General features: G+C 39.8%; 4 protein-coding genes across 6 annotated transcripts; all 4 read right to left on the bottom strand.

Annotated features, from left to right (window-relative positions):
• Positions 1-37,895: 37,895 nt before the first annotated feature.
• ASB9 (ankyrin repeat and SOCS box containing 9) lies at positions 37,896-51,635 on the bottom strand. Its single transcript, XM_010725313.3, has 7 exons — positions 51,255-51,635; positions 46,057-46,136; positions 44,849-44,956; positions 44,464-44,614; positions 43,770-43,904; positions 42,229-42,420; positions 37,896-39,564 (listed from the first exon to the last, which is right to left on the bottom strand). Exons 1-7 carry the CDS (start codon positions 51,346-51,348, stop codon positions 39,440-39,442), a joined length of 885 nt encoding a protein of 294 aa, XP_010723615.1. The 5' UTR covers positions 51,349-51,635; the 3' UTR covers positions 37,896-39,439.
• Positions 51,636-59,713: 8,078 nt separating this feature from the next.
• Positions 59,714-77,381, bottom strand: ASB11 (ankyrin repeat and SOCS box containing 11). 2 transcript variants are annotated; one of them, XM_085211734.1, is made up of 8 exons: positions 77,239-77,381; positions 74,855-74,908; positions 71,721-71,800; positions 69,099-69,206; positions 67,385-67,535; positions 67,040-67,174; positions 65,951-66,142; positions 59,714-63,531 (listed from the first exon to the last, which is right to left on the bottom strand). In XM_085211734.1, exons 1-8 carry the CDS (start codon positions 77,288-77,290, stop codon positions 63,407-63,409), a joined length of 897 nt encoding a protein of 298 aa, XP_085067860.1. In that variant the 5' UTR covers positions 77,291-77,381; the 3' UTR covers positions 59,714-63,406. The 2 variants fall into 2 exon arrangements, with proteins under 2 accessions (XP_085067860.1, XP_085067853.1); XM_085211727.1 differs by lacking the exon at positions 77,239-77,381 and having other exon boundaries at positions 74,855-75,477.
• Positions 77,340-88,530, bottom strand: PIGA (phosphatidylinositol glycan anchor biosynthesis class A). Of its 2 annotated transcripts, XM_085211719.1 has the most exons (6): positions 87,572-88,530; positions 86,904-87,036; positions 85,120-85,252; positions 83,184-83,390; positions 81,778-81,863; positions 77,340-77,485 (listed from the first exon to the last, which is right to left on the bottom strand). In XM_085211719.1, the coding sequence occupies exons 1-6, from the start codon at positions 88,239-88,241 to the stop codon at positions 77,473-77,475; spliced, it is 1,242 nt and encodes a 413-aa protein (XP_085067845.1). In that variant the 5' UTR covers positions 88,242-88,530; the 3' UTR covers positions 77,340-77,472. The 2 variants fall into 2 exon arrangements, with proteins under 2 accessions (XP_085067845.1, XP_003203127.2); XM_003203079.5 differs by lacking the exon at positions 77,340-77,485 and having other exon boundaries at positions 78,650-81,863; positions 87,572-88,529.
• A 10,507-nt stretch (positions 88,531-99,037) lies between these two features.
• VEGFD (vascular endothelial growth factor D) lies at positions 99,038-131,566 on the bottom strand. Its single transcript, XM_003203074.5, has 7 exons — positions 130,933-131,566; positions 113,331-113,541; positions 107,010-107,200; positions 104,747-104,895; positions 103,647-103,744; positions 101,060-101,255; positions 99,038-99,709 (listed from the first exon to the last, which is right to left on the bottom strand). The coding sequence occupies exons 1-7, from the start codon at positions 131,020-131,022 to the stop codon at positions 99,583-99,585; spliced, it is 1,062 nt and encodes a 353-aa protein (XP_003203122.1). The 5' UTR covers positions 131,023-131,566; the 3' UTR covers positions 99,038-99,582.
• Positions 131,567-144,179: the final 12,613 nt, after the last annotated feature.

The raw sequence follows: 144,179 nt of genomic DNA, 5'->3' as shown, positions 1-144,179 counted from the left end.
AATTATGTTTAAACTAGGGCTCAAATAATCAACAATATTTTGATGAGTTTCTGTTTAGATGACTAAATGTCTTTGAAGATGTTAAACTTTTGTAATTCCAAGATCACATCATTGAGTTGTTCAGCTGAAAATGGTAATGCCTTGCCAGGGAACTGAATAAGATGCTGAGGAACGCTAACAATGCTAACAGCCATTTCTTTTAATAGAAAGCTCTTACCATGCAGCTTAAATCAATGAAGGAACCATATCTTTATGCTAGCTGTGTTGCTTCATTTGTCTGAGTGTTGCCTTCTTCAAATAAATCTCCAAACGTGAAGAACATTAGAAGCATCTTAGAGGTGGGTCACTGTATTATTCTAGAAGCATAACTTGACAGCAGCACAGGTCCAGTTCTGATCCTCACAAAGCGTGGGCCGTGTCTTAAATTTCAGTCTTAAAGCTGGAGTTCTCCAAGAAGTGTACCAAGACTATTGCTACAAGCAGATTGTCTTCTTGTGAAGCATCTGGAGGCTGCAGACTTCTACACACATCTGCACAGCAGCTGTATCACTAGGTCAGCTAGAATGCTGCCCAACTCACCCTTGTTGTAGAAGGAAAGGCTGTGAGAGGCTTGAGAAAAGATCAAATGTGTGTTGAAGTGCAGTGCTTGTGTGAGGCTGCTTCACTGACTCAAAGTCTATGTACACAGCCAAAACCGCTTTGTACTGGGAAGTCAACACCAATCTGCTTATAGAAATTTTTCTGAAAACTGCTCCTCTGTTACTCGTCCATTTGAGGCCCTCCTGTCTTATCACTGTTACCTGGGACGCCAACACCCACCTCGCCACAAACTCCCTTCAGGCAGCTGTAGAGAGCAATAAGATCTCCCTCTGCAAAAGATTGCAGAAGGAAATGAAGATGATTAGTTATCCTTCAGAGAAAGGGAACACTTCACCTTCTTTTGTCTTTTGCTGGTCAAAATCTACAATGCTTCCCGTCTTCCCACCTGGAAGCTCTTCGGGCAAAGTGTGAATTTCAAACTTGGTTTAAAAGCCTTACATTTTTATTTTAAATATTTGCTCCCCACAATGGCTACATATTATTCCTGAAACAACAGTAAAGTACAAAATCAAAGTGAGCTTTAATATCATTTTTCTATTAATATCTAACTTTTTAAAATTTTCTGACACATATGAGCAATGTTATGTAGTCTCAGATTTGCTAGCAGAATTGATGTAGGGATATGAGCAAACAACTCCAAAACTTGCCTTGTTATTTTATAGGCAGTAAGTTAATTAGAAAGATATTCTAGTTAGTGGCGGTTCATTAAAAGATCCTTTATGCAAATGAAAATTTAAGTAGAAATAAACTAAGGGTCTCAAATTAGTAATTACACATTTAGTAGATAGGTGTTTTTGTTGTTTGTTTGTAAGTTAGATGCTTTTTTAGCAGAAATAATACCAAAACTGCAGTGTTTTAAGACTTTTAAGAGTCTTCCACTTTTAAGTGTTTTAAACTTTTAAGAGTTTAATCATAGAAAGTTAAATTCCCTGATGGCATTACTTGCCATCATATTGCCATTCCCAAGTTGCATTTGCTCTTGCTCAATTGCACAGCTACCTTTTAAACAGCTTTTTTTTTTTTTTTTTACAGCCTGTGATTATCAAGGCAAGGTGCTCCATAAAAAATACTGGGGAGTAAATCAGTAAAGTCAGTGGACACAGAGGCAAGAAACTGTTAATTGAATTTTTCACAAGGCTTATGTGGTTTATGGAAACAGAAAGAGAAGCTGAGAAGGCTGGGTCTGCACAGCCTTAAGAAGTGAAGGCTCAGGAGAGATCTCACTGCACTCTGACGGGAAAGTGTGAGAAAGACCAAATCAGACTCTCCTTAGAGAGTGGACAACAGTGGGATGGGAGATGATGCTATAGTCCCTGCCTGTCTCTGTCAGTGTTTAAATATCTGATTCCTAAATGTGCAGTCAATAAGGCTAATGAATGTGTCAGCCCAATGGCAAATTCTGGGAAATAACAGCAAAAAGCTGTAAACTTTTCTTTATTAAGACTCACAAATTCTGGAGCAATTATACCATTTTCATCCCTGTGGCTTTGGAAAAAGATTGGCAAAGCCGAAGCAAGCACTCTTTTAGTGCAATATCAAATGTGATGTCTGCTGCAATGAGGTTCAATTGTACTGCAAGCAAATTCCTGGTAGCTTACATCTCTGATGCTGAATAATGCAAATCAAACCATATAAGCCATGGATTCAGTATGTCTTTAAGGATTATCTCATTTTCAGCTTTCTTCTGAAATACACGTTAAATCAGGAGTTTATTAACAGAAGAAAAAAAAATCAAATAGTTTGTCAGTATTATATCACTCAGCTTTTTGAATGTGTATTATCACCATCCTCTGTTACAGAATGGAGCATCAGCAGACGTTGCATATGACTGTGTTAAGAGCAGGTAGAGGCAAAGAATAGATCCAGCTTCCATCTTTAATGGATATCTTCAATAGTTTCAGAGGCTAAAGAGAGAATACTTCAACTAACACTTTTATATCACTTAATAGGATACAAGACTGAACTGCTCCAAAAGAAAAACTCATATACCAATAGAATATTTCACCTTCCATTTGAAAAATTGTGGTCTCATGAAGTAACAGTTCATGGATGAGTACAGTATGAAGTTGGGATCTGCAATTAGCGACGGAAAATTTGTGTTTGTTTCCAAATTAAAACAAATTGGATTTTGTTTGTTTTGTTGTTTTGTTTTGGTTTTATTCCTTTTCCATTTTTTTTTTCTCCCGTTTTCTTCTGTAGTGCTTGCCTTCTGCTCTTGCCTACCTGGGAAGACTTTCCTGAAGCTGAACAAGACGTCTTAGGGGATCATGGTAAGGGGAGGACACATCCCTGGATGATAAACTCAGACACAGCTTCCCAGGTGGTTCTGAATGCTGTTGGTACTTTAGCACATGCTATTGCTTGAGTTTGGGAGGGAAATTCCTGTCAGGACAGTGTAGGAGGCCCACCCCTACCTTTCTGCCCCTGAGCTTTGGCACTAGCCTGCCCTCCACCAGTGGGACAAGAGCAGCAAGAGCTAGGCTTTCAATGCAGATTTGCAGTGCTCAGTCCCCAGACAGAAGGGCAGATGACTGCAGGCAAGTGTGTGCTGCTCTTGCTGGCAATGCTCTGGGGACTCTACAGATGTTTGTATGGTCCTCGGGTTGTGCTGGTGAGGATGCTCAAGGCTAGCACACCCATGGTATTGTTCTTTCTTTGCTGTCTTATTCATTGCTGAAGGTGCCTTTCCCCAAGTCCCCAAATGCCATGTTTACCTGTGGGCAGGAGCTCGGCTTGTGCAATCTCTGGGTGCCTTATCTTCTGCTGTGACAGCCCTACCTGAATGCACTCCCTGTAATGGCCCGATAACACAACCAACATGGGGATTAGCTGGTTAAATCCCACTAAGCCCTGGGTAATGGTGCACGGGGGAATCAGACAACATAAACTTTTACTTAACCGTTATCACTCTCTGTGTGCCTTACGTGGCAGTCCAAGGATTACATTTTGCTTTTATCTGCAAGAATATTTTTGCAACAGCCAACCTTGGGCATTGAACTGAAACTAGCAGCTGAGGAAATTATTTGCCAATAGAGAAAAAAGGCTATTTCTACACCACTTGTTAGCAAAGGAATTGATTCAGCCAGACTGGAAAGAGTTTTCACACACTGGCATCAGAAGGTAAAGCTTCAGCCTCCTCTAGTATTTTTCCACTAACACTTCTGAACTCAGAGAATTCCATTTGCTGATCATTTTACCAGAAAATTATCACTTCTGAAGGAAAGTTATTTACTCTGACTGCTGTATTAGCAGCAGCAGCAGCAGGTAACAGGTGTGCACAAGAGCTATGAAAGAGTGCCATCTCCTGGGCCCCGCTCTGCTCAGGGACATCTCTGCACACCCTGGCATGCATGCACCCAGAGCAGCTGTACTAAAGCTATTGTGCAATTAGTGGATAATGCCAATTCCAGGAGTGGAAATAGGGAAATTTGTTAATGCCACCATTTAGTAGCATGTTAGCTGGGCAGATAAGCTCTAAGATTGTTTAATTTAGAAAACACGAAACAGTGTGTTAATACTGCATAAGCCTGAAGAATTGCATCAGCTACAATGCTCATACGACTCCTGCACTGGGGAGCTATGTTGAATTACAGGTGTGAGGGGTGGTTTTCACATAATCCAGCAACCCACTGACACTGTGAAATGCTCTCAGCACCAACACAGAGAAGCCAAATGCCTCCAGCTTCCTTTGGGTCTTTTGATTTGAGATTTTTTTGAAGCAATGCTCCTTTCATTTCTACTAGTTGATGACTCCAGCCAGTGGATCTGCTGCCCTGTGCATTTGCCCACATTGCTGTACTGGTGTAAAACAGTTGACATTGTAACCCCAGCCTAGAAGGAAAATAAAAACAACTGCAATATATTTATTGAGTCAGAGTTCTAGTTTGTGAGCCACCCAATATACAGGACAGATAAGCTATATTTTGCCTTGACTGTAGCTCATCCACTTTAGCTTGATGAGAGTAAGCAGTTTCCTGTCCCTATCATTCCTAAATGATAGTGAGCTTCCTCTCACTGGAATTAAAGTCATTATGATAAACTATCATCACCTGCGTAAATAGCATCAGATGTCCAGTTAAGCACAGTTACCTATGTTTTATGCTTCAAAATCCATTTCCATCGCAGTTTGAACAGCTGTATTTTTTTTTATTATTATTTCCTCGAATTAGATTCAATTTTCTCTTTCCTCCTCTTTATCTACCTTTGCAGTTGAGAAAGTGTGCAGGGGATTTCAGTTTTGCTTTTTTCTGTTTTTGAATTTTCCCAAGACACACCCCTTACAAATGGTGAAAGATCTTTATTTATTTGTCTTTGATTTTTCTTTTCGTCTGCTTCTGTTTGTTCCTTTTCTCAGGCTTTTCCTATGCTTTAAAATGAATGAAATAGAAAATAATCTGATAGAGCTGTGTATGCAATAGGTTTGATAGCATATTTCTTCCATGTTTCTAAAGTTCTTTCTATCAATTAGAGTTCATTTCTTACTTATCATTCAGCTCATATTGGATACTGTTGGCCTTCTGGGCTTCAAGAGCATACTGCTGTCTCACATCCAGCTTTTAGTCCACCAGGGCCCCCAAGTCCTTCTCCTCACAGCTGCTCTCAAGGAGTTTTTCTCCCAGCCTGTACTTGTACCTGGGATTGCCCCAACCCAAGTGCAACATCCAGCACTTGGCCTTGCTAAACCTCATTAAGTTCACGTGGGCCTATTTTTCAAGCCTGCCTGGGTCCTTTTGGATAGCATCCGTTCCTTCAGTGGTGTCAACTGCACCACTCAGTTCAGGGGCATCAGCAAAATTGCTGAGGGTGCATTCAATCGCATCATCTGTGTCACTAATAAAAATGTTAAAGAGTACTGATTCCCAAGATGGACTCCTGATGATCACACTCGTGACCAATCTCAACCTGGTCATATATCCATTGACCACAACCCTCTGGCTATGACCATCCAACCAATTCTTTATCCACCGAACAGTCCAGCCTTCAAATCCATATCTCTCCAACTTAGAGATAAGGATGTATTGCAGAACTATGTCAAAGGCCTTGCACAAGTAGATGACAGGTAGACGACATCAGTTGCCTTTCCTTTGTTCACAAAGCTGTCACTTCATCATAGAAGGTCACCAGATTGGATGAGGCCACATTGATAATCACAGATCACCTCCTCATTTTGCATGTCTTAACATCTTTTCAAAGAGGATCTGGTCCATGATCTTCCCAGGCATAGACATGAGGTAAACCAGCCTGTAGTTCATCTGTATATATTGGATATACAGTCTGAGTACAGTCTGGTTGAAATTTGCCAGGACAGATGTAAAATATTAAATTTTTAATACTGAAAGTAGTCTCCAAATACTTAGTAATTAAGAGCACATCCTCTTCCTGCCAAAACACCTGGCAGGATCCTTGATTTCAACAGGACGATACTTTAGTTCGTTCCTTAACTACATCAAGAAGTCAACATAATTTACTATTCAGTACAATACCTCACAATGTTCTGTTCCTAGCAAAATCTGTTTGGGCTTCTCAGTCTAAAACCTCTAAATATTTTTCATTCTTGCAGTACTATGTTACATGAACATGCTCCCATCATTTTATTCTTATGAGAATGACACAAATGACTGGATGAAATAATACAGAGAATTATCTAATCCTGATGAGAAACATTCCTAAAAACCTATAAAGACTTGATGTATGGTGTTTTATAATGTACATCTCTCTCTTAATTTATCTCTAAAAATATATTGCTTTGTAGATATATTAGTCATCTTTATTACTGACTTTTTAGAGGTTTGTAACATGGCTGTGAAAGTGAAAAGTTTTGTGTTTAAGCAGTAGAATAACAAGGTTTTATAAGAAGTCCTGTGAATGAGTAGGCAGTGGAGACACACTGAGGTTTCTGGAAGCCATCAACCTTCTAGTTTCCTTGCCATATGGCCACCTGAGGTCTTCAGCTTTGCTCCTCTACAAGAAGTTTGTTTCAAAAGTAAACGCTTTCTCAGAATTAATTTCTATATCCTGCTAATGTCACATTTCTAAAAAGCGAATGTTTTCCAGTTCAGAACAAAGTGTCAACAAAAGGTATGCCTTTTAAAGGCATAGCTAGAATGTCAAGCAGCCTAGCCATGTTCACAAGCTAGCAGTGCCTGACAGAATGGTTTTGTTACTGCCATATCATGATACTGTTGATATAAGTGGGAACAAGGGGTTAGTTCTCATTAATTTTTCATCAAGGTAGTTACTTTCTATTGCATCCTTGTGCTCTGTCCCTACAGAGCTGTCCTATTCATTCCTTTCTGTGATTCATTCACACTCTGTACGAAGATCAATATGTTGTCAGTATTGGCTACTTCGTCTAAAACAAAGTTGCATCCTTCAAACACAATTTTTTTTATTTTTATTTTTTTTTATAGTGGGCTCATGGAACACTTAGGAAAGTTGATTCAAATTAGTAGTGATTGTAAAATTAAATTGAAATTTAAGTTGGCTGAGTGTAATCAGCCAGTCTCATACTGGGGTGATGCCCTCATTCCCCACTATGGAAATGAAGCAATTACTGCAAAGAAGCAAATCTTCAGAGCTTGAGGACTGCAGAGTTAAACTTCATTAAATACCAGTTGAGACTCTTTCTTAAAATAAAGAGCGTACATCTCTCTCTGCTCAAAGTAATGCCACACAGAGTTCTTCAGCTAGGCTCATAAATAAGAAGCTATATTGCTACACTCCTACAGCTTTTTGTCTGTGCTAAGGGACACTGTTTCACAGTGAAGCTGCCTCTGGGGCAAAACACCATATGATATCATTACACATCCTCCTGCACTCAAGTTAGCTTGGATACCCTGCGTTGCCTATGGTGCTGGCAGATCTAAAATAGAATTAATTTAGTTTAGTAAAATACATTTTGAAAGTGACTTAACTAAGTCCATTGTGACCACTTTCATCATGAAAGAATAATATTTGCATAGAGATTTACTGAAAGTAAACTGAATTTCCTTGAACTTCAGAAAAAAAGTCTTAGGCGAGATCTGCTATAGAATAATACATCTCCTTTTCTTTGGAATGGAGAAAGATGGAAAAATAGGATGTAAAATGTACAGCCTCTACCTGCCTGTCTGCTTCTAACTCCCAAGTCCCTCCACAGCCAGAGAAAAAAAACTGGGAGACTTTCTAAGATGAAAACAAGTCTGGTGCAATGAAAGAGAAAAATGTTCAGGGCTCTCCGGTTTAGCAGTTCATACCTTTGACAAGAACGTACCTTCTGCTGTTCAGCTTGCACATTATATATATTGCTTGCTTTTGCCTCTGGGAACAAAGGACACAGTAGATGTTGAGGATTGAGAAAGGTAGAAGGCAGAAATTTATAGACATCACCAAGAGAGCAGATGTTTGTTCCCACAGAGTGCTGGATGTTTGCCTTCTAGTCCTCCTCCTCCATTTAAATAACTATCCCAGGCACCAAGCTTTGTATAGGAATTTGAAACAAATGCAAAGGGCTGTGTGGTGGGGAAAAAGAACTGAAAGACACTTGATGCTCAAACTGACACATGGAGAGTTAAAGCCATTTTACAAACACACACAAATTCACTGCTAGTGCTTAAGGAAGAAACTGAGGGGAGGGAGAGAACAACCTAGGCACCTAGGCAAGAATTTCAGGCTTACACAGAAGCAGTTTCAAAAACAATATTTTCTTCTCTAACAAAGTTTGCTTTTCAGTTTTGGCAAATGGATCCTTACTTTTTCTTTATTTTTAAGACTTCCTGTGTTGAAGGAAGAGCAAGAGAGGAGGCAAAAAGGATCAGCATGAAACTAACAAAGGTGGAGCTCATTGTGGGACCAGTGAATAAAAATAAAGATGCTCTCTTGGTAGGAGCTAGAGGCCGTTTCTTGCCTGTTTACAAAGGACGGGGGTGGAGGGTTAGTGATACTGAGTATTGATCTGTGGGAAAAAAAGTCCCCTCCGAATATCACAAAGTTACCTTTCTCCTGCAAGGAGCAGATAACAGGAAAAATGGAGTGCTCCAATAACCCCCAAAATGATACCATTTATAATCCCTTTTGCCCTTTTACTGTCACCAATGGAACAAATTATTTGGAATTTTGGTGATAAAAATTTTCCGACTAGATTGAGTTCTCCATAAAAATTCACAATACAATTTACAACTAACTTCAGCTGCAAAGTGAAAACACACCTCTCTTTCATCTTGCATCAGTTTTTCTTCTTCCTCTCTCTGCCTCTCTGGACATACCAGTGGGATACCTAGAAGTAATTTATATACCCTGAAGCTCAACCACGTCCATTGTCTGAGCAGGGTTTGGCCAGATATCCAAACAGTACAAAAATAACCAGTGATTTAAAGATATAGAATCAGGTGGTGAAATAAGTATGAACATCAAATAAAGGGAGGTTATTAAAAGGCTTAATATGCTGAAAGATGAAGGTAGGAGATGTAAATACTGATTGATTGATTCTTTTTCAGTTTCTATACTGTTTGATGTACATCAAAAAGAGGAAGCTGGTTTGCTTTTGTTAAAGGATTTGCCTCCAAAAAGGATTTATATTTCAAACAGGAAGTGTGCAGTTTGCAGACTTGGTGAAGTGTTTTGCTAGAATGTCTTCTCATCAGGGAACATTTGGATTTTGCTCGTAAGTCAACATTTTAATGAAAAAGCTACGACATCAAAGTAAACTTTCATTGAGAAACTAGTTGGAGAGATTCCCACTCAGTTCCCTGATCAGAGAGGAGACCTATGTGATAATACTTGTTATTGCGGTGTGCCCTGCCATTCTCCTATACCGTAAGGGAGAGCCCCTTCTTCTGACTCTCTTTTGGGTAGAAATCCTCTGTTGTTTGGTGTTGGCTTGAGTTTGGTCTGAACAGTTACCACATTGCCTAAGGGACAGATGTAAAGAATCTCACAGACAGTAGATTGAAATTGAATCACAAGCAATTGTGTCTATTTTTTATTTTTTTTTTAATTGTAACAGCTGCAGTACCTTAGCATAGCCTGAGAAGTAATTGAAACACTTATTCCCAATTTGGGCCATGCTAGCTGATGAAGTAGAAACCTGTTCCATTCGGATTCAAAGATTTCTATCCCTCTTCTTGAACCTGGGGATTTGCTTCTCTTGTTTTACTGCAGCAAGGATAGCTCTTGGCTATTTCAAGGCTACTGCACAATCCTCTCCTTTCCTTTTAAAACCCAACCATCATCTGTGTACTTATTGAACAGCACCATCAAGAGTGACATGTAGGGCATGGCAGTCCCTTCCTATATAAACATGCCTTATTCACCCATCGCTGAATTCCATCTCCTGAATCATTCAGCCAAAGGTTGCAATATAAATGAGCTCCCTCATCCATGAAAAACTCTGCCTGTACATATTGTGTTGTGCTATGCACCATAATCATATCTCCCACTGACAACCAACGCTTTCATAACCCGATAAAACATTTTGCATTTGTTCTGACATTGTGCCCTGGCCATAACAAAGTGTTGCCAGCCTTGGCAGCTCCCCTGACCAGACAAAACAAGTATTAGGTCAGGAGTCTGGGAACATTCCTTGTGCTTCCTACACCAGAGGGGATGAAATTAATGATCCAGATGGGAAATGGAAGCTGGAATAACCTGTCAAATGCTTATTCTCCAGCCAGAAAGATCCCTCCTGTTGTCTAATCATATGAACTAGTTTCTGCTTTCTGAATGTGATTCTAGAAATACAAGCTCTCAGGTATGTGCAAAATTTCTCTTTGCTGGTTTCTGTTGAAGAAAAAAACATGCACAGAAATGCTGTGCATGCCTCATCCCTGGAGGCGCTCAAGGCCAGGGTGGATGAGGCCCTGGGCAGCCTGATACAAGGGGTGGCATCCAACTCATGGCAGGGGGATAGAACTGCATAGTCTATAAGGTCCCTTCTAACCAAAGGTGTTCTATGATTCTGTGATACATATATACAATTCCTTACTCTGCCCTTTTGCTGACTCCCCAGCCTCTCCTTTTCCCTGACCACTGTGGAGAAACATCTCATAGATAAATATACATAAGCTTCTGTTCTCTGTTCCAGAGTCTATAGCCAGTGAGCATTATGTTGCTGAGATAAGGAAGCTTACACTGAAGTTTTTATGGTGTGCCCCCTGATTTATAGCTTTAGATTCATTCTCCGCAAGCTCAGAGGAATCAGATATAACCTTTCTTCCTCAGTAGACTAAGTGACAGTATTTAACATGAAATAACAAAGGAAATTATATATAAAAACTATTACTCTATAGCAGTATGAGTAAATTAACAATTTACTTTTACCTACTAAAGGAAAGCATCAACCCAGTTTTATTACACCACAGGTGGTTACAAGGTAACTATATTACGGAGAAGTAATACTGTAATTAAACCACATTATGTATGGGCAATAGATTACAAGGAATATTCCGAATGCCAAATAGTCAACAAGAATGATTTTTTACCTTTTCAGATGAAGAGAAAATGTCTTGATCATATCCCACTGTCTTACAAAAATGTTGACTGAAATAATGAAAGAGAGAACCAAAACCAAATTTCTGAGACCTTGAAACTATTTTTATGCAGAGGTTCTCATCTACAGATGCCAATACCCATCTCAAAACTTGCCCTCTGAAATTCTGTAGATCACTCCAAAATTAATGCCTCGTATTTATTTCCATGGAAACTAGATGGATACAAAGAGCACAATAACTCTATTTCGTAGAGCAAATTCTCAGCTAAAAAAAAACACTATCTTTCAACACAGTCACCACCATTACCCAGCTCATGCAGATGAACTGATGAAGATACTCTTCATTTTGAGGTGTGACAGCTGTACAAAGCCTTCAAAACATAGCTTATCTTTCATGTCGCTGTCACAGAATCACAGAATCATAGAATGGCCCGAGTCAGAAGAGACCTTAAGGATCATGAATCTCCACGACCCCTGCCACAGGCAGGGACACCAACCTCCACATTTCATACTAGACCAGGCTGCCCAGGGCCCCATCCAATCTGGCTTTGAACACCTCCAGGAATGGGGCATCACCACTGCTGAAATGCACTACCCATTGCCTCACTGTGCACACATGCCCTCTTTGGTCTCCATAAATGTTCAGCAAGTGTTGAAGAATGTCACTGAGTGCCATCTTTTCCTCATGGACGAATTCAGTGACAAACCTTTGTTTCATCCACACCTCCATGTGAGATGCCATTGTGTTGGACCAGTCTGCTGCTGCTATCTGTTATGTGGCAACATCATATAATAGGATATTGGAGGGAAGGTTCAACCTCTACTACCATACTATCAGCATCCTCTTCTGATTCTGTGGGCCAACATCATAAAATAGCAGGCATTCATTTCAGAGCAGAACTAGTAAATAAGAGAAATAATATTTCTGTCTTATTAGATATTTTCTTCTTTTGCATTTCTTCAAAACAATGTGCATCTTTTGACTTTATATATCTACACTTGTCCCGTTAGAATAACTTTTGATACTTTAGGCACATCACTGTTTTCAAAACATTTTCTGCATATCACTTTAGCATATAAATTCCCCACATTATACCCTTGTTGCATTATTTCTCTTTAATCCTTTGAATTGCATGACTAGATTACAATTTTTTTTTTTTTTTCATGTCATGAAGGCTAGTCTTTGTGACATGAGCCAATTCCTCAACTAATACTTGGGAGTCAGCACAGAACTTGTACATTCCAAGAACTTGAAAATTATATGGGTGACAAAATTATTTCTTTTCTAGTACCAGTAGTAATTACTAGCCATTTAATCTCCAGATTTTCCCTATATACATAAAAATCTTCTAATCCAATAAAGATACCAATAATATGGCTCGAGAGCAGCCATGAGGAGTAGGCATTGGGGGTGTAAGTTGATGAAAGGCTCAGCATGAGCCGGCAATGTGCACTAGCAGCCCAGAAGGTCAATCATATCCTGGGTTGCATCAAGAGGAGCATGACCAACAGGTCAAGGGAGGTGATTCTGCTGCCCTTCCCCACTCTCAAGAAACCCCACCTGGAGTACTGTGTCCAGTTCTGGAGCCCTCAACGCAAGAAGGTCATGGAGCTGTTGGAGCAGGTTCAGAGGAGGGTCACAAAGATGATCAGAGGGATGGAGTACCTTCACTATGAGGACAGGCTGAGAGAGTTGGGGCTCTCCAGCCTGGGGAAGAGAAGGCTCCAGGGTGACGTTATAGCGGCTTTCCGGTGCCTGAATGGGGCCTACAGGAAAGCTGGGGGGAACTTTTTGTAAGAGTGGGTAGTGACAATACAAGGGGAAATGCCTTTAAACTGGAAGAGAGCAGATTAAACTAGATATTAGGAACTGTGAGGGTGGTAAGACACTGCAACAGGTTGCCCAGAGAGGTTGTGGATGCACCCCGGAGGTGTTCAAGGCCAGGTGGATGGGGCTTTGAGTCACCTGGTCTAGTGGGAAGTATCTCTGCTTATAGCAGGGGTTTGAAACTAGGTGATCTTAAAAGTTTCTTCCAACCAATGCATTCTATGATTCTATGAATACAGAAAACAAATTTGTAATTCTGCCATGGAGTCATGAGTCAGAAAGACATTTCATCATTTCATGTGTGTTCTTCCAGATGAAGTTGCTCTGGCTATGAACATATTTATTTACACATTTTACTACTTTCCAATGAATCTGATCCACTACTTGGAACAATTATGTTGTTACTCAAGATTTATTTCATACCTGCAGTGGGAATACAACTAAGGAGTTAAAAAAATTCTTTTCTAAGACTATACTTTCTACTTTAACACATGAGCATGATCCCTAGAACTGTTCAGAGCTGAATGAATAGAAACACACACCAGAGAAGCAAAGAAAAATTAGAACAGAAGGTATAAACTAATTTTAAAAAATTCTATTAGGAAAGCAATCCAGGAAAAGCCAGAGGCTTTAGTTGGCAGTGATGAGAGGAAATAAGTACATTGAAAACAAGACAGATTATATAGTGGAAGGCAGACAGGCAGCTTGAGGGAAAGGAGACTCATTTATTCCATAACAAGTATACAATGATTATAAAATATGAGCATGATTATTTTTCCAATAAACTATGTTATCAGCAGTATATAACTTTACGTGAATCTCAGATCATTAGAATATCACACCACTTAAATTCACAAAAGCTCAAATCTTTCCTACTTTTCACTAGTGCTCTTGTAAGTCAACATTCACGAAAGCTGCAAAATAGGCTTTAGCTAAGATGAGAAGGGTATGCCACTTATGCACACACATGTACTCATGAGCTCAGGTACACACTTATCACTAGGACAATTATTTACAACAGCTCTGGCTTTTAATTAAGTATGAAGAATACTTGAGAGACAGGGTCATAATCTGCCTGTCGCATCAATTTCTTAACCTGATTGTTAACACACCAGATATTAGCCAGAAGTACTGAGGAGGCAAAACCTGATTCCTCATGCTGTCTGTTCTGAGTTTTCAACTGGATACAAAATAAGAACAGTATAAAAATCATTTTCAGCTGCTTTCCAGGATAAAATTATATTTTAGAATAATCATCAGGAGTTGGCTCTCATAGACATACCAGTGACTCAGTATCACTTGAAAATGATCATCACAGGATGGACTTTTCTTCTTCTGGGCAACTTGATACTGTTGGTAATCATTGTCTCAGCACATTCATTAGCTAGAAAGGATGAAAGCTAAGGGAGAACCTGAAGAAGCCAGTTCTCAACAGAGGCATGTACAATTCTCCAAAACATTTGATATGATAAATAAGAGAATCCCAAGTATCAGAAACAGCAGCTTTGCTTATATGATAGCTGCTCCAAAAGTAATGGCTCCTATTTTATTCTGTCAGCCCACAGTGCCAGAGCAGATGTTGGTTGTATGGCAGTAGAGGCTGAACCTTCCCACCAGTACTCCATTACATTTTGTTGCCATGCAACAGATGGCAGCAGAGCAGCGGTCTGAAAAATTGGTGTCTGACATGGTAGTCTGGATGGAGCAAAGGTTTGTCATTGAATTCCTCCATGTGGAAAAAATTTAATCCATTGACATGTGTCAACACACACTGAATGTTTATGGAGATCAAAGAGTGGACACGAGCACAGTGAGGTGGTGGGTGGACCATTTCAGTAGTGGTGACAGCCACGTGAAAGATAATTGAAGTTCCAGATGGCCTTGCATGGCTGTCGCACTGTGAAATGAAGAGCATCTCCATCAGTTCATCTGCATGAATTGGCTAATGGTGGTGATTATGTTGAAAAATAGTGTTTTGTAGCTGAGAATTTGCTCTATGAAATAGTGTTATTGTACTCTCTTTATCTGTTGTAGTCTCCATGGAAATAAATAGGAGGCATTAATTTTCCCACATATCTCTGTGTTTTATTATGTTTTATTTTTGTTTTGTTTTGTTTTTCACAATTGCAGTGAAGTAAATAACATGCAACCTTAATCAAATACTCAGTCACTTACTTTGCTGGAGTAAGTAGGCCTTGTGGTAAATACCACGTTGAAATTAAGAATAAGGGTTTTAAAATTATTTAGATGACCTTAGGTTCATTTGTTCCTGGGGAAGGAAGTGTCTATTTCCAGAAAGCTGCAGACATTTTCATTATGTGCCTGCTTTAGCACACTGCAATGATCAGGAAGTGGGAATGTCATCTCAGGTCATGGGAGACAAATCTCTCTTTCCTTGTCAGTGGCACTGGGTTTTTAGTGGACATCTTACAGATCTGGTTACATCTAAGAACTGAAATAAGCATTGTGTTAGAATGTACAGGAAAGGCTGAGATTTCAAAGAAAAATTGTTCAAACCTGACTTATGGAAACCAGGAGAAATGTCACATTTTACTGACTAAGAATTCCACAAGAAAATGATGAAAAGGATAATCAAAGCTATCAGAAGAAAGGAGTCGGTTTTGTTTTTAAATGGCTTGTCCTTTAAAAGTTCTTACAGATTCACCATTGCAAAAATATTAACTTGAACTTGAAGTGCTTTGAAATATTCATCATAAATATTTATTTAATGGCAATGTCTTTTTCATTTTTGCTGACCTAAGCAAAGACATCTGTGTAGACACTGCACTGAAGTTTGTTCGAGTCCAGAGCTTCACACTGTCTCCTGTTGATCTCCCACATAAAATAACCTTGGGTGCGTAGGAGGTAGAACTAGTGTCATTTACGGCCAGTTTTTTTCAGTTGTGAATTCAGCTGTTTCCAGGAGAACTCTTATTAATTCTGGAGGTGTTTTAGCTTTCATGAAACTTAGAAAGCCTTTCTAAAAAGTCCTTTTAACTGAAGTAACATCATAATGTAATTAAAGGCATTTCGAGGCAGCTATTTGAAAGTGATGTTGTTAAAAGATCTGCAAGCAATTACCACATCTGAGGGAATATCACACTGTAAATCAGAACGAGATGAGTATTATAGTAAAATCATTTAAATAACAGATTCAGTGGCTGGTATTTTCTTCCATCTTAATCTGGAAGCCTATAAAAACTGTATGCTCTTCAGCATGTAATTAATTTTTACTGCATCATAACACTTTCCAATCAATTGAGGATGTGAAATTTATCTATTTGATATACCTTGCATTTTTTTTAATACCGAGTAGTCCCTTAAAATAACCTGAAACAATGCAAACTACCTATCTACTTACATTATATTTAGGAGTCTTATGTCTTTGTGTTGCCCGCCCCATCCCACACTCCTGCGCATTCACAATCTAAAAGAGTTTATTTACTTGAGCTTGTTGAAGAGTGGGCTTTGAGTATATTTTGTTATATTTATTGTATACTCTTTAAAAAATAGCAGTCTTACTTGCACAGGAATTTTTGTATTAAAATTCAGTTTTCCAGATGATCTGTGTACAAAGCTCCATGTAACTACGCTGTATGATATCCTGTGAATCTAGAGCAGACAATGAATATATCATAATCACATGGCAATAACATTTATGTTTAAAAATGCAGGCGACTTCCCCTCAGATGTGGTCCCAGCAAAATTCTTAAAGTGCAGTAGAGACAAAGAGACACTGCAGACAAGATTACCATTCAAGGAAATGAAGACAGAGGATAGTGCTTAGTTCTTCTTACATCCATAAACCACGTTGAGCATGATTAATAGGAAACCATTCTGACCTTTTATATATATTCCCTTCTGATTTTTATTTCACCAGAGAATAGGCAGCTAATTTCTCCAAATGACTTGGGAATAGAGACACAAAAGGCTTTTAGTACTTAAATCTTTGCCTAAAGCCTGAAGTTGTGATCCTTTAAACACTGTCTCATCTGATGCTTAAAGCCTGGAAGCACTTACACATATTCAGTGCATTGTCCGGTTGAAGAGTTCCAGATAGAAATAATGTTTCCAAGGCTTCAGTACACACATCCCCCCTCCCCACAGCTATATCTTCCTATCACTCCTATTCCAGATATTTATCTGTGCTGGTAGAAAGGCCCACTCCTCCAGATACCCATATCCATGTCACATAGAATGGCCACGCACAATGCAGTCATGATCAAACAGTGACCACAGATGGCAGAGCCTACATGCAGAACCTGTGTTCATCTGTGGCCCAGCCTAGTCCTTCCCCTCAAAAAACCATGCTCTACCACCACGTAGTATGGCTGCTCAGGATAAACATGGAACAGTTTCAATGGGCATGTATCCCCTTGCATTCAAAGCATGACTTGCTTTGCAAAATAGACTATACCTTTGTGATTAGGACATTCTGATAGGAAAAAAAAAAAAAAAGGAAAAAAAAAAAAAAGAGAAAAACCACACTTCTGAATTCCTTTAGTCTTGTTGCCTTGGAGAAAAAAAAAAAAAAAAAAAAAAAAAGAAAAAAAAGAAAAAAAAAAAGTCCTCTTATTCCCAAATGAGCTCTTATGGCGAATCTTGGCTAAGCATGTATTTGATGAGAGGAGAGGAGGAGTGGGTTCATTGTGCCAACCAGGGGCTTGCTGCCAGGGTGCCTACACCCACAATGGGCTAGGGCTTAAGACCTGTTTCTGTTGTCTTTACTTCCAAGTGGCAACATTAAATGTCTCATTGTTCAACAAGCTAGTTCTTGAATACTTGAATTCCCTTTCTGAGAACTTTATTTATCTGCTCTGCTTTATATAGAAATAGAACCCATTCTGGTATCTAAAAATTCAGATACCAGGACATGCTGCTCCATAGAATCCTCATTTTTTTATGATTTTCATTTTTGACATTTTCACAAGAAAAGAACTGAGATGGAGTCATAAGCAGCATTCACCCATGACCTTGGAGTCAATGTGAAGGTTATCTAATAAAACATAATCTCTAATGAACGCAGACTTACAAAGCATTAGCCTACTGCGATTGTTTAAATAAATGAAGGAGAGATATGAATGGACATTTCTGAATCTAAACAAAGTTAGGGAAACAAACAAGCAACAGACAGAAAGGTTATCCTTTATGGTGGTTCAAAAAAAAAAAAAAAAAAGAGAGAGAGAGAGAATAAGAAAATACACTTAATCATTCAGATGACTATACATAAAAATAGAAACCTTTCAAATTCAGTACTCATTTCCAAGTAGTTTTGAAGATCTTCTATGGCTTTGTGTACTCATAGCCAAAGGAATCGTTGAGGCAGAATACAAAACAGATGGTAGGGGAGGAGAGAGAAGGGAGATGGCACTATGTGGTGGCATCTGCTGAATTATCCACAGGTAAATTACCTGCTGTCTGCTCAGAGACCTCTGATCCTTTTGAACAAAAAGCCCAGGAGTAACTACTCACATAGGGCAGCTCTTATCTGGAGAAAACCTTTGCTAAAACCCTCCCGAACATCTATCAGCCGGGTGCTGATAGAACACATGCAGATACCAAAGACAACTCCCTGAACTGGAAATTGGGTTTTCATATGTCCCTTCTCAGGACAGTGTGTGTAGTGAGGGTAAGGTACATGCTTTACATGGTGTGGCATGGCTGGTGTCACAAGACACTCATTGCCTTGGAGACTGGAAAACCATGTTTTGCTCTGTGAGTAGCAATTGTCCAACATGTCTGTTTCCACATAATGCTCTTTGGTAATGAGAAGGAGAAGAGCATTACAGAGTCAACCACAATAAAAAGGAAGAGGTTCAATCAGCTCTGACTATAGCATCTTTTGCCAAGCTTTTCCAACTGATACACAGCTGAATTAATTCACACATGGATTCATCCTCTTAATAAGCAAGCAGCTCTCTGTGCTCTTTCACTGGGGATTACTAAAGGGCAGATTGTCATTGATAATGAAGACAGTGTAATGAGGCAAGTGAGAGGCTCACAGTGATTCAGAGTGAAAATCCCATTCCCAGATCAAAAGAAAAGAGTTTTTTTCTTTCAGTCTGACTGCAGGTCAGCCCTTGATGTTTCTGAAATACCGACATCCCTGCTGGGAGCTGTGCTGCAGAGAGGACTAAATTTGGCCTCCAGAGCAAACTTGTTAGGGTTGACACAAGAAGCTGCCCACGGATAGCCTGGTCCAGACAACCCACATCTGGAGTTCCCACACCGCTGTGGCCTTACAGCTGTTTGGGGCAATCTCAGGTACGAGTACAGACTGGATGAAGAACTCCTAGAGAGCAGCCCTGAGGAGAAGGGGGTCCTGATGGATGGAAAGCTGGACAAGAGCCAGCTCTTGCAGGTGCTCTTGTAGCCTGGAAGGCCAACATCGTCCTGGGCTGCATCAGAAGAGGGGTGGCCAGCAGAAAGAGGGAGGTGATTGTCCCCCTCTACTCTGCTCTTGTGGGGCTCCATCTGGAGTACTGCATCCAAGCCTGAGGCCCCCAGTACAACTTGATATGGAGCAGTTGGTGCAGGTGCCTTAGTGATGTTCATCTGTAAGTGCAAGGCTGGGCAGAGCAGCAAAAATTCAAAGTTGCAATTCACAAAATGGTTTTAGTATAGTTGTCCTGAGAAGGTCTTGGTGCTGAGGCTGCAGTTTGGTGTGCCAGCTCTCAAGGTCAGAGGTTGCTTTTCTTCCAAGCACACACTGTCAATTGCCCCTTATCTCTGCTGTTATCAGCATCTTAAGTAAGTGTTTTGCATCAGTTACTGAAATAACTAAAGTAATTGGTAGTTTCTGGAAAAGGGTGGTTGCCTAAAGAAAACATTATTCTGGAAGCAGAAGCTAGGCAAATTCAACTTGAAACTGACGTGCAATTAATCATCAGTGAGGCACTGTAACAACTCAGCTAGAGATGTGGCAAATTCTCTGATGTTTGAGATCTTTTTCCTTCCAGGAATTTTTGAGCAAATGTTTGATATGATTTGTAAAGACAAATTACCATAGAATTTAATTTATTAACTTAAAAACAATTCTTTTTTTGAAAACAGTGCATGACATGCCTCCTAAAATTCTCTTTTCAAATCAGAGAGGCATGTTAGTAAGGGGATATTTTTCCATCAGTGCTGAGTACAATGTGTATACATTCAATGAGTTCAAAATTGCAAGCATGGATGTGTAAAGAATCCTAGGCACTTGTGCACTCTTGCTTCATTTGTTAGCCTGTGCTAAATGTGGTTTTCAGCCTTTATTGATCTACTGACCCCTGAATACTTTTGAGTAAGCCTCTATCTAGTGTACCTCTGCTTTCTGAGAAATGGTTTGATGTTCTTAATTGCTATTTCTGTATGCTATGGAAATAGTCCTGGGAATATATTTATGGATCTGAGAGTCCTAAAAACCACTGCACTGAATGGCTTTTTCCTAATCCCATGGCTGTTTTGAGTTCATGCACTTTTATCCTTTTGCCACCCTATTTAGTCTTCAGCACACATCCACCTACCTACTACAAATTTCATCCAAATCCTTTTGGTTTCTCTGAAGTCCCAAAGCATTACTCACATCACATAGAATGGTTTGTACAGATAGAATAAAACAACATGTTCAAACTAGTCAAAAGAAACGAAGATCAGTTCATTTTGTCCGAGGTGGAGGAAAAAAACATGCTGTTAACTCTGCTTGTCGCATTCCATATATCTCTTTCCCTAACTCTCTGAAAGTCCTAGTGGGCACTTCATTGTTACCTTGTCTGACGCAAACAAAAATACACTCACTAATGACTTTTCTGGTTTAGTGTAGACCCTGCCAGGAACATGAGACTCCCCCAGTGTCCTCTGCCGTATGCCTGGTTATTTATGTGTGGGTGGTTGGTATGAAGGGCGGCCAAGATGTGGTAAAAGCATAAAGCAATTAGAACAAATGTATCATGTCCCTCTCCTAGGTTTGTCCACATAACCAATATTTAATGAAGTTTAGTGTTATCTGACAGCACTTCAACTTTCTGCTTTGAATAAACCCTTTGAACGCTCTGGTGCCATCTGTGAATGCAGCGCTTTGCATGCCACTTCAGAAGAGTTGACCTTGGTGTGGCTGTGAAGCCAGTTCTTTAGTTACCTTCTCCATTAATTGCACTTTCCCTTGGGAGCAGCATTGCTGCTTTTCCCTAACTAGCAATTTGATCATATTTTTATGAGAAGACATAGCAGTGTAGTTCTCCAGAATTCTCCAGAATTAAGAATATTAATGTGTGGTCCCTTGTTTTCAACAGCTATGAGTCACATTCTCCCTTCCAAAGAGTGGCCAAAATAATGTGGAATATCTTCAAAACCAAGCTGGAGCTTCCAAGAGCCTCTAATATGTGCTTTCTCAAATATGTGTTCTACTCCCTCCAGCTAGATCTGAAAGACAAATCTTTGGATGATTCTTTGTGAGATGCCTGTCAGAAAAACATTAATTCCTTCTGTCAAGGACAAGCTCACTAATTATCGATCAAAAAGTCAAATGCCATATTTTTAAATCCTGCGTTAGCTCACACAGCTAAAGACAATGGGCAAATACGAAGCAAGTCATGTTCTCCATCCACCCTTCACTCCTCATTTTCTGTCACGGATAGCTGATACATCCAAGGAAATAAAGCTGAAGGATTTGCATCCACTGAGATGGGAGAGTGAGCCCAGGTCAACCTTATCCTCACAGATGGCTGTAAGAGCATGTTGTGCTGGACAAAATGGAAGAGCCTTTATCTGCGATTCACCATATTCTATGTGTAAAAGGCCTCCCCCTTAATGTAGGGATCATTTAGATGAAGCTACACCCAAAAAGAGTCCTCTGCAAAGAAGCCATTTTTCTTCTTTGCAGAAGACTTTTCTCTTTGAACTTTGCACATGGAATTGAGACAATAAAAGCAAACATGGTGAGGAGATGCAATGTTACTGATTTTCACCAGATGACAACTATGCTGATTCTTAGCAATTACTTATATTTAAAGTAAAAAAATTATTATCATTGTGTACATAACTGAGAAAATGTAGGAGCCATAGAAGCTATACACTCTTGCAATATGTGCTACTTGCTGTAGTGATAGATGAGGCTGACTGTAAAATGACTTTTTGCTTCATTACTTGTTAACTATCAGTTATCATCCATGACTGTCTTCAATAAAGCTTAAAGAAGAGCCTCAAAGCAAGTTATAATGTAGCATTAAAGGAACCATGGTGATAGTTCCTGCATAGTTGCCTGAAATAACATTGACAATGCAATTACCTTTGCAACAATCCTTTAGTGCTTTGTCAGTCCGTGACCCATTAATATTCAGGATGGCCCTGTAGCTTGTTGCATATGCACTGTAAAAACCCTTCACAAACCTTTGCATGTTCTTTCTGCAGTTCTTCCTGACTCTTATTAGAACATTAGTTAATAACCCGAGCTTGTACAGCTTTGCCTAAGGTACCCTGAAGAGCAATTCATCCTACCTGGTCACAGCTCAATTTGGTGCTGGAAAACTCAAATTCAGTTCTTGATGATATAGCTTATAGCTGATCTTTGTAACACTTCTCACAGCCTTCTGTACTGTTAATATAAAATTTTTCTTTTCAGCTCCTCAGAGTATGCCCTTCCAGAAAAACGTTTCTTTGTCATTCACTATCTATAATGGCTATTAGCATTCCTATTCAATATATTGCCAAACTTCAGATGTTTCTTTTTCTCCTAGAAATTATTTTGCCATACAGTAGCCTCCTTTCTCTTAGCCCAACTTCATTTCTTTTTGTGAGCCAACTTGGTCTCACAGCTTTTCTGGAATCCATTTTGCTGGAGGTTATACTTTCTGCTTTGACTTCACAGATGAAGATTCACATACAGTATGAGAGAGCCAAGAAGAAACAGAGAAACACATCTGGGACTTCCTGAAAAGAGAAACAGATATGATAAGAAGGAAGGTTTCCTAATATTGAAGTCTATAGACTCAGAGATAGTCTCTGAAGAACAGGAAAAAAGCTCAGATAAATGATGCATTAAAAAAAAAAGAAAGAAAAAAAGAAAAAAAGACAGGAATAGATCTTGCTCAGAGTTTTTTTTCTGATGAAAGTCAAAATGTGAACCACCTGAAGACACTATTTTTCACAGAAGTGCAGAAGTTATATTTCTATTTTTCTATACAACAAGGGTGGAGAAAGTGTACTGTCAACCTCATAATGGTCAAAAATTTTATAATTAGAGTGCTCGTATGTGCTGTGAAAGAATCTGATCACACTTCCACAAATACTAGATACTATTACAGAGTTAAACAAGGCTGGGAGCAGAGAAGAAACTGGAAAATTTGGACACAAGGCTGGGGAAACTAGTATATTAGCCTGATTTCTTGCCTCCATCAAGCAGTACAGACTTGAATCACCAACGAATCACATCATGGTAAAAGTTGCATGGCCCTCTGGGTCCATCTGCTCCAGATTATGCCCTAGCAGGGACAACCAGAACAAGGTGCCAGGTCCAAATCCAGATGGCTCCTGCAGATCTCCAAGGAGGATATTCCATAGCCTCTGGGTAGTCTGTGCTCCATCATCCACACAGCACAGAAGTCCTGCCTGATGTCCAAAGGGAATCTCTGTGTTCCCTTGCATTTTCTATTCAGATATGAATGTACACTGATGAGATTTTCCCTATGTCTCCCACCTCCCAGGCAATGGGAAGTCTGGGGAAAGTTTCTTCCTCTCTTTTCTTTCTTCTATTTTGGATGGGTTGTTTTTGTTGTTGTTTTTTTTTTCCCTTATGTGGAAATTTTGGAATTGTCAAGCCTTTGTGTAACATCATTTTGCCACTGAACCAGCCTCAGGCCAAAGCATTTATACAACAGGGGCACTGCCATCAATAAGAAAAGAAATCTGTTTCTTTAAAGCTTTATTCTGCCTTTGCAATTCGTATTTCAGATGTTGCGGCTTCAGCTTGCCACAGCTTCTCTAATGACCCAGCAAAAAAGTCTCTTGCAGAGATAGAGAATTTTCATCTATGTTTTGAGAAAAATGCTTTAAAGACTTTGTGGTTATCCCATAGGGTTGAGTTTGACAAGGAGCAATAAAAAACCATACAAGATTCAATGCAGATCTCCTTTTTTTGAGGGCTGTAAGGATAAACACCTCCACAGCTGTGGTATATAGGTGCGTCCTCTAAGAGCATCAACATGACCATTGTAGGATGTGTAGAGCTTGGGACTGAAAGGGCAGGATGAAAGATCAGAAATGGCAAACACTGCTTAAATTAGCATTTATATATATGCTACATATTCCAAGGTAATAGTGTTTTTCACAAAGCTGTTTGGCCACAGACACTGTTCCACAAATTTTGAAGGCTTTATCTTGTTTTAGGTAAGAAACTGGATTATGGAGACTAGAAATTAAAGCAGAGAAGTTGACATGAAACAAGATCCCAAAAAACTTATGCTGTAGAAAACTGAGTATTCTTGCTCTCCTACAGACATGCTCAGGCAGAGTTACTAATAACCTGTCATCTATGCCCAATTGCATTGAGTGTAGAAGACTAGTAGAATAATACAAGGAAATTGCAAGCTTACTTGAAGACAATTATAACCAATAGCCTATATGACATTTGATGTGAGTGCATCAGTAGACCATACAAAAAGGGTAATTCAGAGTCAAGAAGCAGCAGCCAGATAGTAAGACAAAAGGAGGTGGTATAACATCCTATAGACACCTCTAGGAAGAGCCTTTACATTATTTTCAAGCTCCATATATCCCCTGCTCTTTCAAGGAAGAACACTGATTGATAAAAATTTTGAGAGAAAAACATAAAATATAAGCTCCCCTACAGAGCCATGAAATATATTTGCATACATACTCCAAATATGATTAACAAAATAGAGAGGGAGAAACACATTGAGGTGGTTGCCTTGTGGGAAACCCTAAAATAAGAACTGAGGAAAACATTCAGAAGAGGGGATCTTGTCATCAATACTAAATTTGTAGTTCTTTGCAATTTTGAGAAAACAAGCACTGAGGTGAATATGTTGTTAAGAAACAATTATGACTATGTATCTGTTTAATCCACAATATTTTGTTTCCTACCTTCTAGTGAAAAGCTTGAGCTTAAAGGTCTCACTGAATAAGCTCTGATCAACTGAGAAATGTATAATAGTCTGGTTTTCCCAAAAATATGAAATCCAAAAAAAAAAAAACCACAAAAAAAAAGCATGTGCAGGCAGGCCAGAGGGGCATATACCACAAGACACTTATAAGCCTCACAGTGTTTAAGTTATTTCCTGACAGCTTGCTAAACAATACTTTGGGAACTGTTATTAGTACGTCCCAAGTTTTGGAGAGGAATTCCCTTCTGCCTTTGCCTAAGTAGCCATTACCTATTTTATACCCCACAAGAAAGAAACAGAGAAGAAACCTTGACCTCTTTTGGAACAACACCCATGCATGACGCTTGCCTAATAAAACAGATCACATCTTCAGAGCTTCTTGTACTAGCAGAGGAACCTATGTGTTTCGTAATCTGTTCATAAACTTTGCCCCAAGATCATTACCCTCCACGATCATCTCATCCGATCATCCATGTACCACCAATATTTGCCCACAAAACTATGTTCGTTAGTACAACATCTAAACATTTCTTGAACACTGCCAGGGATAGTGACACCACCACCAGTTCCTGACCACTCCTTCAGGGAAGAAATTTTTCCTAATATCCAACTTGAACCTCCCCTTCAACTAGTTTTCAGTCCATCTCATGCCCTTTATCTTATGCCCATATTACGCCCATACTTCAACAGCTTGTCTATGAGGTTGTTAAAGGAGTGCCAAAAGCCTTGGTAATGTTGAGATAAACAGCATATACTTCTCTCTTCAACTGCTAAGCCAGTAATCTTTTTATAAAGGTCTGTCAGGTTAGTCAAGTAAGATTTTCCATTCATAAATCCAGCTGACTACTCTCAATTATCTTCTTGTCCTTCTAGATGCTGCTAGCATCTGGAAAATACAAGCTAAAAGTAAGGCTTTCATTAACTTCAATTTCAGTTTTGGATGATGAGAAAGTTATTTTCAGTTGTTTTTTCCTAAATGTTTAGGTCGGTGGTGTGCTGGCAATCAGAACAAGCAGCAGAAAGCACCATTCCTTTTGTCCACTCTGCTAGCTCCTAAGTTTGGTACTACAGAAAGTCACTTTGTTTAAGCAAGGACAAAACTTCTGAGGTAGGGGTGTGAGAATGTCAGCAAAAAGAGATCAGATGATGTAAGAAATCAGAGATGATGCTTGGAGTCAAATTAGGACTAAGCATGAAGGGATGAGAGGGGATTGAAAAAACCCAGGGAGAGAAAGACCAAGTTTGTACAATGATGGAAGCTGAAAACAGAAAATCTGTGGGTAGAGAGGAGGAAAATTACTGAGAGAGAAGAAAAAAACAGGGATGATTTTGGTGACGGGTTCAAAGAAAGAAAGGCTCCGGAAGCACACTGGATCATCAGGGAGAAGCCCGTGAGATACTTCAACAATGAAAATGTGGCACAGCCCAAAACATTGAGGTCTGCTGGGATTACTGTTTTGCATTTCAAAATTGGTTTGCATTTCTCTGGTCATTGCTAACTGCAGAGGGAAAAGAGAAGCAGAGAGAGAGAGACAAAAGAGGAAGAAAGAGAAGAAAGAGAGGTGACAGAATCACAATCATAGAGTCACTAAGGTTGGAAAAGACCTTCAAAATCATCCAGTCCAACCATCCAGCTATCACCAATGTTTCCACTAAACTATATCTCATCACAACATCTAAACTTTCCTTGAACACCTCCAGGGTTGGTGATTTTACCACCTCTGTGCAGCCTGTTCCAGTTCCTCACTGTCTTGGAGTAGTATTTTATAACATCCAACCTGAATCTCACCTGGCACAGGGAAAGCCTGTAGTTCTTGTTGAAGAGACTTAAGAAGACAGATGTGCCACTCATCAGCTTATAGAAAAAGTATGTATAAACAGTTTGAATAAAAGGTTTGCCAGCTCCAGTCCTGGCACTCACTGGAACAGCACCTAAGGAGTCATGCACAAGGGTGACTCATCACAGCAGCTCCAAGGGCGGCAAATGGGTGCTGGACAATTTAATCAACTTGAGGCGATTCCCTCAAGTCCTATTGCTAGTTTCATGAGAGAAGAGGCCAACCCTCAGCTCACCACACTCCCTCCAGGTAGTCATAGAGAGCAATAAGGTCACCCCTGAGCCTCCTCTAGACTGAACAATCCCAGTTCTCTCAGCCACTCCCCATAAGACTTGTGCTCCAGACCCCTCACAGCTTCATTGCCTTTCTCTGGACATGTTCCAGGACCTCAGTATCTTTCCTGTAGTGAGGGAACCAAAACCAAACACAGTATTTGAGATGCTGCCTCATCAGGCTGAGTACAGTCAATGGTTTATGGGCCAGTTTGGCCCGCTTCTGTGACTAATGGAGCAGGGGACCCACGGACCAAAGAAGGGGGTCCATTTTCCCAGGAGGAAAAGGGGAAGGGAAGGGAGATGGATGGGAGCTGGGCCTAAAAACAGTAAAGCAGCAATGACATGAGGAGGAAAGTTAATTTACTAAGGTGATATCGGAATGCAAGATAGCACATTATAACACAATATATAATACCCCTGCATACCCTCTGGGGTATGTAGTTCTTCTCTTCTGAGAGCCAGGTATTTGGAAAAATGGGCAGTCCACAGAAGTGGAACATTAACTCTTTAACTCTTTAACCAGTGCTTTATATGATGTTTTGATGTGGAATACCAATAACAAAAATCATAAAACCATGACAGTGCTTGTCAGGTAGGCGGTCACATCAGTGATCAGCCTCAGGGAAGAGTGCTGGAGGTAATTATAAACCTTCATCAGGACATGGCTCAAGTAGCCTACAATAAATGAGGCTAGGAGCTAATACAATGAGAAAGAACCACATTACTACACCTATGTCTGCAGTGACGACACAGTTTCTTGGTGAAGAACAGTTATAACATTCTTGAAGACTACAGGATTCACCAGTTTAGGGATCTGGGGTCAGAGGAGCAACATTATTTCCAGCACTACTCAGCTTGTAAGGGATTCATTCTGAAGCCTTAGTTCTACTGATTATAATGTCTTCACACGGGTGAGTAAAAGTGCATAACGAGATGCTGGTGATTTTAGAGCCAGCCACACAGAGGCCAGGAGATGCTCAGCATGTGGAAAAAACTTTTGTGCTGTTTTTTTGTTGTTATTGTTTTTTGGGTTTTTGTTTTTGTTTTTCTAAAGCAGAGGGTTTACCATACATGTTTTCCAAGAACTGCAGCTATTTTGTCAAGCGCAGAAGAGAAAAATGGTGAACAAAGTATTTCAGAGGCTTTTTTCTTTATAATTAATTATTAAAGCACTTACAGAGAGGAAAAGGAGGGAAACTCCAGGATTACTGCATAATACATTTTGGATTGTGATAGGACAAGGGGGAATGGTTTTAAACTGAGACAGAGGAGGTTTAGGTTAGATATTAGGAGGAAGTTTTTCACTCAGAGGGTGGTGATGCACTGGAACAGGTTGCCCAAGGAGGTTGTGGATGCCCCATCCCTGGAGGCATTCAAGGCCAGGCTGGATGTGGCTCTGGGCAGCCTGCTCTGGTGGTTGGCGACCCTGCACAGAGCAGGGGGTTGAAACTCAATAATCATTGTGGTCCTTTTCAACCCAGGCCATTCTATGATTCATTCTATGATTCTATGATACATGTATATTATAGAGGGAACTTTCCAGAAATCCAGACTCAAAACTTTCTCCTATACTGCTAAGCTGTTAGAAAAGAAGCCTTCTCCAAAAGGGTAGGTTTGGGAGCTAGCATAGACCAGGAGGGACCAGTTCAAATTGAGAAGCAGGCTGCTTCCCAGCCACTCTTAGACACCACAGAACCCACCTCAGAGGGGTCAGCATGTATTCTCTAGAAGCGTGAATAGAAAATACAACTGGGGTCCCTGCACTGTTAGATCCTTGTGTTATGGACTGTTGCGCTGTAAAGCCTCAGGTGCCTGAAAAGGAGAGAGTTTATAGTAAGGATTCATATTATTCCCCATTAAGTTGTGGTTCACGATATATGAAGAAGAGCAGCTTCAAATCAGTCTCCTTTTATTGAATTACTGTGGATTACACCCAGCAATGTGCCTGTGCCACAAAGCCATGTGGTTTCAGTTCTGCAGGATTGTGTTTCACAGAGCTCTTAATGACCCAAAACAACTAATGCTAGTGGGAACAGACACACTTTGCAGCTGGGGCCTCAGCACCTAAGGATTCAAACATCAGTCAGTGCCCTGAACTGAAGATGGAGATGAGGTGAAGCCAAACCTGTCCCAAAAGTAATGCTGTTGTGATCTCCCAGTGTCTAATTTTCTTCTGAACAACTGGAGAACTGTATTTTGGAGCAGCTGTTTCTTGAGAACTCTCCAAACACAGGGGGCTGTGCTACGCAGTTCATTAATCCAATCAACTTGAAGTTAGCGATACGTTGGTTGAATACATGCATTTTGGAGAAACAGCTAAAGCTTTTGTGCAGAGCAGGAATGACCAGCCACGCCTCCAGTGGCTTTCTTTATAAACACAGAGGATGAGTGGGAGGATGCATCATGTCATGACCATGGTCCTGTTAATGTTATTCCTTCTCAAAAAAAAAAAAAAAAAAAAGCAATGGAAAATGGTTTTAGTTTGTTTCTGTTTTATTTTCTTTTTCATTTCTCCACCAATATTTTTGTCAAGTTTTCCAATCTTTTCTCTGGGAGAAGCATCCATTACTTCTATGCTGCAACTCTTCATGAAACAAAGCAGCCAAATTTCTTAGATTCCTGTAGCAAGTTGGCCCTCTTTCCTTGTCCACCTACAGGGTAAAGAAGACTAAAAACGTTGGACTCTTTATGTATGTAAGAACTCTTTCTTGAAGTAAGGACCCTGAGATTCTCAGCTGTCCTGAGAAAAACAAACAGCTGTAATCCAACTGAACTGGTACTTCTCAGGTCTGGATATACATGAAACATCATTTTGCCTCTGTGGTGGATGAAATTCAGATAGACCCTGCTTCTGCTTTGCTCTCTCCTTTCTCTCCATGGGAGAGACATCCAGCCACAGTGCTCTGAATAAAGCAAAAGGACTCCAATCTGTTGGTAACAGGTAGAGTAGGAATCACAGTGGTTTAAGGAAAGTTTGCATACCATGGCCCTTAAACAGCTTTGAGGATCTGAATGTCAAGGGAAGTTGTGTGATTCTGTTGTTTGGAGTCTAAAAAATACCAAAACTACACAAGTTTATTCTCTATTTTTAACCTTGATTGGATTTGGATGCAAATGTAGCTTTGAGCCAGTGTAATATTCTCAACATTTCTCTTTTAATCTGCCTTTTGGACTCTCAGAAATACTTTCCAAATCCCTCAGAAGTGTTCACTTTCACGCCTCATACTTGTAGCACTTTAAAAATACTGATGTTAATGGTCACCTTTCATGAGTCTAAGGGAAAAGAAATGTCTCTTAAGTAACTACAAAATGATGCAAACAAAGTTCTCCCTCAAACGAATATTTCTTTGGAGATTCAACAGCTGATATTCTACTGAACTTGTTTTGCCTGTGGGCAATCATAATAGCTCTCAAAAAAAGGTTTGAGCTATAAAGCAAAAAGCTGGAGGAAATTAGTTTTATTTTGCTGTTAATGGAAAGAGGTAAAATCCTGCAGTAACTTCACTGGTTTTCATTTTTAAATGTTCAAAAGAGATTAATAAAACTTAAGAGACTGAATGATCTTGCTTTTGCTATAGCGTGATAGGGCACTGCATACTAACAGTACATTTCTGGGATAACCATATGACAGAAGTTAATGAAATTTCTTCAGAGAAATGCAGCAATAAATACATATAATGTGCTGGCATAAGGAACAAGGAGGCAAGGTGCTCCCATAGATATGAGTCAGTAAGTGCATTAGTGGAATCTTAGAGAGAAAATTGTTTACAGTGATCAGAAAAGAGAACAGAAATAATTTTCAAAAAATTAGATCGAGGCATCTTTTTCTCCCCATTTGTATTAAAATATCTGCATTTCTATAGAAGCCAAAAACAGTAGTCGAAATGCTATGCTCTTACTGTCAAATGAAGGAGTTGCAAAGGCTGATGTGTACTATGAAATGAGGTTTTTCACTTGCATGTACTGCATTATCAACCAGCATGCAAAGATCAGTGCTGCTAGGGGGACAGCAGCTCCAGGATGGCCATAGTAGGAGCTTAGTCTTAAAATATACATCACTTAAGATGAAGCCCATATTAAATGAACCAAAAACTCCTCTGTGCTTGCATCTGTGCTGTGCACAGTTTCTGCCCAGCTGGTTAAAACTCTCCACCTCTCATGGGCTCAGGCTGCAAAGGTGATTTCTAATAAAGCAAACTCAGAGGCATGCAGGTGATAGAGAGCAGAGCAGAGCTCCTGCCTCTTTTCCTTTTTGGCTTTTGTGGAGATAAAATAAATTACTGGCAGAGCTGTACTTCCTATATACTCCAGCCAGCTGCAGTCTGCACAAACACACCATGTTGGTGATGCCTTTCCTGCCTGCTATGTATTTTTCTCACCAATATTTAAAGTATTCTACGTAGCTCCTATATGTGGTTCAGGGAAATGAGGGCACTATTTAACTGCCTCAATTTGCACAAGGCAAATTAATATCTTAGGCAGTCACTTACATCCTGCTAAATTGCCTTATCCAAAAGGATGAGTAAAGATCTGCCATGGTAACTTACAGCATATATTGCATTTAAAAAGCCTTGCCTACATGTAGTCAGTATGTGAAGGCATTTATTTCTAAGAATAAATCTAAACTAGATTCTCATCTGCAGTGTACACAACCCCTGGGAGTAAACTGTGGAAAACAGTACAAATTAAACACTGTAGAGAAACATGGAAAGAAGACATCCCCCTAAATCAGCCACTGCATGGCATGGAGCATGGATGCAGTGAGTCCTGCTTGTGACAACAAATGGCCCTGGACTGGGTGTGTTTTAAGAGCAGACTCCAAGGAGCAATCTTGCAGAAAATAAATGAGAAGAAGGACTCTTGCCTAGAGCTGCTGTCTAGGAATCATTAATAGGCAGGCTATGAAATTAGGAAGCTGGCAACTGTAATTATTTCCTTAGAGTAGAAAAGGGGCTCTGAAGCATATTGTACTTCTATAAGTACTCATTTTGAACCCTGAGACAGATTTGAGTATCTAATTTATTAATTATATGTCGTTTCAGTAGGAAAGGATGCTCCATTTTAGACTTCTCTGGCTTTTACACTTTTCTGTCAAGTGTTAATGGATTTTGGTGGTAAAATATATTTAACAAAATGCTACATTAAAAATGAAATAATTGAGTGGACTGAGAGTTCTGTGGGCTGCCTCGAATTGCCAGATCCTTGACCATGCCAGAGCATCTGACTGCAGTTTTTCCAGAGCAGCCTGATTTTCCTTCATAGCATCCGTGAATGGTAGAAGTCATAATCATACAGTAAATACGAAGCAGTATTAATTTATCAGTTCAGGAGTTGTATGCATGATGCTGAATCTCACTTCCATCAGTATAGAAAAGCTGGGAAGTGATAGGAAAATAAAAGATAGATAGGTAGGTAGGTAGGTAGGTAGGTAGGTAGGTAGGTAGGTAGGTAGGTAGAGAAGAAGGAAAGAAAGAAAGAAAGAAAGAAGAAAGAAAGAAAGAAGAAAGAAAGAAAGAAAGAAAGAAAGAAAGAAAGAAAGAAAGAAAGAAAGAAAGAAAGAAAGAAAGAAGAAAGAGAAGAAGAAAGAAAGAAAGAAAGAAAGAAAGAGAAAGAGAAAGGAAAGAAAGAAAGAAAGAAAGAAGAAAGAAAGAAAGAAAGAAAGAAAGAAAGAAAGAAAGAAAGAAAGAAAGAAGAGAAAGAAAGAAAGAAAGAAAGAAAGAAAGAAAGAAAGAAAGAAAGAAAGAAAGAAAGAAAGAAAGAAAGAAAGAAAGAGAAAGAGAGAAAGAAAGAAAGAAGGAAAGAAAGAAAGAAAGAAAGAAAGAAAGAAGAAAGAAAGAAAGAAAGAAAGAAAGAAAGAAGAAAGAAAGAAAGAAAGAAAGAAAGAAAGAAAGAAAGAAAGAAAGAAAGAAGAAAGAAAGAAGAAAGAAAGAAAGAAAGAAAGAAAGAAAGAAGAAGAAAGAAAGAAAGAAAAGAAAGAAAGAAAGAAAAAGAAAGAAAGAAAGAAAAGAAAGAAAGAAAGAAAGAGGGGGAAAAAATGCCGTGTGCCAGCATTGCCACCTACTGGCTCAAGCTGAATGGTTGGCAGCAGCCAGCAAAGCCCATCAGCCCATGTTTCGGCTGCTGTGAAATATCTGAGAAATACTACAGGGCATGCAAGGAAAGCAGCCAGCAGATAGCACCGGCCATTTTTGTGGGAGAGTGTTGGGAGGATACTTTATTTACTAATACAATCACAGTGTTTTTTGTCACATAGCTTCTGTGTAGCTAAAGAGGCTTGAAAGTCTTTGGCCTCCGGGAAGAAGGAAGATATCTGAGTAGGATGACAGAGAACAATTAAGGGGGTACCAAGGAGAGAACAAGGAACAACTGTTTCCTTATACAGTACAGGAGTTAGTGACCACCAGATAAAATCAGCTGGAGACTCCTGCAAAACAAATGGGGGCTATTAACCATACATAGAACATGCGGCAGAGCTACAGCTCTTTTTAAAAAAGTCCAACAGATGCTGAAAATGTACATGGATAACAAGATGGGTCTCTTCTCACTGGTGACAAGTGACAGGACGAGGGGAAATGGCCTCAAGTTGTGCCAGGGTAAGTTTAGGTTGTATATCATAAAAACTTCCTTAGAGAAAGGCTTGTTACGCACTGGAATAGGCTCCCCAGGGAGGTGGTTGAGTCACCATCCCTGGATGTGTTTAAAAACCATTTGGATGTGGTGCTCAGGGACATGATTTAGTGGAGGGTTGTTAGTTAGGGTAGCATGGTTAGATTGTGGTTGGACTTGATGATCTTTGAGGTCTTTTCCAACCTGAGCAATTCTATGATTCTATGTCTGGGCAAATGCCCTCCCTTTGTCACTTCCACAGTCATCAGACTCTGACTCACGAAGGCCCTGCTCTGAACACCTACTCCTATGCTCTTACCTATCAAGGCACTATCAGTGAACTCAAGCCAGTCTTACTGGATAAGCTGGGGGAGAGAGAGCAGTTGGATTCACAAAGAAAGAGAAGGATCTACTTCACCTGAGTGAGCAAAGATTGAATGTATTATTTCCTATGAGGGAATTTGAATTTGCCTCTATAGCTGCTAAAAGTTTTATGTTTCAATATCCAGGAATAGCTGTGTCCCAATATTTTCCCCAGAATATGTCCCAAGAATAGTACAACTGGAGTATAATATTTTGCATGTTTTTTCCACTGTTTCTGAAAGAAAAAGAACAGTGATTATCTTCACTTGCATTGAACAGTTTGGGGTTGTTTTCATTTACTTTCTAGTTTCAGAATTAGTAAAATTAACTGTAGTTTTGAATAGAGAATTTTTTTTTCCTCATCTTTGCTTTTCCAGAAAGAGGTTTAGGGTAGAATGTCTAGCTTGCTAAAAAATGTCTGGGAGCTCAGAGCACAGAAATTGTCTCCTGCTCTGCCCCTCCAGTGGTCAGTGAGCAAAGAGGAGAACGCTCCCAGGGCCTGAGGAGTGCTTTGCCTTCTCTATGGGATGAATTAATAGACTTAAATTCAAGGAAGTTGGGAGATGCTTGCACCTTGCACGCACTGCGACTAATTAGCTCAGGAGCAGAAGTGCATTTGTTGCCCATTCCAAATCCATGAAAGTGAAAGTAATTATTACTGAAGGGAAAGCCTGTAGTTCTTGTTGAAGAGACTTAAGAAGACAGATGTGCCACTCATCAGCTTATAGAAAAAGTATGTATAAACAGTTTGAATAAAAGGTTTGCCAGCCCCAGTCCTGGCACTCACTGGAACAGCACCTAAGGAGTCATGCACAAGGGTGACTCATCACAGCAGCTCCAAGGGCGGCAAATGGGTACTGGACAATTTAATCCAAGCGCAACCTCGCAGCGCAGACTGTTCTTGTGTGAGGACAATCAGATCATCAGAGACAAAACAACACAACTCCCATTCCCCAAAACAAGTTAATAAAATGTGCACTGCAATCCTATATTTATCGTGTTTATAATATTTTACAGGGTCTGTATGAACCCTCGGGATTCAGTCAGCATGAGACAGAGCTACTCTGTGACTGCTGCATTTTTTCAGGCCTTAGAAAGCTCTAGGGATTTCAAAAACCCCAGAGCTAGCAGAGATTCCACAGTTGAATTTGTGAAGTGAGACAGCTGACCGAATATAAACCCAATTTTACTTCACAAATGAGAAAGCCATGAGTCTAAGCTTGTTTTTCTCATTGTGATGATTAATGATTTTCAAACACTTTAAAAATCCGAATAGTGCTTGATCAGAAAAATAAAGGCTTCATCTGACCTAGAAAAGAAACAAAATCTTGCTGCTTGGTTACACAGCCCAGGTGTGGTCTGGCTGTACTATCCAAACACTCACTGAGAGCTATAATAAGGGTACCCTGCCAAGTGGGGATACGTGGAACATTTGTCTTTGCAGCAATAGCTCACTGCTGTCATTTTAAAGAAAAGTGGACTCCCCAAAGCATCCTTTTGCATCAGATGTTGCCTGTGTGTGTGAAAGTGCTCCATCCCTCAGAGCAGTGAGATGAGCAATGTATCAAAGAATGACAAATAATCACGCAATATGCAGAGAAATAGCTCCCAGGAACATTTATTCAAAGCCAGCAGGGCATTGGCTGTGACCGCAGGGTAAGGCAGTCTCTGTTTTGACAGAGACATTGTATGAATTAATCAAGAAAAAATGGCTTCAGCAGCATCCAGTCCTGGACTTGGGGTGCTCAGAGACATGAGTGCTGAGGGGAATTTAGTACATCCCATGTTTAAGGATAAAAGCTTTTTCTGTTGTCTCTATTCTAGCACTGCTAATCTGCTGTTTTGCAGTGAGTCAGTCCTATTTTGCTGAACTAGTAAATTAAAATGTCATCTTGAAAAGAATGTCAGTGGAGACTCAAAAGGACAGAATCACAGAACCACAGAATGGTTAAGTGACAGGACCAGGGGGAATGGTTTTAAACTAAAAAATAAGTTCTTCCTACTGTCTGATCTAAATCTAACCTGTTTTAGTTTAAAACCATTCCCCCGGTCCTGTCACTATCAGACTGTGTAAAAAGTTGTTCTTCATCTTTTTTATAAGTTTTTAAATACCTAAAAGCTCTAATGTGGCCTTCACAGAATCACAAAATCATGGACATTGGAAGGGACCTCTGGAGATAATCTAGTCCAACATCTCTGCTAAAAAAGGTTCATGTAATCCACAGTTTTACTGTGGGTGCACTCTAACTCATCCTTCAGATTGTTGATGAAGATGATAAATAGGAGTAGATCCGATATTGGTCCCTGTGTTACAGCCCAGCCCACGGACTCGTGGATGTCCAGTCTGTTCAAGTATTCCCTGACCTGCTCTTTTCTTCCAAAGACATGTCCTCCCTGCTCCAACCATTTATCTTGGGCTCTGGGATTCCCAAAGGCCAGTCTTACTGATAAAGTCTGGGCAAAAAAGGCATTCACTTCCTTAGAGCTTTCTACTTTCTTGGGTAATTAAGTCTCCCTTCTCTTCAGGAGAGGACCCACATTTTTTGTAGTCTTCATTCTGTAACTGAGGTGCTTGCAGAAGCCTTCTTTATGCCCATTATATTCCTGAACGTAATAAATTCTATCTAGGCTCTAGCCTGATAGCTTGATCCCTGGCTGCTTAGACAATGTCTCTGTATTCTTCCTATGTTACTCGTCCTTGCTTTCACTCTCTGCTTTCTTCTTGTGTTCGTGTTTGAGTTTGGCCAGAAGCTTCTTGGTCATCTGTGCAGGCCTTCTGGCATTTATGTCTATCTTATTTTTTTGTTGGGATGCATTACTCCTGATCTAGAAGGAAGTGATCCCTGAGTACTGACAAGCCCCTTGGGCCCCTCATCCCTCTAGGGATTTTCCCTGTGACATTCTCTGCATACACTCCTAAGTTTTATATTAAGTTTAAGATTAAGATGTCTGTTTTTTTCCAGTTAAGAGAGAAAAAAAAAATGAAAGGGCTAAAAATGGGAAGAGAAACTGGGTACCCTTTCAACACAACTGCAGAACAAAAACCAAGTTGTAGTTTGGTGCTGGTCCACCTAGTAACTGCTGGGGAACCAAAGCAATGTTACAACTAGTATCAACCACCTTTAAATGAACCAAAGTAGAAGTTTCTCATTTAAATTAGTTGTGTTCTTTTATGAAGGTGTTAACTTAGTTCAACAATTTTCATATGGAGCTGAAATAGTACCTTATAAAGCAAATTGCTAGCACTGTTATCTCTCTTTAAGCTGGTCTCTATGGGCATACCTGGTGACACATCAAAAAAAGAGGGAATTACTGCCTTCCCATCCTTCTCCAGACCTATGGTGCACACATTCACTGCTGGGAGACGTCTCTTGGATGTCAGGTTGCAGAGAGATTTCCACATGCTTACCTACAGTAAATAATTCTTCAGTTGTGTAGGCACACACAAGGGCACCCTGATCATTACATGTGCCTCTTGCCTACAAGACAGAAGAAATAATCTGATGTAAGTCACTAAAAAATGTGAACTGAAGGTGGTGACCATCTTAAGTTCATCTTTTCCTACTCTGTGAAATCTCATACTGCTATTCAGTAACCCTCAAATGAGTAAAAAAATAATTGCAAATGTCAAATTCAAACATCAGCAAAGGGCAAGATTTGAAAAGTGTCTGCATCTTAGTCTCAGCTTTACTATATATCTATTTAGGAAAAACTCTCTATGCTACTACCCTGTAGACACCATCATAAATAATCAGAGTTCAGCCCAAAGATCCACAGCATCAGGCAGTATTCATTTTATCATTTTTAAAAAATGAAAGAAAATCGAAACAGAATATAAGCCATTTATTTTTTAACTAATGTCACATACAATTGTGTGTTGATAGCCATTTAACTGCTAGCAAAATAATAGCAAAAAATCTGATAAAATATATTCATACAGTCTTTCAAATCCTGTATTATATTTGGTTTCAAACACAGAAACATCCAAACCTCATCTGTATTTAGCTTATTTGGTATGCATCTTGTACAGCTTTTACAGTTTATAACTGCGTAAGTGCTGATGTATAAAGATGTAATTCGCCAGTGTTGATCACAATTTATATTAAAATAAATAAGCAAATATACTGAGATGATACAAACTGAGCAAACAGAATTCATCCTAATTATGCATGATCTGAGGGATTCAAGGAAGCAAAGTTAAGGTATGGAATTTCCAGATGAAAAGCAATCTAGAAGCAATGCCCTCACCACCTTCTCTGATCAATTTTATCCTGTTATTAACATTACTCGGATAAAGTAACAAAATAAGATGCTTAAAGGTAACTGATTAAACTAGTAGGAAAAAAATATATTTATTGATCTAAAATGTAATAAGATGGATTTTCAGCTTTCAGTCACCAAAGCAGGGATTCTTCACGCTTAACATTAATCTTCAGAAAGTTAAGCACTAGGTTAGCTGTCTGTTCCCTGCCTGTTTAACAGAGATTCAGCTTATGCAAGATACAGACTTTAGAAGGATCCATCCATAATAAACATTTTTTTTTCAGAATGTAAAGACAAATTCTATTTTTCTCCTTCAATAGGAGGGAAAGAGTAGAGATGGACATTTTAAAGCAGCCAGTGAATGTTTATATAGTTCAGATAATGTGTGATGAACTGAGTCAGGTGAGTGAAGATTTCTAGGGGTCCGTGTCCCATAACAAGGGAACTTAAGGACCTATCTGTGCTTGTCATTTTGTCCCATTAGGGTACAAGTTAGTGTCCACAGACCAACAGAACTTCTTTCTGTGTCTGATCAGCACAAAAATTAACCTCTCATACCAGACACGTATCCAGCAGTTGTGTTGTCCAACTTTGCAAGTAGGTTGAGTTCCCTTTCCTTACTCTTATGGTGGTGTGGATACAGCCCTCCCAGATGGCAGCACTAAATCTGTTTGCTGAAAAAAAAACAGCTATCCTTAAACATACATAAAGTGCTGCTCATGCTGCGCTGAGATATGTACTTTCTTTGTAAGGTTTTGTCAGCCATGAGCCTTGTGAAACTGTGCCAGGATTCAGAAAATCAAGAGGTCTATCTCAAAAGGTGGTGCTCATTTCCTGTCGCTTCTAGGAGGCTCTTGAGACACATTTCTATGCTCTACAGTACAGCCATGCAGAATAGTTCCTTTTCAAGTCACTGTTCAGCTGGGGGTGATGCTGAGGACTCAGCAAGTTGGTTGTTCCCATGTTTCTCAGACCCAGGGCTTTACCAGCGATCAGTAGCTATCACAGATCAACACTGCAGGTGCTGGTAACACTACTGGTGAGAAATTTTTCTTCAACAAACCTTGCTGTGCTATTAAGGCACCATTTTGTACTTGAAAGGCTTAAACATGAAGAAGAAAATGTTTCAGCTCTTCAGGGAGGAGAAGGCCAGTTATTTTCTGATGCTGCTTGTGTCCAAAGCACCTCCTGATGCACAAGCGACAAAGCTGCATCAAGGACAGCGGCCCTGGAGAGAGACAGGAGACATGTTACGCATATGGCTTTATCTCCCCAAGGCCCACCACGGACGTGCAGCCCCCAGCACACTTGGCAGTGGAAAGCCATGCCTACATCCACCAAAGGATGTCAACCTACCATTCAGTTCAAGCCTCATCACTCTCTGTCATGACACACCCATAATAAGCATTAACAGAATCATTCCTTCCCTTTTTAACTTGCACAAGTGTTAAACAGCTTGTGTTGTTTTTGAAGAGATGATTGATGCTTCCTTCAAAGTCTTCCCCCACAGACCTTCATTGAGATCCAGGATTGCAGCCCACTGTTTGAAACTTATTTCATAACAGTGACAAACACATAGCAAAAGAAATGCTACATAATCCTTATTTAAGCCTTTCTGATTAACCAGTCCCGCGCTGATAAATACAAACCATGCTGAAGAATCTAGTGCTATTTTCAATCCCTTTATTTAAGTATAATGACATTAAGGGCTTATTTGGGAGGCTTATCCTTTTCATGAAAGGGTAGATACTGTGCAGTGCTTTTGATGGCAGCACCCGTCACTGTTCAGATCTCAACCTATCACTTGCACAGCCCTGTGCTGCATGTGGAGTAGACCAGCACTGAGAACAGTGAGGGTCTTCCAGAGGAAAAGGAGATGTATTTTAGGGCAGATCACAGAATCATCGAATGGCTTTGGTTGGAAGGAACTTTAAAGAGCATTGAGTTTCAATCCCCCTGTTATGGGCAGGCTTGCAAATGCAAGCAAGCAGTGAGTACAAATGAAGGGTTGGATGTCATGCATGTGGAGGAGATGATAAGAAACTGTAGAAAGCAAGAGGGAGATGGGAGGAGACAGTGTCAGTACCAGCAGCCATGAGTGAGTGGATAAGATAGTGGTAAGCAGAGAAGCTGAGGTGGAGAAATGAAGTGTGGTGAGGAGAGACTGCAGCAGAAAAAGCAGGTGCAAGCAAGCTCTTCAAAACCATTCAGAAACCATATTTGGGTTGTTAGGTAGTCCCTTGCTGCACATGTTGGACCCTGCTGCAATGCCAGCATGGCATGTGGTGGTGTGCACAGGGAGAGAGGTACAAGGTTTGTGTGCTGGACCTATGAGGCCGGTAAGGAACTATGAGGCCTGTGACGAGCAATGGGGCCCATGAGGAGCTGTAGGGGCCATGAGGATTCTGATCCCTGCAAAATCAGAGGATGCAATGTGCACACCCCTCTCCTGGGCCGCAACCATTCAACAGCCCCAGGAGTCAGACATTGGCTGCCCATCAGATATCACCCTACTCAGGAAAAGATATGTTGGAGAACATCAGAAAAACACCAGTCAGCTGCAAAATACCCTGCAAACATTCATCATTTCTAACTTCAATTGCTGAATTTTGCTTAGAAAAGATCCTTTCTGCCCAAACCCTTAGCTCAACCATGGCAGTTTTCGTGACAGCTCCACAGGTTTGCCTGGGATGTTTTTTTATCTCAAATAAACAGGACACATGTGGTGCCTCAGGAGTCACAAGGCTCATGCAACAGGGATTTGAGTTTGAAAAGATCACCACTCTGTGCACCATAGATTAGGCTGGGAAACCAAATGTCTGCTGCACATACATAATACGCACAGCACAGTTGTTTCCACATTATTATTTTCATATTACATTTCCACGAAGGGCCTGATTCATCACTTTATTATTCCTTGGTGTAAATCTGTTTATGACAATAACCATGTCTACACTTAGTAGAATTGTGGGTCAGTAATTTGTTTAAAATAATGAAAATACAGATTATTTATTACTTTGTGTAGCTTACTGAGTGAATGAGAGCACCTAAAGAAGAACACAGCACCTAAAGAAGAACACAAGAACTCCAACACTAAAGAATTTATTCTAATTTCCCTCAAGAATAGTAAGTAAAATGCATCTCCCTCATTCATCAAAGTATTCGTAACCAGTCAAACAACATAGACCTGGAACAATTTCATTTGCATGTTCTAAATAAGCACTTCTAAGGTTTAACCCTACAGCTTGATACTTTGGGATTACACAGTACATAACATTGGCCTTCCAAGAAAATCTAGTGTATATATAATGTATTCACTATATCATGCTTGTGTAGTTTTCCTTAATTCCCACAAAACAATGAATATAGTCTCATTTTAAAGATACTTCTGCACCTACACAACATTTTGTCCCCAAAATAAAAGTAAATACCAATCAACTAGAAGATCAGTGTTGTAATTTTTAATGTATGCAGTATTTGGCATGTGTCTAAAAGTTGGCACACTGTAAAAATTGAGGATCCTAGTCCTAGTGTTCACCAGATAAACACAACTCTCATCAGAGTTGATTTTCTGTTCACATTTGTTGGCATGCTCCAGACAACATTTCTGGCTTTATTCCCATCCCAGACTCAAGAGAATTTTTTTACCCTTTCTCCCTGATGCAGTGTTCACAGGCCTGTTGGTCAAAAGATGGGTAGTCAATACTGTTATCACCACTATACTCTGACACAGAAGGAGACAGTGTCCAAATATCAGCAAATTCAGGTAGTCTTTGTTATTCTCTGTTTTGTAGAACTAAGAGTACAGAATACTACAGCCTTGTGCAGCACTTTGTATGATTTTTCCCTATAGCGTCCCATGTGAAGGAAAAAAACAAGTGCTAAGAGACACCTTCTTTCTGCAGGAACAGTAGACCCAAAGGGCTGCCAGGTGGAACCAGTTCCATCGGCCTTTTGCTTTCAGCATTCTTTGCCCAAATGTCTGCTCCGAAGTCAATCAGCAGCATCACCAGCTCTACACTGCAGCTCCTGGCAGCGGCGTGCAGTGGGGACTCCAGGCCCTTGCCGCTGTTTACGTTTGCACCTGAATATGAAGAGATGACAAGGAATAATGACTACACCGGAGCTTATTTCCACTTCCTGCAGTAGCTGCAATTTCTCTGAACAATCCGTAAATACTGTAGCATTCACCTAGCGGTGGATTCCTGTCCTTTAGGTCTTGGTCCCACAATTTGCATACGGACTACTTGTACTCAATTTGCATACGGACTACTTGTACTGGCTGTGAAGCAGTGAAGTTGTGAAAATGATCCCAAGGGATCAGTGCACAAGGAAGTCTTTCACACACAGTCCAGCCCACAAACTTCTTGAAGTCTCACAAAAGAGTAGTTCCACCTATGGATCTAATTTGCTCTGTATCCCAACTCACCATTACTTTAAAATGCATGCAAGATTACACCCTGCTCCATAACAGAGGCTTAAGCTGATTTCTAGGTGCTGAGTTACCAAGCCTGCTCAGGAAAAAAATGTGAAGATGGAAAAGTTTTGAGGCCCTTAACAGTGGAGAATGTAAGCACTCTCTGATCCCGAAGTGCTCCTCAGTCTGTTGTCCTGAGCTAATGTCTTTCAAAACATGTGAACTGCAGAACCAATTCAAAACTCTTTATAACATTTTTAAAGCACATTTTCCTATAAACAGTAGGCAGCAAAGACAAAAGGCAAAAAACAAAAAATAATAGGCAAAAGTGAATTCTTAATCTATATTTGATTTATTTAGAAAAAGATCATTGTGCTAAATCATGCATAATGTCATCTAAATGTGTCTTTTTTTCAAAGGAGTTTGGTTGGTCCACCATTTCTGTGTGAGCTATGTGGCTATATTTTGTTATGCAGCCCCTCTTTGTTAGAAGAGATGCACTGCCATAGGTAAGAAATGGCCTTGTGTAGTTATCCAAGTGGTTAGATTTGTAGTTGGATTTATCAGAGGAGAAGCATACAGTGCTGAATGTTTTTCCTCCACGTTGGAAATGTTTCAGACATTTTATGAACTTTCTAAGAATTAAAACATTTGCAAAAGAAGTATGTAAAAATTGTTTAGTCATTTCTGTTAAGAGGATGGAAGAAAAAAGGAAGTATCTTGCTACTCTCTTCAAATAGCTTCAGCAGCACAAATACATGGACACTGGAGAGGATGGTGTTGTTCTAGGCACTACTGGTAGCATGAAATCCAGGATGACCCACCACTTTGTTGGGAGTTGTAAAGCTCATTTCCTAGTCAAGAAGGTCCTGTTTACCCTGCTCCCCTCTTTAGCACAGGACTGCCATTGAGAAAAAACTTCTCCAGGTCCCAGAGTAGGAATTTCTCTAAATCTTTGCTGCAAAGACAGACATTACAGGGAAGGAAAATACACCATCCTTTACTTTTCCTTTTACCTGACTCAAGTAGCTTTCTGGCACAGTCCACTTGCTGGTTCTCACAAGCTACATAAAGCGGAGTACCCAGATGGTTGATGTTGTGATCTATATTCATCCCATGGGATGTGAGGAGCTCAACACATTGCACATGACCTAAAAGGGATAAAGGCAGAATCAACTCGCAGATATCAGGCATTTTGCAACAGTCCAAATTCTCTGATAGAGAAGTGTGATTTGGCAAAGATTCATTGTTTTGTCAAGAGGTGACTGTAATACTTTGATCCACTATCCTTACTCCAGAGTTTTCAATCAGAAAAACAGGAACTGCAAATCCAGTTTGAAAATATGCTAAAGCCCCTGCATTATATCTGACTCATTACAGATATCTACTGAAGATGAGATGAATCATGCTCAATTTCTCTTCTGCTTTTGAAGATGATCAGACAACTCTCTTGGATTTCTATGTAACAGGCAGCTGATTTGGACAGTGCATCCCCTTCCAGGGGTCACCACATGATCCCAGAGGCCCTGAGAGCAGCAATAATTGGCCCTTGGTTAGCACCAGGGGTGGGAGCAACTGCAACACTTGTGATGAGAGTAAGAAGGAAGGAACAATTCCTGGCCTAAATCATGAAGATCTTCTTTACCTCTCTCTTCTACTTCCCCAAACTTCTAGCAAGATATAAAACAGTGCTGACACCCATGAGGTTACCTCTCTTAGCAGCTTCATGGATGGGGGATGCCAAGTCACAGGGCGGGTGCAGGTTGGCCCCATGTTGCAGCAGTAAATTCAAACAAGCCACACTGCCACTGACACATGCACTGAACAAAGGAGTGTGCCAGTCAACAGTAACCCCATTCACCTGGGGGAAGAATAAAAACAACACTGGAACAGGTTGCCCAGAGAAGTTGTGGATGTCCCATCACTGGAGGTGTTCAAGGCCAGGTTGGATGAGAATTTTGGCAACTTGGTCTAATAGGAAGCGTCCCAGACAACAGCAGGGGGGTTGGAACTAAATCATCTATGATCTAGCATTAAATTGTCATGATAAAACATGTTAACACTGGAGAAAATATCTTGTCCATGATGCACTTACCTTAGCACCATGCTTTAATAGGAAATTGGCACAAGCAGCATGACCACCTAAGCAGGCTTCATGGAGAGGAGACACATGGTCTGCAGTAACAAGATTAACATCACTCCCCTGATGAAAGAAAATAACATTACAGCCAACTACAAAACAAATAAACGACAACCCACCACCCTTCCATAATGATCCTTGAAGATTTATTTAATCACAACTTTCTCAACTGCTTGGAGTTACTAGGTAAGCAATGAAAGAGTCTGTGCTGCTTCAGCTGGAACAGACAGTGGCACATCATATCAGAGGTCATGCCTTTTACACATCACTAATCAATACAGACAGCTGTGGTCAACCAACTGTCCAACAGAACAATGCAGAGATCCTTCTAGGCATTCTGCTTTGTTTTACTTCTACTACATCTAACAAACTAACACCACTAACAGCTAACAAACTCTGAAATAAACAAGATTAGAGCTCTCAACAGGGTCATGCCTGCCTCTTGTTTACATGTCTGCTCATGTCTCTGACCTCCAGTCTGTGACTGTTTGAATGGAACAAACTCAGAAGTACTTTTGAGATACACATTTGATATACTTTCTTTGGATTATGGCACTTTTGAAGAAAAGTTGGCTTCTTTCTTAGAAACCATTGAATTGACTCTACCACAGGATCTTTTCTATCAGTCTTTGTGATCCAGAAGTTTAAGGTGAAAGAGTTTCCAGTAACTATTCTCTTTCCTCCACTGGCTAAATCCAATAATTTTGAGGGAACGGAGCAGTGAGGTTCAGAAATTTCTTCTCCCCAGCTGTGTTCTTCTTTGGGAGGAGCAGGGCCTTTAAGTACTTCGAAGAGCACCAGAAACAGATGTCTGGGAGCCTGAACTGAAGCCTCAATTGGAGTCTTGTCTGTGTCTGGAGCTGCCCCCACCAAAGGCACCAAGTGCTGGTCATGGGCACAGGAGCTGTAGAATGAGCCCTGCAGCTGCCCACAGGGAGAGCAGCTGGGGTCTTGTTATCTGCAAACCATGATGCAGGCCTTCAGGTTAGCGTGCAGAGTTTGTGTAAGGCAAAGAAGCGTAGCAAAAAATATGTTACGCATAGACTTCACTGCATTTCGGTCAATGTGACTTCCTCACCCTGGATGTTTCAGAGTAAAACATAGACTGCACTCAGCAACTGAACAAACCCAGTAGAGATCATATTGACTTGGCAGAGCAATACCTGGTTGATGAGCTTCTTCAGAGCAAGCAGACGCCCATGGATAGATGCATCATGTAAAGGAGACCAGTCTGAAACAAAGTCTGCACAAAGAGAAAGACAGGAAAATGTCTAACAATTCCATGGACTGTTTCATCAGTGTACTTTACTTCAACTGTGTGAACCAGTAATCCTCTCCTCTAATTTATTACTTGAACCACCAAGCTTTTCTTGGAGAGGCTGCAGGGAGGGAGTGAAAAAACAGGATGGGTTCACTCTGGGTGTGTTTTTAATTCATCTGATGTTAGTGCTGAGCAGCTGTGTTCCCATTCAGAGGACAAGAGAATGATTTACAGAACACCACCTTGTTCTGACTGAGCTTGTCTCTTGGTTTGAATTATTTCCAGTGCCTTTGTTTTCACAAGCTCATTACGCTTTAACAATTAGCTCAAAAGGAGCATGCTTTGGAAAGGGTACAGCTGCTCAGTCATTCACCCCTGCTCAGAGATGGGCTCGATTCAACAATATGTAACTAGAGACAGTACCAAAGTACAGGGAGACAAATTGTGTTACCTGTTGATTTTGTGTCTCAGTTTTCAGTCTAGTGTCAGTCTCTGTGGTGGTGCATTTTAAATAATAGCTATATTGTTGGCACTGTGGAAGCCATAAAAAGCAAATGTAGATGAAAGCTCAAGGGAAGGGCCTGCCTTAGATTTTAGTTTTCATGCTTGAACATTTAGTGGAAGAAAGAAAGCACTCAGCTTTAGGTGAAGCAGATTTGGTGAAAAACACTGTATTTCCAGAAAGGTTTTTCTTTAAGAAAGAGACATGATTTCACTCTAAGGACATGCAGACTGAGTGATCTTTTGCTGCTCAGCCTCACTGGGCCAAGGCAAAAGAGCGAGAGCAAGAGGGCTTGCAAATGACTTGCTCTCTGATGCTGAAGCAAATGAGACTCCTCAGCAGTATGGGACACCGACCCTGAGATCTACTTGTGCCTCAGCACATGATCCCTCCATTTCTCCAAGAGACAGTGCAGGGAATGGGATACCCACTGAATGGTAGTAAGGACACAAGCCCAGGTCACAAAGGGAGTAATTTTACTTAGGTATGTCGTAAGGAAAGTATTCCTACAACTATGCTAAAAGTATTAATATTCTAGGTGCCTGTATAAAACAAAAAAAAAACAACCATATTTTCTCTTATGCAAAAGACTGACATAAGGGCACTATGGCATATGGTTTAGGAAACTAAAAAAGGTTTGCATCAGAAACAGAATTCTAACTCTTACTTTGAAGTAATCTTGATATTTCAAAACTGATGTTCAGAAAAATACCACATGCCAAAAATAATTTCTGGAAATGAGTCAGCATAGTTCTGATTGAATGAAGGAGGTATGGGAGGGAACCTTTATGATTATATTTGGTAACAAACCTGTTAAGTCATGTAGAGTGCTTTTCTGAAAGATTTATTTGACAGGCAAAAACATTATTTGATGCATTTTACAGGATATACCTTTCCTCAAGTTGCAGCTTAATATAAAGGAATATCTGAGGAAATACTTTACACTTCATTTCCATAGCTGCTATATCTGTTCTTTGTTTTAACACAACGAAACAAACCAATGCAGTACTGATGGCCATCCAAATACTAACAGAGGGGCCCTTTAGCATTACAAGTTTATGGCTCAGGGCCACCAGAGTATGCTAATCCCTCTGGGAGAGATTTACCTCCTTCAGTATTAATTGCCTCAAAACTCAATGTCTGGTCTATGTTAATAGCCCAGGTGCTCCTAGGAAGGCAAATAAGCATTTCCAGAGGGCATTTCACCCACCTTCTGCCTGCCTCCTCCTGAGTTCCATGGGCTATATACCACAACTTGTACTTGCAGTAAGTTCATAACCATTCTTTGGCCTTAGCAAGTGGAAAGCAATTTCCAGAAGCTATGGTTGTAATCTCATAAGGATATGTCATCTGATAACGGCAGCAAAACCATGGTACAGTTATTAAAGCACAGTATTATTAACTGACTAAAATAGCTGTGCTTTAAAAGTAATGTGTATCAAATGGTGCTTATTAAATTACATTCACCTGTGTAAAATTAAATATCTCATTTTCCAAAGTGCAAAGCATCTCTGCTTGTTTGCATTAAACACCTCAGGAATGCCAGTGCATTGTGTGTACTAAGGTTACTGTCTAACATTTTCCTATGCTTTTTCAGTGACCCTCATCGTGCTGTTTTGAGTAGTTCTGTGAGAAGGCTCAAATCAGCAGCGATAAGACCAAGGGAAAACCAAACCCCAAAGACATCACTAAGCAAAGACCCTTGATTTTGTGAAGCTTTTTATAATGCAGATGGTAGTATACTGGCAGACAAAACTTTATTTCTCTTATCTTGAACTAAGCTCACCTCTACCAGGCATGCATTGCAGTGGCTACACCATGCTCCACCATGCTGTCTTTCTTACCCATCCTGCCAGTGTTAACTGTGGACCAGTGCCATGGTGTTACCAATGCTGTTGCCAGATGTTAATGAGTTGCAAGGAAACGTTTACAAGAGTTCCAGAGATCTAGATTGAAGAACAAGTTTTCTGAGCAGTGCTTGATCTCTTTTTGGTCAAATACAGGTAGCATTTTGTATGAACTACCATGATGTTGTATCATCGTGTCATTGTTTTGGTGACAAAGAGGGGGATGCAAGGTCTGCTCTATCCACATGCAGTCCTTATCCATCCAACTCAGTGTTTTCTTGAGGAAAAAACAAGTTTCCATTAAGACTCCAAACCAGACCATAGTTGTCTCTGGAATGACGATTAACTTCTAATTTCATGAATTCTTAACAGTGAATTAGAAGACTGACCAGCAAAAATGTCAAAGATAAGGGTCAGTGGAAAATAAAAGGGGTATATGCAAGGATGTCCTAATCCGGTTGGGCATCCTGTACTAGGCAGGACTGGGTCCTTTATCCTAAAAGGAAGTGGAGACCTAAGATAGCTTTAAGATCACCTTGGGTACATTGTGAATAGAGGGTGAAAGGTTCTGTTGACTGCATGGCACAGCAGATACAATATCAGTAATATAAATTATCACTGTTATTATCATATACAGGCATCTGATTAAAGCCTAAATAAGTGTCAATGCTAACTATCCCTAGACTTCTTAAATTCTCAAATAGTGACATTTGAGAAAGTTCTTGAAATATTTTGCCATCAGAGCAGTACATGTAGAGAAAGTCCAGTGTACACAGTTGGCACAGTTGCATTCACTGCACGTACCACCACAGCAATGCAAATTTCTGCTTCCCGAAAATATGTACAATTACTCTCTCATGGAGAAATGAGCCTGTTAAGCCATATTTGAAATTTCCCTGCACCTTCATCCACAAGCAACCTCTGTCAGGCCTCATGGCTTTCAGCATCCAAAACCCACTGGTTTTTTGTGGCATGGGGCCATCCAGCTCCCCTTTCATCGCTGAAAACTGCAGCCAACCCAGAGGTTACATGAAACCTCTGGTCCTACTTGATTGCACTGCATCCACCTGGGCCCTTGAATGCTGGCAGGGCAGGTATAGAGGGAGCCTTATACCAGTAACTGCACTACGAACAACCAAGCTTTGACTGCTGCCTGTGGATGTGCTTGCAGCACGTTTCCAGAAGAGCATTCATTCTGCACTGGAGGCTGAAAGCATATTTTTCCAGTCTCTGATCATGAGGAGGGTGTCAGTCACTCAGTGACTCCCTGAGTTGCTTTCCTTTCATGGTAACTTCACACAGTGCAGCTCACAAGGGACTCTAAAATTCTTTCAGCTGAGGCATGCTCTTGCATATACATTTACATATACATAAGCCTACGGCATTATGTATAACAATACTATGAATGGTATTTTTCATATTTGAAGGCTTTCACCTAATACCCATGATATATGTAGCCAAAAACATTCCTGTTGCAAGCCATCAGCAGAGCTTATTGACAGGCAGGCAAAAGAGGAACATGCTGAGCTCCAGCACCCAACAGACTGAGCCACCCATGCTGCCCGTAGGCTCCCTCCCTCCCAGACTCCATTTTGGCAGAGCTCATCTCCCATGTGAACTGGGTTTGGTTCACACTGTGTAATGACATTGCCATCCCTTCCCTCCCACCCTAGCCTCAGTGCACGCACACACACAAACACACACGAGGAGCAGCAGACAACGCAGCCAACCTACTGATCATCTTTATGCTGTAGTTTGCCTCTGTTTATTTTTCAGTGTCCTATTTTTCTATGTGGTAAGAATAGGAGTGTTCTCAATAGCCCTGGAAAAGAGGAAGGACACTGTGAAGTCATGTTATCTTGATTTCCCTCCATGATCCCACTTCACTGACCATGAACTGAAGGAATGGTGTCTCAGAAATGGGGGTGCAGGGAACATTACAAGCTAAGTTGCTGTATAAATTCTTTGTCCTTGGTCGGTCACCATGTCATATTTTCAATGGCTCTGGGCCAGCCAACAGAGCAACAATCACAGTGAGGCCATTTATTTGAATAACTTCACCACTGACCACAACAGCTTTGGTCACAGCTGACCATAGTGCCGTAGCCATTGTGGAAGAACCTGCATGGGTGAATGGCTGGGCCTGGACAAGGGCATTTGGGCCTGCTGATTGGAAAGAATAAGAAAGTTAAAAAGAAAAGAGGAAGGGAAAAAAAAAAAAAAAGAAGAAAAACAAGGAAAAATAGGGAAAAAAAAAAAAACAACAAAGTAAAAGCAGATAAAAGAAAAAAGAGAAATAGAAAGCAGATAAAAAACAGAGGAGGCATAGGAGGGAAGGAAGGAGGAAGGAAAGGGGAAAAAAAAAAAAAAAGGAAGGAAAGAAAAAGAAAAGAGGAACTGAGCCAGCGCTGAGCTGGTACCAATCGAAGTTCAATATGCCACACTGCAATCTCTTTTTTACTTTGCTGTAGTTCAATTACTGCATTTGTTTCTGCTTGCATGAACTTCACTACAGAATCTGACATTTTCACTGTGATGCACCAGAAAAAAAAAAAAAAAAAAACAACCACAAGAGAAATCAACATCGAGTATGGACAACTTATTCAAATCCCTTTTGGAGTGCAAGAGCACGGGGACGTGGCTGCTGATCTGCACTGAAGTGTAACTTCGATAGAAGCGTGCCTTTGCAGCCTGACCCTGCCCGCTCCCGCTGCCTGCAGACGTGAGGGCAGAGGCAGGAGCCTTACTCACCCCTCATCAGCACCTCTGATGGAGTCGTTGCAGGCACCTGGCCTCCTGCTCCTTGCGACTTGCTGCCGTTTTGATTCATTCCCTCCTCATCCATCTCAGCCCCGTCTGTCCAGCGTCTGTTTTCTCACTTCACGGTCACTCTAAGGAGTTCAAATTCCATCGTTCACGACGAGCCTCCGCGTGCAGGAGCGATCTGCCCAGCAGATGAGCGCAACAGAGCCGGCCGCAGGCTGGGACTGGTGCTGCACCGCTTTGTGCAGAAACTTAAGTACCTGGGCTGGAGTTAGGGAAACACCTCCCTGGCCGTGCTGGTAAGCAGCCAGTGATCAGGCAGACCACACTACACGAAGCGAGAGATGTGCCTGATGTCATATCCTCCCCAACCCCGCGCCCAATCGGGGAGCTGGCCGGCTGTTTTTATCAGGAAGGAAATTCTTGGTTTGCCAAAAAAAAAAAAAAAAAAAGAGAGAAAGAGCCAGTTCAACTAGTTGAGCAAACTCTGCCTGCGGGGGATTTGCAAAGAAAACTCAGGGAGACACCGGTGCTATCCGCACCACTCCCAGGCGAGCGGTTTGCAGGCACCGTGCTGGGCTTTCTGCTCTCCCAGCAGTGCCCCGTGTGAGCCCACCGTCCCATCCCAGCAGCCGGAATCCCCGCAAGGAGTGAGAACCGAATTCCTGCCGCGCGGCGGTGGTCACTGCGTGCCGTGCGAGTATTGGAACCACATGTTGTTCACCGAGCCGCGCTCTCCACTGGAAGCTCCTTATTGTCTCTGCGGCATGGGAAGCGCAGTGCTGAGCGGGTTGATTTCTTCCTCCCCGTTTCAAACGGTTTCCCCGGTGCAGTCACACGAAGGGTTTCATATCTGACCGCTGTCCTTTTATTTTAAATCAATTTCTTGATCTAAAACCAGAATCACAAAGCTATCCGTTGACAAATGGCAACTGATTTTCCAGAGGACCTCCATTTTATTTCTCTGGGTCTGCATGCATAAATCCTGATCTCATGGATCATCACTGCTTGCAGTTTTCTTGTTCAAAGGAGTACAATTCACAAGTGCAAATTTCTTTTGCTGCGCCTGAGTATATGTTCATTTGTGCACAAGTGAAAGTAGGCAGAACTTCTACATGAAAATCTCACTCATGTTGATAAAATTTGTCTAAGAGAGCAGAAGTTGCATGTATCTGAAGATCTGAATTACCAGGGATAGGACAAGGGGGAATGGCTTTAAACTAAAAGAGGGGAGATTTAGGTTAGATGTTAGGATGAAGTTCTTTACTCAGAGGTTGGTGAGGCACTGGCACAGCTGCCCAGAGAAGCTGTGGTGCCCCATCCCTGGAGGAGCTCAAGGCCAGGTTGGATGGGGTCCTGGGCAGCTGAGCTGGTGGGGGGCAGCCCTGCCCATGGCAGGGGTTGGGGCTGGGTAGGCTTTGAGGTCCCTTCTTTTCAATCCAAAAATTCTGTGATACTTTGATAAACCAAATTCTAACTAGGGTAATCCCAAGAAGTAGGGCTTCATTTCTAGCACATGCAAGAGATTTGGAATAATTCTGAGGAATTTTTTTGCATTTCTACTTGAAGACATGAACAGCATGAGCATCACCCACAAGCCCTGTCAGTGGGGAGCCTGTGAAGACAACCTGGTTCACAACTGCCAATGAAACATGGATAAGGAGAAGTCTACATAACATATCCCCAAATTAAGGGGTTTCTATAAGGTCTACAGAGCCTTGCTGGGCACCAAGGCTATGTAAGAAAGCTTTGACTCATTTAACTAACTCAGTTTCAAATCTTTTTAAGATGTATGCATAAAATTCTCCAACAACAAAGAAACAGTTTCAGTGTCAACCTGAATCCCGAGACAAACAGCACACAACTTCAAATACAGACCCGAAACAGCTTACACAACACAGAGCTTTTAGTCATTACAATGCTATTTTCCATTTAAATAGCTCTACAGCTCCAAGTTCTATATAAAAAGCTAGCTACAGAAATCACTGTATCATAATTAAAATGCAACCTTCTTGCATGGATAAAAGTGCATTGTGAAGCTGAGCATATGACACTCAATATTACTTTTTATGTTTAGAGAGTATCTTGTAAACTAAATCTTTCTTTTTTTCTCCTTCAAGTTGCTGACAGCGTCATTCAAGTGTTCTGCTATCCTTATTTCTTCTTCCCCTTGTTAATCAATTTTTAAATTTTCCACATTAATCATCACAGAAAAGACTTTATTTTTTTTTACAATTCTGGACACGTACAGTGAGGTTTTTGTATCATTAAAGCTAATATTTGCTACATCAGTGAAAATGCACTGCTGGTAGATCTGTCTGTGCAAATTCAGCATTCGTTTCTGAGGATACAAACCATAGAAATATAGAAGATATTTGGAAAATTGGGCATAAAGCAAGGTATTTGTTAGATTCAGAGTCCAAGTCAGATATCCTAGCTTTGCTTTAGAGCTGCCGAAGATAAAAATGCATTTTAAGATCATGATTCATCTGACCTATTTGAGATCTCTGCTTTGAAGGGACATGAACTGAGTCTTGAGAATCAGCCTTCACTGACTCTGAACAAGAAGCTGATGTGTGTACATGTGATTAGCCAGCACCCACTTTAGGAGCATGGTTGAATTCATAGCCAACAACAGCCCCGTGCTGTGCAATGCCTGAGCCTCCAAACCTCACATCTGGGGTACCTACACATCAGAGGGGAGCCTTCTGATCCTCCCCTGGCAGATATAGTTGTGAAGGCCCAATCTGTTCCTGCCTGCCTGATTCCCCACTTTCAGTGTAGGTTACCCACACCCTTAGAACAGTTGGAAGCCTTGGCCACAAACTGTATATGAGTTGTTCTGTATATGATCCATTATGTTAGCTCAAAACCCAATAAAAGCAGTTTTCTATTCCAGCCTGTAAACTTGAGCACAGAAACAATAGCATATGTTGCATTCTGCTGCCTCTCCTTCAAGGCATTAATTTCTAGCCAATGAGCAAGGCAAACATCTGAGACAGTCATGTTTTAAATCACAGTAGTTAAATTTGTCCTCAGGGATGCTAAATCACCAGTGCTGTTTCCAGCAGCACCTGAGTTTTCTTTGCAGAGCTGCCGTGAAATCTCCAAGTGGGCACAGGGTGAAGAGGTCCTCCCTTGATGAAATTCATAATATCATCCAGTTCTTATATCCCTTTTTTTCTTCCCTCTTGCAGGGGCTGTCCTTTTTTCACATTTGTTTTGAGCATGTCAAGTTTTCCTGTTTCCTTCCTCACACCCTCACAGAAACTTCCCTTGGCAAACATCCCATCAGCTTGGTTGGGGACCACACTGACTTCTGCAAGCAGTTTTTATATTATGCAAGCTGGTAGTTTTACTTAATAAGAAAGTCTCAAAAATTACCATCTAAATCAAAGCCAACAAACCCTGAAAGAAGCAGCAAATATGTCTTGGTATCATGAGCATCTGTATTTGTATTTTAATTCATCACAGATGTTCGGGAGCACCACAGTATCCCAGAGAGCATGACAAACTTAGCATGAGTTTGTTGTATCTTCTTTGTGGCAAGGAGGGGATTAGAGCATCCTCCCCACAGAGGGACAAGCAGTAACACTCCATTTTTCACCATCTGGTGCCAAATATCTCTCAGTAAACACCTACGTAAGTTTTTGTATGCTGCAAAATAAATCTTGGCACTGCTTTCTGAACCGGCTTTAAAATGAGCGCATTACAGACCACGCAAAAAGAATCCAAACTCTAAAAGCTTTTTTTTCCCCCGCAAATCATAGTGATTCCAAGCCATTCCAAGCCAGGATTTTTTTTTTTTTTTTCTTGTCTTGTGGGTTATAACTGTAGATTATCAATCATACCAGCTTATGAATGTGTTCTCATGTGGCAAGTACACACCAGTAAGCAGACAGTAGGTGTAATTACAGTAAAAACCTCAACATAGTGCTTGAGAGCTGTGTTGTGTTTTTAACATAACCTAGTAGAATTTCACCAACTGCAAGGCGGTCTTGTCCAATAATAAATTTAAATGCATTCCAAATTCAGGCATAAAGAAGAATTCAGTTTCTTTCTTCCTCTCTTTTCTAGCTTCTCATAATTAATTTTGAAAAACAGTGGCAGTTCTGTCACTTGCCATCAAACCTTTTAGGTTCATGAACTTTCTAGTGAACAATAACCATTCCTGAAGAAAGCAAAATAATTCCCAAATACATTCACTTTCTGAAAACAACAATTTCCATTTTAAAAATAATAATGGTGACATGACAGTTTCCCACCACTTCCATGATAAGATTAACAGATGATCATGCTGGAGAAAACCCAAATATAATAAAAGCAAGTTTAGTGTTACAGAAGACAGCTGAGTTAGTCCTGTTAAGCAGCGCTCATGGTGTCAGGTCCCATCCAGATCCACCCAGGAATATTTCCCAATACAAAGATTGCCAACCATTATCTCATCACTCCAAGCCCAAAGGCCCACAGTGGGTCTTATCAAGCCAAGCCAATTACTATGCCTCCTTCCAGTTTCTTTCTCTTCCCGCTACCTATGCAGTACCAGGACACAATACCAGTAAAAGCTGAAGAGTGTAAGCAAAGCAGATGGGAAGGCGATGAGCTCATGGGTTGGAGTACCTAATTCAGATGCTCCTCTGCTCTACTGCTTCTCTTCTCCAGCCCTACTAGGGTTAGATGCTCATTGCTCATTAACACATTGCATTGCAATAAGCTCTTTCACCCACAGTCACAGAAAGGCTGCTTTCCAGGACTTGCTGGAGATTACCTCTAGAAATTTCACCAATGTGGCAGATCTGCCCACACTTTTGCCTCTAATGGGAATGACCAGCACGCTCCAGCTATTGTCACGCAGCCTCCCAGGGCTTTTCAATGATGCCCCAAAGTTACAGCACATTGTCACTACTGAAAAATGCAATTAATGGACTTTCACAATAAAGCAGGCTGTGATCTTTTAATTCTTGTCCTGAACTGAGCCTTCTGTGGGCTTCCAAATATGTCCTGCAGAAATCTACATTACCAACTCAACTGCTTGGACAATAAAGTCAAAGAGGGAAAATGTCCGTAGAACTGTCATGTGATTCTGTTCCTTTCAGCATAGCAGATGATGACATTTTCTTTTGGAAAAGGTTATTGACTAATGCTGATTCACAAAGCTGATTTTGTAGAAAGAAGAGTATTCCTTCTAAAGGACTATGAACTGAGTACAGTGATGAATGTACAAGCTTCTCCTTGTGACCCGTCCAATGTGGCCACTTAATATCTGATGTTGTGGCAGAAGGGAAACCATCTCTGGAGACTGATATACAGGGTGCAAAGCTTACCAAAGCTGAAGTTTAGAGACCAAGGTGTATGGTAGGACCAGCTGGATCTCCCTTTCCCCCATCTTCCATGCATAGCAAGCCGTAACTGACCTCTTCTAAAGCTGAACCTAACCTGGAACTTCACATAAGGTCTTAGAGTTGTCCCCTTTATGCCACATCAGGACTGGTGGTGCTGCCCTAGGACCCTGGCTGCCCTTGGCGGGTGGCAGGGTAGAAAAGGTTTGTACCCAGCTGCCACCTTTATAGTGATGTAGGGGATGGAGGCCAGACCCATATGCTCCTGTATTTCCTCACACCACTTGTATGGACCAGATCTCCACGCCTCCTGCCTCTTCAGTGTAGACCTGGAAATTATCTTCTTCAGCAGATGACAAAATGAGAGTTGTCTGAATCCTTTCCCATTTTGAAATGGCGAAACCAATGCACCCAGATTCTATTTTCTCATCCTCTCTCCACTGGGGCAAACATCTGAAAACCTGGAGTAATCTTCTCATTACCTCCTCACTCACCTTACTGTTTCTTGCAATGATGAAGGTTGCTAGAGTTTTGCACTGGCAAAAGTGAACTATCTGTTAAAATATCTCAAGGTCAGCATAAGCCTTTTTAGCTGTTATACCAGAGCCACATCCAAAAATAATAATAATTATAATACCTAATGAGATTTCATGAGCAATGGTAAAAACATATTTGTTCCCAAGCTGCTACAAGCATGAAAAGCCTAGGTACTTATCTTCCATGAACAATGACTGAGTAGCAGACAGGGAAATTTTCTGCAGAGAATGAGTCACATCAGCTCAAAGGCTTTAATAAATGTCAGACAAGCTGCTGTCTGTGGACCCTTGATAGAGCAGCTGTTTGCCTTGCTACCAAGCCTGTCCGTAGTGGGTGGATGGGAAGTGCTTCAGGGGCAGAACTGGAAAGCTCTAACTTCTAGCCAAAAAAAACAACACCAAGTTCATAATGGAATTTCTTCTATCTAAAGCAACAGCCTATGAGAAGCAGCTTTTGGAAGCAAACTGGTGTTACTTGGCATTGTTTCTGTGGAAACTTTTCACTGAAGCCTTTGCAAACTTTGACCCAAAAATCTGTTCCTTAGTAACTGTAGTTATTCAGGACCCTGTTCCACAGATATATGCCTTGATGTAGATCTAATAACACTGAAAGCACTAGTATCAAATTTAATTTATCTTTCTCGTTAATTTTAGCTCACATGGATATTTGGGGTTGACTGGTCCTTGACAGGGATTCAGTGACAAAAGGCATAAAATTCATGGAAAAAGCCAGTTTTTACACATATCTCAAGCTTATGATCATTAATAACCATTTGTTCATTATTATGCTTTGCAGTAAAGCATCAGTTGTAAGCAAAGTGTAAAAAGCAAATATTTTTAGCATCTTAGCTCTCAAATAGCTTTCTCTGGGACTTAGGAAGTTCATACATTATCCCTTTCCAAATACAAAGTATAAAGCAAGTTCCTCACTACCCTAGGTTAAAAAAAAGTTGGAATTAACGTTAGTGAAGTTGGTAAAGAATGATATGGGCGTCATAAAATTAGTAAGTCGTAAGGCCTGTGGAGTTTTAAATTCTTCCTAAGAGAAAAAAAAAGAAACAAAACACATAACACATTTTACTCACAAAGACTCCTAGACCAGACAGCAGAAGTTATAACAAGTTTTCTCTGGAATTCTCTAAATCTCCCTCCCTTCCCATCCTGTCTAATTTCTATGTTGTTACAGCACGTTAACCTCTATAGCTAACAGGTAGACCTGGTAGAAGAATGAATCATCTACCACAACAAACCACTCTCAGTGAACCACACATAATACATGGCTGAATATCTGTAGGATACGGCAAAATTCACCTACATGCCAAAAGAACAGAACTTGGTATAGAAATTTTTGTCATTACTCATCTAATGTATCCTCTTATTTTTTAAAAGTTTGGTTTACTACAATCTGAGATATAAACACCGCTAGCCTTGGCCATGTATCACCTCCATCACCACCTCAGATGGTCACATTGGCAGCTCCAGGCTCTGGACAAGAATGAATACATGTAAAAGACAAAGTAGTCTCCCATCCTCTTTCTCTCCTGGCCTAGGGTGGCAGCGGCAGTGAAGGGGTGAGGTGGGAAGCTCTCTGTGCCTCCAGGTTTTGTAAAACATGCCATAACCCAGGGCTCAGTCTGGATTAGCGCAATTGCTGGGTGAGGTTCTGCGGTTTGCGTTACGGAGGAGTTCAGATGAAGTAGCCATGGCCTCCGGGCCTGAAAAGATATTAAAGGATAGAAGACTTCTTTTTCTCTCTCTCTCTTCAGATCTTTTCCATTGAACCTCTACATGTGAAAGAAAGGATGAAGCTATAGAACCCTGCATATTAGTCCATTGGATTGTTTCAGTAAAACATGGGTTTAAACCCTCTGCCTTGCCCTCAAGGAGTGGGTTGGGAGTCTCATTTTGATCCAATTCCTAGTCACCACAGAGTCTGGTACATCTTACATTTAGAAGTATTAAATCTCTTGTTACTATAAATACCAAATTCACTTTTCTTGTTTTCTTAGTTTTTACATAGCTGGAACATAATTTTATTTCTCAGACCTCAATTTTGTGCTTGAATGAGAGTGAGCCAAGTTAGTGCTTTTGATTCTGGGAAGCCATATTTGCAGCATATCGCAGACAAGGTGTTGTCAAAAATTGCTAGACTGACTGTATGCTGGGTTTTTGCATTTACAGTAGTTTTGCTCAAATTGCCATGAAGAAAAGCTCTTTAAACATAAGTCTAATTCACTTAAAAGTAAGATGAAAAGGAAATCCCCGGCGCATGTGAGACTTCATCCATTGCTGGTAAGTATGCAACCATTAGTTGCAATGGTTTGCTGACTAATGCAATACTTGTTAAAATTCTAGAATGACATGCCCTGCCAATTCGTCTCTCTCCCACCTCCCACGTGTTATTCGCAGCTGAATATGCAAATTATGTTTTCTTCCTCAGCTCCTGATTTTTCAATTCCAAACCTGATACAGTTTCCCCTTCACTTGCAATGCGCATCAAGAGTTTCTGCAAATGTTATGAAATCTAAGGTTAAAGGAATTTTCAAGAAATAGAAATCAAATTGGGCAGAAGTTCTTTGTGGAATAATCTGTATTTGACAATAACAAAGTATACACCTCTGGAAGAAAATTAAAAAAAAAAACAAACAACAACAGCAAAGAGGAGCAATTGGCTTGTACTAATTATTAATTTCTTGGAAAAAAAAAACGCAACGACATCATAAACTGTCAGCCCAGCATACAAGGCAGCCTGATTTTTCTGTAAAGTCCATGAATATGTTTCATTTCATTAGTATCAGTCCAAATAGCCAGTCATGCCCTAACAACTTTCTGGGGCACAACCAGTGGTTTTCACTCAATAAAGACCAAAGGGCTCATAAGTGCCAACAGCAAAGTTGTGCTGCAGGAGAGAGAGGCCAGAATTGAGAATCTCATTCTGTGAGATCCATTTCACCAACATTTCTGAGTCCACATTTCTGGCTTTCATAACACGGATAATAAAACTGAAAAGTGGATCAACAGATTGAGAACAATCAAAGAAAATCTTTTGGGTTTACACTGCTCATCAGTAACTTTTTCAAGACATTTCTGCCAAATACACTTGAGACAAAGATTTATGGTTGGTGAGCATCCATAGCTGAAGATCCTGCTTTAAAGCTGAAAGAGTCTGTACTTAGAATGGCTGTTTGTAGCTTGGAAAAAAAAATACCAACACTTTTCCACTAACCAGGATACTGTGAAATTATTCCTATTGAGATCTGCTTCACTTTTCTCTGAAGCAAACAGTACTGGAAGCTTTGTGGGGGTAAAGTCTTACAGCTGTGGCATAGCAGTGGACATTGCAACACAGAAAAACTTATACATTCTCAGGAAATTTGTATTTTACCCAAATATGGGTTTCTGTACATGATCATAGAATGGCATGGAGGTGCCACTCATTTTGAAGAAAAGAGTCTTTGTATGATTAGTTAGCTGTCTCCTGCCCAAAGAAAAGAAGCTCTATCAACATCTGACAAATATTTTTCAAACTTATTTGGAAAAAATCACCAATAAGATTTAATAAACTCCTAGCACAATAACTAGTGTTTCCCTATCTTCATGAGATGGCATATTTACAAAATAAAAATCAAATACAGCTTCCAGCTACTTCCTTGGTAATATTTTCATGCTTTGTTGTAACACAAAGCACAGTCAATGAAAATTAAATGGGTAATTTTTAGTCTGAACCATGCTGTTGATAAGAACAAAAAAGTATAGGTGAAGTTTTTCATGAGATTGCTTAACATGAGGACTTCTGAGATTCTTTCTTGATTTATTAAAGCTCTGTTCCACTTGAATCTCTGATATATGGAACTTCAAGAAGAATGATGTCCCTGAAAGGATGCAAAGGTGAGGTGAATTTTTGATGGGAAGCTAATATCAGCAATGAAATAGGGCAGCTTCTGCTGTTTCATAACATAAACCTTCCTGAGAGGCTGAGTAGGCTTTGCATCTCCTTAATGAAGATACATTTTTTCAATTTAAAATCCTATGCAAGTGAAATACTGCTTTCACTGATGATCACAGATGGAAATCAATTCAGTATTACATGTTCTGAAATAGATCCCATAAATTGTCTCCTCTCCTTGATTGCAATAAAAGCCTGACAACCCACACAGCTGAGGCTCTGTCTCTCTCTTTGGACAGCAGATGGTATTCTGACTACCAGCTTATAAACAGAGTAGGTGAGCTGGAAGCAAGGATAAGCCTGAGAGAGATCTACTGACATCAGATTAATATAGACATTTCTTTCTTCATAGCATCTGATTTTCAGAAGCTCTTGAGAATTTAGTGTTCAAATCTCTGAGATCCATGATATGCTGTACTACACAAGGTCATTCATGTCACAGAAAACTTCATGGGCAACAGTTCTCACTGTCAGAGGGCATTCAATATGTGCAGACATGGGGTACTTCACAGGCTGAAAACTACATTTGTTTTTGGCTGTAACGCTGCAGGCATAGTCTCACAAACTGCTGGGAGCACAATTTATCTTACTTGCGCTGAATGATTCATAGGAAAGTACAGGAAAGTTGAGTCCTCTGTCTCAGAGAGGGAAACTGACGTGGTGAAATTAAGGCATTAGCTCTGGACCAGAGGCTGATTCTGCTGGAGTGATGACAGCCGCTCAGTGGCTGCTGGAAAAGTGCTCATTGCACTATACCTTGCAAGGCTCATTTCCCCTGACTTTGAACGTAGGGGCAGTGAAAACTGGTACCAGCATGCATAGCTCACAAAGAAATCACTCTTAGCTGGAAAATGAACCAGCCTCTTGAGCCTGCAAAGCTGGGCTATGTATACGTAGACCGCCCTTTAACCTCTATGTCTTACTGTACCAGTGATACACCATTGCCCATTTTGTGGTTGAAGTTTATCAACTTTCAGGTCTGCAGTAACATTTCTGCCCTCAAAACAGACTCCATAGGAAAAATAAACGTACCTTTGTATAGCCACGCAGGCACCAGTCACTGGATACCAAGTTTCTCAGCTAGGGAGGTCTACAGCTTTAACTCTGCTGCATCCAAGCTACAAAACCTGACAAGATTTAAACTCCTATCACAGCGGCCAGAATCTCCTTTAAAATTCCATTCTCCCAGGGCGGTGATGAAAGATGCTAGAGTAGGTGATGAGGAAGCAGATGCCCTGCCAACTTATTCTCCCATTGGGTAATAACCAACAAGAAGAAGATTTGGGTGATGCACAACCATCCTTAGGGACCCTGACCCTCTCTTGCTCTACAGTCCAAGGACATATCTTGAGAAACATCAAAGTATTCAAAGGAGGAGAAGAAACTCATTCCTCTCATTGTCATTAAGCTTTGCAGAGGACAGACACTGAAAGCTGGCCTACTATATGCCTATGATAACTTTTGCTGTTCTCTCCTCAAATTAAGCTAACAAAAATTATTCATATAGCAAACAGAGACAGATCTCAGGTAAGATAGATTTAAAACACTTTTTTTTTTTGTTAGTTTTTTTGTTGTTTTTTTTTTTTTAGAAGATACAAGGGTTTTTTTCTTAAGAGTTACAAATATTTTGGTGGGCTTACTCCAAGCCCCCAGATATGATTTGGTAACATCACTCTCATCTTGGAGAAGAATATGGATTAGTGTTGAGGGCAGCTGGGCTGGGCTCAGGTAATGGGACATCTGGACAGCCAGAGCCTGCTGGAAGTCACTATGACTCTACTAAAGCATGGGAAAGAGTTCTCAGGAAGCAAAGTCAAAGAGGACAAAAGATGTGCAGTACATAAATATACCTAACATTAATTATTGAAGGTTTTCATTCCCACACTAGTGGAAGAATAACAGCCTTAATTTTGACAGTGAGCTTTTCAGAATTAAGCGGAAGAAGCTGCACAGATATTAGAGGAAAAAAAAATCACCTATAATCATTGGACAACACTAATTGCAGGGGAAATCCTGTGGGTGTATGGATGATCGCATGTCTATCTACAAACACATTGATTGAGTTGTTCATGTATTATGACTTCTCAGTTTAGTAAAAATAGATGTGGCAATAAAAACTGTGGGGGAGCTGTATCCACACCATTCAGTGTCTGTGAAAAGGTGTTTTCCATTAGCTTCAACGTACACAATCTGCAGCAATGTTTGGTACCCAGAGTAGACAGTAAATGATGTCTTTGATTTTTTTTCTTTGATATAAGAATTTTGGAGTACACAACCATTTCCTCCTCTTTCTTTTCCAGTGCAAAGATAGTCACAGGCTTATCGGTGTAGGAGAAAGTTCTCAAGCGGCTCAGGCAGGTGCAGCTTATGGATCGCATATAGGCACGATCGACCCAGATGCTTTCTGATACACAATCGGCACAGCTGGGCAAGGCTGGCAGGGCCTGGAAGAAAAGAAAAAAACGAAAGAGCAAGCACCCTCATCCCCAGTATAAGTCAGAAGGTAACAAACAGCAGCAAGGTTTGAAAATCAAATTGAGAACTACAGAACAACTTTCTGAAAGTTAAGGAGAGCAACATATATTGCTGACCTATTTTGTCAAAATTGATTCAGCAGCTTGAAACCTATGAACACTAAAAACATTTTTATGCATGCACAGCTAGGCTTTTCTGAATCTTTTCTTGAGCAAATACTGAAAGTTCGATATAGAAGTATGCACTGGAGACATAGCTCTTGTGCAGGCTTGGCCCTTCCTGAGCCCTGAGGGAAATGTTGCATCCTGTGACAATATCTTATTTGAAACTGGAGAGCCCACTGGCAGGAAAGTTGTCCACAGACTCATTTAGCAGGTGCTTGCATGTCACTGCAGACCATGGTGTTGTCCCCAGTGGGGTGAATAGCTCCCAGCCCTAGAGAAGATTCACCAAAGTCTGCTTTTACTACAGGAAAATGGAGGCACCTAATCTGGTTGCTAATTCCCCTCAGAGAATAAATTTGTAGAAATCTGTAGGATTTGTAGAAAAGAGTACTTGAGCTACCATCACTGAAGTGAGAAAAGAAGCTATCACCTCCTGCAACAATTACGAAAATGGAAACATATTATATTTCACATCAAATAATAGCTAGGAAAAGGAACATTTAAAAGGAGACGTGTAAATAGTAAGCATGAAAGAAAAGTCAGGGGGAATAAAGAAAACTCTTGAAGAGAATTCCCTAGGGTCTTTCCTTCAAACAGAAGGACATCAGAAAACACAGATGAGGTGAGGGAGTTGTAGATGTTGGATAGTGTCTGCAAGTAAGACTGAAGGAGTATATATCAGGCACAGAGAAAACTTCACTTCTGAGAAGCGAAGAGCCAGCAGTAACTGAAGGACCCTACGGCCCACCTGACTGTGAGGGAGGATGGGGGTACAACTTCAGAGTGAAAATCAAGCACAGGTTCAGGAAGGGATGAGATTTTTAATATTGGCATAGTTATTTATCTACAGAAGCTTTTAATTACACCAGGCAACTGAAGTGAGACACCTGCTTCTGCTCAGGTCTGAACACCTCAGACACAGGGATGGAAGTCAGAAGAAGTGAGAAGCATTCAAGCAAAGGTCCTCCAGCAGTTTTTAAATGTGACGATAGAACCTAAGGGAATGTCATAGAGCTGTGTCAGGGGAGGGGCAGCTGGGGGTTAGGGAAAGGTTCTTCACCAGAGGGTGGTGGGCATGGAACAGGATGCCCAGGGCAGTGGGCATGACTCCAAGTGCCAGAGCTCAAGGAATGTTTGGACAATGCTCTCACACACAACGTTTGAATTTTGGGTGGTCCTGTGTGGAGCTGGGAGTTGGAAGAGATGATCCTTTTGGGTCTCGGCCAACTCATGTAATTCTACAACCTTTCTATGACATTCTGTGACAAATTAAAGCACCATGTGAAATGTGGTGAAAGAGAGAGGGACAGAAGAATATTGAACCAATGTTTTACTTCATAAAACTCACCTGCATGCAGAGGCCAACACAAAGCTTATACACCCCATTGACATTAATTTCTATTCAAGAGCTCTTAGGCTTTCTATGCACATTGCATTGCTTGCCACTGGCAGGGGAGTGAGCTGTGACCAGGAAGGCAGAAGCCTGGGGCACAGACCAGCTAGCAGGGCACAAGTGAGCTAGGAAACATGGAGATTAGAGGACAGGGGGAATTAACAAAGCACGTCCCTTCTCCAGGGGTGGAGACGCACAGAGTTTTGGTTACATGGGGCAGAGGTGAAAATGGCACAAGAAGTGTTAGATTTATTTCTGCTTAGAAGTTTATTCAATTAGATTGGGAAGATAACTAGAAATACTGGAGAGCCTGCATGTAAGCTGCAAAGGGCATTACAGGTTTCTGCTTGGATCGCAGTCCCATAAACATACATTTGTTTTTTTTATTTTTATTTTTTAATTTGTTTTCTTTTTTTTTTTTTTTTTTTTCCAGGAAGAAGATCATTGAGCCACAGTGCTTAACTGAACATAAGATACTAAAATAGCTGTGATAATATCTGTGAATAAACTCTAGTGGCAGTTTTCAATCCTCAGTCCTTAGAGTCTTAGTTCGTAAATAAAGATAATTTACCTTCGATAAATGGAAAACAAAGGCACAGAATAACTAGCCAATTTGCTCACTAAAATTCTAATTTGGCAGCAGATCTGGCAAGAAAACAGAGATTGCTTGCTCATTTCTGTGTAGCGTGATACAGGCTTGAAATCAAAAGATAACTTACAGACAAGATTAAATCCATTAAGAAAAAGGCTTTAGGTAAAAAATTAATACTGTTCTACTTTGAAACGACAAAGGAGAAAAGGCAAAGGGGGAAAGGCAAAAGAAACCTTTACCTTCACAAAGTAGAAGTGCCTGCTCCACTTTGCTGTTGGGTATGGCAAGGTCCAGGGCACATTTGAATTCAGCATTTCTGCATTTCAGGTTAGCACCATAGTCTGCCAGCAAGACTACTATCTCTGCACTGGATTTCCTTGCTGCTGCATGGAGAGGAGTGTCTAGTAGCTTCCCCGCATTGACATTGGCTCCTTGGGAGAAGAAGAATGCAGGGTTGGTGCAAGGAAAAAGCAAGAAATATCTGAACTTGCACTACACAGATTGGGTATCCACTGGTAGCCTCAATAAATGAAGGGGATGAGTGGCACCCAGGCCTCTGTGACAACTCTGTGACATCAGTGCAAAACTCAGATCAAATATTCTCTGTATAAGCATCTACTGATCCACTGAGTCCTCTCTACAACAGGCGAAGCTGGTGAACCATTGAAATTCTTAGACTGTCAACCCAATAGATGATCATAGAATCATAGAATGGCCTGGGTTGAAAAGGACCACAATGATCATCTAGTTTCAACCCCCTGCTATGTGCAGGGTCGCAAACCACCAGACCAGGCTGCCCAGAGCCACATCCGGCCTGACCTTGCATGGTCATTGATCAAAACCTATGACAAATTTGTTAGTATCAAACAATCTTAGATTATGCTATTTTAATTAGAGGGAGGAAAACACCCTTTAGGTGCCTGTAATAACTTCGAGAGCACAGCTAGCAAAATGCCTGCCCTGGTCTCAGGTAGATCTCTGTAATTAGAATTTTCCAGTAGGGAGATTCTAGAATCATAAAGATTGGAGAACCCCACTAAAATAATTAAGCCCAACTGTCAGTCCATCCTCAGCGTGCCCACTAACCATATCCCTCAGCACCATATCTATAGGGTTCTTCGATATCTTCAGGGATGGTGACTCCACCACCTCCCTGGACGTGTATTCTTCATGAATACAAGTGAAATTTTAATTATCTCACAGATTCAAGCTATCCAAAAATCTCTTGCAGAAATCCTTCAAAATGTTTATGACATAGGGGTAACTTGGACAGAATTGGGATGGCTTACACTACCCCAGCTCTCCCCCAGCTCCTTCTCTAGACATACCAAGTTCCAACAGCTTCTTGACACATTCCGTCCTCTGGTACATGCAAGCAACATACAGCAGGGTCCCATAGTGCAGGTCTTCTTGGTCAATGTCAACTCCATGAGCCAGAAGAACTTCCATGCATTCTCGGTGCCCTGTGCAGCAAAAGGGAACTATCACTTAATTGTAGTGACACAGAGCAGAATACACCCAAGTACAATCAATGAGGTGTAAGAGCTGGGAATAAGCCAAGCACATTTATCTGTGCTGTATAAGTTTTTTTTGGGGGGGAAGTAAATGTTTTGAAGTCAATAAGAGATGCATTGCACACGTAGTTGCTGTTAGCTTCACTCACAGACTGTTACCTCTCTTGACTGCCTCATGAATGGGTGAAGCAAGGTGGTTCCCGACCTGTGGCTTGGCTCCAAATTCGAGCAGCATGTTTACACAAGCCACAGAGCCACTGCAGCAGGCATTAAAGAGAGGAGTGATCCCATCAATGGTGACTGCGTTGACCTGAAACAGCAGGACATGCTCAGAACAATCCAGTATAAGAGGAACGCCCTTGCAGCATGCGTCATGTGCTCAACTAAAGTGCATTAGAATGCTTGTCATTTAATGTCAGAGTTGATTTGGTTTGCAACTTTCAAAGTGTGAGACAACACATATAACATTCTCCTTTGAGCTCTGCTCTCTTTCCCAGGCACTTAAGCCATAAGGCCGCATCATTGCTTGTTTTGAGTGACCCTCCTAGGGTTGCTCAGAAAATGCAGATTATTTCTTTTTAACACTGAGAACCTGAATATTGCCGTGCCTATTTTGTACCAGCCCAACTCCGTTACATGCTCAGACAACTCTGATATTTAAATGAAAATATAGTTCACGTTTAATACATTCATCTGAAAACACATTTCCAGCAAAGGACATATTCACAGAAACACTGTCATAATCCCAAACAGAAAAAGAGGTCAAAAGGATTTGTGTTTATGCACATATGTGTGTGTAAGACAGAAAGCATTTCCTTTCTTGACCTCCAACATAGATACCTGGCAAGAGCCATCATCTGTGGTTCTCCACTGGGAGAGCATAGTCCTGTGTTGTGCTGTGCTGCAGCAGCTGCAAGGTCTGACTGCCTAGCAAGCACTCAGAGGCAATTTATGCAGCAAATCTGCATTCCTTTATTATTATTATTATTGTTATTATTATTATTACTCTGCAAGATGTTATAGAACAATGGGTTCTGCAAGCATACAGCACTTTGTGTGGTTTCCAAATCAAGAAGGGAAAAGAGATAGGAGATAAAGGGCAAGAGTTAGGCTCTGCCCCAAGCCTGTAGTGTCACCTGGGGTTCTTGCAGCCAAAGTGCACTTGGTCTTGTTGAACTTAAAGGCAAGCATCAAATTGGAACATTTTCTCCCAGAAGTTAGTAAACATTTTACTGGCTTTGTTTATGAACACAGAAAGAAGGAAAAAAAGAAGAAGAAGAAGAAGAAGAAGAAGAAGAAGAAAATCAAAAAGTTTTATATACCACAAACAGGTTGCTTTCATAGGTCAGCAACAGGCAGTTCAGAGATGATTCTTCTAATTAAGAAAAGGTAATGCTACTTGTATAACAAAATCAAGTAAACTGAGCAGAAGGTGTTTCTTCTTCATCTTTCAATGAGACTGAAACTGTCTCTGTCTACTGTGTACAGTATGGGAAGTTAAGTAATGTATTTTCTTCTACAAGATAGCCTGATTTCCTGTTTTGGTGTTGCTCAGTTTCTTGCCATGTAAACACTGCTTGAAAAGTGTGTAACCCAGCTGAATGCAACATGCTCTCATATATATCATCCTATTTGGGTATCTCAGTTTTTAATGTGTATCCTACCTGAGATCCGGCTGGGGAAATTATTTTAATAATGGATAAGCTGTCTCATTTATTTAAGCACATCTATTTTTACTTACATGACATTTCCAAAATATTCATCAGAAAACCAGAAGCAATTTTAATGATGACTATGGGGGAAAAACAAAACAAAACAAAACAAAAATGTATATAATTTTCCCTGGGGTGATTGCCACCAGCCCAGGACTCACGTGTGCACCATTCTCCAGCAGCAGCTTTGCACAGGCCACATGGCCGCCCAGACAGGCTTCATGAAGAGCCGAGACTCGATCTGTTGTCACCAGGTTCACATTGAAACCCTGCAAGGTAGAGCATGGGGCATGAGGAGAGAACCTGACCAAGCTCCGTGGCAATCCTGGGGCACCAGCGATGATTGGGCCCCGGACAGAGAGCCAAGTAGGGGCTAGGGATGCATGTGGGTCCTGTTACTGCTGTCTGCTGCTTGTCCCCAGGCGTTGTAGCTGGTAATGGTTATAGTTCAGAATTCAGTTGGACCCTTGGGTTCCATCATTTGGGGGAAACAGGCACCCTTAGGATCTGATTTCACTTATCTCAAAGTAGCTTTAGGTTAGGTGGGTTCCATCCTAAAAATACATCCACTGACTATATTGAGTACCCAGTGTAGTTCACAGAATCATACAATTATAGAATGGTAAAATCATGGATTGGTTGGGTTGGAAGGGGTTTTACACTGGAAGAACAGAATTGGAGTCACAATGCTTCATTATCAGCATTTCCCTGAATGACAGTTCTTATATCTCTTCCCACAGAAACAGACACCACATTTATTCACAAGAAACCAAGAAGCTGCCATGTGTGCTGTCCTTAAAATGCAGCTGAATCTCCTCGTGAGATTTCACAACCACATGTGAGAACAGGCCTTGAAGTAGGCCTGAGTGTATTCCATAAGACCATTTCCCCTCTGTTCAATGTGCTATAGATCTGGTAGCTCACGAGATGGCAGCAGTGCACTGTTTAGTACGCAGCTACAAAGGCTTTCAGTAGATATTAATATCAGTGAGCAACATAACACTGTAAAAGTCACCGATCTTGCTGCAATAAGTATTAAAAACAGCCACTGTAATTACTTTAAGATAGAAATTCAGTGATAGGAAAACAATCATTTTTCAGCAATGTGAAAGCATTATTCACACGAAGGCTGTAGATAAAATTTTCCTGCGCATTACATCAATGCACAAGAGCAGATAAAGTCTTTTTTAAATGCTGAGACTATTCCATTTTATAATTATATAGATGTTTTATGTTTACTGATGAGTACACTCCTTCAAGAGAAATGTTTTCTAGAGGCTCCTGATAAGAAGTGAGCTATTCTTATTCATTATTTAGATATAAATTTAACAAATGAAAATAATTCCTTGCAAATGAATGAATAAGTACTGATATCTTGGATAAAACAGCAGTCCCCTCCATTACTAAATGGAGACCAAGTTATAGATCTTTCTATAGCTGTCTGCAAAGTAATGTTGGCATTAAGCTTGTTCTCATGTGATTATACATTCTTACTAGTATATCTCAAAAATAAGATGCTGCTTTCAGTGCTGAACCAAGCCTTGCTGAGTCCTTGAGCTTTCTTAAAACTTCAGTGCTTCATCTCCTCACAGGCACAAACAGCTCCTAATATTAATCCCTTGGAGAGCAGAAGCCTTTCTGACTATCTAAAGAGCTGTAATCCAAAGGTAGAGACTTTTGAGTGTCCCATACATACCCTAAATTATAACTCTCCATTTCATTTTAGGCTAATAGCATAGCTATAGAAGCAATGAGCAACATCTATGGTACTCCACGAAGAACTTTACCCTACTAGTGACTCATGTCCATTTCAGTCTCCACAGATATTACTGCCTCTATCTCATTCCATCAGCAAGGATCCTCATTCTTCGCTCCTAAAATTAATGTCTTTGAGAACAGGACAAAGGGTAAATTAACTAAAAAATGTATACCCGTAACACCTGGCACTCCTCCTATGTATAACCATAACCAGTGAAGAACTGAGGCCTCCACTGTTAAACCACAACACCAGCTGCCTGCCATGAGCAGGATGGTGTAAAGACAGAACAGATGAAGATAGAGGGGATCTACCACTTCTTATTCTATAAAATGGCTTTGCAGAGGGAACCAGGTGAGTGAGAGCATTGGGAAATCAACAACAGCTAGGGGAAATCACTCCCTTTGCCAGACTAGGGACCTGGGTTTGAAGAAAGGTGATAAAGAGAATGAATGGCAAAGCACAATTGTGACCTCTTCACAGCTGTTTATATTCATACCATACTTCTTATCCTTTCTCATAAGTTCTTTCTTCCTCTCTTTGTTTTGTCTGAACTTGTGGTTGCTGTTGGAACAGAGTTTGAGGCCGACAGATCTCCTTTTAGATATGTTATGATTATGATTGTTGTTTTATAAAGCAATGCATATTTTTACAGATTTCTACTGTTGGTTTGTTGGTGTTGTTTTTTGTTGTGTTTTTTTTTTTTTTCCTTCAAATATATAATGTATACATTATTCCTGTTCTCCCCAAGCCCAGTTTGCACAATTTATCATTGAAAAAAGAACACAAGGATCATTGTTTATCATACAGCAAGCTACAAGCAATAGCAGTCTTTGTCCTGGGCTTGTCCTCAGCATCTTAACTAAGCAGCCAATCCATGTCCAAGGGCATGCATGGGGATATATTATTTATATGACTGTATTTCTTATGCCTGCTGCAGTCTGTTACCAGCTCACTGACTCAGATACAATTCAGTAGAAACCATGCTGCTTCCCAACCCTGTCTTTCTTTACCTGCAGGCTTTTACCTGTGCAATCAAGGTTTTCAAAGACAGGAGGCGTCCTTGGAAGGCAGCATCGTGCAGAGGGGATCTGTCTGCCCAGCTGCCTGAAACAGCAAATTCATAAAAGTTAATTCAGGTACGCAACAGGTATTTCCCCTGGGAGGATGGGGGAAGTGCAGTTCCATGGAAATGCAAAATGGGCTTCAAATCAATGTAATGTCAGCAGCAAAAATGTAGATAAATTGATTTCAGCAGAGCAGCTGAAGGCTCAGCACTCTGGAGAAGGTTGGCCACTCGGTAAGGCGCCTCAACAACAGCTTTGAAAAATAGCTAAGAACACACCTCAGCAAAGATCACAGGTTTAATGCTGCTGGAGACTCATCCAAAGACTTCAGAGCCCTGCAGCACTTACATTGTAAAAGATATCAGCTTCTGCCTGTTCTAGGGAGCTTTTGTCACAAGTCATATTCCAGCTGCCCTTCACTTTATTAAGGGTTTCATAGCAGAGAGACACTGGGATGCTCTGTCCATCAAATGAATTCCTGCGTGACTCTGTCTGCTTTATTTCCCAAATTGACAATTTCACAAATGACTTCTCTAGCTTAGACAGGTAGGTAAAAAGTTTCATCCTCCTCCTTACTGGAAGTTTTCAGAACAGACATGAAAAAAACAGATCCTACCTAAGCTTTCATTTTCTTTCCTTAATCATTTTAAGCTGTTGAACTGTGCAGAATTCTTCTTGCAGGTTTCTTCTTTTCCTTACTCTTATCTATTTATGTGCCATGAAATAAGTCCTTAGTCTAGCTGCTACCTACACTTATAGCCAGCTCAGATGGAGTGCATTTAACCTGCCAGAGAACAGAAGCAATACCAGTGTTTGCATTTGTGCTCTATTGTACAATAGCCCCACAAGCGTAGTGCTTGAAATCCACATCCCATTAATTATTTTCACTACATAGCACAACAAGAAGAAAGGAAAAGGTGATATGTCTCCATTCTGGGTGTTACTTGAGGCAAAGAAATCTTAATGAGGGTCATGTGAACGTCTCTGGGGATTTCAGGCCAAGGACACAGCAGAGGTTTCAGCTTTGGCCAAGGAAGCCCTCATCATTAGCCTTCCCCACAATGCCAATGAAGCCCAACCGTTCCAAGGGCACTCAGTGGGCCATTATTGATAGTACACCAGAGACTGCCCATAGGGTTGCAGGAGGAGGAGAGGAGGTCGACCTAAAAGGCCTGTATCACCCCCTGGTTTAAAGCCAGCATTGCTTTAAGGGGTTTCCAGCAGCCCTTAGCATTCTTGCAGTGTGTTTTTATTACCTTAGTACTTCACCTTGTGGTGGTGTTACAGTTTTAAATAGTGCTTTCACTTTTTTCTCCATTTACTTAAGGAGCTGTCCCTGGGCTCCAACAGCAAGAGGATGGTGTAGAAGAACAGCCAGCACAGTGTGCAGCCAGGCTCCTGAGGACCAAGTAGGACTCACTAAGCAAAATGATGGAAACAAGTAGGGATGGAGAAAGATTTGCATGAAAACATCCAAAAAATCCCAGATCCCTCCTCATGCTGGTGACTGAAATAGGCAAGCTCAGTTCAGTAAGTTAGAAGACTGATGACAAAAAGTAGAGGCCTCATCCACCAGGAGAGTTCAGAGGTAACAGCTTCATTGCCTTATTAAAACTCCTACGCATATTGTAGAGCATGTGTAAGCGCTTTCCACATGCATTGTAAAGGCATGTGTATGCACACACATGCTTCATGAGAATACATGCTGTTGCATACTTCCATGCTAGCCACAGCAACCTACCTCCCTGAAATGTGTGGCAAATATAGTTCCCATACAGAGCACTTCTTCCCTCCGTGGCTGCAAGTGACATGTTGGAAAGCACTGTCTTTTCTAAGTCAAGGATAACTTATCTTTAAGTTAAGTCAGGGAGCACTTCTGTTGCACAACACTGCAAAGAGAAGTCGCTGTGAAACTCTGCCTGTAACCCAATCCAGTGCCCCAGTAACAGTGTCACGTGGTCCTATATTTTGAAAGATTATCCTTAATGGCTTTTGCAAATGGCAACTTGCAGATAAAAATATGATATAGTCTGCTCAATTTCAAGACACTTTGCTAAGAACCTGTACAAAGGAAAACCTGGTGTTTGTCACACATCTGTCTGCAATTGTATGAATGCACCAGGAAAAAAAAGTGGCAGCAATAAATAATTGGACTTATACTCTAGAGAACAACACATAAGTTAATATAACCCAGAGACAGACATTCCTGGGTATAAATGCTCTGTAAGAAGTGTTTTGCTGCCATATTTCTCTTGGATAGCAGTGCTTTGGGTGACTATCTTGCACCACGGACAGTCCCACTCACTTTCCTGTTCCTGTTCATGGCAGCTCAGTTCATCAGGAAGCAAGTGTCCAAAACTGAGTCACATAAAGGCCTGAAATGTCACAATGCTGAAAGAAATCTTCAAGCTGGAAAACATGCTTTCATTAGTAGTAAATTTAAAATACTGTGTCATTTTAATCAGGTGTTTGCATTTCCAGTACTTCCACTATTTATACATTATTTTATATAGACACATGCATAAGCAGTGATGCAATGGAGGTAAAACCACTTGGGGAAAAAAAGAAACCCAAAAACATGAAATGACCAACTAAGTGGCATAGTAAATACAACATTTTCCTGCACCATATAATCTTCAGAACCATTTCAGATTTATTCATCTTTATGGCCTGATTTGTTGACGTAGATTCACAAAATAATTAGTTATAACCTGCTAGAGCTTTCTTTCAGGAAATCAACACAATAAAACTTTTCCCTAAATATTCTGTTGGTAAACATAGCAAAGCCATCTGTAACCCCAAACCAAAGAATGCCATGCTTCCTAGATCTTTTTATCTACTGTAGTGCCTTGAGCAAATGTCGTCCTCATTCGAGCTGGGTAGCTGTTGCAGTCTCAAATTTTGCACACCTATCACATGCCAACACATACCAGCACCACAAAGACCTCAGAAGTGAAAGGCACATCAGGTTAAAACATTCACCCTATGCACTTAGCAACAAACTCTTCATTTTATGGAAACTCGGTGACTTAAATCCCAAAGTTACAAATATGTAGCAAATAGACATCTGTCTGTTAAGAATGTTTTACTTTACCTGGGACTATTCCATAGATCTCTTCTGCTATCCTGGCAGCCTCTTTTCTGTTGCCTTTAACAATATAGAAATGAGTCAGCAGAGCCAAGGAAATCTTAATTAGAAGTTTGAAGCAAAACAAAGCAAAAATGGCAAAATAAATGTTAGTGAAAGCCTGGAATATAGAACTGCCCTCCATTTTGCTTTGAATAGTTTCTCAGGTCTGCTAAGTTGCACTGGGCTATTATTGGTATCAAATGTCATCTATTTTAAACCCTCCAGAACTTGCTGTTCCTCCCTTACCAAAAATACACTGGTTTTCATTTGGTGCAGCTATTTGATACTAAGTAACAATACCAAGTAGAAAATAGTCTGAAAATCCAACAACATACAGGAAACAAACAGAAAAATCTTTTCCAAACCCACGCGGACATTAGAAGACTTTTCAGGTAGAAGCTCTCCATACCATTGAAAACTTACAAATCCACAATATATTAATCCTTTGACTCAAGAGTTGGATTAGCAAAGGCTGCGTAAGTAAAGTTGCAGAAGTAGTACAGAGATACTGCAAGAAGACTACTCTTCTGTCTTTCTCATCTTGGTAATAGGCCTTGCTGGTACTCACATAAAGAACAAAGGCAAGTATATTAAAGAAAAGCATTACCGTTAAAGAATCAGAAATAAAACCATGAATTTTCAAAGCCAGGACTGAGAAGTCAAAGTTATTCTATGAGTGAAAAAATATATTAAGTGTGAAATCAGAAACACATGATAACAAACTGGTATTTCCCATCATTTGGATAAAGAATGGTGTTCATTATTATCCCTTGCAACCAGCATTTTAGTCTTCCAAAAGAATAGAAATATTTTGACATTATCTGTCATTGATTCCAAGGTATATTATTTGAAACTTGAGATGCGCCTTTTAATTTTTTAATTAATGATTAAATTAATTTTTAATTAATTATTTCTGAAAACAAATGGCTTCTACAGAGAACAGTATCTTTTTCTGCATGTAATTAACTGAATCTCTGTGGGATAGCCCATTTCCTTTTCATTTAAATATTTCGTTATCACTATTTTCTTATAGGTACAGTTAGAGGGAGATTTTTTTTTTTTTTTTGTATCCTCTTTTCTCAGGTTCTTGCATCCTTAAACTCGAACACCTGTGAAGGGAAAGAGCGAGACATCCCAAAAAGTTGGTGGATATGAAGAATGAAATTTTACAGCAAATTATTTCCCTGGACACTTAAGATTCAATTTGTTTTATAGCAACATTGCTTAGTTAGTACTACAGCACTCTGTCCTTCCAGTGCATCAGGACTGATTGGAAAAAAAAACAGCAAAGGCTTGATTTTTTTTTTTTTTTTCCATTTTTTCCAAGTGAAACTATTTTTTTAAGATGCCATGTTATACATTTTTATAACACTTCACATAAATATTAAGCAAAACTTTCCTTTCACAGTAACATAATGTGCTGGTAGGAACAATAACATGTATGAATCCAAGCAAGAAAAATCACCAATTTTTTAAATCTTCTTTGCCACATGACAAGAAGCTGAATATAATGATTACATGGGACAAGTTCAGCTGGGCAACCAAAGAGAAACACAGTTAAGTTTACTCGGAAGCAAGTAAATAAATAAATAAATAAATAAAAGGAAATTTAAAAATAAAAAAATTAAAAAAAATGTAGAGAGATCCACAAAACTGCCTTTTAATAGAATGTAAGCAAGAAGGAATAGCACTTTTTAAAAGGGTGACCACAAAACTGACATTTGGTTGCAAAGATGTGTTATCTGCCTTCACAGTCAACTGGGTAGGTAAGAGGTAAACTTGTATGAGTCTGCAACCTGCAGAAAAATACAAGAAACTGGAGATCAGATAATTTCTTCTGAAATTCTAACCCTAAAGGAGTATGAAATCTTAGTAACAACGAAAAGCTCTCCAGGTGGTCTAAAGTAACACAAACACAATAAAAATGACCATCCCAGAAAGACAAGCTTCATTTGTATAGCAGCAATTTCACCTTCCTGGCTTCAGAACAGCACAACTTAAAGAGCTGAGTTAAATGATGGAGTCATTTGAGAAAAACTCATGTAATCTCTTGCATATAAGAACAGTATTGGATTGAACTCAAAAAGTCATCAGTAAGAAGGCAGCTGAACAGTGCAGTGGGAAGTACTGATGCAGATGAAGGTGGTGGTTAGATAAGCAATAGCAAGATCTGACATGATCACTCAGAAACATTTGGCATTTCTAAAACTAAAGGAAGGTGAGCAACAAAAGATAGGAATTGCAAGAGATGCTACACAAAGGAAGAACAACCACAGTACAGAAACAGGAAATGTACCACCCTTGCTGCTTTGTGTTGTGTTTTGAATGGAATGGATTGTGCAACTTACCGATAGGTTGCAGGACTGAACTGAACACGTCAGCACTTGGTAGAAAAAACATGCCTCAGTGAGAACTTCAGCACGATGCCTAACACACAACAGTCTTCTGTTAGAGTGATTACCAAACTGACAAATCAAAATATCCAGAAGATATGTTAGTCCTTTAGTATAACTGTCACGATGTGGTGAGTGAATAGTTTAACTAAATCCCTTGAAGAACTGGAAATTCATTTTTATATATCTTTAACGTAAAAGCCTGCAAGGAAAGAGCACAAAAGAAAAAACAGACTGATTTAGGAAAAAAAAAAAAAAAAAATTCATTATGGGTCACCTTAACTTTAGTTGTAAGAAAAATGTCAGATATGGCCTGAAGAATTTGGCAAGGAAATAAAAATAAGAGAGGAACCTCCTCTCGAAAAAATTAAGAGGACTTAAATCTATTCTTATGCTTGACAGTCTTTGAATTACAGCAGTGTATTTCTAAAGTATTTAATTGAGAGTTTGAGTAACATTTTCAATTAAATAAGATAATTGGAAAAAAAGACACAAATACATTATCTCTAAGGGAACCAGAACAAGAATGGTAGAGAACCTAGCTATTTTTCTATCGGTTTGATCTAATAAATGATATTACTTTCCATGCAACCATCACCTTATTTGCATTCTTAAGTAGCACAGTTATAACACGCCAGCTTTTAGAAAGGGTTGTATGTAGTGACTCACTGTTCTTATCAAGCAGATGAAGGATTCATCTCACCTACCCATAGCCCATTGCACCACATATATTCTGGTTATCTAAACCTCTACTGTCCGGGCAGGGTGACAAGGAATTCCAGCTGGTAATTAATATCTTATCTGCCTCTGACACCTCTGATAGCACAGGATGACTCACCCTCTAGATGCATTCCACCAGTCACTCCTGATTAAACAAGCTTAAATAACCAATACATACTAGACAATCAGTTTATACATGGTAATGTTCAATAAATCCCACACAAATATCACCACCAGACTTAAGCTGGTGCTGAAACAAGTCAGAGCATGAAAATAATCCTGTTAGGTTCATAAGAAAAATGTGTAATTTCAATACAAAGATAGATTCAGGTGTAAAACAGCATCTTGCTCTCAGCTTTATTCTTCAACAAAAAATATATCCCTTTCATCCAAGTGACTGCGTCAGTGCGAGAATAATTAGAAAAACTATAGAAGTCAGTGTACTTCTGGGTGTCATGAAAAATACAGAGCAAATATGACAAGAGTAGTTCAATGATAGCACGCCAAGCGATATATTTAAAGTATTTAAAATTGATCTTCAAAAAAACGTTTGTGAAATACTTTCAGGATGGGTTGTTCTTACGTTTATTTACAGTGAGTTTGTACGTAACTGAAATTTTACGAGTAATGAGCCTAAGTACATATGTTGTTTTGCTAGTCCTTTTATTTATAAATATCAAAAGGAGAAAAAATAAGTTTATTTGTTAAAGATGAAGAAAAACTTGATCACAAAAAAATAAGTTCATTACAGTGCAGCCAGCTTCTTACAGATCTATCCATATCCTCTAAAACACAGTCTAAAAGGCAAATCTTACATTCACACTTCACTTGATACTTGCTCTGGTTTAACACACAATTTTCAACTACCAACATGCAGTCTATACTTCACAGTGTCTGCAAATAGTGTACTGGAAACACAACTTCTCCTTGTATCTGTGTGATAGAATTTTAACATGGATCAATGCAAAATTTCCATTGCTAAAATAAAGTAGTTCAAAACACTTCTGGGTGCGCTTGGTAGTCCCTTCTATGAAGGGGGGCAAGTAAGCTTCTATATAGAAGGGCTTGGTGCATTCCCTCCTCCTCCACACAAGAGGCTTTGCTCTATGTAAGATGTTACTCAGTATCACTCCCTGGTGGGTAACATTTTCTTAGTGTTTCACAATACTCAAATGTCACCCACAACCATAACCGAAACATTTCAGTTTTATTAAATTGTATTTTAGGAATTTGTGTTTGGAAGTGAATAAAATAACATCTCTGCTCAGCTTCTCATTATTGTGATTACTTTAAATAAAGTCTTCCATTTCACTCACTGCTGCTTTACAGAACTGTAAATGGTTGAGTGATGGTGACATCACCCCTTGCTCTATTGCACAAGATAGGTAAGCGAATCAAAGAGTTACATGCATTGAGAAACAGTATATGCGTAGTAAAACCAGTTATGGCTTAAATATTTTTGCTTGTGCAAAGTGTTTTTTAGTCATCACTGTAAGTCCAACCACAAATGATGGCAAGCAGCAGTACGCGGTATATTTCTATACTTTCTAATTTCTAATCCACATACTAATGAAAAATACCTATTCTTTATTGAAAATGAAATAAACACTTAGATGAACTGTTTTATTGTAAGTACACAATGTTCCACAAAAGAAAGAATAGAATTATTTTGAATAGATTCTCAAAATCCTACTGAAAATTACATCTACTTTTGTAGCTGTTGTGGGAAACAAAAAAAGAAATAAACCAGAATCAATAAAATATTATTAAAAAAATAGCATTACATCTTCCTGGAATGGTAATCAGTATTTTTAAAGAGCTGCTGTAAACTAGAATGTTGTTATTTTAAAAAGTAACTAACTTTTATAAGTTAGACCTTATCTCCACCCATTTACCATAACATGTGGCACCATTTTAGCTGAACTCCACTGTTAACGTAGAAAGATTCAAGTTGTAAGACAATGCATATTTTACATTATGTATCAAAAGCTAAAAAATTCTATTAAAAGAAAATACTTTGTAAGTAGCATGTATTTCACATAATATTTCCAAGTTTCGTGAATATATAGTCAATGAAATTATCAAATGTTTCTCTAGCAATAGTGTACCCTAGCTGACAAGATGACACTGACAAAAGCTGTGTTTCAAATACTACCCTTCAAGGGTTTGAAAACAGTATTTTCATATTGCACAATTTTAAGACTAATACAGTGTCCAACACTACACAACACTGAGGGTCAAAAAAAATCATCATTTTTTCAGCTGAAAAAGAAATCAGGCCAGTGCATTAAGCAGGGGGTAGTTTGATGGTTGTCTGACATCAGTGTGAGGTTTGCCTCCTCTCACATCTCCACTATCTGCTGTTCCTATTAAAAATTACTTACAGCTAGCAGGTACAAGGAATTTTTTTTTTTTTCCTTCAAGAAAAGCTTATCTATTGGTTACTCCCATTGAAGGGATGCCTTCTCTACAGTTAACTTGCAGAACCTGTCTAACAGTGCTTCTGGTGTGGTTTCGGTGAAATCACACACGCTAACACTGTCCCTCCCAGAGATGGACTGTAATGCCATTTACATAAAAAGCAGAAGAATGGCAAGTGGAAAAAAATAATAACAAATAAAAGTAGGATGGTGCTTGTTAAGGCTTGTTAAGCTCTCACAGATTTATCTCTCTCTCTTATCTATCTACACATACACACACACATACACACAATGCACACACACACACACACAGACATTAATTTATGCTTTGGCATAGTCTGCTGGAGGTGTTTTCAGGCCTGAGCTGGTTCTGAAGGCTATACTATATTATGCTAATTGCTTAACAATATCATTCCTTCACCTTTGTATTTTTTAAAAAGCCACCTATGTATTTTAAGGAAAAAATAATTTAAAAAAAGGCATAAGTTTTGCCTCTCTTTCTTATGTGTACATTAGGAGGACAAATTCAGTCATTGTGAAAATATCAAAAACTCATTATGGAGTTTTAATAACAGGATAATCTAATTTTCTAATTTCATGAAGGACTTCAAAATTATAAGGCTGTGCAGGCAAAACACCATCACTGGGACACAACTGATAGAACTAAGTCTCTGAAATTTCTATGGTAATAATGAATTCAAAGTAATAAGGAATTCAAGAGTAACAACAAATTTAGGAGTATTTTCAAGTGCCATTTTCATCTTAGGAAAGAAAAGGTATGTTTTGTCTAGATAGGTCTCAAAAATCACAGTAATTATAAGGAATTGATAGAGATTACAGTAAACTAATAATTTTTGTTTTGCTTTTCAAAACCACAAAAGCTTATACTCAGTCTGTAATATTCAATTTACAGAGAAAAAAATATTTTTTGTCTCAAAGGCTCTTGACACATAAAAATCCATGTTCTCCCTCAGCTTTAAGTGCAAAAGTGATGTTCGTATACTTTCAAGAACTCAAAACTAAATTAGAACATAATCCTAAATTGAGGTAGTACATTTTAATCAAGTTTCTTTCAGAGAACTCCAGAAAGAAACTGAAGAATTTAAGTAGTAATATCTGTCAGCAAGCCTTAAAACTTCTAGGGACTGGTGCATTTTTAATTTCCATCTGAGCACTTTTGGAGCTTGGAGGTTCTTCTTTAACTCTTCCTCTTTTCCCCAAAAAATACTGTTTAGTCCATGCACCATTAGGACCTGTGGCATCCATTGCAACATCAATAATGGAATCTGGAGTTATCCACCTCAGAAACAACAAGAAAAGGAAGTTCAGGACAGCAAAAAGAGCAAAAATATACCCAGTCACTGGGCCACAGTGAGACATGAGTCTGTCAAGTCTCTCATCCATTGGTAAAACCACTTCATCTGCAATCCTCTCATACACCTAAGAGGAAAAAAGACAGAGAGTCCCTGTAAGTAAACCAGAACATGAAACTGATTTTTAATTAAAGAAACACTACTACGATAAAATTTAATGAATGTGAAAATACAAGCTATTAATAACAATGTATATATTAAGTCATACATTATATGGTTAGTCCTGTGTTTCATAGAATCACAGAATGACTTGAGTTGGAAGGGACCCTTAAAAGCCACCTAGTCCACTTCCCTTGCAATGAACAGGGACACCTACTGCTACATCAGGGTTAGCTACATCATATATATATATACATCCAATATAGTTTCATAAGCCAGAAAAATGTTTTCAGGGACCTACTATACACAACTCGAGTCTCAAATCATACAAAGCAGCTTTGTTGTTGAGAACATTGCAGGTTTCATCCTACAAATACATTAGCAATGAGCTAACAAACAACTGTCCTTTGTGCAACTTAAGCTCTGTGTGTCCTTCTCCCAGTTACAACATTTCCATTCACAGAGTTTAGTTTCATGTCTTAAGGAAGGGCTACAAAAGCAGCTGAAATCTAGGCTGACTTCTATAAAAACTTTGCAATTGAAATGTTGTTTGCAGTTAAAAAAATCATAAGTTGCACTGACAATATTTGATAAAGACATTGTATATGACACTTCTTCAAGGAGGTTTGTAAGAGAGAGATTTATCTAAGTAACAGTACAAAGTAATTAAGACATATGTGCTCCAGCTACTCTTGTCCAAAACATAGAGGCTGAAGTCAAGAGTGACAGATCTTCACAGGAGTGAATAAATTATTGCAGTTAATATTTCTCACTAATGACTGAGTTTTCCCACTGAAGCACAATTCTAATTCTGAAATATGATTTCAAAAGCATGGTAATTTATTTTCATTACATCCATAGCTCATGTATATTCAGATATGTCTGCTGACATTAAGCTACCTCGTCTTCTCATTTTAAACCACTCGTTAGCATATCATAGACAAAACTGTGTCATGAACTCTTTTCCTTTTCATAAATCTTATGCAGGATATTTGCCAGTGATGCCAGAAGAGTTACTTACTGTGAAAACTCTGGAAAAAAATATATGAGTAGAAATGTAACTAAAGTTCTGGGCTATTCTTCAGAATATTTATCAGTGTTATGTCATGGAAAAAAAAAATGTGAGTAGAAAGAAAAAAAAAAGGTATTTTGGAAAAGAGAAGTATTTCCTGAACTTTTACAAACCACCTGAGTTTGACAGAAATTAAACAGAGATGCACATAATAATGTTTCAAAAAAGTCACTTTCCAGAAATGTACTTTAAGAGAATTAAAGTGGTTGTACATACTTTTTCAGTTCTCTCTGCTACATTCCTCCACGTATAAAATGTCTTCACTTTGTTATGAATGCTTTCTGGAGATGGTAGTCTTCCTGATCTGAGCTGGGCAATTGCCTTTTCTAGTCCATCGCACAAAGACTTCACGGAAGGTTCACATAAAATAATGAGATTTTCTGGAAGCACCTCAGGAATCCCACCAACTCTTGTACTCACAACCTTTGAAAGAAACAAAAGAATTACCACATACACTGCATAACAATAAAATACAATGATGATAATGCTGTTTCACTGTTCAGATGCAACATTATCACAGAGATAAAGAGAGGAAAAAAACCAATACAATGACTGGTTGCCATGAAGGCAAAGACTGATGCCCTATTTTAGGAATTTTACCTGCATGAGAACTAAAGGTATAAGCCCTGGAGAAGACCTAGCACACAAAATTACTTTTAATGAAGTTCACAATTATTTGATAACATGGTAAGACAAAAAATGGTCCAGTGAGTGATTAAGGAGACATTTTTCCTAAAGGTGTTACTCGCAGTAGAAAACTACGTCTGAGCAACTAAATTTTGGAGCTTTTCTCCATAGACCCTCACAGGAACTGTTGCCTCTACTTGTGGATAATAGTTTTACCACATCTATCTTCAGTTTATAGTTTCTAGGCTGAACTTTTACAAGAATTTCTTTAGAACTTCAGTAATCTGAATTATTTTTTAAAGCGAAATGAGGAAGTTCTACAACTTTTGTTCTCTAATCATCTCTAGCAGGCAACTGTAAGAAAACCACAGAACTTTCCAGCCCCTAGAGTGGAAAACAGACAACTGGGGAATGTATGCCACAAATTAGTACTATTACCATGAAAAAATGTTGGAGTGGAGGAAGGGGGAAGTCCCTTTTATTTTTCGCACTTCTTGTATACTAGCGTCCTGGTTTCAGTTGGGATAGAGTTAATTTTTCTACTAGTCACTGGTATGCTGCCTTGCTTAGATTCAGAAGAAAAAATAATGCTGATAACACACATGTTGATTCTGAACAGTGTTTACACTAAGCCAAGGACTCTTCAGCTTTTCATGCTGCCCTACTAGCAAGAAGGGGGGTGTACATAAGAAGGTAGGAGAGGACAAAAATCAAGACAGCTGACCCAAAATGGCCAATGTATTTGATATTCCATACCATATGACATCATCCTGAACAATAAAACATAGGGGAGTTGGTGGAGGGGGCAACCATTGCTACAAGACTAGCGATGTGTATCACTTGTATAGTTTTTTTTCCTCCTTTTTCTTTCCCGTTCAATAATCTTTATCTTCACTCATAAGTTCTATCTTTTTCCCCCACCCATTTTCTCCCGCATCCCACTGGGGCTTAGCCACCTGCTGGTTTAAATCGTTAAATACTTCATCAGTTTGTCTTTAAAAAAGTTTCTTCAGGTTTTAATGTGAGGACCTCAGTTCTTTATAGCTGTTGATTAACTTTTTCTTTTAGCTGTCAATCTGTAAATTGAGCTGTCTATTAGCCAGAAAGAACTTTTAATGTGATTGCTGCAGTGTCTCCTCTCTCCTCTTATTTTGAATCCCTGCATTCAGCTGAAGTAAGACACTGTCTGTCAAACCTTGATGCAGAGGCAAAATAGTCATCAAACAATGGTTTAATTTGGTAGTTTAAAATGTCCAACTGACCAGTCACCTATGGCCCTAAGACATTTTTCAGGAGCTCCTCACTATGCAGAGTCAAAGTAAGCCTTCATGAACATCAACTACCCTTCAAGCTGTAATATCAGTACATACACAGTAACATTGTGGAGAGAGAGTCCGGTTAATTCAAACTGAAACTTAACAGGTGTGCCTGTATTCTTAGCTGTACTACAAGTTTCATGAATTTTGATTGAAATGAATACATGCATTCTAGATAGTTGAGGTTTCTGTTTGCTTGTTTGTTTTACCTGTAAACCACAGCTTGCTGCTTCCACAATTGCCATACAGAAGGCTTCAGTGAGGGAAGTGTTGAGAAAAATGTGACCCTGGACTAGAACATCTCTAACATCCTGGTGTTCCAAGGCTCCTAGGAGACGTACCCTGTATATAAGAAAAAATACAAGATAAACACTAAATTTGTACTGTAATAATTCTGTATTATGTTAAACATTGTTGTGGTTTAACCTGGCAGGTGGCTGAGTACCCCATAGTCATTTGCTCGTTTTCCCAAATCCCAGTGGGATGGGGGAGAGAATGAAAAAAAAAAATACAAAAGTAGAACTCGGAGGTTGAGATCAAATTATTTACTAAGATAGAGAAAAGAAAAAGGATAATACTTATGACTACATAGATATATATTAATACATATGAGTGTATATTACAAGTAATGCACAAGCAATTGCTCATCATCCCTCAACCAATGACCAGCTAGTCCCCAAGCAGTGGAAGAGAGCGAGATGAACTCCCACCCCCTTCAAGACTCCATCCACATGATGTCATATCGTATGGAAATTCCTTTGGCCAGTTTAAGTCAACTGCCCTAATTCTCTTCCTTCCCCACTCCTTGGACCCTTCACTGAGAATGGCCTTGGCTCTGTACAACACTGCTCCTATAACACCTATAAGCATCAGTGTGTGATCAGCATTGTTTTTCTCCTAGAAACAAAATATTGCATTATACCAGGCACTATGAAGAAAACAATTCCATCCCAGCTGAAACTAAGACACGTATATACTGAAAAATGAGTTCCAATAGTACACACATATAGAGAGAGAAGCAACAGACACCTTGTTCCATTTTCTCTAAATACTGATCAACAATAAATACAAGACTCTCTTGCTTTTTTTCCAGATCAAGTTGGTGGAGGAGTTGCCTCATTTTGTTTTAAGAGCAACCAATTTCAAAATATTACTGGCTGATCCTTCTAGCTCTTTACAAGAACACAGCTTCACAGAATTAATAATAAAGATTAGTGCACCTTTTCTGTATTTAGATGCATTATCTGAATTTTCAGCATGAGTGTGACCAATATCAAAGGCCAAGGTAAAAAAAAAAAATTAAAAAAAAAATAGAATATCAAAGATCAGAACCTATCAGTTTGAAGAGGTACTGGAAAACCCGAAGAAAGAAAAACAGAAATAAAAAACAAGCAAATAAGTATATTTCATAACAGAGAGGAGCAGATGGAAGAATTACTGACTGAAGTACAGTACATATACTGGAAAATTAAGAATCTGGTACTTGCTGTATAAAAAACTATCTTTGAACAACAACAAAGAAATATTTACAGACATCACAGAAACATTTGGTAACATTTAATCCAAGGAACATGTCTGTAGCACTACAGGAAGGCATACTAAGTAAATCCTGGCCTGAAGAGTTTGATACTGAAATTAAAAGAGTTAAACAAAATAAAGTAGAGCAATGGCAAGGAGGAAGCTTCCAGAATTATTAGCAATTATTTTCACAGACAGTAGCAACATAAAGTAGTCATCTAACAGTTCATGCCACATAGTGATACTGCAAGTACATTAACAGTACTTGCATATAAGTGATAAATTCAGATTTTCTCTGACTTAAGACAAGGGTCACACCAGGTCAACTTGCAAGATCATAGTCCAACTCTGGAAGTTAGTGGTTGGTCTTTCTACCTTGCCTTCTCCAGTCTCAAGTTTTTGAGGGAAGGAGGCAGGGAGCTGCTGTCTTTCCTACCTCTTAAATACAGTGATTATAAACATGCTCGGAACCAACCTGTCATGTAGCTGATATCTTTCCCGCACTTCTTCGAGTACAATTCGTTTTGGTCCTTCTCCTCCAACAAGGAAATGTAACTCTGGATACTTCTGACAGAGCTCAGGAATTATACCACTAAGCAAATCTATACCTAAGAACATAAAATATAAGGCAAAATGTTATAGTATTGGATATTAGAAGTTATACCATTATGCAAATCTACACCTAAGAGCACAAAATGTAGGACAAGCCATTACTGTAATAGCACTTATCATGATGTAGCCTACCGCTACATTCCCCCTTGCCTTATCTCTATTTGCCACGCTTTCCCTCCTGTTTATAAGCTTTCCTCATGTACTGGAAGGCCGCAATGAGGTCACCCCAGGGCCTTCTCTTCTCCAGGCTGAACAAGCCCAACTCCGTCAGCTTTTCTTCATAGGAGAGGTGCTCCAGCCCTGTAAGCATCCTCATGGTCTCCCCTGTACCCAATACAAAAGCTCCACATCTTTCCTGCGCTTGGGGTCCCAGGCCTGGATGCAATAAGGTAGTAAAGTAACATAAGCCAAGCTTTGCACTTTACAAATTTCAGTTTACAAATCTTCCATAGCAGAGAAGAAATGCAACTCTAAATCCAACATGCGCAGATGCGAGCGTTGACCAAAATCAACATTTTTTGCTACCGTTACCTTTTCTGTAAACAAGCCTGCTGACCACCACGATCGTTACTGTGCTGTCATCCCTCCTAGACGGGTCTGGGGTGAAGTCAGTGGGATCCACAGCATTGGGGATGACGGAGACGATGCGGGGGTCCAACGCCGCTCGCAGCACCGTGTTCTCCTTACTGGTGTAAGAGACGCAGATGATGTGGTTCGTATCGCACAGGGACACGGTCAGGAGTTTGTTGGTGAGCACCGAGCTGACGTCCGCAAAGCCAAAGAGCGAGTGGTCCGTGAACACCGTGCGCAGCCCCATGGTCTTGGCGTGGAAGAGCGCGTCGTGCGCCATGGCCGAGAAGGAGCTGTGGGCGTGGACGATGGTGACTCGCTCCCGCACGAAGATGTACCTGAGCAGAGGCAGGCTGTGGAAGAGCGTAGTGGCAGTGGACTGGTTGTACATCACCCTGAGGGGCAGGTAGTACACCTTCAGCCCGTTGGTCAGGTAGCGGACGCCTTTGCGGCTGCCGTAGGCGTGGGTGACCACCAGCACCTTGTGGCCGCGCTCGATGAGGCACTGCGACAGCTGGTAGATGTGACTCTCCACGCCGCCCATGTTGGGGTAGAAGAAGTCCGACACCATGCAGACGGTCTGCGCTCTCCCTGCCGCCATCCTCCCGCCGGGGCAACGACGAGGAACCATCACTCCCTGCCGGCCGTACGTCGGACCCCCGCGGGCCCCTCGCCGTCGCTAGGCCCGGCCATCTCCCGCGCGTAGGCCGCGCCGACCGCGCTCCCGGCGGGGCGGGCGGCCGCCGCGGGCCCTTTAAGAGCGCGCTCACCTCGAGCAGCCGGCAACCGCCTCGCAGGGGGGCGCGCGCACGTACCTGACGCCCGCCGCCGCTCGCCGGGCGCTGCCCGCCGCCTTCCCATTTCCGGGTACGGCCGTGTCACCACGGTAACCGCGCGGCTGTCTCGCCCGGTCCCCGCAGCTGAGCCTCGGCCAATCGCCGCCCTCAGCCGCGTCACGCGGGAAAAGAAGCGACCAATGGGAGCCGGCTGCGAGCGTCGGGAGGGCGGTGGTGGGAAGGGCCGCGATAGAGGAGATGCCGGTTTCGTTTCTTCCCTCTGGCCGTTGGTCACCTTGTGTGTGAGGAATCACCGCCCCACAGTATTCGTACTCCGCTCTGGAGACCCTTACACAGCCGTTACCCAGACAGGGCACCGAGGTGTCCTGGGGCAGTTAGGTTGCTCTGTGAGATGAGGAGGGAAGGACCTGGAGCTGCAGCCCTCACTTCAGCCATTCTAGTGGTAGATGGGCAGTGGGATGCTGCATCCACTCACCTCAAACAACGCTGTGTGCTGCGGTGAGAGGTCTGCCTTAATTACTGTTAGAAAAGCTTGCACACTATAAGGCAAGCTGATGGAAAAGAAGTGAACTGCAGACTGTAAAATGAAGAGCTACCTTAAGGTTCCAAAGGTCTTACAACATCCCCAAGTAGAGAAGAGTCTTGTGACTCATTTTTGGTCTGTGTCATTCACAGTAGGAACTCCCAAAATGTTCTCAAGTCTTGCTGCATGTCCTATTGGTAAGTGAAAATAAAATCATCGTTAGAAATGGTCCAGAAAGTGTCCAGTTTGGGAAACAGCTGAGTAGCATGACATGCTGTGACGCTCCGAGCTGGCGTCACTGGGCTGAGCCTTACTGATCTTCTCAGTGAACTTTGGAATCAGCAGTTACCAGTTCCAGATTGTCCATTGCTGGCTGCCAAGATTGGATGTTATCACAACAAGCTAGAGCTGTTCATGACTTTGTTGTATGTTCCCAATATTTTCCTTGGCAGCTGATTCTCCTTGCAAAGATTTCTGGTATGAATTTTGTCAGATTCAATGCTATCATCACTCCTATGCAAATATCTATGGCATGAGCTGACCTAGGCCACAGTGCTGGTTGAATTCCAGGTTGGGTTAAAGCTTTGACAGGTATAGTTTGGAGGTGCTGATCACAAGAAAGAAAAAGGAAGAAATCAGGTCCTTTATTTTGAAACTGGAAGAGCTGAAAGGCGTTGGTGTATTGAATAAGAAAAACATTACTCATTCTTTGAGTCTTTTCCAGTGTTGAGAAAGGTGAGGCTGGTGTTGGTACATCTGACCTCGTCATCAAGTGCTCCTCCTGGGTGGAACTCCTGGTGGGAACCTGAATTTCAAGATATAATCGTGCTGTGAAAAGAGCCAGGAGAGCTGGACGCAATGGGGATCCTACTTCTCAGCAGAAACTGGAGCCTGGATGTAAGAAATTTACCTTAAATAAAGTCCAAGAAAAAAAAAAACAAAAAACCAACAAAGTTGTGCAGAACAAGGAGAAAGCACTTTGAGGTTCTCAGGTGCAGCACCCTATGATGATGTGATCCCTGATAAATTATGGTAGTAACCTGCTTTGGGGTCAGGTCAGGTCAGGTCTGCCCTGAAGAATCAAGCTGTACTGTTCACTGCCATTCTAGTTAGAAAAACAATGCTTTTTTTTTTTTTTTTAACCATCTGGAAAACAACTTTTTTTTTCTTTCTGGACTAGCTATTTCTAATATCAGACTCCTTGTATGCTATATAAAGAAATCATACTTCTTGATATGCAGTTTAGAAAATCCAAAGATGAATTTGTAGCTGATGTACAATGCAGCAGCCGTTCTCATCAGCAGAAGTGGAGTCTGTTGTGGCCCGCAAGCTAATGCTGACCACTGTGCAAATCAAGAATGCTGACATTGACCTGCAAAACATTCCACAGGAGACACCCACTTCTTCTCAGAAACCTCATTTTATGCCATAGCAGCTATGATTATTTTGGCCCTCTGTTTATCTGAAGTTTGGAGAGAATTCAGTGCTTTCTCAGCAACTGGCTATAAACTCTGGAACGCCTTTCTGAAGGAGGTCAGGAAAAGTATTTTGGTGAAGCTTCCTTGCCTCTGACCTGGCATGTTAAGTCTGATGTTCTACATCTGCATTCTGCATTAAACATCCAGTTATGTTTTTTGGTTAATTGTCATATCTTCAGCTCAGTTCTGTCACCCTGTACCAGCAAGGTCCTCCCGCTGTCACGTTCAAACAATCCTGAAAGAAAAATTGTCTACCAGCAAGCCTGGAAAAAAAAAAAATAAAAAAAAAAAAACAGAATAGAAAAAAAAAAAACCACCATTGATAGAAATACTGCTACATTTTGTGTCCACAACTCTTTCTGAAGGACAGGGCACCACATACTTGTCAGTAGCAGGGTTGCTGTGTTTATTATTCATCACTGATCCTGGGCACATCCAGAGTCCAACCTACTCTGGTATGAGTTGGAGGGACCAGCAACTAAAGAAGGAATCACATTTCCTTCTCTTCTAAATGCCTGAACTTCATGTATTCACACTCTCATTTAAAGTATATATAAGATCAGAGTAAGACTGTGGAATATATAGAGAGTAAAGGCAGTGACAGCAGACAGTAAAAAACAGTGACAGCAGAGTAATTACTGTTTACAAACCCGATTCTTGTATACTCCCTGAAGTACCTTCCTAAGTTGGGTTAATGACGAGAGAAGATGGAGGAGACCTAAAGAGACTCCTGTGGTATTGGTCTGGCAGCAGATGTCATTATGCCTCAAGGAGATCACTTGTTTTCTTGAAAACACAGGAGAACTTTTTTCCAGATACTGTGCTACTTCATCTCCCTCTCAGCTTCCTCTCATGCTGAGTCTGTTGCTTTGCCCCTAGCCTGATGTACAACATTGCTTCTATTGAAAGTCTTTCTTAAGCACAAAATAGCCATTTGGTGGAGGGCCTTTGCTCTGTGTAATAAGATGGTGTATTAAATTAACGTTTGTTAATACTTAACATGTCTAAAGCATGCAGCTTTATTATTTCAAAGCATCAGTAATTAGCAAGAGCAGAGGATCAGTTGTTCACAGACTAGCTCACAAAAGAACTATGCTGTTCCAGATCCTGATACTAATGCAAAGGAGAACTGGAAAAGAAAACCTAGGACAAAGACTAGTGTTCTGAGAGTGCACAACTAGCTCCTAGTGCAGGAAGATTTCTTTTCTTGGATTCAGGAAAGCAGAAACTACTTGAAGACCCAAATGGAGAGCACTCATGAAAAATAATACTGCCAAATGGTAATTGTGCCATTGGAGCAAGTGTGGAGCAAGACTGATTAGGGAAACCAAGTAAGAGATATCTGGAAGCAGCCCAACACTCTGAAAAAACAGAATGCTTTGGTCTCTGACCCCACTGGAATTACATTTTTGGAGCAAATGAGGAGGAAAGCAGTGTATGGAATCTGCCTTGAAGGAAAAGATGAACTGTCCTTCTGTTTTCTCTGTTATTATATGGTAAATCGGCAGAGCCCATCGCTTCTCTTAAGACTCCTGCAAAGTAAGGGCCCAACTGTTTATTTCAGCAGTTATTTTCTGTTGTTGGAATTCAAAAAGGATTTAAAAGGTTTCTATATTACCTTAAAAAAGTCAGTTGTGCATGGTTTCTACTGTATGTAGCCAATTTTCTACCTGACTACAATACCACCCACAAAACAGACAAGAAAATACGTGGCTTTCTCATGCAAGCACCAGCGTATTCTTGTAGTCTCATGTTCTTGAAACTCACTGCAGCCAGTTGAGGTGATATCAATACACTTTTTCAAATAAAAGTTTCAAGTCAGAGGTTTAGCAAGCTGCGGTGTAGTTCATGAAGGAAATGACCCTTGACTACAAACTGTAAAACAAGGGCTTTTTTTCTAAGCCAGATTTCACTCTTAGACATCAGAAAGTATATTTGATTTCCATTTGGCAGGTACATCTCCCTTCCAAGTAGCACATCTAAAGCAGGTGAATGAATTTGCTAATAAAAATGAGAAGTTGATCAACTGGCTCTGTGTCTGTTAGGTCTCACATCTGTGCTCCTAAGGCACATCCCAAAATCTTGATTTCTCATTAGCTTTCTGTGTATGTCAGTTCTCTTCCATCCAAGAGCCCAGGTCCTCTTGCTGCTCAAATCAGGACAATGCAGATGGGGAAGGGTAGGAGGGTTTGGGAGCAGTTGGGATTTGCCCAGGAGTAGCTTTCAGTCTCCCAAGATTACACACAGGTCATGTCTCCATCCTTACCAGCACAGGATGGTTGCTCACAGTGGTGACAGTTGCTGAGGATTATCCTCTTTTGCCCAACCAAAATCTTTCACCACTTCAATTTAGGGACCATTTCAATGCCCCAGTCACTGGAAACAGAGCCAGGCTGCTTTCTGCCTTTTCAACTGAAAAGCTTAGGGGCTCCCTGTATGGTAGATAAAAATTCCTGGACAAACAGTGCAAGCGTTGACTGGGCTTTCTGTGACAGTTCAAATCAGTCAGAAATATGGGTCAGCTTTCTACCACTAAACTGTATAGATGTCACCTGTAGCCATCATACAATCAGCATCAGCTCTCCTGTCAAGTAATCTGACTAATGCAACAGAAACGCAGCCATGTGACAGTGTCTGATCTGGATCAAATACGGTATAGTATCTGATATTAATTGTTGTGAAGCTGCAACCTGTTGACTAGGCTAGCCTTGTGGTTTTTTTATTAGTTTTGCTAAACTTTATATAATTGCAGATCTGGATTACCCTTACTGCAGCCTTAAAGCCAAGTGCTTCAACGTTTGCACATCAGGTGTTTAAGAAGGTCTGTCTTCTGTTTGTACCTTTAATTAGACCTTGACAACCTAATTAAAGAAAAAAAAAATCCTGGGAATGTATCATCCAATAGTCAATAAAAACTGAAGTGGCAGAACTTATGTGGTTCCAGTATTAAAATGCTAACAAGATGGTTTTAAATTTAGTGGAGGAAAAATAGCACAGTAACAACAGCAGGTGGAGCTATTGGAAACTTAAAATATTGGTGCTGGTTGAGATGCAAAATATTCTCTGTGCAAAGTTCAAGACTGTGAGCATAGTATGCTTTATTTCCTGCTACTAATGCTCCTCTTACATATGAGCTCTAGAATGTTATCAGCACTGTTCTTTCTGCTTATGGTGCCCATTATTGTAGATCCTGCCTGCTTTTTACATAGTTTGAAATAAAACTGTCTTTTTTCCTTAAAAAAAAAAAATAACAGCAACAACAACAACAACAACAACAAACAATATTTTTATACTTGATATCTGGATTTAAACTATAAAGTAAGTGTAATTTGTTGTGCATATACTTTAAAATCTACCAAGTTAAACAATTTTTCTTTAATTTGGTAGCTTTAGCGTAGCCTTACAAGGCAAACTCTCTGGAGGAAGCAGTAATTTTTATTTGACCACTAGAGATGGCAAAATTTAGAGAAGTTTTCAGACACACAAACTCTTTGTGAGGTTTGAAATGAAAGCCACAAGCTTCAAGCTTTATACAGGCTGGAAACAACTGCTGTGAGTCTAATTTAATTAATGTGGAGCAAAGCAAGGTGATAAGGTGATTGGCCTCCAGGGGACAGGTAGGGAGGATAATCAATTATTAGCTGTGAAAGCTTTAGGAGTGAGCTGTGGATGGTTTTCCAATGGTGTGCACAGCAAAATGCCAGAAGAGAGAGAAACAAGATGACTTTAAAGAGTTTTTCATGATATTCCTTTGTAATTGAGGTACAGGAAAATATTGCTGTTTATTTTGGGGTTAGCATTGATAAGAAGTTTTGCATAGTTCTTGCAAATATGTTGAGCTTTTCCTTGTGTTTCATGACTTGTATTGCTTTATTCTGCAAAGTGAAACTATATTAAAGCAATGCAACCACATTTCAGCATTCAAACATGAACCTGAACAGCTAGCTCATTCATTCAGAGTAAGAAAGGCTTTCCCAAGAAAGAAGAACAAAGGAGGCATATGAGACAGCCAGATCAGGGATTAAGGGGTAGTTCTGGATAAGTACTTTACCATGGACTCACTTAGCAGAGTGTGATGAGTTGGTCTGGTTATTCTGCATCAGTTTCAGCTGAACTGGTAGAATTAAGCCACACATTTGCAATACAGTCCTTGCCAATTAAAAATACAATTTTGCAAAACAAGTGGGGGCAGAAGACCCGGTGATATTAGATACTTTGTTACTATTTTGTCACTTAATTTGTAATTACTCTTAATCTGATATTTTTGATATTATCATTCATATATTTTTAAATACGTAGCATATGCCAATGGGGACTAGAATAACAGCGACTAGAATAAAATTCTTCAACCATAAATATTGTAAAGGTAACCTTTGATGTTTAGGATATGAAAGAGCTTGCCCTAAGTCATGAACTGTCAATGCTTTCAACCTGGGAGAATCTTTCACTTTGAATTGTATTGTAAATTATAATAAAATTGAAAATAAGACAGACTGCTAATGGAATGGAAGTCAACGTACAGACCAAGCTACAACAGCATCTTTTTATGTACTTATTTTGCTTTATTGGCTAAAACAGCCATTTCCTTTTAAGTTAATTCAAAACAGACTTTCTCCCCCCTGGAGTGAAAAGGTTTTATTGAAGTTTTGAGTAAATGCTGATGTTGGAGTCTGACAGAAATAAAATGAATGGCAGTACATCATTTATAACCCCTGACTTGTTTCTTTTTTAATGAATAGTGTAATAAAGGAGAACACAGATCCACTTGTTCTGGTAACCACCTCATACTTCCCCAGAGGCTGATTCATTCAGTGAGTCCAAAATTAGAAGGTGACAGTGTTTGTCATATTTTGAAGTTGAAAAGCATTTATCAGTTACTTAGAAAATATAAATGGAACTGGCAGCTAAAGGAGCTTCCTCAAACATTTGTTTTGTATTGTTTTGTTTTGCATTTTGGGTTTCCTTTTCCTATTTTTTTTACACTACTATAAATCAAAGTAACTATCAATTTAAATAGCCTAAGTCCTGGCTTCAAGTTGTACATGAAAACAAAACACAGATTCTTTTTTTTTTTTTCTACACAAAATGTGCAGACAAGGGAAGCACTAGAGAACTGCGTGGTGAGTAAAGGCACTCGTGGGAAGAATGGCTGGAAAACAGGGAAAGATTTTAAGAGTTAGCTGGATCTGATGCCCAAAGGATACTTATAAATGGATCTGTTTGCAGTGTCTATAAGTGTGATGGGATTTATATATGCTCTGTCAAACTTCCTATGAATAATGCTGGTTATAAGCAATGTCACAGTATGTGACATACGACAAATTCCAAAGTAAATGGGGGCAGATTTTCTTGATATCCTTCAGTATCACCAGCATTTTGTGTGATCACATGTACCTCTTTAATGTAGAGGTCAAGTAGAGTTTTTAGAAGTAGATGAAGTTCTCCTGATTCTTTCAAACACAATATTTTACTCATTCATTCTTTCTTCTTGTCCACTCCCAATGAAAAGCATATGCAAGCTTGAAAGCTAGCTACTCATGAAAACTTTAGAAAATTCGTATGCGTTTGATTCAGAATTAACCATCATTTTTTAAGTATTCCCATTCCTATTATACAAACGGATATACAGACCATAATCCAAGTGTTGCATTAAAGACATCCCTCATTATATAAAAATTAAGACACGCCATAACAGGAAATTTTAGCTTTATTATTGTGGCTATGAAACCTGTAAATCATGTCCATATGTTTAAAAAGCAAGTCATGCTGAACACAGTAATAAAAGGCATTTCAAACTTCAAACAGAATGTTTCTGTTCAATAACCTTCCCTCTGAGAAGGTCATTTAGTCATAAGTTAAAAGCTAATGACATCAGTCAAAAAACAGATCTGCCATGAATTTTACATATCCCATTTAGGCCTTCTGAATTTTTATATTAAATTTCTGCAATTAAATTCTGATGGATTTATAAGAGAGACAACATAAAGCGTTTCTATTTTCAAGTTTATTGAATATTTTGAAACGGATTGACTCCAGAAATTCTCAAATCAGATAACACTACGAGTTTTTCTAATCCTCATCAAATTCTAATTATCTCCTTGTGTTTCCATTTTCACTCAGAGCCTCCTTTCAGTCATTGCTTTCCATGTATAGCTTTACATCCTTTAAATATGCCATGCTATTAACAATACACAGATATTCTTTGGCCTGTAACAGTGATGACCGTCACACAACATAGGCATTCACAGCATTATGCTTAATCTTTGGAGCTTTTCCTCATAATATTTGTGCGGAAGATATTAATAGCCATTACGTGCTCAAATTGTGATCATTTTCTCATCATACAGAAGAGCAAGATGGATAAACGCGGCACCAGCAAAGAACAGACTAGCACGAGGACTTACAAGCAAGTGATCTGCCAGGATCAACATTTATTATAAAATAAAAGCTGTAGGATTCCTGTGCTGCCAGCACAGTAGTGTACTAGTGCCCTCCAAGAAGTAGGTGAGTCAAGGCTTTGGAAGATGGAAGGGACTTTCTAAGTCCTTTCTTCTGCAAAAGCCTATATGAGGGAAAGGCTGGCCAGTGCTCGTATTCCAAGGCATTAACCTGTATGATTAGAGAAAGGTATTCTCATGTTCTACGTGGGAACCTGGCTAATTCAGAGCACTTGGATGCCTCTGCTTTGCCACCCAGCATAGTGCCATATGTTAGGTGAAATGAGGAGTTGCATCCATCCTGCTGATTTTCAAAGGAAGTCTGCGGGGCTTTTGAACATCATTTCTAGCTCCTTAGTGATTGCTTTAAGAACCTTCTGGAATTGGAGCAGACTTATTTGTCTCTCAGGTTGAAGCGGCTCTGTTCTGGGGGGGAGGAGAAAGAAAAAGTATTCACTAGGCAGATCAGAAAGCTGAGGAAGCTCTACAGATCAGCATTGACAAAGATTCAGGCGTAATTAATACAGGTTTCCAACTGCTAAATTTCTCTCACTCTTTCCAGATGTCACTCAAAGTCAGAGCCCTGCACACCCAGAGGGCATCTTCTCATCCTGTCTTTTTATGTCAGTACAGCTATACTGACTTCAGGAATTATTCATTTGTAAATCTAGCAGGTTTCCACTTAAATTTAGCCTGTGGAAATGCATTCATTTTCCAATTGCTGTGTTGTTAAATGACACTATAAACTACTGCCCATGGGCAATGGGGCTGTAGTAGAGGAATATATGTTAGCTTTCTTAACGCTTAAGAATTCAGCTTGATGTATAGTTTTGGACAAAGGAGTTTTGTTGCTCCACGAGCCACTAGTACAATCAGTTAAGTGTCTGTGTCTGGTTGAGCATGAGGTGCTTGAGCTTGCAAAGCATCATGCCTCTGTTGCTCTTCGTCTTTTTGAGGAATGTGCTAATGGTGCAACCAACCACAGGTCAGTAACCTCAACTGTGAGTGAGGTGAAAAGTGATGGGGTAGTTTGTTCAATCTAAACACCTTTGCAGAGCTTGGAGGCTTCACTTAAAGGAGTGTAAGGGTGAGCTCCTACTGCCCAGCTGTCTCACCTTGATTTGCACTGGGGTCCCATTCTCCTCGTCTGTGCACGGTGTGGATCAGTTGCACATGGCCTAAGCTGTGGAGGAATCTCCTCAATGGAGAGTCTACTGTAGAGAAGGAGGTGACCCTGCTGCAGGGCTTCACCTTGTGCAGCTACGTGTCAGAACACATCGTTTGGTGAGAGGATCCCAAGCCACTTCCCAGCGTGGTTAACTAAACCAGCCCGCCAGTGTATTTGTACAGACCGAGATCACAAGATTATTTGGAGAGCGCTTGAAGCAGTCATCCAGTGTCCCACTTTAAGAGCCTTACTCAGAGAGAAGATATATTACATTGTAGTGCTTTCTCCAACAGTTCAGTCCACCTTACATGGCTGGGCTCTAATTTTATTTTAAAGAAATCTATTTTTCCCTATATAAATTAAAACAAGACATCAAAAGCCATTTTCCTTTCCACATGTTGTGTCAACATTTCCACCTCTGTTGCAGTTGTTTAATTTCCTCTGTTCCCTCTGTTCAAACTGCAGTAAAGAACTGGAGAATTCAGCAAAGGGAAAAAAATGATTCCATCATCAAGACTACCACTTGCAGTTCAGGGCTGCTGCTTACAATATTTCGTCTCAAACCAGATTTCAGTGGTCCAGAAAATAATACTGTCCTTATACTTGATTTAGTTAAAACACTGTTATTCAAGCCTCACGCTGGTGAAAAGAATTTCAGTGCAAAGGACATATTTTCATACCATGGTAGGCCAAAAAAAAACCTCCATCTTTTCCTTCAGAAAATTACTGAACAGTTAGTACTAGTGTGGCTGCTATCCCCTTAGGGAGGCTGACATGCTACAACAGGAACAAATAAATAAATCACACACGCCTGTCAAGCAGACGTGGGAAAAATGATTCTTCTTTACTGAAATTATTGGACTTAGTGACCTTGTATCTACCAGCGTTTGGGCAGGAGCCAGTCCCAGAGGGACAAACATAGAAAGGCTGTACATGAGGTGGCTTTTGGTTTTTGCTTAATTTCTCTTTGTTTGGCAGAGTTTTAAAATAACAGATATTAAAAAAAAAAAAAACAAACATAAAAGCCCTTGAATAACTGATGTATTTATTTTCTTATATACAATTAAATATGGCACATCTGACAGTAGTTGTACAATAAATTCAAAATGATAATTAAAGCTGGACAGTAGATCAAATAACTCAGTGCTGACCCTATTAGAAGCCAAATCCTGCACACTGAATTTCTGAAGAAAGTTTTACCCTACAGTTGCATTAGCTAAGGATTCAGAGGCTAAGATTATCTAGTCTCAATTTCTGAAAGTCTGGCTGTTGTCTGTGACTTTGTTACCAATATACCAGCTTCATCTTCCATAGCATGACATTGAACTGGCTCTTTCTGCTCTTACTTCCACACAGACAGAATTTCATCAGTTGTTTTTACCTCTTAGAGAACAGTTATCAATGCCCCAGAAGATTGACCTGCAGTTAGTGATTACTCTAATAAATAAATGCAGACTGGATTCATTCTTCTGCTGTTAATGTGAAAGATGTTCGTTTTTACTACTGTTTGAAAGTCAGTGACAGCTACTTTGCAAAGCAGTGGATTTCTGGAGGACTGGAGAAGCCGAGTCAAGGATTTTCTTTGCTTTGAGACCCATGAGAATTTCTCTTCTCCTTTGGACATCGACAATGCCTGGGACATGTTGGCTTTGCAGTTGGGCATGTTCTGGGTTGGGATGGACATTTGTCCTCACAGCTGTTTGATAAAGGGGAAAAAAAGCAAAAAAGAGAATGATTTTAATATGATAATTCTTCACTGTTACATTCCTCAACTTTTTCATCATTGGACACAGCAGTGTTCTCACATAGAATACACTTGGGGCAGTGCTGACACCATGTGATACAGGGAGAAAAGACTTGTTTGTTGGATACTGCTGTCCTCAAGTTTTATGAAGTACTTTTGCTCATGATGCTTCAGCTTTTGTTCTCCAGGACTAACAAGCATACAAATCTGGCATAGAATTACTGTGTACAGATTACAGTCATTTCTAGAACCTAAACTTATGTAAACAAATGATGGCATTGATATCCTCCTGCATCCAAAACTCATAAATGACTGAGTCTTTGATGGTGTTTCAACTCTACTGATTCTTTTAGCTATGTTATAGTTGTTGACAACTATTTTATGCCTGTCTTTATTTTCAGAGCTCAATCTAAAGATGCAGATGTTACTCCTTCCACAGCTTCCTCTCCATGAATTAATCTAAGAGGTCTGTGACAATGGACTGTATGTGACCACTCAGCAAACTGCAGTTCTGCTTTAGTAACCAGTGAAACTCAACTCTTGAGTTTCTATTTATAAGCTTTCAGACTGCATACTTGCATGCTCTTGCATCTGTACACATGACAAGGGCTCTATGAGAAAAAAAAAAAATAATAAACTATTGCATGAAAAAAGAGTACTTTGAAAGTATATTTTCTATTTATGTTTTGCCAAAGAATCCTCAAAACTAGTTATTCAAAAGGATTTGAGGAATGCACTGAATATAACAGTCCCAGAACAATTTTCCTGCTTCCTCATGCTATCAGTTGAATGGCTTTGTATATGCACAAAATTTCATTAGCTCTAGTAAATCATTTGAGGACAAACATGGTGAATAATAAGCTACATTGTGTGGGTGTTAATTTAGGGTACCTTTGCCCCTAGAAGTATGTGAGACTGCACTGGGCTATTGCAAAGAACACAGAGTGGCTTTGGACACTCTAGAAATGCCAGACTCAGTATCTCACTGTAAATCACCTCGGTAACACAGTAATTTCAAGTGTAGCACAGTTTTAGCAGTCATTCCCTTAAAATAAGGAGAAAAATAATGAATACAGGTAGTTGAATAGCATCCTTGTTCATATTTCTCAAAACGTTAATTAAATATCTTATACTCCTTCTATCCCCTATCTCTATTATTATTATTATTATTACATCCATAATTGCAGCAAGTGATTCTATACTGGATGGCAATCCTAGCTAATTCAGCACTTGCACCTCCAGCATCTAGGCAGGCTAATTCAGACCTTGCAGTATAGCCACTGAGCGACAAGGAGCACTTACCTACAGGTTTCGGCATGAAATATCTTGTGTTTCTGAGCACAGCTTTCCTGGTTCTCTCTACACAGATAGCAGCTGCAGTTCTCTTTACTTTGAAAGAAGTCTGTGGGACACTTCTGCCTGCAGATGCATTCACAATTTTCTTCATCAAATTCCATATATTGTCCACACATAGCCAGCTCAGCAAGAGGAGGGAGCCCTGCAATAGCAAGTACAACTTTTAGCAATAAGCTTTACATGGTTAAATTCTGCTCTGGAAGAGGCTGGCTCTTTTGATGTAGTCAAAAGGGCTCATGTACTCTCTGATTTATTTTGGTCTTCTGTTGTAACTTACAGTGCAGAGAAGGGCTTTTCAACTTTTTCGGGACAGGAGTGGGCTGATTGTTTCATTAATAATACTGTTATTTCTTATGGGTTGAACCTTGCATAAAAGTACTTCATTTTGGGGATGCATATTAGAAGTGCCAAATGTAAAGGTTTTGGGACACAGGAATACTTAAAAGAGAGCAGATTTCAAAATGAAAGCTCCCAGGATTTAGCATATACCCCTCGCAAAGCTGCGTATCCACACAAACTAGCATACTTACTGTTCAATGTACTTCACTATCCCCACACTTTTTTGCAGAATTTTTGCAGAAGTAATACTATGTCTAGTAAGATGTAATCCAGACTTGTACTTCAATAAGCAACATATGTACACTTGTCAGTTAAAGGAAGGAGAAAATATTGTTTCAGAAACAAACTCCAACCAAGCAAACATGCTAATACCTCATCTGTCTTCCTTCAAAATACACATCTGGACTATAATATGAGGTTAATCCTAGAAAAAAGGAATTATTTTCTGAAAGCCACATTAAAATGCTGGCAGCACATCCCTGAGTAAAGGTCATGGCTTATAATGTGTCAGTGGGAAGATAATTTCCTGTAATTTTACAATTAACTATTGGATTTAACCTATGGAATGTGGAATGTAACCTGTGTCCATGACCTCTGCAACCTGAGCTCTGATCTTACTGACCAGAACGGGCCTGTACACTACTTGAAAGAAACCTTCATTATTATTTGCTTAATGCTGGAAAACTAATATTCAAAAACTTAAAAAGAAAGAAGGAAAGGAATCTGCCACAAATTCTTGGAAAACAAACCACTTCCTTGGGGTGATAAAGCTTGGCATGTACGAGTGTTTCAGCCTTGCTTCATTTCAACATCAAAGGCAGATTTTAAGTTATTTTATCCCAGCCACAGCCAAACCCATTGTGCTTCACAGAATGATATTTTATCTGAGGAAATATTGAGTTTATGTCAACAAAAGCTATAATTTAACAAGCCACAGACTCTAATCTCCAAGCTGACCTTACAAAAGGCTAAGAGCAAAGAGGAATCTGGCTATTCAGTGTCCTTTGGACATACTTTGATATATGGTGTACTAATTCTTTCTTGAGTGGAAAGCCTAACTTGAGCTTTACTACTTTACTTGATGGCCAAATGAGCTGATTCAGAATGAGAACAGATCCTACAGGGAAAAAAAAAGCAACATGAAACTGATCTATTAGCCTTAGGACATCTTAATCAACAGAGTATTTCATGAAATTATTAGATTCTAGTTTAGCTTGCTTGCCAGCTTCTTTTTACGGTTGCCTTGGTTTATTGTTTTGTTTGCTGAATGCAGTTTAAACAGAAAGGCAAGGCTTCCTTCTGTGTCCATCTGCTCTACTGCTGTCATAGTTTTACTTTGACCAGCACAATTTCCTAAGAACATAATGTGTTGGTTTTTTTGTTTGTTTGTGTTATTTGTTTGTTTTTAATTTTATACAGGCCATGGGGAAATTTTAACTTTATTCCTAAAACTTACTGCCAGTAGGCATATTTAGACTTACACAGTTCCCTCACAGAATATTTCCTGCAAATTTATTTGACAGTAAAGTTTTCCAGGAAAAGCAGAGAGAGAAAAGAAGTACTGAACACTTGTATTAATTTTACCCTCTTCCATTTCCTTCTACAGTCTTGAAAGGGTACACTTGCATACTCCTGAACATGTATGGTATATCAGTTTGAAAGCATCCTAAACATTTTAATATAGTCATAAAAGAAAATCAAATAATTTCAAAGGTCATATAACCTTTTGCAATGACTACAGCTAATAAGAGGAATTGCTTTTTCTCATCTTATTCCTGATATATCTGTTCTCTAGAATGTCCCATAATGAAAATTCAAGACTTTCCCCACAATATATTCCAGGGATAAATCTTTCTACAGTTTAAAGTTTTTTCATAATGTGCGTTATACAATTTAAGGTTAATATAAGATTAAAAAACAAACCAAGAATGCCCACTTCATGTTTTTAGTACATTCCTGTTTCTTATTCACTTGTTTCCGGAGGTGAAGTAAAATGTCTAAGGAAAAAATATGAGATGGGGATAAACATACCAATGTTTATTTTCAGGCGAGTTTCTACACTGTAAGCAAGATCTGTCTAAAGATGTAGAATCAAAACTGTAGCTCTCACAACAAGAAGTGGAACAAAGCCCAAATGCAACACAACCATCCTGCAGATAATAAGCAGAAGTATCCATTGTTAATTTAGTTTTACCTTCCCGTCTGTTTGAGTGCTGTACGTCTGCAACACATTCACATTTGTCACTATCCCAGACCCATCCATTATGGCAAAGTTTGTTCGTAAAGGGACAACTAGAAGGGGGAAAAAAAAAAAGAAAAAAAAAGATGGAAATTTAAAAAGTAAATATAAAGAGCAGCAGCATAGTTATTTGGTGGGATGAACCTACTGGTGTTCTGCCACTTGTACTGTGTGAAGCTGAGGCATCTGTGTGCATTATTGCAGCAAACAGAAAACCTTGACAATGGATGATGAGGCTGGATCTCTCTCTATTTCACAGCAGAAGTAGTAGATCGTATATTTCAGATTACACGCCTAAGAAGGAAATGGCAACAGTTTTGCAGCTCTATTTTTTTTTTTTTTACTTTTTTTTTCCATCTCTGCTCCACCCAGGGTAGTCTTAGTCTTACTATTCATGCCATTTATCTGTATGCTTACATATAAGTCTAGACAGAGACAGTTAACATTAAATAACCCTTTAGATGTGTTTCTAGAGCATTTGTTGAGTTAATTTAGGAAATTCCTATCAGGATTACAGTTGAGCTATACCATACTTTGGAGTAAGATGTGAAATCACTGTTGTCCAAGCACTGAACCTGGCAGATGCAAACCAAGACTGGAGGATAATTGCAAAGCCATGCTTTGCGTCACTTCTGACCCAAGGTGCTGTGAAGTAGAGTGGAGTTCTTTATGCTGACCTCATCACTCTTTGTATGTCCTGGCTGGTTAATGTGTGAACAGAGTTGCTTGTGTCAAGTTGGAAAATCTATGCATATCTACCCAAGTAGCTCCAGTGGAGTGTAGTGATAATATTTGAACTTTGAGTCCCCTTTCAAACATCTTCATGTCTTAATGACTGCAGATCCTGCTGTACTAGTCTGCTGCTTTTTGGATTCCCATTTCCATTCAGTATTATTTACAAGATCCAGTCAAAGCTTTATAATCCTGAGAGATAATCAAGATAATTGGAAAAACATTTGGGATAACAGAAAGTGGAGGCACATTTACAATGACCAAATCAGAGCAAAGCAATTTTCAGACTGCATAGATAGGAAATTGTAAATGTGTTAACTTACCCATCTTCTTCTGGGTACTGGACAGATCTTCGTATGATGGTGTACTGGTGACGCTGGGTATTTGACAAACACTTACAACCGGTGTGATTGGCAATTTTGATTGGCACAGGCTCTGGAACACTTGTCAAAGGAACCGAGATCTCAAAGAGCTATGTGGGTGAAATAACCATTTTTTTTTTTCAGTTTCTATTTTAATATGTGAAGTCTTAAATAAAAACATTTTATCCTTTGCCACCGTTTGCCTCATCATTGCTCTTTTTTTATCAATAGTTATCACAGGTATAAATAAGCAGGTGGCCAGTGAATGTTCTGAAGTGAGGGATGGACTATGTCCACCAAAGTAGAATCTTGCCAAAATGATCATATTTGTGCTATATACCCCACATTGTCCCAAATTCTTCATATGGACACTAAAATGCCTCTTGTGTATTGCTAGAGCAAGATGAAAAATATACGGACATTGCAAACTTTATTCTCAATTATATCATCAGCTGAATCTTAACAACTTATGGAGATATTAACTGTCCTAGAGTACTCACACATTGCATCTTTAGATCCCTAACTTGATCCCCATGGCCTCCTCAGAGAAGGAAGAAACAGGAGTAAATAAAGGACACTTTAATTGGGTTCTTTTTATTGGAGAGCCTAAAGAAACAAGAAGCCTAACTTCAGTGCATGCAAATTAATGTGATCTCTGAGTGAAAGCCCTGGTTCTTTGGGCAGCAGTGTGTAGGAGGTGTTCAAATTATACACAACCCGTCTGCCCTGGCATACCAACTTCCTTCAAGTAGAAAGTAAGGCACAGGGTACTTCTGTGCATACCAGCTTAGTGCTGCACTATTCAGCATCTGGGAAATATTCCCAGATCTTACTCTTTAGATTTTTAATTTAAGTGTTACAGCGTCTAACTTTGGGATCCTTCTGTGGATATTTTGCACAAGGAAAAAAAAAATACTCTCACTTATACAGGAGTAATTCTGTTGATTTTAGAGAAGTAATTCTGAGCTGATGGTAGTGTATCCAGGAGTGGAATTAAGGTGAGAACTTTTGAGGGAATGGTTATTTTGAAGAGCACTAAAGAAATGCAGAATTGCAACTTTTCAACAAACTTAGGAGCTGCTGATCAAAAACCAAGTAAATAAATACTTTTTAACCTAGCTCTCTGAGCTGATCACGTCTTTTGTGTGTGGCCACAAGTGCTTTCTCTTTCTGGTATGGAATTAAAACAATTAATGAACATTGACACAAGCAGGATAGGCCCTGATTTATTTTAATCTAACTATATTCCTGTACAACCAGACACAAAGAAATTACATTCCAAAAAAGCTGAAACAATATGTAAGTGAATCAGACCTGCTGCCTTCAAATGTTTCCCCATAAGGACTTAAATCTTTTTAAAACAGCTGCTCCAATCTTGGCTCTGACTTAAAAAAAAAACATTTTTGATAACTATAATTTAATATATTATTTCAAGTACAAAAGGTTTAAAAGTGGGAATGCCCAAGATGAAGATAAATCTGAGAAGACCAGTCCTCTGTTCTTCGTACAGTTTCAGATGTAGAGCTTAGAACTGTGCTCAGTCACCCATTGGAGCAAGATAGCTCTGTACATAGATGCTAAAGTCAGTCTACTGAAAGATACTCTCTGGATACTCTTTATGCTCACATTTTGACATGGTCGTTAAAACTCAGACATTTATTGCTACTGATTTAAGCCTTTCTTTTCCATTGCGATTTGTGATATTCAGATCCCAAGGCATTCATATGGAGAGCATCTGGCCTCTTCTTCTGAAAATGCCTCTTTTTTTAGACTTGAAAATCCAAAACTATCTGCCAGCCTTGTGGAATTGATGTCAGTTTTAAAAATACAGCTCTCAGAATCATGGCCCCACACAACAATTTTCCCAATCTCTCCTAATCCTTTGGATTTTCACAAGCCAATGTTCTCAAGGGTCCCAGATCCAAGCAACAATATGTTAAATAAGGATTAAACCCCTTAATGTCACATGAGCCTACAATCACTTTCTCAGTCCCTGATTTTCCATCTCCCTGCATACACAGACATTTTTAATAATGCATCATGAGTGTGAAATGTTATTGCACATGCCTGCATTCACTCCACGTGGATAAAAAATTAATTCTCCTGTTTGTTATGGTAGTGCAGACAGATCTTTCATAACAGGATTTCAGAAACCAAACATCCTCTTTTCCCTCCATTTTTTGAGAGCCAGGTCAGAAGAGAGCAGATAAATAGCTTCATTTACCGTTTTTGACACATAAGTTGTACTCGTGTTCATGCAACTCAGACTCTCCTCATTGCAGCAGCCTCCACATCTGAACACATTCACGCAGGGAGGCTTGAAGAACTTGTTGGTTGTCGTACCCAGCTCTTTGGCAACTTCCACACAGGTTTCCCTTGGCACACACTGAGTTTTCTGCCATTCTTCATCTATGACTAGAAAGAGCACCATTTTTAGTGAGCAATTGTGGCAAAGTAAATCTCTGACTGGTGAGGTATTATATAAATAAAAATGAAGTGCTGACAGGCCATCTGCACTTACTTGGATCAATTTAAGGACCAGAGAGAGGTAGAGTACAAAATTATCCCAGTAACTTACACCAGCTGCCCTGGCAAAGAGTTTGCTACATTTATCTGCCTCCACTTTTCAACAGAGGTGACGAAAATGTCCCTTAATGTCTATGGGCTAAGTAGGGCTGATTGGTAGTCAATGGATCTATATCCTGGTGGAGGCTAGTCATGAGTGGTACCCCCAGGGGTCAGTCTTGGAACCGATGCTCTTCAACATGTCAATCTTGGAACCGGTGTTCTTCAACATCTTTATAAATGACGTAGACACTGGGATTGAATGTACCCACAGCAATTTGCTGGTTGACATAACAGAAGGAAGGGATGTCATCCTAAGGGATCTGGGCAAACCTGAGAACTGGGCCAACATGAACCTAATGAGGCTCAGCAAGACCAAGTGCAAGGTGCTACATTTGGGTTGCAGCAATCCCATATATATGTACAGAATTGGTGAAGAACTCTTTGAGAGCAGCCCTGCGGAGAAGGATTTGTGGGTTCTGGTGGACAAAAAGCTGAAAATAAGCCAGCTATGACCAACGACCCAAGCGGCATCAAAAGAGAGATAACCAGAAAGGACAGGGAGGTCATTGCCCCCATCTACTCTGCCCTTGTAAGGCCCCCTCTGGAGTATTGCATCCACATCTGGCAGACCCAACACAAGAAAGATGGGGAATGGGTCCAGACGGCTAGAGCACCTCTCCTGTGGAGATAGGCTGAAGGAGTTGGACTTGTCTATCTTGGAAAAGAGAAAGCCCTGGGGAGACCTCACTGCAGCCTTCCAGTACTTGAGGGAAGCTTATAAACAAGAGGGAGACCAACTTTTTACACAGTCTTATAGAGAAAGGACAAGGGGAAATAGTTTTAAACTCGAAGATGGAGATTTAGGTTAAATGTTAGGAAGAAATTCTTTTCTCAGAGGGTGGTGAGGCACTGGCACTAGCTGTCCAGAGAGGCTACGGATGCCCCATCCTTGGATGCCTTGGATGGGGCCCTGGGCAGCATGATCTGGTGAGTGTCAGCCTTGCCCACGGCTGAAAATTGAAATTGGGTGGGCTTTATGGTCCCTTCCAACCTAAGCCATTCTGTGATTCTGTGATCCCTGCTGGCACAGGATGAGACCCTGGTGCCCACCCACGGGCAGTTACCAGCTCCCACTGGCAGTTCCCAGCTCCTTCTATCCTGTAGGACCATCTCAAGTTGCAGCGTCTCACTGCCCTTACCCCTCAGTAGGCATGCAGAGCCCACGCCTGACTGGAAAAGCACATTAATGATTAACAGACTCTGAAATACTTCAGAAAGTATTAGTGCTCCCACTGGATGACAGCCAGCCAGCACTGTCTCTGAACCGATGAGCAAAATCCAAGACAAACACTCTCACAACTAAGTACCCTCAGGGTACTCAAGTTGGAATAACAGGAATACGAATTCAAGTGTGTTTTATCTATTCAAAACACTGTGGCATCTTTCAAATACTGAATTGGTGTAGGCTAGTAATTTATTTCAGACACATCTATCAAATACTGACTGTGAGAAGGAATAATGCATTCAATGGCTGAAGCAGTGAGAGAAAACACAATACCCTCTCAGTGCTTCTTAGAGATGGCCTTGCTATTTTTTGCACTTTTGTTTTCCAGATTCCTGTTATGGAATAAGTTGATAGTCAACAGTGCTTATGCTTTATATCTGTCTTAAAATTAAGGAATTTTTTTTTTTCTGTCTGCCTCCTTTTATCAGGTTTGTGAAGGACAAGGAGCAACTTCTATCAAGAAAATTGCTTTCACTTCTATTGCAGTCCATCTTTCTGCTGTTATGCCACCAGTGTGTACATTTACAGAGAAGTTCTAAAAAAAAAATTCTGAAAGACTTTTAATCCAAATGCTATACTTTTCTTCAGATGAGCCTTTATTTCTCCCTCTCCTGGCTGACTTTCCTTTTATTACTTTTATTTTTTTCTTCAACTGACTGTGTAAATTTAAATCAGTTTGTTTATTCCTGCAAAGCCTTTCCCCAGGGTCGATTCATGCCACTTTTCAGTCATACAAAAAGTACAAGAAATAAGAGTTTGGGATCTGGATTCTGATTTTACTTTCTGCAGCATAGATTAAGAGCAGGATCACTAAAATCAATAGAATTCTCTGTAGTAATTGAGTCAATCAGTACAGCAATCTAATCCGAAGCCTTAAAATAGAAAATAAAGTGTTTGCCAAACTTATTACAGTACATGCATGTAATCGCTTCAGATGTCACTTCAGTGAATGTAAACAGTGACCTTTCCATTCGTACACATCCTCCCTTTATTATAGTAGGGATTTTTTTAATAGTAGGGATGTTCTAGAAAGGTCTGATAAAAAAACTGGATGTCACATTTTGTTGTGAAGCACTGTGATCACTCTGATTTTTTCTGCTGCAAAACTTAGATGTAGAGATGCACTCAAAGTTCGAAAGTGCTGCTGCTGTAGGTGAGATGAGCTGCTCTGGGGAGACCGTGGTGGCATGGGGTGAGGTGAGCTTTCAGTGAGTTCATCACTAAAGGTCTAGAAAGGAGGAACAAAGTCCTGAGTTCACAGAATCACAGAACCACAGAATTGTGGAGGTTGGAAGGGACCTCTGGAGATCAACGAGTCTACCTCCTCTCTCTGGGTAGCTTGTTCCAGCACTGTCACCCTCAAAGTAAAGAAGTTTTTCTTCATGCTCATATGAAACTTCCTATGTTTCAGTTTGTGCCCATTGCCCCTTGTCCTGTCACTGGGAACCACTGAAAAAAGCCCGGCCCCATCCATTTGACTCCCACCCTTTGTATATTTATAAGCATTGACAGGATCCCCCCTCACCCTTCTCTTCACCATCTCTGTGGCCCCCTGCTGGGCTCTCTCCAGAATTTCCCTTTCTTGAACTGAGGAGCCCAGAACTGGACACAGCACTCCAGATGTGGCCTCACCGGGGCGGAGTAGAGGGGGAGGATCACCTCCCTCAACCTGCTGGCAGTGTTCTTTTTAATGTACTCCAGGATATCATTGACTTTCTTGGCCACGAGAGCACACTGCTGGCTCATGGTCACCTTGTAGTCTAATGGGACATCCAGGTCCTTCTCTGCAGAGCTCCTTTCTAGCATGTCAGCCCCTAACTTGTACTAATGTGTGTGGTTATTCCTCCCCGTGTGTAGGACTCTTCACTTTCCATGTTCAATTTCATAAGGTTCCTCTCTGCCCAACTCTCCAGCCAGTCCAGGTCTTGCTGAATGCCAGCACAGCCTTCTGATACGTCATATGTCAGTCACTACTTCCCAGCTTCGTATAATCAGCAAATTTGCTGAGAGCGCACTCTAACCCTTCATCCAGGTCACTGATGAAGATGTTGAGCAAGACTGGACCCAGTACCAATCCCTGGGGAACACTAATAGCTACAGGCCTCCAACTAGACTGTTTCTGATCATAACCCAATGAGCTCTGCGAGTCAGCCAGTTCTTAGTCCACCTGATTGTCCACTCATCTATCCCACACATTTTCTAAGGTTACCTACCAGGATGTTAAGGGAGGCAGTGTCAAAAGCCTTGTTGAAGTCAAGGTAGATAATATCCACTGCTCTCTGCTCATCTACTCAACCAGTCATGACACCATAGGCTACCTGATTGATTTCCCCTTGGTGAACCCATGTTAACTACTTCTAATAATCTTTTTTTCTGCTTGCTTGGAGATGACATCCAGAATAAGCTTTGCCATCATCTTCCCAGGGACAGAGGTGATCTGACTGTCCTGCAATTTCCCTGCTCCTCCTTCTTGCCCTTTTTGAAGACTGCAGTGATACTGGCTTTCCTCCAGTTCTCTCCCATTCTCTGCGACCTTTCAAAGATGATAAAGAGCAGCTTGGCAATCACTTCTGCCAGCTCCCTCAGCACTCATGAGTGCATTCCATTGAGGCCCATGGATTTGTGTGCATTGAGATTGCCTAAATGACCTCTGAGCAGATCCTCCTTGATCAAGAGGAAGTCTTCCTTTCCCTAGATTCTCTCTAATCTCCTGGGTCTGAGAGTCCTGAGGAGCAGCCTTAGCAGTAAAGACCAAAACAAAGAAGGTGTTCTGTATCTTGGCCTTCTCAGTGTCCTCCATTACCAGGGCTCCTACCTCATTCTGCAGCAGGTCCACATTTCCCTAGTCTTCATTTTGCTACTGATGTACTTAGGGAAGTCTTTCTTGTTGTCCTTGACCTCCCTCACCCGGTTGGAGTCTGGGGTACTGTGGGAGATGGTTTAAGAGTGAAGCAGTGAAAGACCTAGACCCAGACTTCTCATCATAACACTTTACTAAAACAAAACAGATGCCCTTGGCAAAAGGGTCAGTGCTTACTGACTGGAAAGAGTGTGGGAAAGAAATGTATGTTTATAGGTTTGTGGTTGTTTTTTTTCCTAAAGGAGCTTTAGTACCTTGAATGTATTAAGATATTAAAACAAAGACGTTTCTGTCCTGGGATAATTCCTCTTTGGATGGAGGAATGGAGAAGATGACCCAATAGGCTGACATCTCTGTGTCTAAAGTTAGATAGCTAAAAAAAAGTAGGAAGTGACCTAACAGCTATGCCATGTTATAAAAGAGTTGTATCTAAATGCCTACAGGCATCTGCCATTACCTAAACAGTTATATTATTCTGCCATTGAAAAAAGCTTATTACAACAACCTTTGTTTTGTCACTGTATTTTTTTTTTAATTTTTTTTCAGAAATACTGATGCTCACTAAATGAACAACAGTGAATAGAGAAAAACTGTATTTGACCATTGGTACTACTTCTAACAACAAGTACACGGGCTCCTAATGTTTCTGCATAGACTTGTAAAGGTGTTAAAATGAAAAGTGTGTCATTAATTAAAGTTCTCTTAATTGTTCTTCCTTTGTGTATTGGATGTTGTTTTGTTCTGTTGTGGAGGTTTTTTGTTTTGTTTTGTTTCTTTTTGTGTATGTGTGTATTTTTTTTTCAGTACAAATGTTCTACGAGAAGTTTAAAGTCATGCCTGTCATATGAAAGCCATTTTCAGACTGGCACTCATCTCTATATTTCTGTGCCATGGTTTGGAGTAACAAATTAAAGCCTTTGCTTTGTCATAAATTAACTGAAATGTAGAAGTAATAGATATGAAAGCGACACTAATGTTGTGCAAATGTAGCTGTGGTTATTGTAATAGTGATGTTGGAACAGAATCAGCAATATCTGTTTTCCCCAAAGGAAAGTGATATGGTCATATCACTTCAGATTCAAATCTGAACAAAAAAATAGCTTTGTCAGTACTTGGCTAGGCTACAGTGTAGCTTTGCTGTAGGATATCCACCTCCTTGACGGAAGCATAGCAATTGATCCTTTATTTTACATCAATACATCATATAATGGCCCTCATGTCTCTCACTTAGAGGGAACAGGATTCATTTTTGCTTCAAGAGAAGGAAAAATTGTGATTCTCTGTACTTAGGTGCTGACTGGCAGTTTCAAAGCCTATTTCTTCTCCCAAGAGAGATTTTCTCAAACAGAGCAAGAGTATTAGGAAAATAGCTCCTTCCTGCAGTTCCCACCCAGACACTAGTGCTGATGCAGTGCCTTAGATCAGAGTGCACCTCATAAAAAATGGAATTTCAATGCCTGTTGTAAAGCTCATTTGTTTCTGCCTGCAAGTAAATTCCTTGATCTGGCACAACACCGCTGGCAAGCCCCTCAGCCCATCATTCCAGACCACTTTGCATGTTTATTTCCTGTCTGTCTTTGGACTGACAGATCCATACATAATAGAACTTTCCTTTGGACAGTATACAGTACAATAAGCCTGATTTGGCTATGAAAAGGGAGATGTACTCAGGCTGTTGCCTCATATTTTTTCATATAATGTCATTTTCCATGAATACTGTGCTGCTTCCACTGCAGGTGTCTTCTAGGAAACCCCTGGTACTTAACCCATAATTAAGTAAGAAACAGCAGTCCTGAAGCTGCAGTTAGATTCAGATGCAATCCTGCACCTACCTTTCAGTGTATCAATATCATAGAAAGCAGCAGCAAATCTGGTGGAGCGGTGTGATGCAGAGCGGGAGTCTAAATTGGCCAGGCTTTTGAGTTTTAGCCTGCATTTCCACAGCTTCCAGTCCTCAGCATGAGTTATTCGAAGGAGCTCTTCCAGGCTGGATGCTCTCCTGATCTGCTGCTCTGATCTCTCCAGTGCTGACAGAGATGTCCTCTGGAAGGAAAGGAGGAAATGAAAAAGCCAGAACAGATCTTCTGGATGCTCTTGCACAAGAGGCAGCACACTGCTGAGAGCAGCTAAGAATAGCTGGGACAACAGCTACCTGTTTCTGATGGTACCTGACGTCAGACCGACTTTAGAGATTTATGCTCATATAACTTGGGATACTCACTCCACAATCCTTTCTGTCCCAGTCATTGGAGCTGATTGACAAATGTAGGCCATACTCTCTGTGTCCCTGCTCCCTAGGAAACCTGGCACCCATCAAGTCACTTCTGTGCCTGTGCTGGCATGTCACACCAGCACTGGATCTCCTTCACAATCTTAGTTTAACATAAATTTGATGCACAGCACTCCACAGCACAGCACTTGTGTATTTGGCTGCTGCCTTCAAGCATCTGTGTTTATGCCTTTACCAAGACACTGCATATTTATTTCCACTGACTCACTGAGTCTGCTGAAAAATATTGCTTCCAACCCAAGCAAAAGGTTATCATTGTGCATGACTGTATTGCACTGGGCTGGTGTTCTCAGTTGTGTCTCTGATCATGCAGTTGACTGTACTTTTTGACTTGCAAATTAAGGTCTGCTCTGCCAGCTCTCATAAATAATGCACCACATCTTATAGGCAAAGCTGAAAGATAGGAGCTGGTGATGAGATAGGCAGCAGCTTGCAGTCCCAACCAGTAGCCAGCTAGTGTTCTTCATAAGGCTGGAAAAAGGTGAGGGGAAGAGTTACCTACAAGAAGAAGATTTTTAGATGAGATTTAAAACCTAGACACTAATCACATTTGTTATTCGTTATTAAAACATCTGTGGCATTTATTTTGCAATCATACAGATGTTAACTTGTACATACTGCCCAAGTTCATTTTTGCATAATTACCTTCCACTGACCTAAAAATCCCTAAGCAGTTAACTAAGAAAAAATTATTTGCTCTTCTTTTATGCCCATATGGAACAATGTATTGTGCTCTAGCAAGTTGCCATGTTTCACTATAAAGATGGCTGTTTTTCATAGGTATATGATTTCTCATACATTTCATATGAACTGAAAACTGGAAAGCCCATCTCAATACATAGAGACAATAAGTCAAAAGGAATGTGAATAATTAGCACCAGCAACTGAACTGCAAGACAGTTTTAGAAACAAGATACCCAGAATTTTGCTGATCTAGGAGGGCTGAAATTCAACTTGAGGACAATGTGTTGAGTTATTTGTTCTAAGAACCACAGCTTATATTCTTTCCCATCCACGTACTGTCTCTTTGCCTCTACAAAAGATGAGTATAGGACCCACTGTGGTGAGGTACTGGGATCAAAGATATTAAAATTGAACTCAACTAAGCATTTACAAGATTTCTTTGTCTACAGCAAAAAGATTTTGAGCCTGGATCAGCATCTAAAACTTTTGAACTTGAATAAAATTACAGAGAACCAGCAAAATGTGATGATGGTATCCTGTAAATGAAAAGACATATCTCTGCATTCCTTGTGGAAGTCAGTAGTTTAAACTTGTGTTTCCATTTATTTTACTTAAATATCAAGTATTTTTATTAATGATTACTAGTAATTTTAAACCTAAGATCATAGATACACATGCTACATGGTACAGAAAGATCTCCGGGCTTATCTAACTCAATAATTTGTACTACTTTAAGTATTTTTATATTTCTAAAGCTACAGAATTTCACTGATGTGTAAATTCACCGACCTTACACCTACTAAATGCTACTAAACTATTTATGCCTACTAAATAGTTATTGCATGGAAAAGGGAATAAGTTTTATTAATAGAATTCTATTTCATACCCAAAATTCATATCCGATAGGTTTTGAACTGTGGTAATTACAAAACAGTGCTCCTGATATTGATGGATTATAGTAGTGTTGACAAAGCCTACCTGTGTATGCAGTTTTGTTCCTTCTTTTTCTGTTATTGGAAATTGGAGAAGTAGTCAAGGGAAATGGAAAGAACAGTACGCATTACAGGATTTTCTTGGTAGTCATTAGAGATTAATCCTAATTAACCATGCCATGTTCATCTAAAACTCACACAGAATCCATGGAACTGAGTTATCGTTTCTCTGTCAACTCAAACCTTGTTCAGTGTGGCAAAGGCTATTCAACCCCAAAGTGGATCAGCTGCCTTTACCCTTTTATTTTCCTAACAAGCATCCAAGTTCTGGGGTTAATGGTATAGTCAATTGCCTCCCAGCACAAAGCCATAACAGCTTTGTTCCTTCTTCTTATATTTGACTTCTTACTGGAGGGAACAGAATTTTCTGCTGATTTTATAACTTCCACAGCAACCCAATACAGAATTTGCTGATGTCCTTTACCATAACAACAGCAGTACTGTGATAAAGTGCTGTCTCTTGCTCTGAGCACTAAAGGCAGTAGGCATGATAATGAATGGAAGACAAAGACAGATATTAAGAGAGCACTGAATCTCGAGGAATTGTTTTCATAGCGTGGACGTCTATTGAGTCTGTGGCCTAGTTGCTCTCAGCTTCCTCTGCAGCCAATACAGAGCAATAGAAATACTTGTAAAGCATGATTCATTTGAAATTGAGCTTTAACTGGACAGTAAGCAAAGGCTCACCAGGCCACAGGAGTTATCTGTGTTGTGGATCTCTGGTCAAACAAGTACCATTGATACTATCTGGGATATAAAATGTTTGAAGAGAAACATCTCATTTTGTTCCAATCTACCTAGGTGCCAAAACAGGTGCAAAAAATACTGTCTTACATATTTGTTTTGACTTCACTGAGACCATTACAATACATTCACCTAATATATTTTTTTAAATTCTTTCTAGAGCGTGGACAAACTTTTCATTGTTTCAGATGTCTCCCATCCTTAAACACTTTGACTACAGAGGTAGCAATCCATTCCAGCAGGACATGGCAGGACATAGCCTAAGATGGAACATTCTCTTGTCATGGCACAGTGGCAATGAATACTGTGTGGTCACAAAATATTTCCCAAGCAAACATTTATAGTCAGCCTGTTATGAAAAGGGCAGTATCAAAAGGAAAACATAGAACATTTTATGGCCTCAGATAATACGATAGATGGCGTACGCTATGATTGTTAATACCACACAGATGTGAACACTTCTTTCATGTACAACAGTTTGAAATCAATCTTTGTTTAGTTATAGTCTATACTCTGGCTGCATGAAACCAAATGAACAAACAAAAAATGCACTTTGAAGAGTGTGGCTTTGCACATAGATAAATAAATGTTTTAAAATATGAAATTGGAAGAAGGTTCTTCTTTAACAGCTTGCTAAATCTAACCCAAGTGTGATGGTTAAGGACTTTATCCCCAGTGTTCTTGAATGGGCAGCATGCAAAAAGGCCAAATCTCCACTGACGTTTATGAAAGTTCTAGATCCTGAGAAATAGCAAGAGGAACAGAGCCACTTGTCTGTTTCTCATGACTGCAGCCACCTGCATATGCTATTTCAAACTTTTCAGAGACCCCTAACTCCTTTTTTATGCTTTCTTTGATATTTAGAGCTCTTCCTTCAAGATTCCTCTCCCTGTCATGGTGCATCTGCCTCAACTCTGCTCTCCTCAGTTCCACCCCTAACTTTTGCCACTCTGCTCTTATCATCTTGTAGTGCTTGGATCCCATTGTCCTTTGATATTGTTTATTTTTACTTTCTTCCCCTGTAGCCTTAAGAAATGAGTCAGGTGCAAGTTTAATGAAGCCAAACTCACACTGAGTTGTTCAACCTTCTGGTGTAATGGGACATTCACTTCTCTCTCTGCAATGCCCTCACCCCCTTCTCTTAGGTCACAGATCTTGGTACTTAGCTGAGATGAGCCATCACCATGGTTATTGGTTGTGATGGCTGAAATCTAGTTGTGGAAAAGGACTTCACTGCACTTGGCATTGCTTATATAGGTAGAAAAATCTCTGGCCCTAAAAATGTGAAAATTTCCATTAAGGGTTGGGAGACAGAGAAAGGAGAGAAAGATATATTGATAAAATGCCAAGACAATGTATATCACATGATCCCAAGAAGAAAAAAATATCTTTGAAGCCATATCACTGGAAATTTTCAAAGAAGAAACCTTTTGTCTTGCAACATGATAGTGCCAGGTCCCAAACCAGTTTGAAGATCGTGGAACTCACTGCCAATCTTGGCTGGACTGTTCTACCATGTACATCGTATAGTCCGAATTTGACAACTTCTGACTTCCATCTGTTCAGGTTGATGAAAGATGAAGTGCATGGGCAACATTTTCCTAGCAAAGATGCCATCATAGCAGCTATGAAACAATGGGTCACTTCCATTGGTGTAGATTTTTATGAGCTCGGCATGCTGACCCTTTCTGATTACTGGCAAAAATACTGAGCTAATGGTGGTGACTGTGTTGAAAACTAGTGTTTATAGCTGAGAATTTGCTCTATCAAATGGTGTTATTGTGCTCTTTGTATCTATTGTAGTTCCCATGGAAATAAATAAGGAAGCATTTCTTTCAGAGTGACCTATGTACATAATGTTATTGCCTATAATAAATTTTTGCTTCAAGCTCATCTATAAGAAATATCAAATTAAAGTAAAAGTAGTAGGTTTGAGTATTTCATTCTTATCTCTAGAGCTTGTCAATAATGTATATCAAATTAAAGTGAAAGTACTAGATTTTCAAAGCATCAGAATCGATCTCATACCCAGAGCTAAAGGTCTGATTTGTACTCAGATGAAGTTTTCTGGCTTTCATGACAGTAACCTCCCATATATTCCCAAACTTTGTTCAGCTCATAAAGGAATATCTGTTTTCCTGTATTTTGGCAATGAACAATGTCAATGACATCAGGAAATGATAACTTGGGTTAGTATTGTGATTTTTGGATAATTACAACCTCTGCTCTTCCAAAAGAAACTATAATGGACTATCTATCTTCTTCCTAGCAATCTCAGATGCCAGAACAACCCTAAAAGTAGTTAGTGTTGGAAAGAAACAAAAGGGCACTAATGGATTCAGTGGCCTTTACCACTTTGGAAGCTAGCTTAAATCAGATGCTGAGTTCATTAACCCTTTGATTTATGACAGTCAAACATTTGTTTTTTTGTGTCATGTTGTACACGTGGAGCATTTCATAGTCTGCACTGCTCAAACAGTGCCTTTTCTTGATAATTAGCATTTAAAGTCTCCTGTCAGATGGCACAAATCAGCAGTTTGCACCATGCTTTTCTCCACTTTTGGCAAGATTCTAGGTTTCTTGCCTAAAAAAATGCACCCTACCCTTTTCAAACTGATGTCTGAGTGAGCCAGCAGAATACAAGTCATTTCATTTCATATGTTCCACCTTTTCCAGCATGTCACAGATAATCTTTGCATTAATTACGTGTTTGGCCCATTCAAGATTTTCTGGAAGTATTTTGTACTAAGAAGAAAAGCTGTCTGGAATGCAATAGTAAAAGAAAGGCCCACTAAGGTCCTAAATTTCTTGAGGACCCATACCCCAAACATGCTTAGGACCCAAAATTCATTATTTTCAAGTCCAGTATCTATCAATATTTTTATTTAAGGAAACAGATGAATAGTAAATAATATTTTGTATGTGTGAACACGTGAAAATAAAGGCTATCAAAATCCTTGAATAAACCCAAGGACATCCCACTTGCTTACATGATATCAAAACTACTTTCTTTAAACCCCCATCTCAGCACTTCTTATCCACAGTGGAACATAAACCTCTGCTGAAAGTTATACTTGTGTGTAATAGCTCTTTTGAAAAGGAATGTTTTTTTCTGATTTATGGTCACAGATGCTGTTGTGTCAAGCACTGCACAAATTCCAACTGAAAGCTTCAACATTATCACTGCATCTGGAGCCAGGACAAATGATTGAGGAACCTCTCAATAACCTTGCACTGTTTTATGATCCACCTTCTCAGCAGTTAAACAATAAGAAGAAGGTAACAGCTTTATTTTGCCAAGGAAAGCAGATTTTAGCTTCACAGCAAAGAGTCGTGGTTCTCTTAATGCTATTTTATTACAAACATGGCCAAACATGGTTAAGCTAAGTTTCAACTAAGTCTTTCAAAATTAGCCAGTTTGGTCAAGAGGTTTCATCACAAACTGAGGGCACTTGGACATTGACAAAGAGTACTGGCAGCAAGTGAGAACATTTCAAAGTGTATGTGGGTGTGGTGTGCTTGACGCAGCAGTAGCAGCCACAAGTCAAAAGAAGTCATGTAGAAGACAAACACAGAAGTGTTTTTTGAGAACTAATGTTACCCTGTTACAATGCTGCCTGTAGGCTATTCTCAGAACTAGACCCAATGAAGTTTTAAATACAAAGTTATGATTCATCACCACATAAAAATATAAAGAAACTTCGCTGTTATGCATGCTATACCATAAAATAACCTTTTTTTTTTTTTTTCTCTCTGGTGTATTCTACAAAGTGTTTTCACAACAGTGTATGATCTCATCAATATTACAGGCTCATCTTGCAGAAATATATTTCCTACTGCTCCTGGCCAACCCAGCCAACCTACTATAATTCAAAAAATATGATCTTACAGGTGTCATTCACCTTATTAAATACATGAACTTGTTATTTGAGGTTCTTACTATAATGAAATGAAAAAAATAAGTGCTTTGACTGAACATTCATTTAATTCTACAGTGTGTCCAAACAGTCTCTTTCTCTCCATTCACTCTCTAAGAGTCAATCACTAGCTCTGTAGTCAGATGAGATGAAATCCCCTCTCTTACCCAAAGCACAGTTGCTGCTGAGGCACAGTGGTCACTTTTTATTAAGGACACAAATATGAACAACCAAGACCTGCAACTACAACAAAACTTGAAAGACCTGGAAATGGCTGAAGACAAGGACTGACAGTTGCCTAGGTGGAGGAATGCACTTAATTCCCTACCTCAAAGCCATGGGGGTATTTCCTCAGTCATGCTGTAGCTCGTAGCATCATCTGTGATGTGGCCAGGGACTCTCTAGATTGCAAGAGATTCTTGCGGAAAAGTTTTGATCTCTCTTTGCAGAAAAACAGGCCAGCTCCTGCCATTCTGGAGTCAACACATATGTGATATCTGAAGGTACTGCATGGCCATTTGCTTGGTGAAGATGATAAGCTTCCATGGAATCTCTGCACTAAGGGGAACTCTTTTTGATGATTTGCACTATTAGTATTATTTCTAGTATTATTATGGCTTCCAGGAGTAAGTGATCAGGTACAAAAAGAAAATATTTATACAATCCCTAATCTGGCATCTACAACCAAACTAGAAGACAAGAAAAAACAAAAGATGACATTCATCCAAAGAGAGTACCAAGAGAACACAGAAAATATTGCTTAGATAGGCCTTGATTCTGAGATAGCAGGAATCCAAATAGTGTCAAGTTTTATGATAACATATTGCCTTTAATATGGCATCTCGTATCCTTTGGGTATCGATAATGGATAATAAAATTGTGAGAGTCTTCTGCACCTTGAAAGTACCAGATTTTCAGGAGTAACTTGCAATCTTATAAACAAGAAAATTCATCAGCTTTAAAATATATAGCACGAGGACTCTAACTTTACTGTGTCTGAAACTTATTAGCTTGCACTAATTTTATCATCTCTGTTTGATTTCATTTCTGAGGAGAAAAAAATGTATCTTAAATTTCTACAGCTCCACTAAAATCAGAATTTTGATTTGCTATCATGTATGAATTTTTGATCTATTTTGTCTCATCCCTGACTCTATCCTCTCTGGGTGCCTGATTATCTATGTATTACTTGCACACAAAGAAGCTACTTTTACTTATAATAATTGTGTCTTGAGAGTCAAAACAACAAGATATTTTGACTTCCTACTAATACTCTTCTCTGCTTTCTCAAATAATTTTTAGCATGGATGAATCTTCAAGAGCTTGCACTTTTAGATTGTGACTGTTTGAAGAAAAATCTATTCTAATGCTCAGGAAAAAAACTGATCTCTCTCAGTGCACTGACTTATCCAAACTGGACATCACTTGTGCCATCATCATCTCAGCCACAGGTTTGATAATCAGGACATTTTCTTAGCAGATTGTGGGTTCAGTGAGGCAGCTCCTTAGCTTTTGCTTTTTAAAACAGGTCTCTAATACTTTCTCATTAAAATTGCAATGAAAGAGTACAGCTGTATCAGTTGAGTAGATTGCAAAAATATGCAATTGGACTGAATATCTTTTTTAAGATGCTGGAAATGACCTCATATGTCTTTGCCCAAATATATAATTAGTAGGGACTGAATTACTGTTGAGAAATCCTAAGACTGCATCAGATGTAGTTATATGATAGTCAAAGAAGTTGTTTTATTGGGAAGGTACTAGGGCAACACTTAATCTTCTCCACAGCCCTCTCAGAAAATTGAGGCTTCAATTTGTCTGCTAATTCTTTCAGCTTTTCAGATGCATCCACTGCCATAGCATTTTCTCCATCAGAGAAAGACTCCATACAACAAACAACGTGTAAATGCAACAGAGATGTATATTCTGGCTGCAAGAGGAGCAGTAAATTGTACTCTGGGTGGAAAGCCTGAAGGTCATCTCTCCACCCTCATCAGTCTCTACTAGAGCTCAAAGTTTGCAGAGCAGGCACAGGAAACAAAGCTTTTGCTTTCTCCACCCAAAGCTTAGGAGATACCTCTCTGCCGTCTGCCTCTGGAATTAAAGAGTATTTCCCTTGCTTCCTCTGAGAGAAGGGTGAATATGTTGATAGAGCCACTCATCATGTGTGCCAATGCTGCTGATATAGAAATGGCACAGCACCCCATAAGAAGAACAGCAGTAAATGGCCAGGGCACATAAAGGACTGACAGGTACACTGAGTATGGTTTGGGGAGGAATGTGAGGTGACAAAATGAATAGTTTCGTCTGATATTGTATGAGGGTGCAGGGACTGATGGATGCGTTCATGTGAGAGGTTCATAGTTCTCCTTGATAGATACGACAATTGAGAGTCTCTTTTGATAAAACTTCGCCAGCGTATCATTTGACCAAGACCCAAAACTGGAGAAGAAGCAACTTCTAGACTGCTCCATCTTTTCTGATCTTTTCAGCATGGTAATGCTCTCTCCAGACTCTTCTCTTCCAGGCTCCAGTCTTGTTCCCAGTGAAGGCAAGAGACTGAATCACCTGTTTGCTAAGATTAATAGTTCAGGTACTGACAAACAGTTTCTAATTCAGCTGACGATCATATGCTTGCACAAGTAAATCGTATTAGATACCCAATGTCTTCAAGAAAACAGCTGTTTTATATTTTGAATAGTTTTTTTCTTTTCAACTAGAATAGATCTTTTGTGGTGCCACAGCAAACAAACCAGACTTCTTGCACTTTAGTAGCATGGTTACATTATCAAAATCCTCAGAGATTAGACATTTTGGTTGTTCTCTGAACATTTGGTTTGAATGAATCAAAATATCAAAGCAAAGAAGTGAGAACAGCAGAATGCTACATGATTTGGAAATGAAAGCATGATTATTTCATTTACTTTTAACATGTCTAGAGTAATTAGAAACAGATACAATTTTATCAAAATATCTTCCACATTTAGCCAGATTTTTTTTTTTTAACCAAAATTAGGTTGTTTTTTTTTTTTCCATCCAGTAAGTATTTTGAGAATCAACTACAACTCTCATTAAATAAATCTCACTCCCCACAGCCAGATCTTTTGCTCTCATGAGAAACATCCTCACAGCAGCTAAGTGTGCTTTTGAAGGGAACAGCACTCACTTGTGCCTCATTTTGTGGGCAATGATGGAAAACTGAATCGGATAGATGGAACAAAAGAATAGGTCTGTGCGGTGAGGAGTTTCTTCATTTTCAAGCCTAGTCATTTATGCAGAGAATCTGCCTTTAGGCCTCTCCTGTGATAAATATGGGAAGTACATTTGTGTGGTCAATAAAAGGACAGATTGTCATAAAATGCCCATGGCAATAATTTGCTTGTATGTCTCAAATACTACTGACAGCTATGGGAATCCAACAGTATGTTTTCTCAAGCTCTCCTTCTGTATTTGGTTGTATTATCTCGCACAACAGCAACGCGTTCAGGCAGACATGATGCTCAGCACGGAATACAACTAGAGGCAATACGCAGCACTTTCTTCATCCTACACAATGCTAGGTGCTAACAATCTGACAGAATATACATGTTAAAAATAGTATATTACATGTTTTTACAAAGAACATATCCAGAGCATAGTCACTTTGTTTTAATATTCGTCCAGTCTTTGGAAATCTCTGAGGTTTGGACAAAGATTTTGGAATGTCTCAGTAATGGAGAGTTGAATAAAATCAGATGATTGTATGTTCTTTCAATATTTGAAAATACTTTTTAATGTGATGAAGGTTCTTTCAGTTACTGCTTCCATAGGTTCTGTTTTTGCCCCAAGACACTTGACAAATGTTTTGGAAGTGTGATTAGCCAATTGAACTGCCGGATTTCCAAATGTCACTTCTCAAAGCAGATCCACTGCCAATGTTGAGTGAACTTATGTTACCTCAATCACATGCACACATTTTCCTGGAATTGTAATTTTTATTATGTAATATTTCCCTAGCAGTTCAGGAAAATATCCTGACATGGTTTCTGAGTCACACTGCCAATTGAAGTGAAAAGTTTTGCCTCATCGTATGGCATACTCTCTACATGCAACATAACATATGATAGAATCATAGAATCATAGAATGGTTTGGGTTGGAAGGGACCTCTAAGATCATCTAGTTTCAACCCCCAGCAATAGGCAGGTACACCTCCCATTAGACCAGGCTGCTCACTAGACCAGGTTGGTACAGCAACATGATGCAACTTCTTCGCAATTTAACACCATATCATATCATATCATATCATATCATATCATATATGATTCCTTCACCCACCACATGGTGACTGCTCTGCATTCAGCAACGATGAGTTCTCAAAACTAACGCAGCATACTTTTGATCTAAAAACATGGATTTGACAAAACCATCCTGACCAGTAACAAGCAGAACAATCACTGCTATCTAAATTTGTGTAGTGCCCACACTGGATTGACATATCTCATGTGTTCACATAGTTACCCAGTTTTTCTAAGTGCCATTCTGAAAAAACAGTAAGGACCCTAAATGGTATTCTCTCACTGGTCACATCTTTTAGGTCATACCTGGGGAAGATAGAAAACAATACATAGATATCCTTTAGGCTGTTTTCTTAATTTGAGCAAAATGAAACTATATTTAGTTGTTCTGCTGTTACTTGATGCAGAAGCCCATCTATACCTCTTTCACAAAAACATCAAAGAAAAGAACAAATTCTGCTTGGTCTTCCCATGAACAAATGGAGTCTCTGCAGCTGTCATAGGGGCACAAAGAGTTTTGTTCCCATTCCCCTCAAGTCTCAACAAGATTTATGAAGATTTGCAAGATGTACTGGGGAGGTAAGGAGCAGGTGGAAAGTTACACAAGAGACTGGCAAATAGTGGGAGGGATAAGGATTTCCTCCTTGCAGCAAAATATCTTGAGTCACTTTTCCCCCCAGGCAATGTAGTAAATTTGGGATTACATCTCAAAGTGAAGCCTAAGAAACAGTAGTGACCAGTTTTGTAATTGGACTTGACCTGTGAGAAAGGTCTAAAAGAAACACAGATCTCAATCATCTAATGATAGTTATAAAAACTACTGTACAGTACTTTTAATGAATTGAAATAAATGAGTTATCACCTGCAACAACTGTATCTCTTTCTCTCAAGTAGACACACAGGAGAAAAAACGCCTGCAAACCTTTCTCAAATCTGGAGTGGGGACAGCAGTGATCAGAGCAAACTTGCAGCCAGAACAGCAGAGGTCTCACAAGCTAAGTCTACACCACTTTTTTTCATTTTCAGGCAGACTGTTCCTCTCCTAGCTCTATTTGCCTCCTCTGAGTGCAGCATCAAAACCACCACATCAGTGGCTAAAAACAAACAAATCTCTCTGGGGGAAAAAGCACAAGCAGGCTGCAGCAACCCACCCTCAGACCAGTAACACTTGCCAAGCCTGAGCTGATTGCCTGTTTTGGTTGCCTTGTGATCACAAATTAACTGAAAGTTGCTCCACTGCCCTCTGAACCTGCCTCCTTTGGCTCTGCAGAGCTCCAGAAGCAATCCATGACTGATGTCAAATTTTAATTAGTGCTGTCCTCATTTCAAACAGCTGAATAGAGGAATGAATTTCTCATTCTCATCTGATCAATCTTAACAGCATGATGCACTTTTCAGCACCCTGCTATGTACTCAGGAATTACAATCCCAGCTGAGGTGGGCAAGATTGGAAGACCAGCTGAGAGGGATTTTCTTGCTATTTCGCTCGAGTGTGAACTGCTTTTGATAAAGCAGCAGTGTTTTAGTAGTTTCCTTTCCAAACTGATAAGAGCCAAGATGCTGTGTGGCATGGCAACAGCACAAGATTGTTCTCTTATCCCTCACTGTAGACTGAAAGCAGCAGATAGATCAGAACAAAATGGCTTGCTTCACAACCTCCAGGATAGCTTCCCACTCCTGACATAAAAGCACAGCCAAAGATTTCTGCAGGAGTCCTACAAGTACATTTCTACACGTTTTTGGTTCATTGGACATCATATCGGAGATTGTAATCATAGAGAATCAAGAGCAGCAAAGACAAAACTGAGATAATAAAACAGTTCTGAAAACCACAATTTCATCATCTTTACCCCAAAGAGTCTGGTAACTTTGAAAGGAAGCTGGATGTAAGAAAGAAAAGTCTAGTTTGAAGAGAGAAATTGTTTCCAGCAGCCTTCAGTGCTTTTTCCCTAGTTATTAAGCAGCTCGCTCTACTTCCAGGAGCTGCCTTTCAGGAAAATAACCTATGAAACAGAAAATCTGTTAGATTATTCTAAAAAATCAGCAACATTTGCAAGCAGTTACCGGAGTGCTATGAAGATCTGACTATCTGAAAAACAGCATCAATGACAATCAGATAGATGGAAACTCACTAACAGCTCTGCTAAGAGTTGCTCAGGTTTCTTTGCAGAGTTCTCTTTTGGTTGCAGAGAGAGACTGTAGCTGACTAGGAAGAGAGAAGTGGAAAGAGCATTGTAACTCTTTCAGCTCATGGTGTGATCGCTCACAAGCATCTCCATGCCTACCCAAAGGCAAGGCATTCGTCACTTAGGTGCTGAGAATCAAGGGTAAGTGCTCTTTCACTCCCACCTTCAGCAAAGCAGGCTAGAAGACAGCTGTGTTTGGCATCTGGCTTCTACTTCTGTCCTGCTGACAGTGTCAATATGAGGTTGTTGAATCTAAGGCCTGCTGGAGCGAAAATGTCTACTCAAGCCTGTACCAATATGTTTTGAGAGAACGGCATGGAGCAGAGTCAGGTGAGGTTCCGGGTGGGGGTTAGGGAAAGGTTCTTTACTGGAGGGTGGTGGGTGTGGAACAGGCTGCCCAGGGCAGTGGGCACGGCCCTGAGTGCTGGAGTTCAAGGGGCATCTGGACAGTGCTCTCAGACATTGGGTTTGATTTTGGGTGGTGCTGTGTGAACCAGGGGTTGGACTTGATGATGATCTCTGTTAGTCCCTTCCAATTTGGGACATTCTATGATTCTATAAATATTTGGTGTAGAGGTTAAATAAAGAGTTAAGCAGGGAAAAAGATATGCATGTAGCAGAGAATTGCCATGTTCACCTCCAGCTTGTCTCAGCTTATCTAATCCAGAGTCTTTTGATATTCTTCAGGCCTACTAATGTTGGGATTCTCTCTAATAAAACAAAAGAAAGTTTTTAATAGTGAGAAGACCTGCAAAAGAAAAAGAAAGCTCTGAGTATGTTATAAGATGGGCATTACTTTCTCTTGTCTTCCCCTCAGTACATAGAATAAGGGGTAGAACAGGGCAGGGAGCCTTGAGATTCAGACTCTCAGAGATCAGGACCTGGATCCTCATTAGAGAGGCAGTTTTAGTGTGGGAAGACAGAATTAACTCTGACAGACAGCTGGCTTTTACTGGCAAAAGTCACTTCAGCTTTGATGAATATAGGACATACCTCTGTATCTAATTTTAAAATTCTGGAAAAACTAGCTTATGTCTGTCACTGATCTAGGAGAGGAAAAATGGTGAGAGGGTAGGGGAAGACAGTAAAGTTTGCGGTTCTCTAGCAGAGGTATTCGAAAATGTAAGAGACTGTCAGAGCAACACTTTGACAAGGAATTTTTTAAGCATTTCCTTATGAAGAACATTAATGCTCAGTCTTCAGAAAACCCATGTGGAAATCTAATTGTTCACTGAGGATTTAGTATGTCAGACTGGCACTCTGAATCCAATAACTGGAGTGTGAAATAGAGGGATTACTGCCAATCTTGACATGAGTTCAGTTGAGGAGGCGTGTTAGATACCTGCCCCAGACTGAGGTTGCCTACCGCTTCCCATCTTGAGATTGTTTCCAGTTGTTTATAACATTGCCAGATGTTCAATGTTCAGGCTGAAACTTTTCCTGCCAGACGTCTGCTTCTAAATGATTTTAATAACTTTTGATTCAGTAGAACATGTCCCTGCCCATGGCAGGGGGGTTGGAACTAGCTGTTCTTTATGGTCCTTTCCAACCCAAACCATTTTCTGATTCTATGACTATATGGTGTGTTGTCTTAGTCAAAATAGTTCGACCACGGATGAGGATGAATCTCCTTCTTTATCCATGCAAAAGCCTTTTCTGTCAATCTCATCTCTGTAAATGTCTAGCATTACCTTGTGGTCGACCACAAATGTGAAGTTTGGACACCTGAGGAACATTTGTTGGAGTGGATATGCCTCCTGATATCTCTGCAAAAATCCACCCAAATGTAAGCACCCAAATGTAAGCAGCAGCTCACAGATGCTCAGCAGTGACTTTACAGGATTTAGCAGTTAAAATCTCTGCAAATGTGACTTGTGCTGACCACACTGCGGCCTGGAGCTGAGCTGGAGCACACCTTTCCTCTCCTTCAAGCTCTTTCAGGGGTCAGTTAACATGGAAAAGGAAGGTGTCAGGACTGACTGTGGAAGGGAAAGAAGATGAATATTGGCAGAGGTGTGTAAGACCTAACCAAGGAGTGTGGGAGTGTTTGGGGAGACCTGAAGTAGTAATTGGGGTAAAGAGAAAGGTAAACTTGTGAATGGTGAGCAGACAGAGACAAAACTAGAGGCATGGGATGGAGGAGGGGACTGTGTTCAGACATGACCGGAAAACAGAGGGATTCATAGGGCACCGAGACTACTGCTGAGAAATTGAAGCCACCTCCTGAAAGTCAGAGAGAGGAGCAGGGTATCCTATGCCACGATAGGTGAATGGGGAGGAAGGCGTTGCACAGGTAGTGCAAAAAGGGTCATGGTGGGGGAACCTATTCAAAGCATGAGAGGCACAAAAGCATGGGCTAGGGAGCCAGTGGTGCTGGGACAGGGACAGGAAGAAATTGGGGACGGAAAGAACTGGGACTGGCAGGCAGGGAATTACTGGGCTGAGTGTGCAGATGGGAAATGAAAGAGAATCCAGTACACAGAAGAGGATGGCGTTAGGAAAAGTGAAGTGCAGCAGAGATGCATGAGCAACTTGTAAGGATTTTAACTTTCATAATATTACTTACGATGAAGGGGGTAAATATAGTATTTAAATACTTAGTCACTGGAACTCTGTCACATGATATCACACTGACACCAGCTGATGGTTCAGACCATCAACAGATTTAAAGCTTGAAGTGACCTGGGCTGAGTTCAGTTACTTGATCTGCTGTAACAATGCGTAAAGGGAGGAGGCTGCCTGTCTGCAAACCTTCCTGTGTCCCATTAATTGTGCATTACCTACAGCCTGACCTCAGGGTTCCTATCCAGGCAGTATTGCTGTTGATCTGAAAGAACTTTTAGAAGATGACTATAACACATTATTTCTCACTTTACAAGTAAAATCTGAAGTGCAATTGGTAAGAATATGCATAATCCTCTGTACCATTAAACACTGTAACATGAAGGACTTTCTGCAGGGTATGTCCACATATGCACACATACATAAAAGCCCACAACATAAATGCCAAAGCAACCCATAAATCTTATACACAATGTAAAACATTAAAACAAAAATAATCAGTGGCTTAGCCCAAAATCCTTGTCTATACAGAAGGAGCCAGAACAAGCAATGTAAAAAAAAAACATCTTTTCCTTTTGCTAATCAGCAGCCGACATATGTTAAATACAGCCCTTTAAAGCACGATCTATACCGTATCTTCTGATAGTCTTGGAAACTTAACAGTGACTTGTTAGGCAGTGAAACATATAGAAGAATGAAGGCAATGTATGTAAGAATGATTACAATGGTCTTACTGACTCCAAAGACTTGATTGTTAAGGTTGTAAATTAAAAGCTTGTGAATAGTGAGCAGGCAAAGGGGTGAGCCATTAGTCTCCCTGAAAGCACATCACTCACCACTGCTAAGTTCTTGTGCCGGCAACAGAAGTCTGCAATTAAGCACACAACCGAGCCTTTCTTTTCAAAACCACAGGTCAGTATGCAGTGCAGTTCACAGGCTGGTGTGTGGTCATCTCTTGCAAGCAGGAGGTTTTTTGAAGTGAAAACAGAATTATTAGCTTGTTTTGCTTTGTCAGTGAGAAACAAATAATTTGTTCTGGACCACACACTGAATTAATCATTTCTGGACACACTACACACACAGAATCCTGTTCCAGTTTTTGTTGTTTTTCTACATGATTGTCCTGGCTTTTCTCACATTGTCTCAGAAAATCAGATCCAAAAAATCCTACTACCAAGGTGAGACTTCAGCTTAAGTTTTCTTGCATGTATTATATTCCGAAGAAAGATTACTTTCCAGGCATTGTGTCTTACTAATACTAGTTGTAACTTATTGTAAAGTCTAGGACAACATCACTTACTATAAAACAAAAGAACATTTGTGGCAAACAAGTGAGCAACTGATGAACAAGCGTTTGTAGAGGAAGATTTTCAACACCCAGATACTTATTCCTGAAATTCTTAATAGCTGAAAGAAAAATAATTGCATTTGGAAAGTATTCTAAGTACTCTGACTTGCTTTTTGGTTTGTATTTTGCTTTTATCTTGCATGAGTGATAGAAGGAGTTCAATTAAAGAACAAAATATATAACAAATAAGTAAGAATAACTAATACAAAGAGATGAAATACTAAGCAGTGAATACGTATTTAACTTCTTTATCGATTCTCTTATCTCTATGGTTATTAAACTTCTGTTTAATCACCAACAATCACCAAAACAAAACAAAATAAACACAAACAAGCCCCTCATCAAAACAGCTAGAAACCTACCACGCTGCCCATGAGGTTTGTGTAATTCAGGCAATGTGGATTATTAACATTATCAATAAATAAACATCGCCTACCTTTACAGATCCATTCTCATAGTCAGATCCTTGCAGCAAATGCAGAAATGAAATCATAAAAATATTCACAGTCACCCACGGTTTGTACATTCTGATGTTTAATTCCGCAGGTTACTACGCAGTTGTTGTCATACAGCTGGAGGCGTCTCTTTTGAAATGCATTTCACCACAACAGACAAGAAAAGCTTCCAAATTTCTGTTATAAATTCGCAAAGGATTCCAACATGCAAGAGTAAATATCTCGCTCTTCACTCTTCTAAGCAATTATTTTGAACAATTCACCTAGAGACTGTAATCTCTTAGAGTAGATTTTAGATACATTCGAAAGAAAATCATGATAAGACTTTAAATAGATTGGTATCTGTATGCACGCAGCTACACTCTCACAAGTGATCAGGTACGGATTCCAGTTAATGAAGTTACTATATCTTCCATCAAGGCACAAAGAGGTATTCAAAATCCATCTGTGGTCCAGAAGATTTAAGCAGTCTGCTCTGTTCTGTGCTCTGTGCTACAGCAGCCTCTTCAGATGGTAGCGTAATGGCCAATGTTTTGAGCTAGAGAGCTGTAATCCAACTCTGTGTTAAAACTTTTTTTTCACAACCTTCGTGGAAGCTTGCAGAAGCATGTGTCTTAAATCTGATACAGACTTTGGCAGCAACACAGTCAAATTTTGGCTCTAATCCCATTTTGTCCCTACCAATAGCATAGCAGTTTTTAAACTAACTGATGCAATCTAGACTCTCATTATTTTAAAGAAGATTACCTGAAACATGAAACTTCAGCTCACGTTCTTACACAGCACACATATTTTAAGTTACTTCTTATAGAAAAGAAGGGGAGAAAACAGAAAAGGGAGAGAATGATTTTTTTCTTTTATGTGTTCTTATGTGGGATAGTGTTTTCTGGATAGATTTTAAAAAGAAAAGTTAAAAACGATCTTTAGTAACAAATAGAATTTGATTTTTTAATGAAAGTTCATGAAATCACAGACATAAAAGGAATCCATCTAGTTTTCTTGCAGCAAAACGAAGTGTTATATCTGTCCCAAGATATAATAAAGATCTGCATGCATTTCCTCTGTATATTTTCCCTGTTTAGCACCAAAGTGGAGACCTAAAATTTCTATTTATAACATAGACAAAGGTTCTGATAATTATATGTTAAATCCATATTGCTATACTCTTGTGTAATACTTTATATCCACGAGACTTTTCGCCACTCTCACATGGCTTAAGGTTTGTGGAATCAGATCCTACAGTTGTTACCAACAATCCTTTAACTAAGATTTCAGAGCACTGGTTTCCTACCTCTGACATCCAAGCAGTGGCTCTCTTAAACATAGGCCATGTCTATGTAACAACGACTAGCTTGCATAATTTCTTCCTAAGTATTCTTTACAAATGGAGACTGGAGAGAAAACTGTTTGAATTCATTTCTTCCAGCTGTTGCCAGTTAACTGAGCTATTATGTTTTTAAAAACATGGATGTAACTGCATTATTTTTAGCCTTGCTTTTTGCTATTTGTTTTTTGAAAGCAATCAGTTTCCCCTGTTCTGGCTGGTGGCTTCCCGCATCCATGGTTCATCTGGTTCATCCCTCTGCCATGGTTCGTGTAAGGACAGCAGGAGCTTCCCCTTCTAAGCTGAGCTGGGTGAGTTCCCTTGCCCTCATACCTGCTTCTTCCCTCCTGCCTTGCTCACAGACACACTGCTGGCTGTGTTCACACTCCTTCACTGGCCCCACACCAACAGGGACATTCTGAGTAAATGCTCATTGAAATACATTAACTATTTCACTTATCATTTTAAATGAACATATTTTCTCATGCTTATGCATGGTCACTTTGAGCTCTTTTAGTTTCTGCATTTCCCTTCTGATGCTGGTAGCCATCTGCTTGCAGGACCTGAAACTCTGTGGAACTAAAGTGATGCTTCTTAGCCTCAGGTGCACTACTTTAGCAGAAATAGCCAAGCGAAATAATAGCACTACATCCTCAGAAATGCATGATAATAGTTTCTCTATTGACCCGCAATTAAATGGAGGGGATACCTGGCCATCAGCATCTCTCATTTATGGGGATCATTAATTGCACACAGACTCAGATTCCCCAGACATGCAGGAAGCAATATGCCTCTCATGCCCCAAAGCCTGGTCAGTGAGTATTATACAACGAATCTCCAGCACGGTTCAGGTATGAACCTCTTGGTTCCCTTGGGAACATCAGTGCAAAATCCCACCTTTTCTTCAGACACTATGAGGTCCTGGAGCAAGGCAGGACCTTTCCTCCAGGCAGTGGCCAGGATGCTGCTTCTCACATGGGCATCACCACTCCTCTGCCTAAGTGGGCAGATGGAAGGGATGACCCAGGCACAGCACAGAGTGTTTTAAATACCAGTTATGGAACTCGTCCTGCATCCCAGAGGGCATTTTAACTGTTTTCATGAAGCAAATCTGCCTGTGGGGATAGAGAGTGAAAAGCCCTTCTGGTGGTGCACTCTGCAAACCAGTGAGGAGGGCACACATCTGAAAACAAGAGCACAGCTCAGCTCTCTACTCTAAATCAGGTTGAAAAGAGATGCGAACACAAGGACTCTCACACTCTCAGCCTCCTAGTGTGAGCTGCAGTGCCTTTTCCACCCCTGTGGGACCTCTAGAATTTACTTCAGGGACTCTTAGCAATCTAGCACAAGAAAATCAACACTGTTTGTTTTGGAAACACTGGAGGGAAACACCTCAATAATATTTTGTTTATGTTTTAGTTCGTCACTGCTGTTTACCAAATTAAACTCTGAATTTCAAATAGTTTGGAAACACTCAACTTATATCTTTTTGGAAGCAAAGTGTTTATAAGAAAAGGCTGTACAGAACTGGCTCCAGTGGGCTTTTTGGCATGAATGCTGAACTGAACTTCTGGCACTCAGTCAAACCCATTTACAAGAGCAAGTTAGATGCTGCAGGCAGAAGATAAAAAATACTTAATCTCTCCCTTAAGGCTTAGATTCAAAGACTAAAACTGGAGGGGAATAAAGAACTTTTCTAAACTGCAGCAGACTTCAAATCTAGCTCAAAGCTGTTAGCAAAAGCACTGACAAAACAAGAGAAATCAACTGATAAGACAACAAAGTAATTCTGATGATGGCCTTTTGGGAACAGCTTCCTCTCCCATCTCTTTTGCTATTTCCCATTGCCTCCTATACAACTCAGGATTTGAACAGAGGCTCCATCTCCCTCCAGCACCATCTCAAGCCCACAGCTTTCTAACATTTTTTTTCTGCCTGCCACTACATGGTAGTGGTATAATGATTTAAATGTTTTACAATGAAGCTAAAACTCTGAATTATTTTGAGATTGTGCCTATAGATTGCCTGCAACAGCAGTGAACAAATTTGCTGAGCGATCAAACACCTTATGTTTTCTTTTAATATCCAAACACAATACTGACAACATTCTAGTTTCTTTTACCTCCATCTGCTATTGTAAAACCACCTGTTCTGTTCTGTGCAGTCTCTGATTGTATTTATTTATTTTTAATCTAGCACTGTATGAAGAAGCACTGCAATAAAATTCACATGACTATTAGCATGATTCCACTTTGGTAGCTGAATGTGCAGTTCCATTGACACCAGCGATGCTAAATTCTGTTAAGTGAAATAAAACTTCATACTTTTTTGCCACTTGTGGATAAAAAGCTGTGGGTCAGCTCTTTGCAGGAAGAACTTTTAAAAAATTGGCTTAGTCTTTTCCAAATATTGATCAGCATGGAAGACTCAATTGGATGAGCAATACAAGTAAAAACAAGCTTAAGTCTCTATTTACAAACATTACAGGTAATTTCAAAAATATTATGGTAAGCTTATAAGTCTTTATTCCAAAGTAACAGCCTCACATTGCATAGAAACCCTGATTCACTGGTTCTTATAAACCATTTTTGTGATAGAAGATTACTGACAAACGAAACTGAAATTGGTAGATATCCCTAAGAGCAGATCAATCATATTTTGCTTATACTTACCTCTATTTTGTAAGATAGAATTTGTAGATCAAGTACATAATTTTTACTAGGATTGCTTACCAATTTGCATTGCAATTTCTATTCTAAGGCTTCACAGTAATTAAAGAGAAAAGAGACCAATACTGATGAATAGAACACATAAAAAAAATAGCACTATATTTGACTTATACATTTCTTGCATACATACACACCCAAGGAATGGAAGAATTTCTTGACAACAATGAACAACCCATGTTCTTCAAGCTGAAATTCTTTCATCTGATAAAATAAATTCCTTTGATTATCTGAAAATAACATATACCCACAGATAGGTCCAGACCTGCGTCTCTATTTGCAAGGCAAGACTAATACAGAAACGCCCAAAAAATGTCTTCACTGGCAAAAATAAAGCAAAACATAAAAGGATGATACTTCAGAACTTTTAATACAAGAATAAGTCATAAATCAGTAGGACTACTCAAATGACAGAAGGTTTGTGAGCATATGTCCTAAATAAACTCCATTAGATTGATCAGTCTCAGACTGAAAAGTTAAAATTCAAGTACAATAAAGAAAATTCAGTGCCTTTACTCCAGTGTTATTCCATCAGATACTTTGCTCTTGAAAACTCTGCACAATTTCAAGTCTCAGCATGGCGTAGTGTTCAGGGAACTAATGTAGTTCCCAGTGAACATTGTCAGGTGTTTATAAGATGATTCTATGAGTAGATCTGTACAATATCTCTAAATAATCCGCACACAGAGGAATTTTTGTTTTTTTGGAAATAGAAAAAGAAAAATTGGATAAGTTATATGAAATATTACCAACAAGAATCTTAACAGATTTAATACAGTACTCAAGGCACAGCAATTTTAGGTCACTCAGTACACATTACTTATTAAGTAGTTATTAAAAATATTTTTGAATAAAGCAAAGTTTATTGTAACAGCTACTGGAACCACAAATTTCTGCCAAATTAGCAGAATGTTTGGAAGATCACAGTGACAAGCTGGATTGGCGAAACTAATGGAGAAAAACACACAAAATCTGATGGCCCGGTGTGTGGTGCTGTGCTGGTGTGGATGTGGAGCAGTGCCCACCAGCCTGCCCCAGGACCAGCCCTGCACCCCAAGGGCTTGATGCTGCATCTCATGAGGCTGAAAAACCCACCTGAAAAGTGGGCCAGATGCCTGGGTGTCCACTGTGGGCCTCCACTGTGCTTCAGGCTGAGGTGGATGAACTGATGTCAGTAACCAATCTAGGTACATTAAAGATTGCTGGGGAATGCCTGCCCAAGCCACAAACACACCCATGGCTGAAGGGCAGAGGCTCTCAGTTTCAATAAAAGTGAGCCACAACATCCACAGATTCACCTCCCCACCACATTATGCTGAAGCCAGCTTGGAGAAGGAATGCTGCTGCTAAATGCAAGCAGCAGCAGGAGAGCTGTCAACAACAGGCAGATAAAAAAAACACAGAAATGTTGGGTTCAGTGATGGACACACCTTTATATTGCTCTGTCTTTGAAAGGCTCTGCCCCAATCTCACAAAGAGCACAGCTGCCCCATCACCTTTGTCTAGTGCATGGTTGTTACTCTCAGTGCCTGGAAGGATAGAAAACCATTGTGTGGAAAACTGCATTAGCTAGCCTAAGTATGAAGAAATTGGTGTTTGTTTGGTTTCAGTGCTTCCTTAGTGTCTTTGTGTAACTCTGGGTTCTGAGGAATCTAGCCTACATTGCCCCTAACCTGGAGAGAAGAACTTATCTCTGTATTCCTGCAACTGATATACTTAACAACAGTGAGAGCTCTGTATTGGCTTGTCTTCCCATCCATCTGTATTTACACAGCCTTTTATGAGGGCAGCACTGGAACAATAATCAAACTTTAATTACAAAGACCTGTAATAGCATTCACAACCCTTTATTTCACTTGTGACTTTTATAAGTTGTCGTTTTTTCTCTACAAAGAAGTGAGGCAAATTAAATAGGAAGATAAAAGGGTTTTCAAGATTAAGGAGGAGAAAGAAAAGGAGGAACGGCAGGGAGAAGGAAGAAGAGAGAGAGCTCTGACCAGGGAGCAAATGCCATGTTTCACACCTGTTAAAACAAGGGCCATGCCTCCAAATTGCCTGTGAAATGTTCACTGAGTGCTGTTTAAGTACATCAGAGAATCCTGAACTGCTCAAGTGAGGTAGGTGTCTGTCTGAAAAAGCTCACAAGGCCAGTGAAGGAGGTAGATACCAAAAGGATGAATTCAAAGTCAATAGTTCAACCTGCAATCTGATGCAATAGGCAAGGGAGTTGTAACTGCAAAGCATAGTGAGCGTCTAGACTGCTTAATACTGGCTGGGTTGTGAGCGCTCCCTCTCCCAACACAGACATTTTCACTAATAAAAGCAACTAATAAATGAGAGAGTACATGCAGAGAAGTAGAAGCACAGAAGTTCAGAGGGAGAAAAATTTGGTACAAACTGAAACTAGTTTGTGGGAGGTATGACAGAAAGAAGGTGGCAACAGAAGTCTTTATACATTTATTTTCTACAAGTGTTTTCCCATCTTACTTTGTAATACTCTGAATCAACATCTTTGGAGTAATATATGCATATATAACAGATGGTCTGAGAACAAGTACAAGGATCATTATGATTGACTTTGCAGTGAACACCCTGAGAACATGCACATAGGGGTTTATAATGACAGCAGAACCCTGCAAGTTAGTCTCGGGATTCATATCAATTTGAGGACAGTTGACTGTCACTACTTGGTAATCTGAAAATGAAACCCATCTGGTGAAACTTTAGGTTTGGAGATGGCGTGTTTATTATTTATTTTTTGTTTCACTCCCTAATATTCGTAAACACTAGGCCAATGAAAGGATAAATCAGCTAACAGATGTCAGTTGGGGAGAATTAATGTTCTATCTTTTGAGGATGTTTAGAGAAGTGAATGTGCAGTGTTAAGTGTATGCATTACAAAGTTGGTCCCTGAATCTAATAGGATGATTTTTTTCCACCCTTAATACATAAAAACACTTCTGCCCTTCTCCATTAAAAAAAAAAAAGCTTCCTGTTTTTATTTTTTTATTACAACCGTTTGCTCTAAATAATGCATTTGACAAACACAGTTTTTTGACCTCACTCTCCAATTTCTATTGAAAATGCAATACGAGATGGCCAACCCAACTGGCTTTTGTGAAGAGTTTTTATACCTAAATTGATAGTTCTACTCCAGCTCCATCTGCAAATTGAACCAACATCTAACAAACACTTCGGATCCATCATCATCTGGTCAGTGACCTGTATGAAATGATCTATTTATCTCTTTTTGCCCATCATTGATATCAGGATTCAGAAAACAAGGTGGCACAAAATCATCTCAAAGGGCAGAGGAATCCTGAACAGGCACAAAGAGTGCCACAGCGTTCTTTCACTCTGTGCCTCTGAGCCTGCTGTTTTCAGCCCCAGGACCTGAAGGATCACCAACCTGTCACGGTGTTGCAAAGTAGCATTTCACTTGGCCATATACAGCACAAGGTTTTGCAAAGAGTACCTTTTAAGGTCACAGTAGCTCTGAGAGCTATGCTATTGATGGCGTTGAATGAAAACACCAAGAACACAAACCTCTAACACTGTCTTTTGGCCAGGGGATTAATAAAATTCTAGGCTCAGGAGGGCTGGCGGAATGGCAAACTTTTCTCTGATTTTTAGAAGAAAAAAGGAGAAAAGACAAGAGACAAGTGAAATAACAAGATATTCTTTAGTTCTTATAAAATGCTAGGTTAGTCTTTGAATAAAACAGAGAAAATTATGTTCCATAAAGCATGCCATTTTATCTTGGGCTACTTATGTTTTCAGATTTGCAAAATAGACTTAAAAGAAATGATCATCCAACTCTTCATGCTAATGTAAACACAAAGGTTCACTTTCCATTGCTGACTTCAAAATTAATGCAGAGGTCGAGGAATTTACATATATCATGAAAATTAAGAAAACACTGAGCAGTAAGTAATAGTAATAAGTAAAGAATGAATTTATAAATGTACTTACTAAGGACTGCAGAAAAGTATAAGGAGGGTGATGAACTACAGTTATGGCTTATGGCAACAATGTCAACAACTGTCCTCTTAGTTTTATCAAGAAACATTCTTCAGACTGCAGTTATTAGGGCAGAGGTACCTAGTTCTCAGACTGAACAGTTATCATCCATCAAGATGAAGTGATGAAGTTCTGTTTTTTGTTTAACATTTTTGGGACCTTTGAAGAAAACAGACAGTTAAATGTGAAAAGAAATGATAAGAACTGAGTTGTAAATTCTGAAAGTATTTTTTTCCAAACACTTCTGAAAATGATTTTGCTCAGAAATACACATAATTCATAATGAATTTAAAATACTAACAAGATTTTATTCTCAAATATATTCAGATAAATCATTTCTCAAAGTCAACCCAAAATGTTTCAATAATGGAAAAAGGCCATTTTTCCTCTGTTTTCAAGCCAGGTCTGTGCAGCCAGCCTTTTCTCCAACACTGAAAAAGAATGTTAAAGAATCTTTTCTTTCACAAAATCTTCTGTTGTTGAAGGGACTATGGGTAAGAAATGGCTAAAACACTCTAATACATATTTTAAAAGGCATGGTGCAAAGGAGAAGAGGCTGTAGGAATTGGACAGTCCTATTCAGGTAAGACCTTATATTCTCAAGACATACGTTGTCAGCACAGAATGATCTCACAGCGTCCTCACTGTTACTCTGGAACCACTCAATACCATTTCAATACCCTTTTCCAAAGTGACACATACGATTTTATGTGACAATCTGCAGTTTAGATATATTAGAAGAGCCCTCTTAATGAAGAACTTCCTTGACTATTTCCTCAGATAATTCCAAATAATTCTGGTCTGAACATCACTAGAACCAGTTTGTAAATATATATATATAAAGCTTATGCTTTTATATGGGATTAATTTTCCTTTCCTTATTCTGCTAAGAGATGTATGGAAACACCAATGTTACATATAAATCTGTCTTCTATAGCCTGTTGCTTATGTGTCCATCTCTGACTTCATGGCTGAACGGCAGAGCTTTGAGTACCTCCCGAGACATTAAAGATTGTTTATACTACTGAAAAAAAAAACAAACAAAAACACAAAAAACCCCACACTCTAGCTATACAAGGCTGGATTACACATGTAAAATACATTGCTATTTATACATAAAATGTTTACAAAAGAATTACAGAGACAGTTGCATAGATGTTCACAGGCTATTTTCTGATATTTTATGAATGCGATAACTGTAAATCAAAGAGGTTTTGAAAGACAAAATACATTTTACATGTTTTTCACTTACAAATACAGCCAAATCAGATAAGAAATATTTTCCATTGCTAAACTGTGCCAAGTATGCTAACTAACAGTACAGTTCATAAGGGTCTCAACTGAAAATAGCTGTTCTAAATATGTGATCAGATTACATTTGCAAAAGCACAGTGAAAGCTACCTGGAAAGGCTGCCTTTCATTTTAAATTGTAATGCTTTCATACAATGTCATATATATTGGTTACTGCTTCCACTTCCCATCAGGTCTGCTTCCTTTCTCCCAGAACTAAGGATTAAGCAGTAATTCCTAGCATTTTGGGGCATACAGACCAGACCAATTTAATTACAGCATATGTATTGAAGCTCTGATTGCTGCTTCTTGGTTGGAAGTACTGAGAAGACTTATAGATTGCCCAACATTTCTTTGCAAGGGATTTAGGATTAAATACAAATAGGGAAAAACTGTGTCCCTGTGTTTGAATCATCCTGGTCATCCATTTGCTAAACAGATAACTAGAAGTTGCTGCTCCTCTTCATGCACGTATGAATAAGAAACGTGACCACAGATATCCTTGCTGTGACTCCACGCTGACACATTGCACTCTGGTAGATATATCTGCAGAGGGAAACTGCAGACCAGGAAGAACACAGGATAATTCTCATCTCTCAAGCAAAGAATTAGAAACAAGATGAGAATTCTCCATCCTAACCCAGCTGCTGCAATCAGCATCAGCAACACCCTCCAACACAGGCTGAGGAAACTGCATGGTTAGTCACAAATCACAGCTGAAATCACCACCTGTAAGCAACTGATTGTTGTCAAATAGCTACACAGTGGGATGCTAACACAGCACCAAGGCTGTTTGGCTGGGAAGCTTCTTGCTGGGGCCTTCTGGCTTTTCTCCATCAGGTTGTTCTCCTGGGGTGGTCCTGCAACAGCATGTGTGCAGGGGCACTGCTGAGATGAAAGAAGGTAGTGTGGTGGGTCCAAAATCGGCTTCAGCAGGTGGTAAAACAGATCTGATTGATGACATGGAGTATTTAAATAATCTCTTGATATAACCCTTTTCTGTACGTGTTTTTGTTTAAAACTCAGCAGCGTCAACAGCGCTCAGAGACTGAGGAGGAAATGAAAGCAGTGAGCTGTCAATCCACCAATACATTGTTCTGCTCAACCACAGACTGTTGTTTTTATTAAGAGCATCATCTTACATATTTACAAATCTCATCATCTTGTCTTTTCCCGGAACGTTGTGTTTGAAAAGCTGAACAGAAGCTTTGGGGAGAGCTCAACACTGAGTATTACCAACACGCCTGCTGCCAGTTTTGATGTGAGATATGAGATATAAGAATCAAGGTTAGTTTACAGAGTTTTGAAATCTTATAGGGTGGTTGGCACTGGGCGGCCTTGTTTCACAGACTTGGACAATGAGCTGCCCAGGCGTGGGTGGTCTCTGGTTACTATCTGCCCTTGGGTGCAGCTGCCATGCAAGTGATGAAGAGTAACAGCAGATTTGCAGAGGTGACCTTTTTCTCATTCCCAACATCACAGACAAATGCATGGTGTAATAGACTGAAGAAACTCTTAATGCTGCCTTATAACTCACTTGAACGAGTAGGGTAATTTTTCTGCTGACCAGTTTTCCCAGGATGGTACTACACCTCCCTTGAAGGCAGTGCTAAGTGTACATTGTGTGATAGCTGCAGCTCTATTGGTGCTATTTCTTCTCACTTTTGTGCACGTTTGTGTTTGTTTACCTGTGAAATCCAGCTTAGCCTCTTGAACTCTTTGCATTGAGCCCAGTCACACCGCATCCAAGGGAATTATTGGTACCTGTGATTGGATTCATTTTATCTAACTTTGGACTTTTCTAAACAAGTACAAGGTTTTCATCCAATGTTTTCACTCTGAACTCCCTTTCCAGTCAATGGAGAGAAAGTTTCAGGATGCTATTTATCTGACCAGCAGGAGGTTGGAACTAAATGATTTTTGAGGTCCCATCCAACTCAAGCCATTCTACGATTCTATGACTGTACTCTAGAGAGCTTGTTTCCCTCCACTGACTCTAATTCTCATGGAACCAGCTCAAATGCTGCCTCTCCTCCTGCAAGTATCTCCTTCAGATACGTAGCCATGGAGTAGAATCGGAGTATTTTCCAGATGCATCTTTCTTTTCTTATACTCTCTGAAAAAAAGTCAGTTTCCTGAAAAACATTTTAAATTATTTTCCCATATCACCCAATAGATCACTTGTCACTTCTTAAAGAATCCATAAAGTATTCCATCTGGGCTTTTTGCTTCATCTAAACTGAAATATTTCAACCCTATACCCTTCTTTCCTCAAGGTGAAATTAAGTCTTCCAAAATCTGTAGATCCTTTATGATTTTAGACATGTTGTCTGTTTCTTAAGTAACTTTCAATAACTCTCTAACCCAGTTCTGATACCAGTTTTTTTTTGTTTGTTTTGTTTTGTTTTGTTTTATTGTTGGTTTTTTATTTGTTTGCTTTTTTTTTTTCTTAATACCCAAATCACATGTAAACCACCTCAGAATAGAAATGCTTAAAGCTATGCTCATAGTTTCTTCTCATAGTAGATATTTGGCAGTTTCTTTTCCTGACCATAAAATATAATTGCCACAGTTCCACGCACTTTATTGCTTTTCTCACAGTGATTCTATTGTATTAATGCCAGAGCTTACTTGGTTTCTGTGTTAGGATCACATTTTTCCCACCTACAACGACACCTTCCTTTGTAAAATGCATTAAAATATTATGAGGAAGGTCTCTTGTTGTCAAAGTTTGAATACACGTAACTCAATGCACCCTTGTTTTCCAAGGTTTCCCACCCAGCTCTGCCTCTTCTGAGAATTATCATGAAGCACTAACCTCTAGCAAAGGATTTCCCGGTAGATCAGTTTACTTCCTATTTGATTCAGTCTCTTTCTTTGGAAAAACATACTGCTTTCATCCTTAAAATCCTCCTCCGTTATTAACTCTGCTTGTTTCCCAGTCACATCTTACCCATGCAGGCTGTGATGGGGATTATTTAAAAGTGAGAAAACAGCTTTTGTTCTGTATTGAACCACACTGCTGTACTGGTGGGAGAAGCAATTACATTTAATAGAAGCTGTGGTTTGCTATTTGAGGTGTATAGTAGTCTCACTGGAGATATTATACTGAATTTTACATGCAGATCTGTTACATGACAAAACTCTACAACTGGTGCATGCTTTCTAATGTTAAAAGGCTTTAGAGGACTTCCTTTTCAATTATTAATCAAATTCTTAAGTGTGGTGTGTTTTCTGCACCCTGAACTGCTTTAGTCTTCAGTGCCGCCAAGTTAATGTTGCTATCAAAATTGTAACTTTGTATGGGAGGGATTTTTGGTATGTCAGATTCACACGTTTATCATAAGCATACATTCACTATCTACTAGCAACCTAACCAACACCACTTTTCCTTTCTGTGGACCACTTCTGCATCAAGAGTAAATTTGCATTAAATCAACTGATAAGAATCCTACCAAGTCACGATGACCACATTTATCACTTTCCCTCTGTGTTTTGTGTGCAAGGAATCACTTGATTTCCCGGTGATCACATCTGACATTGGGCAAGGGAGGTGAAGAGCTTGAGTTTTGAAGTCCTTAAAATGTCGCTTGGATTCTATGCCTTTCACATCCTATTTTCCCTTTCTATTTATTCTTTTTGCTTTCAGTTAATCATATTTTAATGAAAGGTATACCTCAGTAATTTTCTTTCATCTTTCTCTCCAGCTTCCATACATTAAAACCCAGAAAAAAGATATTTTTGGAGCCACCATGATCCTTTCAAAATAATTTACTCCCACCAACTATATAATGGTCTAATTCCTAAGTAATGCTGCAGACCCTAAACTCCTCACACGGGACACCTCCTTTATCAACATCTGTCTAC

Source organism: Meleagris gallopavo, chromosome 1, assembly GCF_905368555.1.
Source record: "Meleagris gallopavo chromosome 1, MGAL_WU_HG_1.1, whole genome shotgun sequence".
NCBI classification, from domain to species: domain Eukaryota; kingdom Metazoa; phylum Chordata; class Aves; order Galliformes; family Phasianidae; genus Meleagris; species Meleagris gallopavo.
The sequence above is the reverse complement of the archived record's forward strand: the minus strand, read 5'-3'. Positions and strand labels throughout refer to the sequence as shown.

Bases quoted from the DNA above. Each gene is read 5' to 3' on its own strand.
- ASB9 (XM_010725313.3), bottom strand. From the start codon at position 51,348: ATGGATGAGGAGGGAATGAATCAAAACGGCAGCAAGTCGCAAGGAGCA. The intron at 43,905-44,463 runs GTAACCTCATGG...TATCCCTTTTAG, and splicing joins CCATGAAGCTGCTAAGAGAG to GTCATGTGCAATGTGTTGAG. The intron at 39,565-42,228 runs GTGTCTCTTAGC...GTCTCTCTCCAG, and splicing joins ACTGTTCCTGCAGAAAGAAG to GGCCGCTGTCCTTGATGCAG.
- ASB11 (XM_085211727.1), bottom strand. From the start codon at position 75,032: ATGGAGGGCAGTTCTATATTCCAGGCTTTCACTAACATTTATTTTGCC. The intron at 67,175-67,384 runs GTAACAGTCTGT...TTTGCTGCACAG, and splicing joins TCATGAGGCAGTCAAGAGAG to GGCACCGAGAATGCATGGAA. The intron at 66,143-67,039 runs GTATGTCTAGAG...TCTTCTCCCAAG, and splicing joins CAAGAAGCTGTTGGAACTTG to GAGCCAATGTCAATGCGGGG.
- PIGA (XM_003203079.5), bottom strand. From the start codon at position 88,241: ATGGTTCCTCGTCGTTGCCCCGGCGGGAGGATGGCGGCAGGGAGAGCG. The intron at 83,391-85,119 runs GTAAAACAAACA...TTTCTTTCAAAG, and splicing joins CAGCAAGCTGTGGTTTACAG to GTTGTGAGTACAAGAGTTGG. The intron at 81,864-83,183 runs GTATGTACAACC...TTTTCCTCTTAG, and splicing joins TAGCAGAGAGAACTGAAAAA to GTGTATGAGAGGATTGCAGA.
- VEGFD (XM_003203074.5), bottom strand. From the start codon at position 131,022: ATGTACAAACCGTGGGTGACTGTGAATATTTTTATGATTTCATTTCTG. The intron at 113,542-130,932 runs GTAGGCGATGTT...CTTTCCTTCCAG, and splicing joins ATGAGAATGGATCTGTAAAG to AGGACATCTCTGTCAGCACT. The intron at 99,710-101,059 runs GTAAGTGCTCCT...TTTATCAAACAG, and splicing joins TTTCATGCCGAAACCTGTAG to CTGTGAGGACAAATGTCCAT.